Consider the following 135021-nt stretch of genomic DNA (forward strand, 5'->3'; position numbering starts at 1 on the left):
TCGGAACACAAAATTAAGATATTTTAGTTGAAATCCGATGGCTCCGCAAGGCCTTCATAGGGAGCAATGACATTTCCTCTCTCAAGATCCATAAAGGTACTAAAAACATATTTAAATCAGTTCATGTGAGTACAGTGGTTCAATATTAATATTATAAAGCGACGAGAATATTTTTGGTGCGCCAAAAAAAAATATAAATAAATAAAATAATGACTTATTTAGTGATGGCCGATTTCAAAACTCTGCTTCAGGAAGATTCGGAGCATTATGAATCAGTGTATCGATTCATGATTCAGATCGCTTGTCAAACTGCCAACGGCTGAAATCACGTGACTTTGGCGCTCCGAACAGCAGATTAGATTCACTGATTCATTTATGGAAAATTTGCATCTTCTTTGCTTGTTTGTTTGTTTGTTTACTTTTATGTCTCACGGGTTGCTCTTAAAACTAACAACATTTACAACAATTTCATCTTTTTCTTTTTGCAATGTGGTGGTCAAAACCGGGAAACTTTTTTACCACTCACACTCACGTTTTTGCCTTTTATGTAAAGACTTTTATTTACATAATCAAACCCACAACTTCAAATGTTAAAATATGAAAATGTAAAAATATGAATGAAATTATTTTTCCGCCATTCGGACATAAACACTGAAGCTGCAGCGAAAATAGCATAGCAGTATGACAGGACAGACGGATTTGTTGAATTAAGTCTTGAATTAATTTTGTTTTTCCTCACAAAATGTATCCTCATTGCTTCATAATATTAAGGTTGAACCTGAATCACTGCAGTCACATCAACAGTTTTAACGATGATTTAGTACCTTTCTGGACCTCAAAAGGTGCAATACGACATTGCACCTTTTGAGGTGCCTATTTGTGGATACCCTCGGGTTTCATCAAAAATATCTTAATTTGTGTTCCGAAGACAAACAAAGGTCTTACGGGTTTGGGACGACATGAGGGTGAGTACTTAATGATAGAAATTGTATTTTTGGATGAACTAATCCTTAAAATAAATAAATAAATAGATAAATGATAAGGTAATTTTTTTAATCAAATTTGTTTATTTCATTTGTATTGTTTTATTTAGTTTATTTAATATTATTTCACTTTTTAAATTTATTTCATTGTTTATTATTACTATTATAATGTTATTTCTGAATTTCTCCGTACCTATGATAATGAGGGGGCGTGGCTTTGATTTAAGGCATCGTATTCACATTCACATTCACGCTTGCCTTTCTGATGCTGCATTCCTGTTGGAGGAGAGCAGGAGGGGAGTGACCACACACTGATTCCAATGGAAACACAGAGAAGCCTATTAAAGAGTCCAAGGCAAGGCAGCAAGATAAAAAATGAAAGTAATCTCCAATCACGTCCTCTCCGTACGATGATAATCAGTATCTTTGGTTTGGTTTTGAAACTGTGCTTTGGATTTTGAATCGTCATATTGTATGAACCCACTCTGAATAATCATGGAAAAAACACTGAACGTGTCGCATTCAGGGAGCAGTAAAGGAAAGTGGTCCGCGGATCTGGGGAATCCCGCACAGAGACAGGCAAGAAGCGGCTCGTATAGTCCGGGATCAGTGGCTGTTTCGGACACTCAGCCATCGCAGACCCAGAAGAGACACTTGGAGGGGGTTTTGAACAAATACACCAATTTATTACAAGGCTGGCAGAGCAGGTAAAGAGTTTTTGGCGTTTGCTCACTCTTTACAACTTTTAAACCCATACGAAATGTTTTTCGTGGCAGACTTGTAGTCCAACATGATGAAGATTTTCTCATTTCTGATCATATCATTCCTTCATTTCCATGACTTCCAGTATCTGGATCAAAGAATGAAGACACGTCATCTTCCAGCAATGCACTGAACGCGGTCTAATTCAATGCCATATGACGCTATGCATGAATGAAATCATGTTTCACTGTTTACATTTTTTGGGTTTTCCCCCCTATTGATGATGCTGAGCATATGTACAGCTATATCCATCTACTTAAACGTCGTGTTTGATATCAGCTTGTGTCGAGTTTTGGTCAAATATAGCATAAAATTAAGAATAAAATTAATATCGATCCGTTATGACATCATGCATGAAAGTAAAGAGTTTGGTTAAAAATAAATAAACATATTTCATCAGATTGTTTTACAACTAAAGATTTTCTTGACATTAATGCATGTGTGTATATATATATATATATATATATATATATATATATATATATATATATATATATATGTCAAGAAAATCTTTAGTTGTAAAAAATTTGATGAATGAGGTTTTTGATTTTTGATCACTGTCCATCCATGTCATATGTTGTTTTTTTTTGGTCAAATAAGACTCAAGTATTGTTGCATTTTGTAAAATCTGATGAACTCTTTTGAGATAGAAGATCACACCTCTTAGTTTGCCTACCTGTTATCTAAGTTGTGGTGTTATGTAATATTCTCTTATGGTTTGATTTATCCTACTGTCTTATTGCAGATTTGTAGTATAATTGTATTAGTATGTTTAGTATGCAGGTTGTATCTCTACATAATAAAACAAAATCTAATCTGAGATGATTAAGAAGGTTTTCTGCATCTTAAAAACAGACATCAGTAATCAGAACATCAGAGTACCTTCTCATAATGAAAGAGTCTATTTGTAGTCAGGAATCTAAATGTGAAATGAGTCCTTTAACAGCTGAGCTATGCAGAAACACTCCAAAGCAAGAGCCTCTCATTGAAAGCAGGTTTTTTGTTTTTGTCAGATTTCATGGTTTTGTGTTCTGCAGGGTTGAGTGCAGCACAGCCCACAGTTAAGGCTCTTTCATCTGGGAGAGACTATGACTCATCCGTGATGGGAAATCCCTCACATCCATAATGTTGTGCTCATTCTCTTGCTTAGTCCAGCGATCGATAAGAAAACAGGCCAAGCATATAACGAGCATCAGGACCGGAGGGTTACTTGCCCTCCGCAATGGCTCAGAAATAGCCCTCATGTTAACCCCAGCACTAGTCACTGTTTAGTGCTTAATCATTTGTCTGTGTGTGTGTAAGAGAGAGAGGTTTCCACACCACTCAATATTTTGACCTGATGAGAATTGGGCCTTGGAGAGAATAAGAACCGCTAAGAGAATGTCTGTCACTAATGTAATTAATTCACCCACAGACAGACAAACATGTGAGCATGTTAGCACAGTTAGAGTTCATTTATTTCACATAATATGCCATGGTATTCTTTAAAGAACCATGCATTTTTTAATAGCATGTATAATACAGAAATGGTATTATACCGTATTATATATTGTGCCATAGTACCAGCATATGAAATGTGACCAAAAGTAAATCATTATAAAAATAAAAAAATCATAAATTTTTTCATTTTTTTATTCTATGGCTTGGTTTCACAGACAGGGCTTAGATTAAGCCAGGATAAACGTGCCTTAGAAAGAAACATTACTGGTGTGCATCTTGGCAGAACTTGATTTCACCAAGTACAACATGTTCCTGGATCAACATCCAGTTTATGTCAAGTTTAGGCTCGCAATCAGGGTTCAGTGTTTCTACATCAATGTTATTCACCTATCATTTCCCTCTGATTTTAGGGATAAGTTATGGGCAGGGTTAGGTTTAGGGGTAGGGACATGGTTAGGACTAAATTTTTCGGATAGGAATGTTGTTCTTGGATCAACAAATATGTTTACCCAGGAACACGTCTGACTCGGCAAAATCAGGACTTGCGTGCCTCTTGAGACGCTGACATACTGTAAGAAATCAGTTTTAAAAGTGATTTCAAAAGCGCTCTTATTCACTTCTCTCATTGGGTGTTGTTAAAGAACTGACTTAATCTTCCCGATTTAAAATCCTAAATATTATACAATTTTAGCATGATATTTATGATATGATCGGGGCGGCTCTGATTTATGTGAGAGCACATCGGGAGGTGCAAGACTCGATCTGTGAATGCCTCACATTACCACATAATCTGCACCGAACATCAAGGTCCTCATCAAGATTGTTTCTCCGATTCTTGGGAGGGACTCCTGTAGTGTGAGCCCGGCTTTAAGCCTTGCCTGTGAAACCAGGGGTTTATTTTTTTTAAAGGGTGAGGGGATATAACAGTCTTTTTATCATACTGGGGAATGAGGTTATGTAAGCAAATGTCACCAAAGGTCCACAGTGTCCGTCTGTCCTCCGCCATCAAAAGCAATGCATTTGTTGCTGCTTTGATCTTCATACTTTTAGCTGCTTTTTAAAATAATGATGTGTCTTTGTCTGGCTTTCAGAGACCCCATCAGGGAGACTGTAGAAGAGAAACTGGCAGCACATTCATTTTTTACTAAGAGGGTGGCTGTTGTGTTATAGCACCCAAACCGTGTGATTACAATCCATTCCCTGCAGAGTTACGATCCCGCATAAAGCACCTCTCTGGTTGGCTCTGAGTGTGGAACCAGACATGGCATGTAATGCATCATGAATAATGAGAAAGGAAGGGAGAGAGACAGTAATAATGGCCACCGTAAAGCTTTTTGTTGTAGGCCAGATATACTAGTATGTACACTGTAAAAAAGAATTGTTGGTTAAACTTAAAAAAGTAAGTTACCTGGTTACCTTAAAATTTTGAGTTCATTGAAATTAAAGAATTGAGTTAATACAATGAAGATGATTGGTTTAATCAACAGAAACTCAAAATATTATGTTATCTGAATCACATTAATTATCTAAGTTGATTTGACAATAGAAAAAATGTTGTGATAACAGTGTAGTTGTGTTTTCTAAGGCAAGCATCACTGTTACTACTGCTCATACTTTTGAACAAACCCCTAAAGTATTAAAGGTGCCCTCGAATGAAAAATTGAATTTATCTTGGCATAGTAAAATAACAAGAGTTCAGTACATGGAAATGACATACAGTGAGTCTCAAACTCCATTGTTTCCTCCTTCTTATATAAATCTCATTTGTTTAAAAGACCTCCGAAGAACAGGCGAATCTCAACATAACACCGACTGTTACGTAACAGTCGGGGTGTACGCCCCCAATATTTGCATATGCCAGCCCACGTTTCCAACATTATGAAAGGCATTAGACAAGGGCAGCCAGTATTAACGTCTGGATGTGCTCAACCAAATCATCAGAGTAGGTAAGCAAGCAAGAACAATAGCGAAAAATGGCAGATGGAGCAATAATAACTGACATGATCCATGATATCATGATATTTTTAGTGATATTTGTAAATTGTCTTTCTAAGTGTTTCGTTAGCATGTTGCTAATGTACTGTTAAATGTGGTTAAAGTTACCATCGGTTATTACTGTATTCACGGAGACAAGAGAGCCGTCGCTATTTTCATTTTTAAACACTTGCAGTCTGTATAATGCATAAACGCAACTTCATTCTTTAACTTCATTATCAAACTCATTCAAAATCAGAAGTAAACAATATAACAGTATACAATACTCACATAATCCGACGCATGCATGACGAACACTTTGTAAAGATCCATTTTGAGGGTTATATTAGCTGTATAAACTTTGTTAAGGCACTGTTCAAGGCAAGCGCGAGCTCTGTGGACGTAGAGCACGGGATTTAAAGGGGCCGCAGGATAAAATCGGTGCGTTTATAATGATGCCCCAAAATAGGCAGTTAAAAAAATGAATTAAAAAAAATCTATGGGGTATTTTGAGCTGAAACTTCACAGACACATTCAGGGGACACCTTAGACTTATATTACATCTTTTAAAAACATAATCTAGGGCACCTTTAAACTTTGGCACATACTGTAACTCGCCCGACAGGTTTGTGTTATGGACATAAATAATACCTCAATTTGTGCAGCATTTTGAGAAGAGGTGCTACTACTTTTCTAAGCGATCAGACTTAGTATTTTCAACCACTCAGAACATTTTAGCAACCTCTTAGCAATGCTCTGGCAACCAATGAGAACACCCTAGAAAATACATACCAGTGCAATACAATGTCAGGCATCACTCGCTGTCAAAATCTTGGCTAGTTGTAATGTCATCATCTTCTCCTCTCTGTGTCTTTCATCATGCAGGTACTTTGTGTTGGACCCTGAGCTTGGCCAACTTCAGTATTTCATCAACGAGCACAGTAAGAACCAGAAGCCACGAGGGTCCCTGCCCCTCATTGGCTCCTCGGTGGCCCTAAGCGACGAGTTTCCCTTCATGTTCACAGTCTATGCTGCGAATGGAGATCTCTTCAAACTGCGGGGTGAGTGTCCTCTCCTCTTGGTGGGTTTTAATCTTTTGCTTTTAACATTGGTCATTTGTGTCCGATTTGATCCCTCCCGTCTCTATTCTCCTTTAACTTGAGTCTCCTCATGCTGTCTATTAAAGAAGTACCTCTTTGATATGTTTTCCCCTTGGGCATCCCCCTTTATCTGTGATTTTGTTGTCCAAGTTCACCCTTTCTTTCCTGCCAGCGACTTTCACATAAGATTAGATCTCTATACTTCTCTTTCTCTCTGTTGTCTCAAGTATGACAAGAGTCTTTTCATGGTTGGCATTCACTGTATGCCACAATTTTTTATGATGGTTTTACATCAAAATTCTCTGTCGGTCCGAGGTGACTCTGAGAACTCATTTAGACTCTGTCAGGAGTTTACAAGCAAAATGCCACCAGCCAAATCGGCCATTTGTAACAAAGGCAATTTCGGAGAGGTTGTGAGGGGATGAATTTCGCAGGAAAAAAGCTGTCACCTCTAGCGTTATTCCCAGCAGTCTGACAGCCTCGCTGTGGGCAGAGTCTCATCTGCTCCCAGTGTTCAAGTCTTCTGAAATGAAAATTTTCAGGTGCTATTTTTCTCATTTCACACCTTCTCAGTCTTACCCCGGGTAACAGACAAGCCACAAATTTGTTTTCTGGTCTTGGGTCTGAAAATGCCTGCATTTATTCTACATGGGTAACCATCCAATACCTAATGGTTTATTAAGAAACTAGATTTTCATAAGCCATATAAAAACTCTGTCTGATATGCTTCTTAAGGCAAGACACTACAGGTAAAACCATAGTTTTTTCATGCACTGGTCAATTTTGAGATTTTTCTTTCATAACATGGGCTGCATCCGAAATCACATAATTCCTTGAGTAGGTAGTTATTTTGAATAAGTAATTACTTCATGACGGCTAAAAAAGTATGTTCTATATAGTATGAATGCGTATAGTGGAAATTCTGGACATACTACATTCGCCATGTTGCCCTTATCACGTGACCTACCATCGTCAGTTGTGTCACTTCACTGCCATTCACAAATCCTCTTCCGTGGCCTCATGGGATTGTAAAGGCTGCATCCGAAAACCTAGGCAGCTGACTTGTTGCCTTGCTGACGTATCAGGCAATGACTTTGCAGGGAGCATTTGCGCAAGGCACCTCGGACAGACTTATGAGGCAGCATAACGATTTAATGATCTACAGCAAAATATCACAAGCTTTGATGATAACTAAGTGAATATTTAATTACTACAATAGTAATGTCTTGCTAGAAATGACATCAAAAGTGGAAAACTATAGTCAAAAACGTACATTTACACACAAACTAACCACCAACCGCAACTTTCAGACGCCATCTTTATTTTTTAGATCAGCTGTCACAGAATAGAAAGCGCAGGATTATGGGATATCAAAGGCAGCGAAGGATACATCGATCAGAAGGCATCTCATGAAACAGGAAGTGAAGATATCTTTGGATTTGGATATGCCTTTGATGCCTTCCTACCTTGGAATGCGTCCTCAAGAGGCAGCATTTTTAAAGGGTTAGTTCACCCAAAAATGAAAATAATGTCATTTATTACTCACCCTCATGTCGTTCTGCACCCGTAAGACCTTCATTCATCTTCGGAACACAAATTAAGATATTTTGATTAAATCCGATGGCTCAGTGAGGCCTGCATAGCCAGCAATGACACTTCCTCTCTCAAGATCCATTAATGTACTAAAAACATATTTAAATCAGTTCATGTGAGTTCAGTGGTTCTACCTTAATATTATAGAGCGACGAGAATACCTTTTGTGCTCCAAAATAACAAAATAATGACTTTTCAACAATATAGTGCGATTTCAAAACACTGCTTCTGAGCTTTATGAATCTTTTGTTTCGAAGGAGTGATTCGGATCTCCTATCAAACGGCTAAACTGCTGAAATCACGTGACTTTTGCGCTCCGAGTCACTGATTCGATTCGTAAAGCTCCTAAGTTTTCGGATGCAGCCATCGTATGCACACTTCAGAATCTCGCTGGAAAAAGGAGGTCATCCAGGTACTTATGACATACTTATTTTGTCACATACTGTTTTCGCCTACTATATAGTAGAGAAGTATGCGATGTCGGATGCAGCCAAGCCTTCTTTCAGACTAGTGGAAACCAAGTCCCTTTTTTGTTATAGTCTTTGGTGGAAACGCACGGCTAAAGTAGTTCCAGGCAGGTCTTGACCGCATTACATGTCCATATCACTTCGCCAAATGATTTTATTTCAAAGATCCTACGACAGCAAAAGAACCAAAACCCACAACGTTACTGATCAAGCAAATTAATATAGTAAACAATAGGACAAAATGACAAATTATTTCCATGTTTTTTGCCACAAAATTACGTTTTATTATGTACGGAAAGCATATCCCCCGCTCTCTCCCACTCAAACGCACGCGCACACACACACTCGCGCAGAAACGTGTTTTCAGCGCTGCCTGACATTTTTTTTTATCAGTAAAATAACGTTAGTTTAGCAACTTAAAAGCTACATGACATTTCTCACATAGCGAGGTAAAAACCACGCTTTTCTCTAAAATTACGGTTTTGAATTAACAACAGGAGGGGTGGAGATGCGTAAGAAATTAGACCTAAACATAAGAGCATTTTAAGGGCAAATGTCTGACAAATGTCTTGAAATACATCATCCGAACAATGTCTTGAATTGTGGCAACCGTAGTATAAGCGGAATAATTGAATCTGGTCCGTTGTATTACTTAGCTTCGCGTCACCGCATTACCACCTCGGGTGTGCATTATTTTCTAATAATTCAACGGGCCGTCGTCAATTATTCCTTACTGATTTAATTAAATTAGCTATAGAGACAACATGAATGAATGTGGCCATTTATAGGCTATGTTATCTTCTTCTAGCTTGTGATGCGCGCGAGCAGCAGATGTGGATGACCCAGCTTCAGCTGTGTGCCCGTCGCCACTCAGACGGCAGTGCCAAGGTAACCCAGTTACATTTAACTCGGCACACTGTGCTCTCATTTCCCTCCTTTTACATCTCTTTCGCTCCCTCTTGCTTTGGATAGCACAATGTTTGTCTCGAGGCTCTCATCCTTTGATTTTGTTCACCCTGTCATCGATGATGTACTAACTGTCCTTTCTGTAAGTGCCTCTTGTCATCCTTCCAGTCTTTGTCTCTCACTCTCTCACATTCTCTGTAGTGACTGATTCGCTCTCCATTTCCTTTGGCCTCTCCAGGCGCTACCCCGATGACAAACTGCCCCTGTAGTTGTGTGATTTGTGATGCTGTTTACATTCTCTGTCTCTTTTCAGCAGAGAATAAAGTTCATCACATTGGATATAAGGCTTATTGTAATGGGTGACATTTCCAATGAGGTCTTGAGTTTGCTTATATGGTTGAGATGTACTTTTGTAACCTTTCTAAGTGACTAGTAGTTTTGGTTTTAGTTAACAAATAACAACATTGCATTGATGACTTCTGTGACATTTCCTTCAAAAAATGTAAATAAGTTTAATATTATAATCATGCTCATATATACAGAATTGCTATTGTTATTCACAGGTTTCAGTTATGGTTATTGTAATTCAGTGCGCAATAAAACAACTAGCTGTATGGAGACATATGATCTATACAGGTGACAGCTCACCTGACATGATCATTTACTGTAAGTCTCATTTCTCTTTTATCCACATGGCACGGTTTATCTTTGTCCAAAAATATAAACAATAGTTTGATACTGAGAGGAAAGAGACTTATCTTTGTTGTGTCAGTTCACATACCATGTGACAAAAACACATTGCGTGTCACACTCCGTTTCCCACTATTGTCTGACTTTGAACACACAGTGATTTGTTTAACCTTTACAGAGTTAATCTTTAAGCGTTCGCCTCCTTATAAACATGTCATTAAATCATGCCTCAAGATGCATAATGTTTGTTTTGCAGCCTGAAAAAGATTCAAATGGATGTTTAAATGCAGCATTCGAAAGACTGTTTTAGGCAGATGGTGTTGTGTCCAATTATTTATTGTAATTTTCAGTGCTCTTGAGTGGCAGAATAATGATAACTCCAGTCAGAACTGAAAATGAGTGTTTACAAATAGGTGAGACCAGCATTATCCACTAATTTAGAGTGTGGGTTAAATGGAATGGAATGGAATGGAATTTAGCCTTGAGGCTAAAACATTGTTTGACTTCTATTAGCATTCATTTTCAATATATGACCAACAAATGGTAGTCTAGTAACACAAGCCAGTGTTGGCTACTAATGCATTCTAAAAGAAGGAAAAATCCTTGCAGTTCTTGATTAATCACATTATAAGCAAAGCAATTTGAAACCACACAAATCTGGGCCTTGTCTTCATCATCGGCCTAAGGCCAAACACATTACCAATGTGTTATATTTATTCATTTAATGACTAAATCCATAATGCATGCAACAGATGCTCCATGGATTCTCTATACTTAGTGTACCTATTTTTATTTTTAACATAACTGTAAAAATTGGTGTATATATTTTATTATTTACTGCACTGATTATTACCTGCTGCAGTACTATTATGTTTTTCTTAAAGGTGCATTATGTAATTTTGAATAACTACTAAAATAAATTGCACTCTTGGAAAACATTAATACTTTTATTAGGCAAGAATGCATTAAACTCATCAAAAGACATTTCCAGTGCATTGTTACAAAAGATTTCTATTTCAAATACATGCTGTTCTTTTGAACTTTCTATTCATAAATGAACCCTGATAAAAAAATTAACACAGTTTTCACAATAATATTAAGCAACACAACTGTTTTCAACATTGATCATGATCGTGTGACCAAATAAATGCAGCCTTGGTGAGCATTACGGGATATATAGTTGTAATATATATTTATATATTATGGTTTTAGATCACGGCTGAAATCTCAGATGTCTGGTCTGCCTTTTGACTGCAAGAATGAGGTTGGGGGAGCTCCATCAGACCTGAATAAAATACTCATTCCCGCTTTTACAGAAAACCTCATAGTGCAGTCTCATTTTGGGTCATATCAAAGAGTGCGATCTTCCTCCAAGCCTAAGAGTCCATTTTGAAACACCCAGGGGAGCAATGTTCTCAGTAGTTTCTTACAAATGCACATTCTTTATTACAAATTCTTACATTCTTACAAGTGCTATTACTTTTCTTTTTTTCCTTTTTCTTTTTTTTTTTTTTTACCTAACCACATCCTCTGTTTGTTTGATATGAATAATTTTTGATATAGAACATGGCTTTAGAAATTAGTCTCAGACCAACTACATTCCCAGTGTTTTGTGGCAATTCAATACTTATATTCAATAATTAGTGGTGCATACTAGGCCAATCACAATAGACATAAGCTGCGTTTCCACCGCAGGAACTTTCCCCAGGAACTAGGGACTTGGGGTGGTGCTCAGAGTGTTTCGATTGCAGGGACCAGGGTCTAAATCAGGAGTGTCCAATCCTGCTCCTGGAGGGCCACTGTCCAGCAGAGTTTAGTTCCAACCCCAATTAACCTGAAACAGCTAATCAAGCTCTTACTAGGCATACTAGAAACTTCCAGATAGGAGTGTTGAGGCAAGTTGGAGCTATGAACTCTTGGACCTCCAGGACTGTGTTTGGACACTAAATGAAGTTCCTCAGAAAGTCCCTGCTCACGAGGTAGTACTTTTTCAAAGTTCAGGAACTTTCAGGGGTGGGACTTGGGCGCTGAACATGCTGATTGGTTGAGTTCACACAGCATTTTGATTGGGTGATTCCACTCAGCATTTTATTTCAACCACCATTTTTAAAAGTCTGTTGCGGTGCGTGCAATAAGAGTTGTTTGCTATTCGAATCAACAATGGAGTCTATAAAATATGACTGATGGACCGACGACAAGGTTCAGTCTTTATTAAGCTTATATGCGGAGGACTGGAAAATCCAGCGGGAACTGGAAAGTCGTGCACAGTCCTACATCACCGGACTAATTTGCCTAATCTCCACGGTACTTTAGACCGCAATGGAAACGCAGACAGCAACAGGTCTGGGGAAAATTTTTTTCCTGGGACAAATTGTTCCGGGTAATTTTGGAGGAAACATGGCTTTATACTACCGTTCAAAAGTGAGATTTTTAAAAATGTTTTTGACAGAAGTCACTCACCAAGAATGCATTTATTTAATCAAAAATACAGTAAAAACTATCAAATATTTTTACAGTTTAAAATACCTGTAATATATTTTAAAATGTAATTTATTCTTGTGATGGCAAAGCTGAATTTTCGTACCCCAGTCTTCAGTGTCACATGATCCTTCAGAAATCATTCTAATATGCTGATTTCTTATTATTATCAGTTTTGAAAATAGTTGTGCTGTGAACCGTGATACTTTTTTAGGAGCACTTTGATGAAAAGAAAGTTCAAAGGAACATTTATTTGATCAAAAATACAGTAAAAACAGTAACATTTATAATAATAATAATAATGAATTATTATTATTATTACAATTTTAAATAAATGGTTTGTATTTTAATGAATTTTAAAATCTAATTAATTTCTATAATGGTTTCAGCATCATTACTCTAGTCTTCAGTGAAACAACACAGTTGTGCTGCTTCATATTTTTGAACAGCATTTATTTTAAATATATATAATAGTAATAATAAAATAAAATGTCCCGAGCTTTGGTAGTGTACATTAAATAATAGACCTGAAATATGGATGAGAATACCATTGAAAGATCTTTTGTAGAAGCCATGAAGTAGTGCGGTAAAAAACACTCCCAACTCTTGAGTAACCCCAGAAGCATTGTAGAAGAAAGTTTTGCACATTGTCTTTAAAAAAAAGTATAAATCTAGTTAGACTTGCAATTTAATGACATTTGTGAAAGCATGCATTAGACAATTTCTTTTGTGCATTTTTCATCAGCAGCACACTAAATGCTTTTGTGAATCATGGAAAAATGATGTCTCTGATTAGCTTTGATGGAATGAGATTGCAGTTCTCAGGTTGTACCAGAGAGCTTTTAGAGATGAAAGCATTTCAAACGAGTGACAACCTTTATCTCTCTGCTGCGGAGAACAGTACTGCACAGGAAGCTCTCTCCTCCTCTCTCTGCCGTCTCATATTGCACTCCCACCATGCACTGCCCTTGCTTCCTCTCCCCCTCCCTGTCTGTATGTGGCTGCTGTCTTGGTCGTGTCAGGCCGATGATGCTCTTTTGCGTGATGGCAAACCGTGCTGGTGGCACAGGGCCGGTCTCTGTGCCCGCGGGGAAGCGAGGCCTGGGCGCCTGCTCTCCCTCTCATTCCTGCTGCTCCCATTGCTGCTGTCTCTTTCAGGGCTGCACATCCTCCTCCTCCTGCAACACCTCCTCTTCCTCCTCATCCGGCCGGACCCGCAGCTTCTCCCTGCACCCACACCCCGTCCCACAGTGCTCCTCCATCTCCACCCAAAGACAGACCCCCCAGCACGGGACGCCCGCCTCTGTCATCACCATCACCCACCACAAGTCCCCCACCGCCAGCAACCGGGCCTGCAGTCAGCACCCTGCAGGACTGCACCAGGTCAAAGAGGTATGGACAGCGTCAGACAGAGCCAGCTAGCCGTTGTTATTAAACAACTAAACAAGTTATTAATTATTTGATTTAACCCTTGGATGCAGAATTTTTTAGAAGTTCAGATTTATTTATTTATTTTTTAATATTTGCACTAGCCCCACCACAATAATTACTAATTTTGTTTTTAGCAATGTATTTTTTATTAAATTAGTATTCAAATAATGAAAATATTTTATAATATTTATTAAATATAAAATATTTATCTATTCCATTTGTTTATAATATAAATATAAAGTAAATATATATATATATATATATATATATATATATATATATATATATATACATGTACTGTCAAATTGATTAATTGTGATATATAACATAAAAGTTTGTAAATGTGTAATTGTGTTTGTGTATATATATATATATATATATATATATATATATATATATATATATATGTGTAGATATATATATATATATGTAGATATATATATATATATAGATAGATAGAGATAATTATAGATTATAGATTATTATAGATAGTAGTAGTTATGCATCAAAGAGTTAAATATAAATGTTGTTTGTCTGTTCTGCTGAAGAGTTTTGGGTTTCACATATTATTAGTTATTAAACATAGCACACTGTCTCTTGCTTTAAGCTTTGAAGGCTTGACAAAGGTTCAATATGCAGCACTGGCAGTGTTGAGCTGACTCCCTTATGGAACGTCTCAACCTCAGCTGGCCTGCGAGTGCTGCGTCAGCATCAGAAAGTGGCTGTTCAGCAGGAAGCTTCTGTCATCACATTGTTTTGACATTGTTGCAGTGATACCTCACAATGAAGTGAGGATGTTAGAAATTGTTAGTTTTTGACACAAAACTACGTGAATTACACTCTTTTTTCATTCATGTTTCAGCACTGAATGAAATGACAGTAATTACAATTTCTTGATTACAGTACTTAGTGCTAATTGCGAAGACTAACATCACTATAACTATTGCTTATGCTTAAGATTTGGATGAATTCCTAACCTTAAGTATTAAACTTGTGCTATGAAAATGCATAACACCTCAAACTGCTGAATCAGACTGAACATTTTTTGCATTGGTAATATTTGAATTTTTCTTTTGATGTAGTACATAAATTACTACTAATAATACTAATAATAAGTGTGTATATATATATATATAGCTCCCATGTATATTTATACAGATATACATGGGAGAGTTAAAAAACTGGTCCGCGATAGACGCCTGCTTTCAAACGGTCCCGCTCCCACTTTCAAAATGCTTTCAAATTCAAACACTTCCATGTGCTTTCAAACGCTGCCGTGCATTGATCATTGTAGCCAATCACAGACATAACCGATGAGCGCGTCAACACAATGGCCAATCAGAGGTGTTTACGAATCTGCTCAACAGCTCTCAAAGCCTCTCATTTTTAAAATATCAGTACCGATTGGTACCAAAGTCGGTACTTTTGACAACTCTAATATATATATATATATATATATATATATATATATATATATATATATATATATATATATTAGAGTCTTTTGAGTCAGTAAAAGACTGAGTCTTTTACTGTGTCCTAAGCTGATGCCCATTAAGTATGTAATTTCTGTGACACTAGTGGCATTTAGCAGAATTACAAAAATACAGCATATTTTGCAAATGCCCCTTTTGCGCGTCGAACCTCCCTCAACTCAAACATCACGATCACAGGTGTTATGGGGCCTTGTGACGGCATGTCTCAACAGGTAAATGTAGGCCACTTTCACTTTCAATCACTTCCAACATATTGGAAATACTTTTAGCTGTGTTGCTATGGGTCATGAGAGTAAGCAACTGAGTAGGTAACACTCTGTCTAGAGCGAACTCGAGCATCTCGCTTATTATAAACCCATCCAGCATATGCCCCATGATACTGCACCAGCCACATTTTTTGACATGACGTGCCTCCCAGCAAACCCGGTTAAAGAGGTCAGCGCTCTCCATCAGTGACTCGGACTCGAGTCCGACTCGAGACTCCATTCTCTGGACTCGTGACTCGACTTGGACTCGCGGACTGATGACTCGTACTTGGACTCAGACTTGAGCATTCATCACGTTGTTTTTGACTAAATATGTTATAAAAAAATATATAAGTTTATATGTAATATTATATAAGGTTTCGTGCCCAAGACCGGCCGGGATCTATTTTTTTCCCTCACAGACACTGCTACCGCTCGTTCTCTTGACAACACACTCACTGACGTCACTCACTTTACATTCGTGCATGATTCGCGGGCTAAATGTTCAAATTTGGAAAATGCAGAAAGATGTGCCCCGGATCGTGAAATTCGCCTACATGAATTTTGCATCTAATGCTGGAAAGAGCAGCGCTAAATGTTGTGTGTGTAATCGCACAATTGAGGAAAAGACTGGGACAACTTCAAACTTTAACAGACACCTGTCACGTATGCACCCAGAAAAGTAAGTAAAATGCTTTCCATTGGCTAACGTTAGCTTTTAAAAAAACTATTATTGACTAATGCATATATGATAATAAACAGAAGAAGCTAGGGTTGGGCGATGTTTGACAATTTGGCATCAGACGTCGACGATGTCTAATGTCTGGTTCAGATTACACAATTTTTTTGTCTGTTGATAACTTACTAGTCACTGTGTCAGATCAGATTACATGATTTTTTTTGTCTGTAGTCACTGTGTCAGATTACACAATTTTTTTGGTCTGTTGCAATGGTCACTGTGTCAGATGGATGACGCAATTTTGACTCCTAAAATCCTGTGGTGTCGTGGACAAGAAACATGTCAGACTAACGTTACACGTTGCTTTCTGACCAGTCGCGTGCCGTCACACACACATTCACTTGAACACATACAAACGCACTCACGCTAAATCACTCGGTCACTAACTCACAAACGCTCGCTCGCGCTTGCTCTCTCTCTCTCTCTCTCTCTCTCTCTCTCTCTCTCTCTCTCTCTCTCTCTATCTCTCACTCACACACACACACACACTCACTCACACACTCTCTGTCTCTCTCTCACACTCTCGGGACTCGAGACTCGACTCGGACTCGAACACTGGGGACTCGAGACTCGACTCGGACTCGAACTCTGGTAATGGTGACTCGACTTGGACTCGACTCTGACTCTTCTTTGGTGACTCGGACTTGGACTCGGACTCGAACACTGGGACTCGAGACTCGACTCGGACTCGACAGTTGGTGACTCGACTACAACACTGCTCTCCATATATAGACCATATATACGCCAAAAGTATTGGGACACCCCTCCAAATCATTGAATTCAGGTGTTCCAATCACTTTCATGGCCACAAGTATATAAAATCAAGCACCTAGGCATGCAGACTGCTTCTACAAACATTTGTGAAAGAATGGGTCGCTCTCAGGAGCTCAGTGAATTCAAGCGTGGTACCGTGATAGGTTGCCACCTGTGCAATAAGTCCATTCATGAAATTTCCTCACTACTAAATATTCCTTGTTCAACTGTTATTGGTATCATAACAAAGTGGAAGCAATTGGGAACAGCGGCAATTCAGCCACAAAGTGGCATGCTGAGGCGCACAGTGTGCAGAAGTCGCCATCTCTCTGCAGAGTCAATAGCTACAGACCTCCAAACTTTGTGTGGCCTTCAGATTTGCTCAAGAATAGTACGTAGAGAGCTTCATGGAATGGGTTTCCATGGCCGAGCAGCTTCATCCAAGCCTTACATCGCCAAGTGCAATGCAAAGCGTCGGATGCAGTGGTGTAAAGCACGCCACCACTGGACTCTAGAGCAGTGGAGACGTGTTCTCCAGAGTGACGAATCACGCTTCTCTGTCTGGCAATCCGATGGACGAGTCTGGGTTTGGTGATTGCCTGACTGCATTGTGCCAAGTGTAAAGTTTGGTGGAGGGGGAATTATGGTGTGGGGTTGTTTTTCAGGGGTTGGATTTGGCCCCTTAAGTCCAGTGAAAGGAACTCTTAAGGCTTCAGCATACCAAGACATTTTGTACAATTGGAACAGTTTGGGGATGGCCCCTTCCTGTTCCAACATGACTGTGCACCAGTGCACAAAGCAAGGTCCATAAAGACATGGATGAGCGAGTTTGGTGCGGAGGAACTTGACTGGCCTGCACAGAGTCCTGACCTCAACCCGATAGAACACCTTTGGGATGAATTAACGTGGAGACTGCAAGCCAGGTCTTCTCGTCCAACATCAGTGCCTGACCTCACAAATGCGCTTATAGAAATTAAATTAAATTATAATTTAATTTTGCAAACATATGTAAAAAAAAAAAAAAAAAAAAAATACTGTCTTCATAATATCACTCCTTACATAGTATAAATGGATCTTTACATAAAAGCATATAGCTTTTATTTTTGCGAAGTTCCTCACATTTGTCAATGAATTGTATCTAAGAAACTTTCTTTTTACTGTGTTTTAAACTGTCAGTTTCTATGACCCTGCCCTGGTGTGACATTTTCGTGACAACCAGCTGCTTTTTCTGGCTCTTAGGCCACATATTTGTCCTCGAATTAGACAACACTGTCACTTTCACTGACAGTACAAAGGAAACATGCAGCAAGTCATTGGAAACCAGCTGAGACTCATAAAATGTGCTTTCAAAATGTGTGTGCATCTAAGCAGTGAGGTGGAAATTATTATTAGCAATCTCTCTGAATATCTTGCCAGCGTATATATTACTGGGTGTAAAGTTGGCAAGCGTTTTTAAAGGGATGGTTCACATAAAATCTAAAACTATTATTATTTACTCATACTCATGTCATTGTAAACCTGTATCTTAAACCTGTATCTATATAAATCTGACTTTCTTAGGAACGACATGAAGATGAGTAAATAATGAAAGCATTTACATTTTTTGGTAACTATCCCTCTAAAGTGAGTCCAAAGGCTAAATGACATTCTCTTTTTTGTGGTGGATTCAGTCGTCCTCTCATTCATTTTCAGTCAAGCCAATCTTTCCTGGTCCTGGAGCCAATCCACTCCAATACACGTATTTAAACTCACCCTGGCCCATTTACACCTGCTGATATAGAGCACAAAGAGGGTAATCTTTGGGCTGTCACTCAAAGATGTGGCTAGCGCATGTGCTTTTGAAAATAAGTCCAGACATAAAGCGACCTCTTCTCCCCTGCCGACTGGAGATAACTGAGATGCATTGCTTTTTTCTTTTGCTTTTTTCTTTCATCTCTAATACTTTTTTTCAGCAGGTGGAAATCTTTTTCCGTACATTTTGAGGTTTGGCTAAAATTTTTTATTCCCTCCATCAGCTCTACATATTCAGTAGACGTATTAACTTATAGTCTTTGATGTTCAAAGTTTTCTTGTCTGCACCAGTTCCAAAACTGAAAAATACTTATGCAAAAATAATGATTGTTTTCAAACCAGTTTTCGGAACACTCCCCCATCTGCCATTGGTCGGCTACATAGACAGTCCTGCCCCCATCTCACGCCATTGGTTGAATCAATATTGCTGTGTCGGGACTTGTGATGCTCAAACAAATGTCAATGTCGTGATAGCTCCACAGAATTTATACTCATTTGTGGAAACAACCTACAAATGGCTTAGTTACTCACACTAGCATTCAAAAGGTTGGAGTCGGTAAGCAATTTTAACATTTAATGGTTGTTTTAGTCTCACCAAAGCTACATTTATACAGCAAAACAGTAATATTGTTATATATTGTACTACTATTCCTTCTTACTATCAATTTTGAGACAATTCTGCTGCATAATATTTTTAAGGATTCTTTGAAATTTCAGAAGAACAGCATTTATTTGAAATGGAAAACTTTTATAACAGCGTAAAAGTCACTTTTGATCAATTTAATACGTCCTTGCTGAATAAAAGTATTCATGTTTTTCAAAAAATAAAAATATAATCTTACTGACCTCAAACTTTTGAATAGTAGTGTATAGCCTGGATTTTAAGCTGTAATAGAAAAAAATGGCACGCATCACCATAGATACGGTTTTGAAAGGCTTGAATTGAAGTGACTGCTGTTATAGTTGCGTGAAACTGTTGGCATTTTAATTATCCTGCTGCATTTATTTTTATCCATGGCTTGATGTGCAATTAGTCACACTGTTTCCCCTCAACAAGTGTGAGTGGAAATTGCATTCACACATAAATCATTAGCCAGTATTAGAGATGATCGCTTTCATAGGGATGTGCTGATGTGTCTGTTTTTGTTTCAAGGTGATCAGGACTTGGTCTTAAAGGTTTATTTTGCATAATCATTTACAAAAATATGTAACTGCAGAATGCTGTGATTGACCATTCATAATCAGATATTCCAGTGATTCGTAGATGGAATGTTTTATGCATAACAGAATTTGTATACCGTATATAACTTAAAGAAAACCATATGCAACATTGAGTTTTCATTATTTAACTCTCATTTTATTATCAAACACCTTCCTTTTGGTACTTTCTGCACAGTAGTGAATTCTTGAGGCATAAAGTTGAATATTTGCTTCTAAAAACATGTCTGCAAAATATACTACAAATTTAGATAGAAATTTGTGGTTTAAAAGGGATGTACATTACTGTTCAAAAGTTAGAAATTTTTAAGAAATTAATACTTTTATTTAGCAAGGATGCATTAAATTGATGTGACAGTGACCGAAAAGACTTGTGTAACAAACAATTTAAAATTCAAATAAATTCTGTTCTTTTAAACCTTCTATTCCTCAAAGGATCCTGTAAAAAGTATACTGTTTCCACAAGAATATTAAGCAGCACAACTGTTTTTCAACATTGATAATAAGAAGAAATTTTACTTGAGCAACAATAATCATATTAGAATGATTTCTGAAGGATCATGTGACACTGAAGACTGGAGTGATGATGCTGAAAATTCAGCTTTGCATCACAGGAATACATTTTAAAATATACCCAAATAGAAAACGTGGAGTGTTTTTTGACTGTATTTTGATCAAATAAAAAGCATAACAGACTTACAGACCCCAAACTTTCAAAAGGTCTAAAACTTTGAATCCTATGGCATTGCATGTCCTAAAAGAGAGCAAGTGAGAGAGAAATAATTATGTGTGTGTGTGTGTGTGTAAAAGTGACAGTGATGGAGAGTGACTGAGAGAATTGTAACCTTTCTTGCTATGAACATTTTGACGGTGAAAAATGAAAAAGACATGACAAGAAAGACTGATTTTGTGAAGGAGGAACCAGAGAGGGGGAGGTAAAAAGAGTAGCTGGAATACAAGAAATAGATTTTCTGTTCATTTCATGAGAAACATACCCTGAGAGAAGGAAAAAATAAAGGAATTATGAGGAATTGGGCAGAACCAAACCTGCGTCAGCTGCATTTCATTAACTAATGTGCTAAACACTGGTTACAAGTTTCTTCTTTTGTGTTCCATGTTGGTAAGAAAATCACACAGGTTTGGAATGACATGAGAGAGAATAAATGATGACAGAATTAAAATTTTTGGGTGAACTGTGCATATTGCAGGTTAAACATTTTTTTCGAGATGAATATATAACCTTGTACAAAAATACCATATACAAAGGTACTGCAGGGTTTAAAAATGTTTTGCAGGACATAAGGGCATGAATTTAGTAGATAAAGTGACGGTCTCTGTAAAAAACGTTTTTTTTTTTTTTCAGCGTCGCGTCATTTTACGTCACTAAAGGGAGTCGTTCGCCGAGCTCTGTGTTGACAGAGTAGGTTGGTATTCAGTGACAGCGGCCGTGAATCTGTGTTTTCGGTAGTGTCAGGACATCGAGTCCAGAGGTTTAATAGCAAGAAAAAGGACGCTGCTATCTTCCGTGCCGGTGTGTTTTGAGCAGGTGAAGAGACGGGACTCCACTTCTGCATCTGCTTCGATAAACGCGTTCATTATAGACCGGAGGATTATCATCCCGGTGATATGATGGAGTTCAACATTGTAATACTACTGTAAATGATTATATTAAATGAATAAACTTACACACGCGATGCTTCTTCACCGTTTTTACTTGAATCAATTTCAACACTGATGAATACAAATTATGTACACAAATGCATACAGTCTCACACTTACACAAAACAGTTTTGAATTATGTGCTGGTAATGTACTCCAATTTTATTCATGCCATGTATATAGACCCCTTAAAAGTTTGTAAACATTGCAATGTTTCCTGGTGGGCGGGGCTTAGCTGGAGGCAAAAAGAGACGCTGGACTCAATGTTGACAAGCGTAAGCTAGCATGTTTTAGGAGGGATTTATTAAACATAGATGCAGAAGAAGGTTCAGAATATATACAGTCACTGACTCTGCGGGACCGTGACAGCTATTTTTGTAAATTAACTTAACTTTTGGATATTTCCTAGACAACATATGAATTACTTTCGGGTGGTTCAGGGAATTTTGTCAAGGCTTATTGTCTAATGTAACCTAACGCTGGGCTAACTATGATTATGGCTAGCAATGTGGATTATTTTAAGAGACCATTCAAAGGATGGCACACACATCTATCGCTGTATGTTTGTTTATCATTTAAGCTAGCTAGTGCACTGAAGGTTGGCGACTTTTCACCTATAAAACAGAAACTTGCTGATTTGTACTATATAAAACCAACACACCATGCATCGATTATTTTACCTGATATGAAGTGTGCACTGCAAACACGAGCATTATTTATGATCGTCTCAGTCCAGTCTGTACGGCGTATTGCTTTCAACCACAATTATCTTTTTGATTTCTGTGAAGGAATGTCTGCCGGGATCTGGTAAAACTTTAGTTTTGAACCAAAAGTCCTGTTCCTTCTATTCTGGCAGCCAAAAACACAACAAGACGACATTTTAAAGTCAAAACCTCAAACTTTTAGCGCGCCTGCTATGAGTTCTTATTTATGTTTTGCCTCCAGCTAGAGCGGTGACGTCACAGTGACGTAGGCGATCAAGGGGTCTATAAACTTGACTGTAAACGTATATATACCCTATACATTCAAGTTCACACAACTATAATCATGACGTCATATGCATCCCCACACAGTGATCGGCACGGAATAAACTCATAACACATAATGAATGAATAACGGATAACATGAAACATGAGACATGATCACAGATCCGTCAGAGAGATGAAAACGTGAACTGTGCACCATAAGTCTTCTTTTTTTTTTATTTTTTTTTTTACATTTGCTAACTAATGTTACCAAATCAGTCATGATGAGAAACCGCTATATCACGTAACGTTAGTGTGGACGGATATTAAGGAAGTTTATTCGTTTCTGTTATTAGTAATCAGTCCTAGATGACCAATAGCTTTGCTTTTGCCTGATTCATAATAATCTGTACAATATTGTGATCTGAGAACAGTGTTACATATCGTTTGCTAACGTATCTATAAGCTAACAGCTGTCTCCTACCCTGTTCTCCACTGGTTCTCCTCACACCACAGCTCAATTTGTCTCTTTTGACCGTTGTTGTGTCTAATTCTGGCCTGTCGCTGCTCTCTTGACCACATAGCAGGCTAATTGTATGGCTGTGGTTTGTTATACGAGTATGAATAAACATTTACAATTTCTTAAGCGTCCGAACTGTCATTGCGATCCAATGTTTTCCTATAGTTTATATTGATCGCGCTCCCTTCAGTTACGTCACTTCCGATTTTTTCATATGCGGAAGTAAAATTTTCTCACAAAAAAACGACCCTAGAAGCCTATGTAGCTTATTATACATGTTTTTTCAAGAAAATCTATTTCATACATTATTTTTCTATACATTTGAATCACTGAAGTTCTAACCTGCAACCTCTAACCTTTAATGCTATTTTGGTCTTTTTCACTCAGCATTATGCAACAGTTTTGTGCGTGTTTGATCTCTCAGCTCCTGAATCTTGATCAGTACTAAACCTGTGTGCAGAGATCCTTGGGAATTCTGTGCTGAGAGCAGGTGACAGCTGTGATGCTTGTCTTTTTCCTTTAATACTCACTCAAAAAGAGAAACGGTTCAAGGGGAGAGAATAAAGAGACTGATCAATTTTATATGAGAGCTGGGTTATGAACAACCTCAAAATCTCTTCACTGCTCAAAGTTTGCCATGCCGTAGCAGACAGACAGGGCAGTTATTATAAAAACCCCTAAAGTCTTTCACTTGTTGTACAGAGAGCTGGCAGTGATATCCTATTTCAGTGAATTATTTAAAGATGACGTCAATGTCTGTGGGACCAAACACAGTCTAACCTGTGAAACCACATTTAAAGGCATAGTTCACTAGAAAACCACAAATCTGTCATCATTTACTCAACATCATGTTTTTCTAAACCTGTATGACTTTGTTTTATCCATGGCACACATAAGGAAAAATGTTGGATCATTTTCACACAGCCTTTTTCCATGTAAAGTACCATTCACACCAAGGGCAACAACTACAAGATTACGATAAAGATATAGCTAGCTCAAAAAAATCTTTCTTAATATAAAAGAGTATCAGAGTCCACACCATAACTATAACAATAGATAATCATTGTAATCACTTTCAGAACATTTTTTTCGGTTGATGAATGATAAAAACATTGACAGCCAATCAGAATCCATCTTGCTTCAAAGGGTTAGTTCACCCAAAAATAAAAATTCTCTTATTAATTACTCACCCTTATGTCGTTCCACACCCATAAGAACGACATGTTCATCTTCGGAACACAAATTAAGATATTTTTAATAAGTCCAATGTAGGGGTGACCCTGAATAGTCGACGATTCGAATCTTCGATAGGAGGAGCCTGATTCGACTACCAATCTCACAGTCGAATCGTTGCAGAGGTGTTATGAGACGAGATATGGGTGCGCTCAATATCGGATTTTACATAGACATACTGGTTCTTTCCCAATAGGTTAACATACAGCCTATTATGTTAATACTATAAATAAAAATGTGAAAAGAAAGAAGCTTTTAATAAATATTTTTTAATGTGCGTGAATAAATCCAACCTGTGACCGATTTAAGTTTCACTTCCATGATCTGTGACCGGCAGATGAGCATCTTTACGGCAGGGATTAAATCTTCAACAATGTCTGGGATAAAGTGTACAATTGGATGCACTTTGAAATGGTAAAAGATGATCAAAAAAACGTATGATGCAGGTTGTGCCAACTGCTCATGTCCTATACAACTCAGCGATAAACACTGCGGCGCGCTTCTGCCGGCCAACGAGCGGACTATAGCGCGCTATTTGAAAAGACTCAAATGGACACAGGCAGATCGCGTGAAGAAGACTGGATTTTTGTCTCTCAATCAGGTAGGGTAGCTACAAGTGATTTCAGACTATTTCAGCCGGATATAATATGATTTTTGGATGTTGTTAATGTTTAGCTAAAAAGACTGCCACTCCAGTTTAGCGTTTATTGTCTCTGCAGTTAAAAAGACAAGTTGACAATTCTAGCTATAATTTTGTTATTTTAATAATTTCTTTAATTTTAATTTATTTATCGATCACTCTGGGTTATTTAATTTAACTATTTCTGGCTTGTGTTTTGAATAGCTATATGTTCCCCTGCATTTTGCAGTTTGACTTGATCATATTTCATTTTTTTAATTAGGCTATTTTCATTTATTTGAACGGTATATTCTGTTTTAATTCAATTCTGTAAATTAATGTTTTATAAAAAAAAAATTATAGGCTAATTTTTTTTAATTAAATTAATCATTTTTTTTGGTTTTTGGTGCATCAATGTTGCGCTGTAGATTAGTTAAAGCTTGCTCGCACAGACAATTTAGCCGATGTAATTTGATTTGCCGACATATGAAATGTATATCTATCTGCAGTGTGGCCTTTCTGCAGTTATTAATATATATAGGCCTATTTTAAAGTTTATTTATCCAAAATGTTTTTATTCCTTTTCTTCTCTATCTTTGAGAGTGTTCTGTACATCGTGGCTGTGAATGTTTATCCACATTGCCTTTCATTTGTTTAAAAAAGATAAAATCATTGTCAGTTTCGTCTATCACTTGACAGGCGGTTTGGTTGGTTTATAAGATGTTTCTCTGTGCTGTGTGTGAAAGAAAATAAAAGTTGTCTTAAGCCGCGGGTAGACTATAGCCAGGCCTTGCTTCATTTTCCGTGTCCCACTCCATCTCGTGCACAGTTCAGCGCGCGAACCTTTCAAAGTCCGTGGGCACTCTCTAGCGGACTGCTGTTTTTCAAGACACCCCGCCCCCCCTTTATGATTCGACTATCAGTCGAATATAGGCAATCTGATTCGAATCGGATTCGACTTTGTAAATCCGTAGTCGAGGACACCCCTAGTCCAATGGCTCAGTGAGTCCTGCATTGACAGCAAGAAAATTAACACTTTCAAATGCCCAGAAAGCTACTAAAGACATATTTAAAACAGTTCATGTGACTACAATGGTTCAACCTTAATATTATAAAGCGACGAGAATACTTTTTGTGCGCCAAAAAAACAAAATAATGACTTTTCAACAATATCTAGTGATGGGCGATTTCAAAACACTGCTTCGAAGTTTTACGAATCTTTTGTTTCGAAACAATGGTTCGGAGCGCCAAAGTCACATGATTTCAGTAAACAAGGCTTTGTTGCGTAATAAGTGTTACGAAATGAATAGTTCACGTGACCTTTTCAGTTTGATACGTGATCCGAACCACTGATTCGAAACAAAAGATTCGTAAAGCTTCATGAAGCAGTGTTTTGAAATCGGCCATCAGACCTTCGTTAAGGTCTTTGTTAAGGTCTTTCGTTTCGAAACAGTGGTTCGGAGCGCCAAAGTCACATGATTTCAGTAAACAAGGCTTTGTTAGTTCACGTGACTTTGGCATTTTTATACGTGATCCGAACCACTGATTCGAAACAAAAGATTCGTAAAGCTTCATGAAGCAGTGTTTTGAAAGGTCTTACGGGTGTAGAACGACATGAGGGTGAGTAGTTAATGACATCACTTTCATTTTTGGGTGAACTAACCCTGTAAAGAGCTCAAGCATTTAATGCAGCAGATGACAAAACTGCAGCATGCGCTTAGAATAAACAGAATGTTATCATCCACTGGTGTGGACGCTAATATAGTTATTGTTATACTCATCTTTATAGTTATAGTTGACCACTCTGTTCTGCTCTCTCGTTTGGAGCAATGGGTGGGCATTCAGGGAAATGCCCTTAAATGGTTTCAATCCTATTTTAATAACAGAAGGTTCTCCGTTGGTATTGGTGAATTTATCTTGAATGCAGCTCCTCTTATGTGTGGTGTCCCCCAAGGTTCCATTCTCGCACCGATTTTATTTTCCTTGTATATGCTTCCCCTGGGGTCAATTTTTAAGAAACACACTATCTCCTTCCACTGTTACGCTGATGATACCCAAATTTATCTGCCCCTGGGATCTGATCATTGGGGTTGGGATACTTTGGTGGCTTGTCTAGCAGATGTTAAGGCCTGGATGTCCTTAAATTTTCTTCACCTCAATGAAAGCAAAACAGAGATTATAGTCTTTGAATCTTCGGAAGCTTCTACCTCCCCTTGTCTAAATTTTGGTAATCTGTCTTCATGTGTGAAACCACTAGTGGAGAACTTGGTGTGTATTTTGATAATGGTCTAAAATTTGCTCCCAATTTGTTACAGAATTGATTTTAAAGTTTTGTTGCTGGTTTTTAAAGCTCCGAACGGTCTAGCTCCGGTATATATTACAGATTTACTATCTGTTCATAATCCTCTTAGGTCTTCCAACCAGAGACAGTTAAACGTTCCTCGGGCTAGACTGAAATCAAGAGGAGACCGAGCCTTTGCTGTTGCTGCACCAAAACTCTGGAGTAGTTTACCTGTTTTTATCAGAACTGCCTCTACACTACATGAGTTTAAAACAAAACTCAAAACCCATCTTTTTTCGCTGGTTTTTAATTGTCATTGAAGTGTGCTGTGTCTGGTTTGTTTTGCGCTGTAATTTATGGTGTACATGGTGTTAGTTTGTTATACTGTACAGCACCCTGGTCAACAATTGTTGTTTTTATTGGTGCTATATAAATAAAGCTGAGTTGAGAGTTGAGTTGAGAGTTATCATTCTTGGTGTGAATGGGCCTTAAAATCCAATTCACATCGCACAGACAGACAGCAACAGATAATAAATAATATTTCAAAATATTAATGTTTTTACTGTATTTTTGATCAAATAAATGCAGCCTTGTTTCATTAAAAAAATCTTACCGACCCTAAACTTTTGAACGGTGAATGTGCATATTTTGTATAATCATATTTGTTTCTGAGTGTTTATTAATACAGTGCTCAGTGTAAATGAGTACACCCCCTTTGAAAAGTAACATTTTAAACAATATCTCAATGAATGCAAAAACAATTTCCAAAATGTTGACAAGACTAAGTTTTATATAACATCTGTTTAACTTATTACATGAAAGTAAGGATAATAATATAACTTAGAGAACAAAATTTTACATTTTACTCAAATTAGGGTGGTGCAAAAAATGAGTACACCCCACTGAAAGTCTCTGGAGCAAAGCTAAATTTTAGACTACAAATGTCTAATTTAACAAGAATTCAACCACAGGTGAGTCTAATAATTCATTACACAGGTGTCCAGCAGACAGTAGACTATAAAAGGGTATTAAAACCCCTTCCCATTTCATGCTGTCAGCAATGGCACCACATGGAAGAGAAATGTCACAAGACCTGAGAAAGAAAATAATTTCTTTACACCAGAAAGGTAAAGGCTACAAGAAGATCAGCAAAGCTTTACTTATCAGTCAGAATACTGTAGAAAAAGTGGTACAAAAATGTAAAAAAGATGGAACTGCAACCATCTCACAGAGACGTCCAGGTCATCCATGGAAGTTAACATCTCGACAGGAGCGTCTTCTGATGAGAAGGGTTTAAGAAAATCGGCATGCAAGTTCACTGCAGTTATGTAAAGAAGTTGAAAGCCAAACTGGGGTGACTATTTCCCATGACATAATATGGCGTACACTGCAGAGGAATGGCATGCATGGGTGCCATCCACGAAAGAAGACTCTCCTAAAGCCCAGGCACAAAAAAGCCCACCTAGTGTTTGCCAGGGCCCATGCTGACAAAGATGAAGACTACTGGGACTCTATACTCTGGAGTGATGAGACCAAGATAAATGTTTTTGGAACTGATGCTTCAAAACTGTATGGTGTCGCAAAGTTGAGGAATACAAAGAAAAATGCATTGTGCCTACAGTGAAACATGGTGATGGCAGTGTCCTTATGTGGGGCTGCATGAGTGCTGCTGGTGTCAGGGAGCTGCATTTCATTGATGGCATCATGAATTCACAGACGTACTGCTCTATACTGAAAGAGAAGATCCTACCATCACTCTGTGCCTTTGGTCATTGTTCACTTTTCTAACATGACAATGATCCTAAACTCACATCTAAGGCCACTGTTGGATTTCTGAAGAAGAACAGGGTGAAAGTGATTCATTGGCTCCTGATCTGAACCCAATTGAACACCAATGGGGAATTCTGAAGAGACAAGTTGAGCATCACTCTCCATCCAGCATCCAGTCTCTAAAAGAGGTCATTCTTAAAGAATGGAAAAAGACAGATGTTTCAAAATGTTGCCAACTTGTTCATTCCATGCCTAGAAGACTTGGTGCTGTCATTAAAAATCATGGATGCCATACAAAGTACTAGATGTAGTAGTTTTTGTTGTGGGGTGTACTCATTTTTGCATCAAACTAATTTGAGTAAAACTGAAAATTTTGTTCTCTAAGTTATATTATTAACCTTACTTTCATGTTATAAGTTAAACAGATGTTACATAAAACATTTTGGAAATTGTTTTTGTGTTCATTGAGCAGTTGTTTAAAATGTTACTTTTCAATGGGGGTGTACTCATTTACCCTGAGCACTGCATATTTAGACAAAACCTGACTGGTTTCAGAGAGGCAGATATCTTGAGGAGACTATAATGTTCCTTTTAAGTGTGCGTATGTTCCCTCTATTAAAACTACAGCTGTGCTGTAATAGTGTTGCAATCACTGAAGTGTTGAAATGGAGGGAGGAGAGAGAAAGAGAGCAAGAGAAATATGCACGTACAGAGCGGCCTACATTGATGAGTCACATCCTGCAAGTTTCTGCTCCTCTTTGCCTATGTGTCTGCTTTTCATTACAGCTGCCCAATATCCACACTACCACAAAAGCCTGTGGTCCCATTACCTTCATGACGGACTCAAACGGGGGTGGCAAACACTACAAACTTTCCCTCACGACTTGCTTCACAATCACATCACAAAATGTTCATTAACAGTTAATAAGGGTAAACTGAGCAACATATACACAAATATGCTATATATTCTCAGTGAGAGGGATTTGTAGTTGACAGGATGTGGTTTGTTTTGAACACTGGGAAGATCGGATTGAGCTAATCCAGGAGATTACTTTCACTCTGGGGGGATTACAGGTGTCTCATTCTGCTCTAAGTCAGACACCTGGAGTAAAAGCCACAGTATTAGATTATTGTGATACACTTTTCATTTCTACTTTACCTCAATATCTGTTATTTTTCTTCGTTATTAAAATTAGTGTGTGTCTGTTCACCAAGGCTGCATTTGTTTAATCAACAACAAAACTGTAATATTGTGTATATTATTACAATTTAAACAATTTATTTCAAATATATACTTAATATATTTTGATATGTAATTTATTTCTGTGATGGCAAAGCTGTATTTTCAGTATCATAACTCCAGTCTTCAGTGTCACATGATCCAGAAATCATTCTATATGCTGATTTTCTGCCTAAAGGCCTGTTCACACTGGGACGAATATCGCACGCGTTTATCGCCAGCGTTTTTCGAGACGTTTTTTGTGTTCACACCCAAGCGATTTTCACTGGCGATGCGCAGTGAACGTGCAAATTCACTCCCTGACAGTATGTGGCGCTTGTCCTTAACGGTAGTGTAAATAAACATATGATATTAGTAAAGTTAAAGATAAAAAATCAGATATTAAATGGCATAACGTATATGAGAGATGGTAGTCAGAAACAGTAGTGCAAATAAACATTTATGAAATAGACATTCTCAACTATATTTCTTGAATGTAAAAGAAAAAAACAGCAAAAATACAGAAATAATACACATCTATTGGTATGGCCAAGAACTGGCAGAGCACCCATAGCGTGCGTCTCAATCAGCTCCCTAGTTCACTAGTCAGGGCACTGATCAGGGAGTCGGCCACATTCATTTAAATGGTATACTGATACACGACCTAGGAAGCTAGGGAGCTGTTTGAGATGCAGGGATAGTTTGTAGGGGTCTTCCTCGTCTACTTACTTTCTCTTCGTCGTCTTGTGTGCTCGGCAAGACCGTTTTGTGCTTGAGCGCCACCAAGTGTTTTACTGTAACTTCAGCAGCTCCAGGCACGTGAACAAAAGCACCAATCTCATTGGTCGGCCAGTTTTTAATGCGGCGCGTCAAACCAAAAAAACGAACCCGAGGCGTTTTTTAAAAAATGACGCTTTTATGCCTCGCGTTTTTCGCGTCGGTGTGCACACTCACATTGGCGCCCGTTGTTTAGTCAAACGTCTAAAGGCGTTAAACGTCGGCGAAAATCGCGCGCGATATTCGTCCCGGTGTGAACAGGCCTTATTATCTTATTATTAATGTTGAAAACAGTTGTGCTGCTTAATATTCTTGTGGAAGCTGTAATGCATAAATGTACTATATGTATAAATTTATCACAGGTTCCACAAGAATAGTAAGCTGTTTTCACCGTTCAACATGGGTATGTGTGTATACATAAATTATATGCACGTCATGTTGCATGTGTTTTTTGTTTCTTTTATCAGTTGTCCATCCTTTTTGTTTATAATAATAATGTTGCATTTTTTACATTACTTTGTTGTTTAAGTCAATATGAAATCAAAACTTGCTCCAGCTCTGAAATGGCTTTTGGAACACCTACTTTTCATGACCTAATCAATTCTTAAAGAATAAAATTAGATCATGATCTAGTTTTTTTCTTATTGAATATTCAGATTTACAGAAATATTTCACTCTACAGAAGTAAAATGAGCTACCAATGCTGTATACAAGCTGGCAGCATGTGCCTGTCTAAATATTAGAGAACTAATTCTAGATTTTAAGTGTATTCTAATCAAGGATTCATTTACTCGAGGTCTGTTCTGTAGATAATGGAAAGCCCAACTGAAGTAGCTCTAAATACAAATGTGTGCTGTTCAAATTGATTTAATTAAGATGTTTTTGAAGTCCAAATGGAATCGATTAGAAGTCTGTCTGTTGACCTGGCTTTTTAGGTCATGTCCCAGGCAGAGGGCCAACAGAAGAACCTGGTGAATTCCATCGAGTCCTTGCCGAGCCGCGGGCCGCTGTCTTCCCTGGATCAGGACCTGCTCCTGCTCAAAGCCACATCTGCAGCCACACTCAGCTGTCTGGGAGAATGCCTGAGTATCCTTCAGCATAATGTGTGCCAGGCGGCCCAACACATCACCCACAGCCACACGCAGGCATCGAATACAGGCAAGAATATGGCACTGTCTGTCTCCTCTGAAATGTGTGATGTGTGTTAGTTCAGCTTGCCAAAATGTGTCCTCTTGTTATATCATATATGATATTATAGTCTGATTTATGGTATTGTAAGCTTTATTTGACGTTCAGTGTCCAAAAATTTTACTAATAGTGAATAGTGAATGTATGATAACTGATATCATCCTGTGTGCAGAAAACATCTCTACTTGGTCAAGGCCCAAAACTGCCCCAGAAGACCATGTGAAGAACGGTGAATTGGCACGTAACAACACCTCAACTAGACATCAGCCCCACTCCCCTGTTCATAGGAACAAAGAACGCCTCAAAGACACAGAGGTACTCAGAAATATTTTATTTTATGTTATTTTTATTTTATTTTATTATTTTTATATAGATGCTGCCTGAACCTTTATCTGCCGCAGTCACTGTCAGACAGCGTTACTTCAGAAAAATGAGTAGTTCAGACACTATTTGGTCTCGTATTTCATTTTATTTTGCTTTTGGACTGCTTATAGTTTGCTCATGCAAATTTCTGAGGCAGCACTTTCTCCCTCGCCTCCTCAAAGAAAACACCCCTGCAATATAGTCATCATTACACCCATCATTATCGTTCTGAAGCTGGCAGCTCTGTGACATGCCGCTTTATCACATTTAAAGGAAAACGATCTTTCAGGGGTAAAATTTGTCACTGGGATCTGTTCAGCTTATCTGATAATAGCCCCCCAAAAAATCAGGATGGTCTCTGACTCATTTAAAGTCTCCCGTAGAGTAGGCACGTCTTTGAAAAGTTTCAAAAAAGCAGCTGCGCTATTGTACGCACGCCTGCCAGACTTCTGCAGTGAAGGAATGGAAGAGGAGTACTAATTGGACATGTTCTAGTTTTAGCATCTGTGGCGGGTGACTGAGGATACCCACAATCCCTCTGGAGCCCTGAATGAGTCAGCCCGTCCCTCTTGGAAACCTTTTATCCGCCTGCGTTCCTCTGGAGAGAGGCCAGGGCTGCTGTTTCTTCAGCGTAAGCGTGTGCAACTGTTTGTTTGCATGCACGCAATGGCTTATGTATAAATACTGGTTAATTTGTGTGTGTGCGTGTGCCTGAAGGGAGCTAATTCATTTTGCGGTTGCTTTGTGTGTGCTTGTCATTAAATCGGCACCCTATGAGGATGAACATGCTCCCAGAATGCAACAGACAGAATCTGTGCTTTGTTTTTTCTCTGATATAATGCATCTAATTAATTTATCATTGTGACTCATATCATTAAACCTTTAAATTACTGTTCGTGCTGTTGAATATTAAAAAGATGATGATAGCACAATGCTGAAGTGTAAAACAAATGCACAGTACGCGTATACTTTAGTTATTTTAAGGCACTTTCAGCACCAAATGCAGTTTTGTACATGCAACATCAGTATCTACTGTATGGCTCATGGATTATCTGGGCATGAAACCAGCAAAGTGAAATGTGCTGATATCTGAGGTCTGAAATGAGTTCATGTGAGCCCCATCAATCAATTCCATCAAGCTGCATGTGAGAGCCTCCTTTTTTGGAAGTGCAGTGCGTTTACATTTTCTGCTGCTGTTTGGATGCTGTGTGAAATACTCCTGTGTGACGCAGGCACACAGGAGTGCTCTGGTGATCTTTTATCACACCGTGGATATTATAGCCCTGGAGATACGTAATTATCTGAAGTCTTCGCACTGTGTAATGTGATTGCCATCTGCGAAAAGCCACTTCAGCTGCTGTGGGAATTAAAGGAATAGTTCATCCACAAATGAAAACCTTGTCATCATTTACTTACCCTCGTGTCATTTCAAAGTCAAACTATATGACATTCTTACTTCCGTGGAACACAAAAGGAGACTTTTTAAAGAATATCTGGGTTGCTGTTTTCGATTTAATGAAAGCGAATAAGAAAGACATAAAGAACTCTAAAAATAATCTGTATGATTTGTAAACAATATTTCAGACTTTATATGAGGGAAAAAGACCAAAACATAAGTCATTATTCATTGAAAACCTTGACATCCACCCTAGCTCTCAATGGCACATTCGTGAGAGTTCATATACAGGTGCATCTCAATAAATTAGAAATATCATGAAAAAGTTATTTTTTCTGTAATTTAATTCAAAAAGTAAAACTTATATATATTCTAGATTTATTAGACATAGTAAAATGTTTCCAGACTTTTTTGTTTTCATTTTGATGATTACAGCTTGCTGCTCATCAAAATAAAAAAAAAATCAGTGTCTCAAATTATTAGAATATTTAATTTCAAGTTCAATGAAATTACCATTCTCAGGGTATAAATACTGGGTTTAGGTCAGTAATCCCAACAGCAGTCATGGGGAAGTCTGCTGACTTGACAGTTGTCCAGAAGACGATCATCAAGACCCTCTACAATGAAGTTAAGCCACAGAGGGTCATTGCTGAAAGAGCTGGCTGTTCACAGAGTGCTGTGCCAAAGCATATTCATGGAAAGTTGACTGGAAGGACAAAAGTGTGGTAGGAAAAGGTGTACAAGTGAAAGGAATGACCGCAGGCTTGAGAAGATTGTCAGGCGAAGCTGATTTAAGAACTTAGGAGAGCTTCAAAAGGAGTCGACTGAAGCTGGAGTCAGTGCATCAAGAGCCACCGCACACAGATGTCATCAGGACATGGGCTACAACTGTCACATTTCACGTACCAAGCCACTTCTGAACCAAAAAACATCAGAAGCATCTTACCTGGGCTAAGGAGAAAAAGAAGTCCAAGAGAAGTCCAAAGTCCTCTTTTCAGATGAAAGTAAATTTTGCATTTCATTTGGAAATCAAGGTCCCAGAGTCTGGAGGAAGAGTGGAGAGGCACAGAAACCATGTTGCTTGAAGTCCAGTGTGAAGTTTCCACAGTCAGTGATGATTTGGGCTGCCATGTCAATCTGCTGGTGTTGGTCCACTGTGTTTTCTGAAGTCTACAGTCAACGCAGCCATCTACCAGGAACTTCATGCTTCCTTCTGCTGACAAGATTTTTGGAGATGCTGATTTCATTTTCCAGCAGGACTTGGCACCTGCCCACACTGCCAAAGGTACCAAAAGCTGGTTCAATGACCATGGTGTTACTGTGCTTGACTGGCCATCAAACTCACCAGACCTGATTCCAGACCAGATTCTCTATGGGGTATTGTCAAAAGGAAGATGAGAGACACCAGACCCAACAATGCAGATGACCTGAAGGCCGCTATCAAAGCAACCTGGGCTTCCATTACACCTGAGCAGTGCCACAGGCTGATTGCCTCCATGCCACGCTGCATTGATGCAGTAATTCATACAAAAGGAGTCCCAACCAAGTATTGAGTGCATAGAAATGAACATACTTTTCAGAAGCCTGACATTTCTGTTTAAAATATCCTTTTTTTATTGATCTTATGAAGTATTCTAATTTATTGAGATAGTGAATTGGTGGTTTTTTGTTGATGTGAGCCAAAATCATCACAATTAAAAGAACCAAAGACTTAAAGTACTTCAGTCTGTGTGCACTGAATTTATTTAATACACGAGTTCCACAATTTGAGTTGAATTACTGAAATAAATGAATTTTTCCACGACATTGTAATTTATTGAGATGCACCTGTAAGAAGTGATGACTTATGATCCAATAATGAAATTTTAATTTGAGGTGACTCATTTGTGATTTGGTGACAACTTATAATCAATTAAATCATAAACATGTAAAATAAATCATTTTAAAATAAAAAAGATGAAATATTTTATTTGATTGCATGCATGTCATGTGAACATGACCTAAATCAGAGAAATGTGAACATGCGAATATGTTGTTAAATGAATGAAATACTATCTTAAACTCTTAGGGCTCATTAACATAGAACGCGTCTTTGCGTCTAAAAACACGAGACGCAGTGCTCAGGAATGGTTTTTTAAAAAAGCGCAGCGCAAAACGTGAGTGTCTCGAGACGCACTTTTGAGACGTGATGCAATAACGGCAACAGCGAACAAATAAAACAGTTGCCATACCAACTTGCTACTGTCAACAGAAACTCTCATTGCTTGCCCCGTCTCCGAGTTATTCTGATTGGTCAAAAGACGCGAGCGTTACGGTAATGTGCGGTAATGCACGTCCGTCTAGTGCGTTTACGTAGAAAAACAATGGAAAAGCAGCGCATTGTAATAGAAAAATGCGTTCTGTGTGAATGGCCCCTTAGGGGGTATTTCAAGCTAAATTTTAGGTCAAAAATGTTTCGCATTAGCGTGCCACACAAGTCCTGAAAAGTGAAGCCAAAGCGTCTCGATCACCCCCAGGTGGCTGGATGCAGTATAGGTCATAAACTCTACCCTTTCCATGTAATGTAATGGGACGTGAGACAAACTAAACAATCATATTAGCCTACACGTCAAATATTTTTTCAGAAGATGGTTTCTGTCATTTTAGGCAGTTTTTATCACTCTGATGTTAGTTCAAGTGTTCGTTCTTTAAGTTTGGTTTTAGTTATTTGATGCTATAAAAAAACATGGGTTTTGACGACAGCTAAGATTGACAGCTTCTCTGAGCGAAGTAGTTACTGAAGAGTTGGTGCAGACTTTTTTTCTGGATCTTCGGGAGGAGATTTAACTTTAATTTCTACATTTCCAGAACTGTTTATTTCACACCAACATAATTCAGTGTTCTGCAGTAAACTGTATTAACCAATTCTGCAGGACTGTGGGTGGGACTTTAATATTGCGGCTCACTACTGCGCAGACTCAGGCTCCAAGTTCACTACTGCGCAGACTCGAGACTCAAGAGCTGCGTCTCATTTCGGAGGCTGCGTCCTCAGGAGGTCGCATTTGAAGGCTGCATACGTCATCCAGGATGTCTTATTTTTAAAAAAGTAACTGTAATAAAATTGACTGTTATTCCTTGTGAGGTGTAAAATACTGTAATTTCTTTCTTACTTTGCAATCTAATGGTTACTTTTCTTAAATGAGACTGCCTCGATGACGTATGCAGCCTTCAAATGCGACCTCCAGAGGACGCAGCCTCCGAAATGAGATGCAACTAAGATGTCAGCACCATATTGGCACACTGGTGCATTATTACTTCACGTACTACAATAGAAGAGAGTGAAGGTGCGCGTCAATCTTTTTTTTTTTTTACAGTCTGGTTTCACCTGACAAAAAATACTGTGAATCCCTGATTTATATGATGCTTTTACATCCTTTTTGACACTTGAATTTCCCCATTATGTGTAATCAAAAAGAGTGACTAATACAATATTCAGAAGGTCTTCTTTTGTGTTTCACAGATTAAAAATGAAACAGGTTTGAAATGACATGAGGGTGAGTAAATTCTGACAGTGTCTCTTTAATATTTACAACTGTCCTTTCAGATACATCATGTCCAGAATTTTTATTTTTTACTTAAAACAGTCCAGTTTTGTTATATGATCAAATTAGTTGACCAGAACTAACAGTATAACATTTATAATACACTGACCTTGACCTAATCAGTGGCATACCTATTTAAAATTTGATTTTGTGGATATCCTACTTTCTTATTAAAGTAGACACATCAGAATGTATCATTACTTATTCTACGTGAGTTTGGGATATTGTAATTAATTTTGACAGGCAGGGCCATGGGTCGATGCCGTAGCTACTCAGCCAATGAGAATCGCCTGGCCGGTAGTCCAGCCATAACAGTTTAACATTCACAGGGATTGCTCAAGGATATAGGGGGAACACAACAAATGATTAGCCAAGCGATTTATTCAGCAGCTGCCCCAGTGATTCTTCTTGTCTGAATGCAGAAACAGCAAGACATGCTGTAAAACAACAGTGCCACTCGAGAGGTTATAAATCTTGGCTGCGTTCGGAGTTGGACCGAGGGGACTTCTCCTTTATCAAATGCCAAAGAATTCGTCTGAGTCTTTTAATTGACAAATATGTACCTTTGTGTGTGAATGCCTGCAGATTGTGTTTGCTCTGATGTAAATGAAACATAATTCAATCTCGTGTGGCAGGTTGCCTGTTGTTTTCTTTATTAGAATGGTTGTACTTCATCGTGATGACCAGTAGAGGAAGGCAGAGAGTAGAAAAGATTGCAGTGATTGAAGATTGCAAGTGAACCGCAGAGAAAAGCAGTCACGACTAGCGGTCACGACTGAATAAAGCTGTCTGGGAAGGAAGTGTTGTAGGTTTGTGTAATGTACACAGAGCATTTAACTGCTTCTTTATAAAACAATGTTTTTATTGGACTTTTTGGACAACTCGGATTGAAATGAGGCTGTCAGCATTCTCAACTCAGAAAGGAGAGAGAGAGAGATTTCAGTGATGTCTGTGGACCAGCGTGCCTTTCTTTCCTGTCTGTTCATGGTCTGACAGCTCGCTCTTCTGCGCTGTCAGAGGAAAAAAATAAGGCAGCAAAACTGCAGGGAACAGAAAAACAAAACCGAGCTATGAGACATGGCCCATCAAGCATACATATCCCAGATGTTTGACAGGAGAGGCAGCGGGGCAAATCCTTGTCAAGATTCCAATTGTTGTGTGTATGGGTGTTTTGTGTCTCTCGGGTGAGGTGTTTGAGTGTGTGTGTGAGTAGAAGGCAAACATCTGTCCTCGTTACTGTTGGGGCAGAAAGGTAACACTCTCAGAAACAGAGCAGGGTTTGAATTTGTGTTCCTGGAAATTAGAAAAGGTTTTACAGCGGTCAGTTCACCAGACATATTGGGCCACAGCTAAGACAGGTGTTAGTGGGGATGGAATCATAGCAATTTATCGATTTGGTTCATATTTTGATTCTAGTAGTTCTGGTTTACAAGAATGCAGACATTCAAGGTCCATTAATGGCTTTTTTTTGTAGTTAAACTCCCATAAACACTAGCTATTATTACAGTTGTTCTTTTTTTTTATTTGGTAACACTTTACAATAAGGACTCGTTTCTTAACATTAATGCATCGGCTAACATGAACTAACAGTGAGCAATATATTTTTTTTACCTTTGTTGATGTTAATGTTACAGTGCATTAGTGTTGACAGATACAACTTTTGATTTTAAAATTACATTAGTAAATGTTGAGATGAACATTAAGGTTAATAAATGCTGTAGAAATATTGTTAGTTAATGTTAACTAATGTAGTTAACTAATGTTAACAAACAAAATCTTATTGTAAAGTGTTACCATTTTTAAAATATCTAAATGCGCTTTTAATAAATTTTACATTTTCTTGGAATATTTTACTAAATTTGGCAATTTATTATTAAAATGTTTAAATCTACAATCTACGAAAGCACAGTTTGAATCTGGCAGTTATGTGACCGTACGTTCAAATCCCATATGTGGGACCGTACCGCTCAAAGGGTTAATGTTGTGGGCCTATTTTTCTGCTGGAGGTCCTGGGCATCTTGTTCAGATACTTGGTATCATGGATTCTATCAAATACCAACAGATAAAAAATCAAAACCTGACCGCTTCTGCAAGAAATCTTATAATGGGCCATGATTGGATCTTCCATCAGAACAATGATCCAAAACAAAAATGTGTCACTGAGCACAAAATGAAGCTTCTGCCATGGCCATCCCAGTCCCCTGACCTGAACCCTAAAGAAAATGAGTGAAGTGAACTGAAGAGAAGCAGCACCAACATGGAGCTGGAATCTGAAGGATCTGGAGAGATTCTGTATGGAGGAATGGTCTCTGATCTCTTGTCAGGTGTTCTCCAAACTCATCAGGCATTATAGGTGAAGACTCAGAGCTGTTATCTTGGCAAAAAGAGGTTGTAAAAAGTATTGAATAAAAGGGTGCCAATAATTGTGGCCAACGTGTTTTGGAGAAAAACATTTATTTCATAATGTGATCCCCCCCCCACTTTCAATTCTTTTCCTTCAATGAAAGGTTAGATTTTTGCTAATTTTATGAATTAAAGATCAAAAGGATAAACAATGCAGATTTATTTTTACAGTCATCTTTGACCATATTTACCAAGGGTGCCAATAATTCTGACCACAACTGTATATCAATAATATTATAAGATCAGAATTAAAATGATACATTTAAATAAGATTAAAATGTAAAAATGTAGCTTATAATTTACTGTGTTTTTATTTTTATTATTATCATTTTATTAACGTTATATAAAATAATATTATAAGATTTAAAAACATAAAAAAATACAATGTAGCTGTAGTTTACTTTAAGTTTTTTTTAAAATGATGATTATTGTTGTAATGTAAAATTAAAATATTAAAATGAAGTTTATTATTGTTATTATTATTAATTTATCAATGTAAAATAATATTGTAATATTTTAAATTGTAAAAAGTAGGGGTGTAGCGATACCCTCATGTCACGATTCGATACATATCATGATACTGAACTCACGATATAATATTATTGTGATACTCCAAGACATATGGTAAAGTAAAAGGATAACAAAAAAATGTACTGTTGATTAAAATGCTACATTTGGTATTACATTGGGAGTAGAAATGTATAGGCTTGGACTTGTTGCTGGTAACCCAATGCAAAGTGACACCAGAATAAAAATATTCATGATTCTAACGCTGAAACACAGATTTAAAATAATGTAGGCCACTTTTTACTGGTAACGAGACATTTGGCATTATCAGGACCTACATCCCCCATTGCATTATTATACATTATATTCAACATTATATATAGTAGTTTAATGTAGTACTGACACTAAATCTCTGAAAACTTGAATTTTTTCTCACACAGTAATTTTCATTTTGGGTGAACTATGCACAACACATATTGTCACTATCCATGATATGATATTGTTGCATTTTTGCATTGCGACATATTGTAACACGATAATTAGTTACACCCCTAGTAAAAAGTAAAATGTGGTTTGTAGTTTATTTTAAGATTTATATTATTGTTATTATTATATTTATTATCATTATTTGTACCCTTCAGTTTAATGCTACTAGTGTATATACAGTTTTTTGATCATTTTGGAATTGTGAATTCAAATGGTTTGACTTCTTTGTTTGCATTTGTGTTGTTCATTATCATTGTATTCACCCCTGCAATCTGTTTGTTTCTGCAGACAGTTGTACTGCTATTTTAATTCAACATGGTAGAGTTCATTAAAGGCTCTTTGTCTTAGCAGCATGGTTTCATCCTGTTCTCAGTGCGTAGGCACTCCCGTTAACCGCGTCCCTGAAGACAACGCACTGCCGCTGATTATTAATTCATGAAGGTGGTGCTGTTTCAAAACACTGCTTTCCCTCAACCCTGTGCTGTTTTCTCAGGAGCTCTAACATGATGTCAGGTCACCTGACCAAGCTGTCAGCTGATTTTATGATCGGGCCCTGAAAAGGAAGGGTTTCGCAAACAGTGTCTCCTATTATTTAAAGTCAAAGCATTTTCACAAGAGTCTCTCAACGCTTTTGAACCCCACTGTATTTCATCTAGAGTGTATAATAGAGTTAATTGCATTCTGTATAAAAAGCATCTCTGTATTCTAAGCCGAAGCCTGGAGCCAGAGCTGTACTTTGAGTTGTGTTTGTGAACTCTATTCTCTGCTGTATATTAAATGCACAAGACATAGCAGAGTATAATCTGAGATCATACCAATGGCCAATGTGAAGTCTATAGTCCACACTTAATCCTCTGACTGGGGGATTTTCTCATTTTCTCTTCCCTTTTTTTCTTTGCTCTGTTGCTCATCACACACTAAGGCTGTTTTCTGACAATACTGCTCTTAGTATTTCTGCAGTATAAAGCAGGGCTGATTCTAGGATTTCAGGCTTAAGATCATGAGTTTTGTGCCTTTTTTATTAAAACCAATGAAAATTGATAATGTCAGTCATGATTTGATTGCACTCTCAAGAGTTTGTTAGCGTTTTTAGAGAAAATTGGATTAAAAATCCAAATAGACCTTTTCATTTTCTAAGATTATATGTGGGGATAATATGAGGTCTCATAACTATATAGCGTACTACTGTTGAATCGATTGCCATTGAACAGTTTTTCAAATATTTCACATACAATTTTTAAATAAATAGTAGGCAGTATTCAGTGTATACTGTGCAGTATATGCAGTATTCTAGTGTATTACATTATGAATATAGTCACACATACACACACTAGATTCAGGAGGTTCCTGTGGAATCATGTGCGGATCAGACCATGTCATGGGACCACATGAGGATTAAACACATCAACTGAAATTACACTGAACACATCACACTCTTAAAGGGATAGTTCACTCAAAAATGAAAATTCTGTCATCATTTACTCACCCTCAAGTTGTTCCAAACCTGTATGAACTTCTTTTTTCTGTTGAACACAAAAGAAGATATTTTGTAAAATGATGGTAACCAGACAGTTGACGGTAGCCATTGACTTTTTTTCCTATTATGGAAGTCAATGGCTACCATCAGTTGTCTTTTGTGTTCAACAGAAGAAAGAAACTCATAGTAAATGATGACAGAATTTTAATTTTTTGGGTCAACTCTCCCTTTAAACGTACTGTACTAACATGGCGGACACTGGGTTTTATTTTCTTTTTTTGACACCACAATGATTAATAGACTCATTCAAAAGTTTGGGGTCAGTGAGACTTTTTTTTCTTTTTGAAAGAAAATAATACTTTCATTCTGCAAGGATGCTTTAAATTAGTCCAAAATGACAGTAAAGACATTTATGATGAAATATCTTGAGTTCATATTGAAATCTCTGACTTTTGATTGCAGACATTAAGATCTCTTCTGAAACTTTAAATCCCGGTTTCACAGACAGGGCTTAGGCTAAACCAGGATTAGGTCTTAGTTCAATTATGCCATTTAAGTAGCTTTTATAAATGTCCGCTAAAAAAAAAAAAAAACATTGCAGGTGTGCATCTTGAGACAAAACAGTGGCACTGACATATTTTAAGATATATCAGTACAAGTTACTTTCAGTTAAAACAGCTCAAACATGCATTTTAATCTAGGACTAACTTAAGCCTTGTCTGTGAAACCGGGGTTAAAGGTGCCCTAGATTATGTTTTTAAAAGATGTAATATAAGTCTAAGGTGTCCCCTGAATGTGTCTCTGAAGTTTCAGATCAAAATACCCCATAGATTTTTTTTATTAATTTTTTTAACTGCCTATTTTGGGGCATCATTATAAACGCGCCGATTTTATGCTGCTGCCCCTTTAAATCCCGTGGTCCACGCCCACAGAGCTCGCGCTTGCCTTGAACAGTGCTTGTCTTGTCTCCGTGAATACAGTAATAACCGATGGTAACTTTAACCACATTTAACAGTACATTAGCAACATGCTAACGAAACATTTAGAAAGACAGTTTACAAATATCACTAAAAATATCATGTTATCATGGATCATGTCAGAATTTTTCACCATTGTTCTTGCTTGCTTACTTAGTCTGATGATTTGGTTGTGCACATCCAGACGTTAATACTGGCTGCCCTTGTCTAATGCCTTTTATAATGTTGGAAACGTGGGCTGGCATATGCAAATATTGGGGGCGTACACCCCGACTGTTACGTAACAGTCGGTGTTATGTTGAGATTCGCCTGTTCTTCGGAGGTCTTTTAAACAAATTAGATTTATATAAAAAGGAGGAAACAATGGAGTTTGAGACTCACTGTATGTCATTTCCATGTACTGAACTCTTGTTATTTAACAATGCCAAGATAAATTCAATTTTTCATTCGAGGGCACCTTTAAAGGAGACGCGAGATTCCTCCATTTTCTTTCCATTCAACCTCATTGTTTTCTAGATACGGAGCCCCGCACATGACATGCAGGGAAAAAAAGTCAATCATGTGCACGATTTACTAATTTTTTCCCTCGATTTACTAAATTGTGCACACAGTTTACTATTTCGTTTCCTAGATTTATAAATCGTGCACATGATTTAGTAAATTGAGGGAACGAATTAGTAAATCGTGCGCACGATTTAGCTGACTATTTTTTTTCCTGCATGTCATGTGCGGGGCTCCATATCTAGACAAAACCTTGAAGTACTTTTTCTTGATTTATCCCTTTATGTCAGTGCATCTTTAAAATCTCTGTGTATTCAATTAGCTTTGATTTGATTTCTATTTAAAATAATTGCTGTTCTTTCGAACCTCTCATCAAATAGTCCTGAACAAAAATTATCATGGTAACGATAAACATATTAATCATCACAACCGTTTTCAACTTTAATAATAAGAACTGTTTCTTGAGCACCAAATCAGCATATTAGAATGAATTCTGAAGGATCATGTGACGCTAAAGACTGGAGTAATGATGCTGAAAATTCAGCTTTGCCATCACAGGAATCTATTGAAATGCTATTTTTTTAAAAGCATTACAGTACATCTCTAATGCACCAAGGGTTTGTTTATTTATTGGGGACTTGTAAAAATTCAGGTTAGTGCAGGTGTGTTGACTAGTATTAGTACAGTAACTAAAGGGGCTTTTTGATGACTGCAGGTAGAACTGGGAGTGACTGGACACACTAAATAAATGTACCTGCACTGTGAAAAGTTCAATTTTAATAATTTATCTTTACTCAGACTGAAATTGTACTGAATTTTCCAACATGTTAAGCTAACTACACTTGTCTTCAGCATTGTGTGCGTGCTCTGAGAAACAGAGGTAATGCATGTAAAAATAGGTACAATTGGTTGCGTTGTAACGGGGGCAGGGCAGAGGTGACTATGAAAGTGAATGTGGTGGGAGGGGCTCTCAATTTTAATCTTCTTAACAGTCATGATTTCCATCTCCTCACTGTGTCTCCATTCTCCATAGTCTTGAGCAAACAAAGCTCATGAAGTTCAGCTGTATTTTAAACAAGCGATCTGTGGCATCAGCGTGAGAGAGAGAGAGAGAGAGAGAGAGAGAGAGAGAGAGAGAGAGAGAGAGAGAGAGAGAGAGAGTACAGGCTGGCAAAGTAGGAGGGAGCAGCACTTCCTCAGCTCAGGGACAGCTGGGCAGCAAGATAAGAGTGTCAGAGTTAGTGAGAGATCGTGAAAGAGAGAGTTTTTTGGATCCACCATAGTGAAACTATGAGATGAACACCCAAGGGCATATTTCTGAACCAGCTCTGAAATGAATGTAAGTTTGAGTTCATTTTAATCATTAGGGTAGCATGTTTATCCTGTTGGCGAGAGGGAGGGGTGACCCTTTGGATTGCTGGGAGTGAGGAAAGTTGGAAACTTCATTCATTGTTGTAATGTTTTTTTCTAATTGGTCCTATTATTGTGCCAGTTTTTAGCCTATGAAGACTCCCAGAGGAAAATATCCTTGCTCAGAGGTTGCTCTTTAATAACTCAGGAGACAAAATGGTGTTCTTTAGATATGATTTATGTATGTATAATATATTTTATGTATAGCTTTGTCTCAGATGTTTCTCAATAAATTTGTCTTAGAAGAAATTTAGGAAAAATTTGTCTTGAGACCATTTTTAACAGAGAGTAATAGAGCTATAAAATTAATATGATAGTAATGCTTAGATAATTTGGTTTTGTGACAGTTTGATGAGAAATACTTGAGTTCATATTGAATTCGCTGGCTTTTGATTGCAGACTTTGGTATATGGGTAAATCTGAGCACAGCTTGAGACATTATGATCTCTTCTGAAACTTTAAAGGAGACATGTGAGATTTCTCCATTTTCTTTCCTTTCAATCTGATTGTTTTCTAGAAGAAACCTCAAAGTACTTTTTCTTGCTTTTTCCCTTCGTTTCGCTGCATCTTCAAAATCTCTGTGTATTTAATTAGCTCTGATTTGATTTGCATAAACAGCTTCTGCATCCAACTTTTGGCTAGTTACTGTAGCTACCAAACAGTCCAACAAAACAAAACCACCCAACTGAGCCTCCACAGAGACAGGAGGACACAAATTAATTGTGAGTGTCCTTGACATGATCCTTTGCCAATCATACAAGGACAGTAGGATGCGGATTGAACAACATGCCAGCACGGAACATTGTATTTAGTATTGATGATGCATTTGTGTGTATAGATTTGTGGTCACGCTGGATGTGTGACCTTGCATGTGACCTCATTTGCATGTGTTTATTTAATCATATCTGTGATGTCGTAGAGGGAAGGAGAAAGTGCTCTGCACTTCTATGAAATATTCAGGTGGATCGCTGCAGCTCGAAATGAGGGCGTTCCATCCGGCACGATGAGCTCCCGTACTTTTTCTGGGAACACAATATTCCCTTTTACCATTATTAGAGACTGCAGAAGGAAAGGGAAAAAAGATGATAAATGGTTTGCAAGAGAATCTAATAAAATTGAGCCATAACGCCACTGGCAATGGTATGTGCCCAGTCGTGAGTGTTACCTCGGGGATTACAGCTAGTCCACAAAACCCTACTGTTTTACTTTACAGTCTAATCATATCGTAATATTTAGATCCCATCTGCTGCCCCTCAGTTACTCACATTCGTGTGCCTTGGAAAGGAAAAAGGAGTGATCCACTGGGAGAGGATCATGTGATCTGCTCCGCTCATCTGTCAACACTATCTACGTAGAGCCCTTAGAGGAAGGGGCTTTTTATGTACTTCCCATGATGCTTTGGGGCAGGCGCTTCTGGACCACTTCTCTACATTATACATTAAGAACAATATAACGTTTTTGCATGAGCGATTGCAGGAGGAACCAACTACATTAGCCACCCAAGACTGCATAAAAATGCAGAGTTGCCTTGCAACCAAAGAGCATATGTTATTTGGAGAGAATTTTTTTTATATAATATTTTATATAATCATATTATTTTCAACAGTTTTACATGCAAATATAGGCAAACTAAATATAACTATGACAACTTTAAATTAAATTAAAATAATTAAATTTTAAAATAAAACCGATCTTTTTCTGCACCATGTTCTCTCTTTTTAGTTGCATTTCTGTAGTTAAAGGAATATTGAAAGCTATTTTCAAGAAAAAAAATTACATAATCGAGTTCCTTCAAACGTCAAAATTGTCTGTGGTGACTGACAGCATGGTATGGAAGCCTATTTGTGCCACATACAAATAAATAAAAAAAATCATGCTTTGGTAAATCATAATTTTGACATACAGTTGTGGCCAGAATTATTAGCCCCCTTCATAAATATGATCAAAGATGACTCTAAAAATAAATCTGCATTGTTTATTCTTTTGATCTTTAATTTATAAAATGAGCAAAAATCTAACATTTCATTGAAGGAAAAGAATTGAAAGTGGGGGGAAATAACATTATGAAATAAATGTTTTTCTCCAAAACACATTGGCCACAATTATTAGCACCCTTTTATTCAATACTTTTTGCAACCTCCTTTTGCCAAGAAAACAGCTCTGAGTCTTCTTCTATAATGCCTGATGAGTTTGGAGAACACCCGAGAAGAGATCAGAGACAATTCCTTCATGCAGAATCTCTCCAGATCCTTCAGATTCCAGCTCCATGTTGGTGCTTCTTCTCTTCAGTTCACCTCACTCATTTTCTTTAGGGTTCAGGCCAGGGAACTGGGACGGTCATGTCAGAAGCTTCATTTTGTGCTCAGTGACACATTTTTGTGCTGGTTTTGATGTTTGTTTTGGATCACTGTCCTGATGGAAGATCCAACCATGGCCCATTATAAGATTTCTAGCAGAAGTGGTCAGGTTTTGATTTTTTTATCTGTTGGTATTTGATAGAATCCATGATACCATGTATCTGAACAAGTTGTCCAGGACCTCCAGCAGAAAAATAGGCCCACAACATTAAAGATCCAACAGTATATTTAACCGTGGGCATGGGGCACTTTTTATCCATGTGTACACCAAAACCATCTGGTAGGTTTGCTGCCAAAAAGCTCTTGTTTTAGTTTCATCTGACCATAGAAGCCAGTCCAGTTTGAAGTTCAAGTCATGTCTGACAACTGAATATGCTGGAGATTGTTTCTGGATGAGAGCAGAGGATTTTTCTTGAAACCCTCCCGAACAACTTGTGGGGATGTAGGTGCTTTTGATAATTTTTTTAGGCTTTCTGAGATTCAAGACTCAACTAATCTCTGCAATTCTCCAGTTGTGATCCTTGGAGAGTCTTTGGCCAATTAAACATTCCTCCTCACTGCGCATTAGGATAATTTAGACACACGTCCTCTTTCAGTCAGATTTGTAACATCTTTAGTTGATTGGAACTTCTCAATTATTGCCCTGATGGTGGAAATGGGGATTTTCAATGCTTTAGCTATTTTCTTACAGCCACTTTCTATTTTGTGAAGCTCGACAATCATTTGCTACACATCAGAACTATATTCTTTGTTTTTTCTCATTGTGATGAATGATTAAGGGAATTGGCCTTTGTGTTTCCTCATGTTTATTCTCCTGTGGAACAGGAAGTCATGGCTGGACAATTTCATGTTCATGATCACCCTGGTGAGCTAAAAAAATTTAAATATGAATGGGAATATACTTCAGAGATATTTTACTCATAAAAAATTCTAGGGGTGCTAATAATTGTGGACAACGTGTTTTGGAGAAAAAACATTTATTTCTTAATGTTATTTTCCCCCCACTTTCAATTCTTTTCCTTCAATGAAAGGTTAGATTTTTGCTAATTTTATGAATTAAAGATCAAAAGGATAAACAATGCAGATTTATTTTTAGAGTCATATTTGATCATATTTATGAAGGGGGCTAATAATTCTGGCCACAACTGTACCTGTAAAAAGGCAAAATTATGAGATAAAAAAATCATAATTATGACTTGGTGTATAATATTTTGACTTTATTTAATAATTAAGACTTAGGCCACATACACACAGCAGCAGTATACAGTTGTCAGTCCTGTATTTGAGTCATTGATACAGTTATGTTCACACACAGTACAGTTATTTAGAGAAGTGACAACCGCATTCTATAACCAAACTCACACCCGTAAATTTCAAGACTCACAACCGCATTCTCATAAAACCCATGCCTTGTGAATGGAACCACACTGGACAACAAGTTGTCTGTCACGCCATACAGTGTGAGAGAGACGCTCTGCACAAATTCGTGTCTACCGTGTGTTGCAGGTTTTTGTGTGTGGTTTTGTATTCGGTAACACAGCGCTAGAGATATGAGCTGTGTGTCATCTGAAGGTTTTAGATCCAGTCTCTGTTCTCCAACGCAGCCGTTCCCATCAGTTTTGTGTTGTGTGCGCGACTCAAATACTCCGCTCTCCGACCAGATTTAAAAGCTGCTGTCATTTAATGAAGATTTGATGGATGAACTCGCGGTTCGATTGGACTCTTGGCATATCAAAAGTTTTAAGACTTTTCAGTTTTTTTGGATATTACTTTGCCATCTTTGTTATTACTTCACTGTCACTGTCGTTATGGTTACTTGTAAGAGAATACAGGACATTTCTTGACTCCATTGCACGTTCATACAGACAGTATTCCAGACGCTACTGTAAGTTGCTGTTTGAATGGGACATTTCGAAACTCCCACTTTTAAGCAAATGCGGTTGTCAATCCCAAAAACTGACAGTGTGAATGTAGCCTTCGTATCTGATTCTGGCTACGTTCACACTGTCAGTTTTTGGGATTGACAACCACATTTACTTAACAGGTGTGAGTCTCGAAATGTCCCATATCTCTGTCACTGTAAGTTACCGAAAGTGAAAACTACACACGAAAAGCCGCAATACAGGGTAGACACGCATTTGTGAATGTGGCCTATGTCAGAATTTACCATTATTTAGCCTTATTTGATTTTTATTTATTTATCTATTTATTTTTTGGGGTGGAAATGGGCTTTCATAGCATGCCACAGATGTGGTGCACAGGAATTAGGTTTAAAAATATATTTAATAGTAAATCACAAGTGATCTTTGTTCAGTAACATTTGTAAATTATCCTGTTTGTAATTTGCAGAACTCCAGTCCAGAATCGGTGGACTCTAGCGAGGAGATCACAGACACAGAAGATAATGAGGAGGAAGACCTCGGAGTCTTGGATGACCAGAGGAGCATCATCCTCCATTTGCTGTCCCAACTCAAACTGGGCATGGACCTCACACGGGTATATATACACACACAAACACACACATGTTGAGTTTTCATGTTTTCTGGGGACTTTCCACAGACATAATGATTTTTATACTGTAAAAAACTGTATATTTTATCCGCTACCCCTAAACCTACCCATCACAGAAAACTTTATGCATTTTTAAATTTTCAAAAAACATCACTTAGTATGATTTATAAGCTGTTTTATTCATGGGAACCAAAAAAATGTCCATTTTGTTGCCATAACGTAGAGTATACCTGAACCACACACACACACAAACACAGAGTTACTGTCCCACCCAAACTAATCATCAAGTTAATCGTGCTGAAAGAATTTGGCCATTCCCTACTTGTATACATTATTCTTCCTTTTCACATACAAACAGGAACCACTCAAGACTATTTATACATTCTCAATCTCAGGGAACAAAGGATGGGTTTTCCAGCTTTTTATGATTTGTAAATTTTGGCATACATGCACATGCCATAAACACACAGATATTTGGAATATTTTTGGAATACACAATGAATTTATATACCAGTAAAATGTATATAATGTATACCAATATAATTTTATTTTTTATATATTTGTTTTTTATTTAATATATTTTTTATTATATTTTATTAGTGTTTTTTATTCAGTTATCAGTTTTAAAAATAAAACTGATCTTTTTCTGCACCATGTTCTCTCTTTTTAGTTGCATTTCTCTAGTTAAAGGAATATTGAAAGCTATTTTCAAGAAAAAAAATTACATAATCGAGTTCCTTCAAAAGTCAAAATTGTCTGTGGTGACTGACAGCATGGTATGGAAGCCTATTTGTGCCACATACAAAAAAAAAATAAAAATAAATCATGCTTTGGTGAATCATAATTTTGACATACCTGTAAAAAAGCAAAATTATGAGATAAAAAAAATAATTATGACTTGGTGTATAATATTTTCACTTTGTTTAATAATTAAGACTTAGGCCACATACACACAGCAGCAGAATATAATAAGAACATAATATTGTTTTTTATTTAATATATTTTTTATTATATTTTATTAGTGTTTTTTTTATTCAGTTTTAAGAAATAATAAATGAACAAGTAAGCAGTTAATCACAACTGAATTGAATATTGATTGAAAGATCTAAAAAAAAAAATTTTTATTTTAAAAATGCAAAATGTTTAGTATAATCTGCTGTTTATTAAAACAAAGGTGTATGTTATGTCTTTATTTAGAAATAAATGTGTGTTAGACAGTGCGCAGGTGATCTAGTTGTGGATAACTGGAGTGAAAGCTTTGTGCCTCATTTCCACGATCTCATACGTCTTTCTATGTATTGTAGTCTTCTATGGACATTGTCCAGTCTTGAACACTGATTGAGAATGTACATGCCACGGTTATGTTCTGTTTTGGCTTAATTTTGTGCTGTCAGTTCCTGTGTTCATTTCCTGTCTAACTTAAGCCGGGGACACACCTAACGATTAGCTGAAACATTCTAAGACTGAACTGAACACACATACCGATTGTTTCCTTCGACTGGAGCCGATTTATATACTCACACATGGAATTTGAACACCGACTGTAATCACGGACTGAACTCAACTGGCTCTGACTGGACGCGTTTGAGCGCGATCAGTCATAAGTATCAATTTACATTCATAATCGGCCTTACAATCGTTAAGTGTGTGCGCGGCTTTAGTTTATCTAGTTTTCTAGTGTGTACTGTTACCATAGTAACTTATTGTGTCCACCTGCCCATCGTCAACTTGCTCGTTTAGTCCTGTGTATATATATCCGTTTAGTTTAGTCTCTTGTCAGTTCTTGTCTTCTGCATATTTGTATGACCTCCTGAGTATTTTGGTTTATTATTAAAGACTAATTCTCCTTCATTTGATTTAACCACGCCGTTACAGTACCATGCTACGTGCAAGGAATATTATTAACATAATCATAGCTCAGGGGAAATTCAGTTTCATAATTATACTTTACGTAATCAGTTAACAGTATACGTTATCTGATTTGATGTTCCCATTCGTCCTTGTGATTAGGAATCTAATTGACCGATTCAAGCGTGTCGAGAGGTGTCATGATATCATTGTCCTAATTACGCTTCGGGAATGTCTCGGTGTTGGTTCTTATATATATACGTTTTTTTCTCTCTACTACCTACAGAGGCATCTTTGTTTAGTCTCTCTGATGTGGACATTTCCTTCTGGGCTTGTGTTTATAGTTCAGCAGGATTTGAGCAGTCATTTGGATAGCTCAGATGATGAAGTTCAGTGATGTGTGTATGTTTACTGTAGGCCTCAGGGGGAAGGGACAGAGCATTAATCCATGGAGTCAGAATCTGTGTTACAAAGACAAGCATACAGTTATATTATATTTGAGCACCAGCAATAAGGTGCGTTTAGACTGACATCACATCACATCGCATAGTTAAATAATATGAAATAATATTTTAGGAATATTACAAAAACATTGTGCTCTTTTTTTAATATTGGCACAGATGTGAGTGCCATGGGTAATCGCAGTCATGCTGATAATATTTAAAAAACAGCACAATTGCAAGTATATTGTTTTTATACACAAGTTTAAAAAAATCAAGAATAGAGTAAATTTAGGCACAATATTGCTTTGTCTATTTTGGCTTCACCAACAGAAACAGCTGAGAACAAATTCACAGCAGAGCCATTGTGTGACATAGTAGGAGTAGGGGTGATCATTCCTGAATAAGCCTGCGTTTTGAAATGGTTGAGTGAATAATTCAGTGACTTGCACAAAAAGACAGGTGCTGCGTTCCAGTTCTCCTACTTATTCTACACCCTAAAAGTATGTACTCTTTTTGTGAAGAAAAAGTACATACTTTTGAGTGTCTGGCAAAAGAGTAGACAAGCTTTGTGATATACTATCACTCCAATAAATTGAGTCTTTAACGGATGCTCTGTTGCATGGTTACACACATCTTGTCACTGTAAACTGGCCTGTCAATCATCTTGTAAAATCCTCCACATTTTATTTCATTTAATTTCCTACTGTATTGGAGAAAAAAGTAGCATGTCGATCTGCTAGTTGTGGGTCTTTCATGCGTAGAACTCAAATCATATGTGTTTGCATAATGATGCATTTAAAAGTTAATGGCCTAGCAGATCTATATAAAAGTCTACATTGTTGTTGCAGATGAAATATAACATGGATAACATTAAATAAATATTTTTTTTATCAGGTTAAATGTTGATTATTTATCACTTAAACCCCTTTATCTAAACCTCTCTATTTAACCATCGGTCGCGCACATCCGCCATGTTTGGAGTTTTTTAACACTTTATTAATTTTTGTAGTTCTGAACTGAATCCTCCCAGTCGATCCTCGCTGCAGAACACATCCAGATCCAGGGGGTGGAGACAGGTAGGTTTAGGATCAGGGGGTGTAGACGGGTAGGTTTAGTGGTATATAAAGTGGGAGGAGTTGGATCTGGATCCAACCACGCCCCCTGGATCTTGTGTTCTGCAGTGAGGACCATCTCAGTCCTCCCCCAAAGCGCAATGGGTTGTGGGCAATATTAGCCGTTATAGTGTGCACGGATCCACACTTCGAAAATCTACCAGAAATAGAAGACCATTGGGGACTTGGCATACTCTTTTCAACATACAGTGCTTTTGGATACACTTATTGTAATCTCACATACTATTTACGATGGATAGTATGCACATTAGGCACATTAGGGAGACGTTTGTTTCATTCCTGAAAGAATCCATGTTTTTGGGCGAATCGGTTGAATGAAGAATCATAAAAACACTCACTCATAAAAACAGTCACTTATCACCACCTACTGGTGAAATTATCGAAACTACAGAAAGAGTCGCAATAAATCCCCAGTACACAGTGCACACTGTTATAATATAATATAATATAATATAATATAATATAATATAATATAATAGTCTTTACTCCTCACATTTGGTATTGCAACATTTTACAATTGTTTATGTGGATTTCTCAGTCAGCATATCAGCAGTATCTGCAGACTAAACTTATTCATTTTGTGATTCATTTGATACAAAATGCATTCAGGGACCACATTCAGCAACATCCGTGAAATCGTTTCTCACTCACATTCAAATACCATCAAAACTGTATGTATCTACAGATCGGTCAGATAATGTAGGCCTATATCTTTTGTTCTCAGGTGGTGCTGCCCACATTCATCCTAGAGAAGCGCTCCCTTTTGGAGATGTATGCCAACTTCATGGCCCACCCGGATGTGTTTTTGGCCATCACGTCTGGAGTGACGCCAGAGGAACGCATGATCCGGTTTGTGGAATACTACCTGACCGCTTTCCACGAGGGTCGTAAAGGTGCTGTGGCCAAGAAGCCTTACAACCCCATTCTGGGGGAGAGCTTCCACTGCACATGGGACGTACCTCGAGATAAGGTGCGGCCCCTCAGGACTACCAGCTCAAGCCCAGCACCTACGGCTGCTCATTCCACCCAGACCACCTCCAATGAGGGGTTAGAATCTTATCGGCTACGCTTTGTGGCTGAACAGGTGTCCCACCACCCCCCGGTCTCTGGATTTTACTGCGAGTGCAAAGAGCGCCGGACATGTGTCAACACCCATGTCTGGACTAAAAGCAAATTCATGGGCATGTCTATAGGAGTGTCAATGGTGGGAGAAGGTGAGTTTGTGAGTCTCTTTTAACACCAGTTTGAATTTTAAAGTGCTTTATTGGTGTGACAAATATTTCACATAAGGATGCACAATATATTAGTACCATATTGACAGATACAGATACATTTTCTTTTAATTTATTGGTATCAGTGGATATTGGATATTCATTTGTTTGTTGTCATATTCCTTAATTTTAGTGTAATTCACAAAGAAAGATAAAAGAGACAATGTACTATGCATAGTGACAAATCACAGCCAATCAGAATGTATTTGTTTAATATAGTAGAGCAGGATTTTGGACCAATGAGATTTCACAGTGGACATGGCTACAGGGCTCAACCATCCATAAGATCTTACTACAAGTCATTGCTTTCACACTAAACAAAATATTTCTAGAACAAAAATGCTAATATAGTTTCTTAGAAGTATTTATTTATTCATAAAGTTGTGTTTTGTTTATAGCAATCATTTGTCTGCTGGGATCATTGAGTTTTGTTCATTACTGTTTGATTAAAGCCTGAGGGTTGCTCATTCAGGCAGAACTGTTTTCCCTCCATCCTCTCAAATGTGTGTCCAAAGAGCATACAGTTTCCAGATCAGCTGATTGTGGTTAGATGGGTGTTCGCCTCAGGGCCTGTGATATTTACTGGTGCTTGCTTATATCACAACTCCATCTGTCTAGCGGAATAACAACAGAAATGTACTGCTGTTTGAAAAACTCTCCCCTTGATGTTTCACTTCACACACTCACTTCGCTCTGATCCCAAAACTATTGAGCTGCCAGAAAAGGGAGCATTTTCAGGCATTGTTCCAAAAGATTCTGCCTTAATTTAATTAAGATACCTTGTTTTGGCCATGTTCATCATGAAGAATGAAATCCCCTGTCACGTTGTGACAAAATGGCAGATGAAGCCAGATAAATGTTGTTTATAAATACACTTAAGGAATGTAGACCTAAAACGGTTTAAAAATAATTAAAGGTGCCATCGAACGTTTTTTTACAAGATGTAATATAAGGTGTCCCCTGAATGTGTCTGTGAAGTTTCAGCTCAAAATACCCCATAGATTTTTTTTTTTAATTAATTTTTTTAACTGCATATTTTGGGGCATAATTAGAAATGCGCCGATTCAGGCTGCGGCCCCTTTAATTGCTCGCGCTCTCCACCCCCTCCCGAGCTCTCGACTCTATCACTGCATAAACAAAGTTCACACAGCTAATATAACCCTCAAAATGGATCTTTACAAAGTGTTCGTCATGCATGCTGCATGCAAACATAGGATTATGTGAGTATAGTATTTATTTGGATGTTTACATTTGATTCTGAATGAGTTTGATAGTGCTCTGTGGCTAATGGCTAATGCTACACTGTTGGAGAGATTTATAAAGAATGAAGTTGTGTTTATGAATTATACAGACTACAAGTGTTTAAAAATGAAAATAGCCATGGCTCTTGTCTCCGTGAATACAGTAACAAATGATGGTAACTTTAACCACATTTAACAGTACATTAGCAAAATGCTAACGAAACATTTAGAAAGACAGTTTACAAATATCACTAAAAATATCATGCTATCATGGATCATGTCAGTTATTATTGCTCCATCTGCCATTTTTCGCTATTGTTCTTGCTTGCTTACCTAGTCTGATGATTCAGCTGTGCACAGATCCAGACGTTGGCATATGCAAATACTGGGGTCATACATATTAATGATTCTGACTGTTACGTAACAGTCGGTGTTATGTTGAGATTCGCCTGTTCTTCGGAGGTCTTTAAAACAAATGAGATTTATATAAGAAGGAGGAAACAATGGAGTTTGAGACTCACTGTATGTCATTTCCATGTACTGAACTCTTGTTATTTAACTATGCCAAAGTAAATTCAATTTTTAATTCTAGGGCACCTTTAAAAGCAGAAATCACTCTAATATGCTGATTTGGTGCTCAAAAAACATTTCTTATTATCAATGTTGAAACCAGTCGTGCTGCTTAATATTTTTGTAGAAACCATGATACATTTTTTATTTATTTATTTATTTATTTATTTCATTGAACATGATACAATGATATTGAAATAAAAATTTCTTGACCTAAGTCAAATTCGAGTGCAGTGAAGTGGATGATCATGAAGGATGAAGGTAGCATTTGGTGTGCTTAACCAGTTAGGACTCTCCTGTAATTAGGACAACATTAATTACTTATAAGACTGCTAACACTAATCCCCCAGAGTAATGTACACAGAGTTAATTGGAGCAGCAGGAAGTTTAGAGGAATTTAAAAGGATACTTTATCCAAAAATGAAAATGATGTAATTTACTCACCCTCTTATTGCTCAAAATCTATGGAAAACCAAATCGTCACACTCTATTCCATATAATGACATGTAATATTTTTATTTATATAACTTTTCTGAAGTCATACGATGAAGAACAGAGAAAGTTGTTATTCACTGATACTCTTTCTCTGTTAACCCTAGAACTGCAACCAGATCATTAAGTCACTGAGCTCTTTGTAAGTGATTCAGTCTGATTGTTCAGTGAATCATTCAGTCTATTTTGTGAAAAGAACTGGCATAAAAAACACCAATTATTTCACTGATCTGCTCATTATATGAAAAAGATCTGCATGAATCACTGCAGTGTTATTTTAGTATCACTGAGATCCTGAGAAAATATGTCTATATAGTTTTTATTAATTTTTATTTCAGTTTTAGTTTTAATTATTTCAGAAATGTTTCCTTGGCAAAAAGCTAAATGAAATAAGATGAATTGTTTTATTTTATTTTAATAACTTTTAAATGTTTTTTTATGGTTTTAGTTTTTGTTAACTATAATAACTCTTACATGAAGATTTTCTGGTTACACTTTACTATAAAGTCTCAAAGTCTCATAAAGTAAAAAAAAAAAAAATTATGTTACTTCACAATGCAACTAATGTTAAATACAACTTTTGATTTTATTTCTTTGAAATGAATGTACCATATTTTAATTTGATAATGTTTTTTTTATTTAATATTTTGTATTTTTAGGGGATTTTATGGTACTAAATTATATTTATGCAGTAGTTATAACCAATTTATTCACTTTTTTAGCAATACCAATACCAAGTTTTGTACCATTCCTATGAAGTAAAAAAATCCAAGAAAAAAAACGAAACAAAAAAAAACACACAAAAAAAAACGTAAACTTTTTCAGTCAAAAATGACCAAAGAGCACCAGAGGGTTAAAATGTATCAGTACATGTTGAAATTAACATTGAATAAGATTAATGAATGCTGAAGAATTCCTGATGGAACCAACTGTCAATCAGCCTTCCAGGTTCGCCTACAAATTGACATCATGTCTGAATTAAGTGTGCTTGAACACCCTTTACACAGTGACTGTCCCCTCTGCTAATCAGCCATGTCAGCTCCATCAAATGTAGTTTCCTCATGCGTCAGCACAGATGAATTCATCTGGGATCATCAGAGAAGATCTGGCCTCAGCATTATCACAAGGAACTGCTCCAGCAGCACTACTTTGGGCTGCAACACGCTTGACCCTTCTGGAGCAGAGAGCCAGGGAGCTGAACTGCACCCCCCCCCAACTCTCTTGTCTCTGGGAAACAGATGTGCTGTTGTCAGACCTGGCTGAAAGCCCACAGAGATTTTGCCACTAGACAGCTGTCCATTATGTAACCAGAATAAAAAAGAGGCCAGGCCCGCTGAGAGAACTGCTGTGAACATGCTCGCACTGTTCAGATTTTACCTGAGTTTTAGACACAAGTAATTATTTTAATTAATAACTTCCAACTGTAGTATGCAGCCTGGTTTCAATGACAGGGCTTAGATTAAGCCAAGATTAGGCCTTAGTTCAATTAGGACATTAAAGGGTTAGTTCACCCAAAAATGAAAATAATGTCATTAATTACTCACCCTTATGTCGTTCCACACCCGTAAGACCTTCATTCATCTTCGGAACACAAATTAAGATATTGTTGATGAAATCCAATGGCTCAGTGAGGCCACTATTGAGAGCAATGCCATTCAAACTCTCGCGGTCCATAAAGATACTAAAAACATATTTGAATCAGTTCAGTGGTTCTATCTTAATATTATAAAGTGATGAGAATACTTTTTGTGCGCCAAAAAAACAAAATAATGACTTTTCAACAATATTTAGTGATGGCAGATTTCAAAACACTGCTTCATGAAGCTTCTGAGCTTTATGAATCTTTTGTTTCGAATTAGTGATTTGGATCTCCTATCAAACGGCTAAACTGCTGAAATCACGTGACTTTGGCGCTCCGAACCACTGATTCAATTCGTAAAGCTCAGAAGCAGTGTTTTGAAATCGGCCCATATAGATATTTTTAAAAAGTCTTTATTTTTTTTATTTTTTTGGTGCACAAAAAGTATTCTTGTTGCTTTATAATTTTAAGATTGAACCACTGAACTCACATGAACTGTTTCAAATATGTTTTTAGTATCTTTATGGACCTCGAGAGCATGGCTTTGCTCTCAATAGAGGCCTCACTGAGCCATCGAATTTCATCAACAATATCTTCATTTGTGTTCTGAAGATGAATGAAGGTCTTACGGGTGTAGAACAACATGAGGGTGAGTAATAAATGACATCATTTTCATTTTTGGGTGAACTAACCTTTAAGTAGCTTTTATAATCATGCCTTAGGAAAAAAAAAACATTACTGGTCTGATAAAACAGTGGCACTGACATATTTTAAGATATGTCAGTTCAAGTTCAAAACATGACACTGGGCAGAAAGATTATAGAGGAAATTAATTCCTAAAGAAATGTTAATGATTCGCTAATATAATTTGGAACAACTTCTAATATGCTCAAATAAGTGGTTTTCAACTAGTTTTGCTTCAGGATCCAGATTTTAAGTGGTGACTCAACACAGTGACAGAATTGTTTATCATACAAAGCTAAAAAAAATAAAAAAATCTACTTAAAATCAAACATTGAATTTATTTTATTACAATGAACGTTTAATTTTTTCATAGTGAACTTTATGTAATTTAAAAATCATGTAGCTTCTTTTTCCTCAGTGTGTTTTTTATTTCCATTTAATTTAAGCTATTATTATTACTATTATTATATTATTATTTATTAAAATTATTATTATGCCTGCTTTCCATAACCATTGTTATTTTAGTATTATTGATATACTATTTTAGTATTTATAAATATTTCAAATTATATAGCTTCTATGTAATTTATCATTTGCTTTAGTAATTTTATGTTTTTTATATTTTTATCAGTATATATATATATATATATATATATATATATATATATATATATATATATATATTCCCACTCCACTAAAAATCCACTAAGATCAGAGTTACCAGGTCTGTGCGACAAAGACAACTGACAGATTTCATGTTATGTCTTTTCATATTTCTTTTCAGTTGTATGCTTACTGTATGATGTAGAGTAACAACATTAAACCTTTGCAAAGTTTATAAAACATCAAGTTGCCAACCACTAAAAAAATACTAAACTAAATAGTTTTAAAAGTATCTCATTATATCTGGATAAACAGACCTAATAAACTGAAATATGTGAGTTTCAGTTTATCCAGTAGGATTTTATTACATTATTTAGATCATTTTTAGGGGACTTTCGTTTAGGATTGGTTCCAAGATATGATGTTTGACTGGTTTGGAATTTAATCAGATTATGGACACGTGTTAGATGAAACTGTTAGCCTGAAACAACAGCCATTATATTAATGCAAGGATCACTGTTCTGCTCATCCTACATTTTAATTTGATCATATTCTAAACATCCAGCTTTGTATCTTCTTGAATTTCTCCATTGCAACAAACAAGAGCTTTATAAAGGCCTGCAGAGCACTGGGATCAACGTTAATCAGAATTGCTGTCCATCTTCTGTTTGCTTTGTATGGAGTTGAGCTGAAACCTTTCGCGCTCTACACTATTGCTACGGTGAGTCTGTGAACAGAGTGTGACCTGTGCCCTGTGTTTTTATGTTAGGAGTGTTACATCTCTTGGAGCATGAAGAGGAGTATGTGTTCACACTGCCCTCTGCCTACGCCCGCTCCATCCTCACAGTGCCCTGGGTGGAGCTGGGCGGGAAAGTTTCCATCTGCTGCGCCAAAAGCGGATACTCTGCCACCGTCACATTCCACACCAAACCCTTCTACGGAGGGAAAGTTCACAGGTAAGAGTGAAGAAACTTGTCTTTGAGAGCTTATTTTATTTGAGATCAGGTAAAACTTGCATCATATTTTAATATGTATTTTGTTGAAAGTAAATTTTGGATTATTTACTCAGATTATATAATAACAAATAATCACCTTTAAAGGGGCTATATGTAAGAATTTTCATGTATGAATTGATTTTTGTTTTGCCAGTGTGTGAACAGCTGAAAAACCTAAAGGGTTAGTTCACCCAAAAAAGAAAATTCTGTCATTTATTTCTTACCCTCATGCCGTTCCACACCCGTAAGACCTTCGTTAATCTTCGGAACACAAATTAAGATATTTTAGTTGAAATCCGATGGCTCAGTGACGCCTGCATAGGGAGCAATGACATTTCCTCTCTCAAGATCCATAAAGGTACTAAAAACATATTTAAATCAGTTCATGTGAGTACAGTGGTTCAATATAAATATTATAAAGTGATGAGAATATTTTTGGTGTGCCAAAAAAAAAAAAAAAAAAGACTTATTTAGTGATAGCCGATTTCAAAACTCTGCTTTAGGAAGCATCGGAGCATAATGAATCAGCATGTCGAATCTGCAGTTCGGAGCGCCAAAGTCACGTGACTTCAGCAGTTTGGCAGTTTGACACGCAATCCGAATCATGATTCGATACACTGATTCATTATGCTCCGAAGCTTCCTGAAGCAGTGTTTTGAAATCGGCCATCACTAAATAAGTCGTCATTTTGGTTTTTTTGGCACACCAAAAATATTCTTGTCGCTTTATAATATTAATATTGAACTGTACTCACATGAACCGATTTAAATATGTTTTTAGTACCTTTATGGATCTTGAGAGAGGAAATGTCATTGCTCCCTATGCAGGCCTCACGGAGCCATCGGATTTCAACTAAAATATCTTAATTTGTGTTCTGAAGATGAACGAAGGTCTTACGGGAGTGGAACAGCATGAGGGTGAGTAATAAATGACAGAATTTTCATTTTTGAGTGAACTAACCCTTTAAAAGAAATCAAAAATCCCCGACTTCCTAGGTTGTCTATGAAAGCCTGTAGGCTGATTTTTATGTGAAGGACTCAGGACATTTTTGCTGGGAAAATCAAAAGGATGACATTTACGCGCACTCCCAAGAGCCTCTCTTCCTTCAGTGACTCCTGAAATGAATGCATATACAATGTTCAGGATAATGCTGAAAGAGCTATTCTGAAATGTCAATGTGTCATGCAAAGAAAAGGGGACTATAGTTTTTAATTAAACTATAGTCTCACTTAGCCAGATCTATATAGTCTATAGTCTCAAATATACTTTATAATCAAACTATCATAGTGTAATTTTAATTACCTCAGCTGTCGACATGATGCCCGTGAATTGCAGAATATCGCTGCAAAGCTTCTTTCACTTCTTAGCAAAGAGTGAAAAATAACTTCGCCGTGAGTATATCGGGGCACTGAATCACGTTCAGTCTCTTGTACATTGCATGAGTGCGAGTATAACTCGTGCTGCAGTTCACTTAATGGCCACCGGTGTTGCTAAAAACAAGGGTTTCTGAGTTCTACATATAGCCCTTTTAACTTATTTTCTCTTATTCAGAGTCACAGGTGAGGTAAAACACAATCCCACCGGTACCATCGTATGCAAGGCTCAGGGGGAGTGGAACGGGACCCTGGAGTTCACTTACAGCAGTGGAGAGACCAAAGTGATTGACACATCCAAACTGCCAGTCATTAAGAAAAAGATCCGCCCACTGGAGAAACAGGGCCAATATGAATCGAGGTGAGATTTTATCATGAATTTAGAACACAAATGAAGATATTTTTGATGAAATCCGAGAGGTATCTAACTCCTCTATAGACAGCAATTTAATAACCACTTTCAAGGAAAGAAAGGTAGAAAAGACATTGTTAAAATAGTCAAAGTGAGGTTCAACCTTAATTTTATGAAGTGACAAGAATACCTTTTGTGCGCAAAAAAAACAAAAATAAAGACTTTATTCAATAATTTCTTCTCTTCTGTGTCATTCTCCTACGCTGTTTTCAGCGCGACGCATGCGTTTGATACTGACGCAGGAGCCGGCCAATACTGAGTTGGTGTTCTGACGTAGAACAGGGAAGCGCTGCACTGTCTATACAACGTAAATTGCTTAGGAGACTGACAGGGAAGAGACGAATTAGAGTCATAGTGCATGACATACAACATGTATACAACACATGTTTGAGACTGGGTCATCTCCCTACTAACCCTACAAATAAAAAAATGTCAAAATGGCCAACATTATCTAATTATCACACTAGCTAAAGTACAAAATGGACAAAATACAACAAATGTGTGTTTTTATTTTGAGTTAGCTTGTTCTATTAATTTCACAGAAGTCTATTAACTTCAGATGGAAGCATAGTGAAACCTTCCAAGGAAAAGAGTTACTCGGGCAATACAAATAAACAGCGAGTGTGAAAGATCAGAGCTCAGTGATCCAGATAATACCACGGTGGATGAGCATCTCTCATTTTAGAGCATTTTAGCTAAATCCTGCCCCTCTAGAGCTCTTATACAATACTCGTGACCCTCATGCACTCCTCTGGCCTTGAGCGAGCTGGAGGATTCACTTAATAAACTCTAATGCTGCTTATTGGCTTATTGTAGAGGAGAGATCCAGCCGGACAGGACAGAGCCCCATCAGAGTAGTCTAATGCTCTCAGCCTGGCGGTACCAAAGCCGCGTAATGCAATCAAAAGAAGATATAGCGGCAGAGAGGTGCTTCTGAAGCAGTGCTACATTTGCAAAAAGTGTGGATCCATTGATCCTTGAAAGGGTTGGGATCAAATTTAATAAAAGATTTGGCTGATTCATCATGTGAGGTTGCTTTTCTTATCTTGATCAATATGGCTAGACTTAACACCCTTGACTAAACAGCAAAGTTTTGCAGCTTATTCTGGTAAAAAAAAAAAAAAGGCTCTGAGTTGTAAAGTGATCACCCCAAGTACATTTCAGAATAAACAAAATAGCCAATTTGTTAATATAGGTTTTAAAATATGTTCAAAAATATATTTAAATTATTTTTACTTATATTTTATTTTATTTTAAAATATTTTCAGTCTAAATATATTTACAGTATATTGTCCAAAATTGCATTTTGCCAAAATTCATTATTGTTCAAGATTGAAAATTGATTTCTTTTTTCTTTTTAACTCTTTTCTGTCATTTTCTGAAAGATAATTTCATTTATGACACAATGCTTCCCCACCATTGACACAAATTTCTGGCAATCCATGTTTTCACTGTTATACGGTAGGGGGCGCTATTACGCATCTTCTGAAAGAGTACAGAATCTCGGGCGAAAAAGGAGAAATAAGCGATAAAAGCATTGCTTATGTACATGTAAAATAACGTAATCATCAAACATTAAACAGCATATAAATCAAAACTGCTTAACGTTGCCAAATGAAATGTCTGAAATGTTTTGATCATAGATCTGACCCATGTCTGGACGTAGTCTTTGGCAAAAATGTTATTTTCTCATCTTTTTGTTCAAAATGTTGCTTTAACTTACCCACATTCAAGTGCTGATAAAAAAGAATTCATGAAGCTAAAATAAAATGTTTAAAAAAAAAAAAAAAAAAAAAAAAAAAAATTCTTAAGCAGTGCTTTTAAAGGGTTAGTTCACCCAAAAATGAAAATAATGTCATTTATTACTCACCCTCATGCCGTTCTACACCCGTAAGACCTTCGTTCATCTTCGAAACACAAATTAAGATATTTTTGATGAAATCTGATGGCTCAGTGAGGCCTCCACTGACAGCAATGTCACCGAACCTCTCAAGATCCAGAAAGGTACTAAGACACATTTAAAACTGTTCATATGAGTTCAGTGGTTCTATCTTAATATTATAAAGCGACGAGAATACTTTTTGTGCACCAAAAAAACAAAATAACAATTTTTCAGCAATATCTGATTGACGATTTCAAAACGCTGCTTCGAAGCTTTACGAATCTTTTGTTTCGAATCAGTGGTTCAGAGTGCCATAGTCACATGATTTCAGTAAATGAGGCTTCGTTTACGTGATCCGAACCACTGATTCGAACTGAACTGTTTTAAATATGTCTTTAGTACATTTCTGGATCTTGAGAGGTTCAGTGGCATTGCTGGCAATAGAGGCCTCACTGAGCCATTGGATTTCATCAAAATATCTTAATTTGTGTTCCGAAGATGAATGAAGGTCTTACGGGTGTAGAACGACATGAGGGTGAGTAATAAATGACATTATTTTCATTTTTGGGTGAACTAACCCTTTAACAACATTTAGCATATATTTGAAATACAAAATGACCTGAAAAAAAATTATATAGAGGCAACTGCAAAATAGTTTTGCAATTCAGGAGCAAATTTATCTGAAGCATATTATTCCACAACAATATACAAGAATGAAAAAAAGTGTCATCCTGTCGTATAATCCTGTCTTTTGGCAATGATTGACAGACGGCTGTGGCAGCATGTGACAACGGCGCTGAAGGCCGGGGACATCGATACGGCCACTGAACACAAACACCAGCTGGAGGAGAAACAGAGAAGGGAAGGGAAGCAGAGAACGGCCAGCAGCACCACCTGGAAACCCAAGTACTTTATCAAAGAGGTGAGACTTTCTATTTCAGCATTAAAACCCTGATGAGGACTTGCAGCCTCAAAACCGTGACTGTTGAAGAATGCAAAACTAGATATTTTCATAATTGACTATTCAGTACTTGTACTAGTCAACTAATTGGTCTTAAAGGGATAGTTCACCTAAAAATGAAAATTCTGTCATTAATTACTCACCCTCATACGGAAGAGGATTAGGGCCAAGCAATAATAAAAAAATAAAACCATCTTGAGATTAAAAATTTCAAGAAAAAACTTCGAGAAAAAGGTCGAGATAAAATGTTGAGAATAAACTCGTTAAATTACGAGAAAAAAGTCGAGATAAAATGTTGAGAATAAACTTGTTAAATTACGAGAAAAAACTTGTTAAATTTCGATTAAAAAAGTCGAGATAAAATGTTGAGAATAAACTTGTTAAATTACGAGGAAAAAAACTCGTTCAATTTTGAGAAAAAAGTCGAGATAAAATGTTGAGAATAAACTCGTTAAATTACGAGAAAAAAGTTGAGATAAAATGTTGAGAATAAACTTGTTAAATTACGAGAAAAAAGTCGAGATAAAATGTTGAGAATAAACTCGTTAAATTACGAGAAAAAAGTTGAGATAAAATGTTGAGAATAAACTTGTTAAATTACGAGAAAAAAAGTGTTAAATTTTGAGAAAAAAGTCGAGATAAAATGTTGAGAATAAAGTCATTAAATTACGAGAAAAAAGTCAAGATAAAATGTTGAGAATAAACTCGTTAAATTACGAGAAAAAAGTTGAGATAAAATGTTGAGAATAAACTCGTTAAATTACGAGAAAAAAGTCAATAAAATGTTGAGAATAAATTCGTTAAATTACGAGAAAAAAGTCGAGATAAAATGTTGAGAATAAACTTGTTAAATTATGAGAAAAAAGTTGAGATAAAATGTTGAGAATAAACTTGTTAAATTACGAGAAAAAAGTCGAGATAAAATGTTGAGAATAAACTCGTTAAATTATGAGAAAAAACTCGTTAAATTTCGATAAAAAGGTTGAGATAAAATGTTGAGAATAAACTTGTTAAATTACGAGAAAAAAACGTTAAATTTCGAGAAAAAAGTCGAGATAAAATGTTGAGAATAAAGTCATTAAATTACGAGAAAAAAAGTCGTTAAATTATGAGAACAAATTCGTTAAATTATGAGAAAAATGTTGTTAAATTTCGAGAAAAAAGTCATTTTATCTCGACTTTTTTCTCGAAATTTAACGACATTTTTCTCATAATTTAACGAATTTGTTCTAGTAAATTTAACAGCTTTAATCTCGATGGTCCTAATCCTCTTCCGTACCCTCATGTTGTTCCAAACCCGTAAGAGTTTCGTTCATCTTTGGAACACAAATGAAGATCTTTTTGAGGAAATCTGAGAGCTTTCTGTCCCTTCATAGACAGCTACGTAACTGAAACACTGACACTTCAAAAAGATATCATAAAACTAATCCATATGAATTGTGCGGTTTTGGCCAAAACCGATTACTTTATATGATTGAATTTAGGCTTTTATTCACTTAAATGTCATGGTTTAAAAAGGTGCTCAAAAGCACCCATCTATGTTGTGACAATTCACCCACAATACAACATTTTACATTGTCACCATGTTTGGTACGGGACCGAATATTATTAATTTCCCTTCACGTCGCGCCTCTTTTGATTAGCTCCAGAGTCATGCAGGATATTGGTTCTCAAATCAGATCTAGCATGTCTAACATATGATTCTGTCCTTGAATTGCTTGCAGGGGGAGGGATGGGTGTACCACAATCCTCTATGGAAGACGAAGTGATTAGGAAAAGCTGGAGCCACATGATTCCGGTCCGTCACAGCAGCCCCGCCCCACAGATGGGAGTGTCCATGTAAACGAGGGGCTGGCCAACCAATGGGACTCAAGCAGCAGGGATAGACATTGATAATTTTTCTCCAACTTGTCGTAACGGAGAATGAAAGGTGCCAAAAACAAACAAAAAAGGACTCGAGAGTGGTTAAAATACCTCAAAAGCCCCTCCGGATGATAATGATTTGGACGTGGAGGCCTGAATTGTGTGACCTTGTGCAATATCTTTATATTTGTATATTACTTCTGGTAATCAATACTATAGTAAAGTGAATTTTCACACAGAAGAGATGTAGCATCTGTATCAGAGAGTATAACACTAATGACTGATAGCTATTATTTTAGAACACCATAGAGAGTATTTGAGACCAAGTAAGCACAGAGCGGCTGTAGTACGTGAGGAGGATGTATTCATGTTTAAGAGACCTCACCCCTCATGTTCGTATGTTATTTGAATGACTGAATCAATCTTACCATTTGATGACAGTATTATGCTTCAGCTGAGTCTCTCACACCTGAAGAAATAAAATGGATATTTGAAGGAATGGATTTAAAATCATGTGCAAATGTATTTTTTCCTTCATGATGTAGCAAGGTCAGTGATATGCATGCATTTCAGACAATTATTTTCTTACAAAAAAAAAAAGATTTTTGCCTCAAATAATGCTTCAAATGCTTTAAAAAAAGTAATGGGACGCCATTAATTTACAGCTTTCATGGAAAGTACAATTTACAATGTATCTGATATAATAAACAGCAGTTAAAGTTTAAATTGATTTGATTTTGCACATCTTAATGATGCACATCTAAATAAGGTAAAGTAAACCACATCGAGTTATGTAACCGAAAACTTTTTGTGACTTCCATAATAGGCATGAATTGTCTTGACTGAATGAAGATGTGTGCCTTTAAGGGTCTGACTGAGACAGACTTGCAAAGCGTAACAAATCCACTGGTCTCTCTGTGCCAGTGAACGCAAGACAGTATTGAGCTTTGATTAAAACACCCCATTAGCACAGATCCAATGCAGAACAGTGATTCTACTGTAAATGATCTCCCCAAACACTTGTTTAAAATACAGAAACGTCTGCCAAAGATAAGTGTGCACACTTCAGATGTGTAAATAATGGGTCAATACAGCCAGCTAGAAATTTAAATGGTTTCAGAAACTTATTATTAAAGTAGATTATTCAGATTTCATGTATATGAAAACCAATTCAACTCTCAGCTACATCTGAATGAGAAAACTACAGGGTAAACAAAGACGATTCAAAGGTTCACGGTTTGCCTAGTTAGAAAGCCGTCATTTGCCCCTGCTGGTAGAGACTGTAATTACACCATGTGGCTGAAAAAACCTTTTGACTTGCTTTCAATGGAGAGAGAAAAAAGGAACTATTCAGACTAGAATGTAAAAAGCACAAATAGTTCGTTATATTATATTTGATGTTTTACCAGTTCTAATTTTAAGGGTTCTTAACATGAAACATATTTTTCCCTGCCTGGATGAGGACAGTCGCTTGAGACTGTGCTGTCATGACGTACTTTTCCAGCATGCTCAGTCACATGACATTTACAGCTCATCTGATTCGCATAAATTCTGAAGGCGGCTCATACTTGACCATCTCCTTGGTGTGATGTGCTAGAGCTGCCACCTAGAGGACGCTTGTAGAATAACACCAAAGCAGTACAGCTGGACTTGAGCAGATTTTTTTTAAAGTGCCTTTTCAGATTTACCTTTCATGTGTGTGATGTAGTTGTAAATATAAACAGCCTGCTAAGTTTCAAAGATTAAAGTGCACGACCAAGGAGTTATCTCCCAAATGTAGGTTTGTAACAAATTGTCATAATGCCAGCTTACGGTATTCGTTGGCTGCTCGCAAACATCTACTTTGACCGTCAAACACTGTAGTTGTCTCTGAGGCCTGGAAGAGTTTGGTTCACGCTGTCGGCATGTGAAGACACTCTTTTCGGCACTGTGAAAGCAAATCCACTTTGCATGCACTTCCAACTGTTTGTATGACTGTGTATACAAGTGCTAAGGAAGCGTCAGGTGCTGAAATTCAGATATGGTAATGGGCATTTTGTTTCTGATATGCGCTGTAAGCAGTAAACCAATCGCAAAAGACTGGGCCGTCTGACCAATCAGAGCAGACTCTGTGAGAAACAAGTGATGCTGCAGTGTATATTTTGAGTGTTTTTTGATCTTGGATGCATGTAAAACTATTGTAGGAGACCACTAAACCAATATTAGGACCCTTTAAAATAGGATAACAGAAGCACTTTAAATAATAATTCTGATAAAAAAAAAAATAAAAAGGACAAACAAAATGGGAAAAAAGAAATATGTGTGCGCAAACATGGATAAGGCGGATTCTTTCATCGAGTCTTTTAATCACAAATGGCATCAACTCATTCTCACAAACAGCATCTTTGCCTTTCTCACTCCTTTTAATTTTTTTTAATTTTATTTTACAATTTATGGAATAAATTTTCACTTGAAAAAAAAAAAAAAAAAAAAAAAAAAAAAATACAGTTTTTGCATTTCAGGATGAAAAGCGTCCTCTTCTCAACTTCAAATTCATTCTTATTAATAAATACCTTCTCCTAAGATTCAGAGCCCTCTGAGAAGAATTATATGGATATGTTGTGGAGAAGAGGGGAAAACTGATCAAATTTTCCTTCTAATTATCTTACAAAAAAACAGATGAAGCAAAAGCAATAAGTAGGGTTGAAAACCAGAAAGGCAAAAAAACAGAGGGGAAAAAAGGTTTAAATGGCATCCCAGAAGAACTGAGAGAGAGAGAGAGAGAGAAAAAAAAACAAACAAAAAAAAAAAAACAACGGATGTTGCAGGAAGCGCCCTTTTCAACGTAAAAAAAAACTAAATGGAATATTCACACTAAAAATACGCACTCTCCACCTGCATGCTACTCAGTAGTGGATCCACATTAAGGTGAACTAAGACAAAGTGCATTCAGGCTAGTAATGCAGCATTTTAATAAACCTACAACTAATTCAGTTCACTCTTTGTCCTGGCAGACAGTCGTTTAGGAAGAGGGGGGAAATTTTGATTTCTAATTGGCCCAAGAAAAACTTCTGTTTTTCGCAAATGTGTGCGCAGGTGATGCCAAGCCGCAGCACCCCCTCTGGACAAAACACATGAGCAATAAAGGAAATAAAAGCGGATTCTTCTTCATTTGAATTTAGAATTATTGCATAAAATCTTACAACCAATAGAAAAACAAAAACAAAAACATTCAAAATGATGTAACGAACAAAATTATTTATAATCAAAATCACCACAACAGTTAAACATTATTAATAATCTAGTCCTTTGCAATGTCTGCCTTAGGGAAAACAAAACCTCACAAATTCAGAGCCACAAAGACCCCACTGCATTCTGTCACATAGAAACCGGGTTTGTCAGATAACAGTTAAAACCAAGAGAGCATTTTAGGGGCTGTCGCACTGTAGACGGCTCCATATTCCTCAGATTTTCCCACATCTTTTATTTTTAAATGGTTTTATAATCAAAAGGTAACAATTTATCACAGGCTCTGACAAAACAAAAAAAATCTCTTTGGTGCTCCAAGGTTCACTGAGCTTAATGAATTCATATTTGTTGGTTGTTTTAGCATTCGGTTGTATTATATTAAACTGTACCACACAAAAAAAAAAGTGCCTGCTGTTTGAGACACGGGCAGCGCTCTCGCTTCACCAGCACATTCAAGTACAAAAGAAAAAACAAAGAAACAAAAAAAAGAACAGAAGAACAAATTAAGTCCAGAGTTGTCAGAATAAAACTGCGGTGCAGATCCCCATCCTCCAACCGGTCATGGAACCTCCAGGAACCTCGTGGCAATCGCCGGACCAAAAGCCTCCAATCAAACGTTCTCAAGTGGGCGGCGCCAGACAACATGTTTGTTCTTTTTGATTGGTGGATTACTTACTAGTTGTATTTGTCCTTGTCTTTTGTTTTCCTCTTTTTCCATTCTCAGCGTTATCATTCAATAGCTAAACAGACTTCTTGTTCAGTTTCTTGCCTTTTTTCAGAGCCAGCTTGTTTTTGATGTATCCCCTCTTCCTTTTGGCTGTCTGTAAACCATGAAAAGAAACAAGTTAATTACACTTAAAAACAACCGATCATAACAGTCAATTGTATAACCATTATTACAACTATTAATTTTATTAATTACAGTAAGTAATATTTTTAAAAAAGGCTACATGGACGCGGTAATCCTTAAAGGGATAGTTCACCCAAAAATGAAAATTCTGTCATCATTTACTCACCCTCAAGTTGTTCCAAACCTGTATGAATTCTTCTTCTGCTGAACACAAAAGATATTTTGAGGAATGTCAGTAACTAAACAGTTGATGGACCTCATTGACTTCCATAGTATGGGAAAAAAAATAGTCCAATGAGGTCCATGAACTGTTTGGTTACTGACATTCCTCAAAATATCTTTTGTGTTCAGCAGAAGAAGAATTCATACAGGAACAACCTGAGGGTGAGTAAATGATGAACATTTTTGGGTGAACTGTCCCTTTAACATGCATTTTGTGCTATTAATGTCATAATTGATTTAAATAAATGATCAATTAATCATTCAAGAACATTCCTGAACATTACTAATTTTACTATTTCTATTTACTATTACTATTGCACTATTGACATTTTAGAGTGATGAAATGCATGAATGAATTTCACACTCGTTCAAACACCGCTTTTAACCCCGGGTAAAGGAGCGTTTTACACTTGTAATTTAGATGCGGGGTTAGAAACACTTTTTATCCGGGGTTATGAAACCCGGCTCCAGAGCAGGTTTAGCACCGCTTTTGCGGTGTTAACTCTGCATTGCAGTGCCAAACTTGAAATGATGCAGTGTTAGGAATGTTACAACTAGATGTTTAGCAACCGACAACCAATCGCGTGCCTTATATTCACAAGCTTTGGGCAGTCACGGAAACACCGCTCGATGTATTACCTTTACGGTTTGAAAAGTTCACTCAGAAAATGTGATATTACAGTCAGCAATGTGTAATATGAGGACGTGCAATGCTAGAGCCTTTATGTAAACAGGTCACGTGCTGCGTTCATCCAATCACTGACTCCGCAAATATGCAAATAGTATGCAAAAAATGCTGACTGACACACAATGTAAGCGTGTGCACAGAAAGCCGCGTCTCTCGGCATGTGATCGCGAATTCAGTTCTTTTCACACCTTATTGTGCTTGAATGGCCAAATACACACGCAATTATGTCAAAATGCCCATTGTGTGAAGTATTCATGTAAACAGCTGGTTATGTCTTAAGTGAAAGTAAACAGTTGGGTGTAAACCGGATGTGTATTAGTATAATGGATCCGTGCGTTTGGTCTTAAAGTGACAGCAGCCTAATATATAAACGAGATAAAATAACCCAAAATACCTATATTGTGAATTATATATCGTTATCGTGAAATAAATTCTCAGATTGTGAAATAAGAATTGTCAAATCGCCCACCCCTATTTAAATCTCACATTATTAAATGTTCATAATGCTGTTGTAACGGAATCTAGAGGGAAGAACCTTTTTTGAGGTGTACTTCTGCTTGGCTGCGATGTTGCGGAGCTTGTGGTCCAGGGCCTGTCGGTTCTCTTGCTTCTTCACCCTGTAGATGCGCACCAGCCAGTGCTCAGAGGTAAACGCCTCCTCCAAGTGTTTCAGACGGATGTCCTTATTGCCGATCTCTGCATTCCGTGTCCGGTCAAATCCAGGGGGTGTGCGGAAGTCCAGCTGTGGGAGAGGCATTTGCGGTTAGTTTTTATCTATATACACATTCCTACACTCTCAGAAGGGCACAACGGTGATGACTTAAGGATCAGCCCTTGTTGTCACAACACAATTAAAGTATAGACCTAAAGAATTAAAAGGAAGAAACACTTACTTGCATTTCCCCAAAGCGGTAGTAAGACATCTTGTACATCAGGCAGTTGAGCAGGGTGGGAGAGCCGGCCTTGTCCACTCTAAACTCCCCCTGTGGTGTGAAGTAATCGCTTTCCTGCAAAAGAACAAAAAGACACCTCAAAAAATAGCAAATATCAGAAACATGTGAATTATGTATAATAACAGGAATATTTTTCACCGTGGGCGACCTGAAAGCCCATCAACAGTAACTGTCTTAATGTATTGTAGAAGACAGTGCTTGTTACATAAAGCGCTGTATTAATTGCTGTAGCGGGGGAGCGTTAAAGAGGATTAATTTAGAGACGCAACATCTCAGGGAGAGCTTACGTGACAGTCTAACAGCACACTAAAACACAGCATGCCATCAGCATTATCAAATTCTATCAGAGAAGCTCATTCACAGCACTCCTACAAAAAAAGTTTGGTTTGGTTTTTAAAATGGCAAAAATCCAGGTAAAATATAATAAAACACCTTAAAATCTTTATTTTCTATTTTTAATACAAACTCAAATTCAACTGGACTGAATTAGGGTACGTTTACACAACAAAGTACTAAAAACATTTTTCACGTATAGACAACGTTGTCAAAACGATCCCCATTCACACAGATCTGCTCAAACGATTAAAAACGCTGTAATATGCTTCCAGGCCAGTAGTTGGCGATGTCACTTTTTAAAGAAACACTATAAACCTACAGACTGAAGTTGTAACGTCGCCGTTTCCACAAATTTGTGGTACTATAGTTTACACACAGATGATAACGGTATAGTTTTCAAAAACTTGAACGCCGAAATCCATTTTCAAATGTTTACATTTTCAGGCCCCCAAAACACCGTTGTCGTGTAAATGAACAGCCAAAACACATACAATTTCTGTTTTTAGTTGAAAACAACATTGTGTAAATGGCCCCTTAGATTTAAAAAACTTTTGATGGATTTAAAATATCACTAATAAAATAATTGTGAAATATTGTACTTGGATATTTTAAAAAATAAATAAAAGCTATTATAAAACTATTCCCAAAAAGGAAATAAAGCAAAAAAAAAAAAAAAAAAAAAAAAAAAAAAAAAAAAAAAAAAACAATATACTAAAAAAATGATAAATTGTTAATAAAATATAAATTAATTAAAAGAACATTATAATCGCCCATCCCTAATCTATGATTAGACATACAGCACACCAGACATCTCATAAAATTATAAAATATTCATTATGCCCATCCCTAATCTTTTCCATTTATTACACAAATTCAATAATGCAATAAATCATCTAATTCCCTTAACTTTACATATATACTATTCAAAAAAAAAAAAAAAAAAAAAAAAAACACACCACCACCACCACCACCACCACCAACACCAACAACAACAACATACTCAAAGGAAATTAGAAATTGTAAAAAAATAAAATAAAAAAAAAAATAAAAAAAAAAATATTACCCATCCCTAACCTATAATGATTTTAAACATATAGCACACTGGACATACAAAAGCCAGGATTGACACTGACCCGGATATCTTTAGGGTGTTCCCCCTCAGCGATGCGCACCATCCACAGGAACTTGTTAATGTCGTCGCCTGAGTATCCAATCACTCCCCCAAAGATGATCAGAACGTAATCCACATCCAAGGACTTCATAATCTCATAGGCTGCACTCTCATTGGAGGACATGGCTTTACCGACCTGCAGAAGGAACAGAATATACATCTTTCATAGTCCTCAAGATGGCGCTACTGATACAAAGTCAAATCTGTTCATTTCTTCTTGTTCTAGAAAAAGTCCCGATTTACTCTTAACTTATAGCCTATCAGACTCCATTGTAATGGCTGCCCTCACCAGTGCTATGTGGCTGTTATTCCACGTGTTGTTGTCCACCAGCGTGGTGCGGTTGGCCATGCCGGCAATCTGATATCCGTAGTCCCACCAGGACATGACTCGAGCGTGTTCATCTGTATTCTGCCTGAGCCAGTAATACGCTTCACGGAAATCGTCCAGAATGTTGCGTGATCTAGAGGCAATTATAAATTAATGAAGAAAAATCAATAAGTCAGATATTTCTTATTTTAAACAAGAAAAAGGCCACATGAAGGTGCTCTTACCCGTCATGGTTGTATGATGCCAGCACTACGCTGGGACTGGAGTAGGCGTTGCTGGTGACCCACGTGCAGTGCACCGCAAACATCATCAAGAGCATCAGCATTAACATGGTAACAATGCTTTTGATGTTGGGGCCCAAACCCTCTTCTGGCCGGTCCTGCTCTGACACGTGCTTTCGGACTTTGCCGGCCTGCAAAGGCACATGGACACACCAATTAGATCAGACTGAATGCAGATGAGCTACAAACAAGGTACCCACAAATCAACATTCTGTTTTCTGCAACAACAAAGTATTTTCTATAAACCAACACAGGGTATTCAGCAGGGGTGTGACATTTCTCAAACTAACTAACAAAAATAACTACAGTTGTTGTTGTAATAATAATAATAATAACAATAACAATAATAACAACAACAACAACAACAACAGTTATCCAATTTAAAATACCAGTTATTAAATAGTTACATAAAAAACACTGCTTTATATATATATATATATATATATATATATATATATATATATATATATATATATATATATATATATATATATATATATATATATATATATATATATATATATATATATATATATACTGATATAATAATAATAATAATAATAATAATAATAATAATAATAATAATAATAGTTATCCAATTTAAAATACCAGTTATTAAATAGTTACATAAAAAACACTGCTTTATATATATATATATATATATATAAAAAATACTGATACATAATAATAATAATAATAATAATAATAATAATAATTAATAAAATACCAGTTACAACAACAACACTGCTTTATTATATATATATATATAAATAATACTGATACATAATAATAATAATAATAATAATAATAATAACAACAGTTATCCAATTTAAAATACCAGTTATTAAATAGTTACATAAAAAACACTGCTTTATATATATATATATATATATATATATATATATATATATATATATATATATATATATATATATATATATATATATATATATATATATATATATATATATATATATATATATATATATATATATATATAATAATAATAATAATAATAATAATAATAGTTATCCAATTTAAAATACCAGTTATTAAATAGTTACATAAAAACACTGCATATATATATATATATATATATATATATATATATATATATATATAAAAATACTGATACATAATAATAATAATAATAATAATAATAATAACAACAACAACAACAACAACAACAACAATTATTATTAATTATTATTAATAATAATAATAATAATAATAATAATAATAATAATAATAATAATAATAATAATAATATTACTGTATAAATATTATTTAAATGCATTAATTTGGTCCTTAGCCTGACCTTTGACCCTTCACTCACCTTATCATAGAGGTTCCCCTGATTCCTCTTGTCGTCCTCATCACTGCTGTCCTCGGCCGGAGGGTTCTCACGCTTCATGTCATCGCCCAGGTAGTGCTCGAACACACTGGAGAAGGCGATGGCTGACAGCATGCACACCACTGGGGTGAGTGTCAGCATCAGACGCACCATCACACCAGCAAAGTACACCGCGCTGATGGCATATAGAGCCACTAGGGGGCGATGGAGAAAACATCAGTTATGATTCCAGTAGACAATGCAGCACTGCAGTTAATTAACTAGTGTAGTGTTTATAGTTCTGTACTGGATAACTCCTGAGAGAAATCGACAAACACGGAAGTGGGCCTTTAAACGTGTAGCAACATGTTGTCTGTTCAAGTTCCCTTGTTTAATCTAGTGAAAGACTTCAAGAACGCCATGACAGCCATTGAAAAATAAAACAATCTCTTCTGGGGACTGAGACTAATTCAATGCATTCTGTTCCCAAGCACCTCTACAAATGGAAATATTCATAGCAGACATCAAAACAGCAGTGAGTGTTCTCAGGTACAAACAGGATACAATCACCACAACTTAAAACTGTTCAGAATAAACTGCCTGCTGGTAGAAATAAGCTCAAGGATCTTTAGTTGTAATTCTGGAGGCTCGAAATTACGTTTTTTTTTGTTTTGTTACAGAAAAGCAAGTGGCCTATCAAGAATATACCCTGACAACATTTAATATATTTTGAATTCTATAGATCCTTATTTTAAGGGCCTTTTTATGGCTTAATATGATTCCAAAGTTAGTGGGAGAAATCTAATTTGTATAAAAATGTCAAAGTAGATATCAACCAAATTACAGAGACCCCAAAAAGTTTTATAATATTTTATAATAATAATAATAATAATATTATTATTATTATTATTATTATTAATAATAATAATCTATTTGTGAAATGCTTGTGTGGATTGAAATTTTGCTAACTAATATTTGTATAAATATATATGTATAATATGTATATTTATTAAATACATTTAATTTTACATAAATACATTTTATAACTATATATGCGAGTCAAAATCTGCTAAAGGGTAATTACAACAACAGTTTAAAAAGTGATTTTAACTATTATTTACAACAGGATCTAAATTGAGATGATACAAACAACTTTGTACATCAAAACCACTATTTTCCTGGTTAAAAAAAATAAAAAATTTCAGAAGTCAACAAATTTTCGACAGCTGAATGCAACACATTTGACAAGCAAACATATCAGTCTCTGAGTAACGTAACTTATTTAAGCCACAAAATAAACTTCATTACATAAAATAAGTATAACAAATTATGCAAGAAGCATTTTGAACATCTCCAGCATGTGTCGCATGTTATGACATCCGTCAAAAACTTAGGCTGGCTGTCGGTTGGAATATTAAAATATTAAATTAAAACATTGACATAACACTCATGGGTATCAATCACTTCACTAAATACCTGCCAGCTAAGAAATAATTATTATCTTACGATCCATCCTTTTTCAAATCCGTATCATTTGAACATCATGACATCGTGCACAATACACGGTAGTATTTAGGACAAGCAGAGGTCCAGTGGGGTACATGTATTTTGTGGAAACCTCACATTACCGGATGTTTTGAACGCTTCATCACTTTCCGAGAAGAGGGAGAAAATGGCGGCCCGAGTGGCTTTAAAATGATTTCTGTCTGTCAAAAGACGATAACGTACGTAATACAATGTGCACAAATATAAATTTGTTCTTCACTCGCTGAAATTAAATCTGAATGATCAGAGAACTGAGTGAAATACTTTACACTACATGCTAAAGAAAATACATGCCAATCCAACTGAAAAACTTTGCCTGGGTTAGTAAACTTAGATCAACGTGTGTTGGTTTTGATGTACATTTTTTATGCACGAACTACACATTGTGATTCTAACATTCCTGATTTGAATATTTTCAATACTTTTCTATTCTTGACTGATCTTTTTTCATAATTTTGACAATAGATGAACTTAAAAGAGTGATCTTGAGATGTGTCCCTGTAGTCATCCAATTTGACTCATTTTCTGATGTAATATATATTATATACAGTACCTGACAGGTGAATTTTATAAAATGTAGTTTGATCACCATCTTCTCCGTTTAAAAGATGATACATGATTTGTTACATTTAATTTCGCCTTAGTAGATTTTGACTTGTGTATAAATTAAATATATATTACATAAATATTTTTGTTACATCAACTGTCACAGTCTGTCAAGACAGATACTGATAATAAAAAAAAGAAACAAGAAAGCCAAGGCATCAGAGTTGACAAGTTTACAGACATGCATTTTCAGTAAAGCTGCTTTGAAACTATTTGAAAAGCGCTATACGAATCCACATCAATCAAACTGAATAGACACATCGTCTGGTGAATGAAAGGACATTAGAGCTGCTCACCAAAGACTCGCTCATCATTGATGTTCTTGATACAGAACCAGAGGCCTGCTGGGAAGGTGCAGACCAGGATGTGCAGGTCAAAGAAGAAGGAGACCCAGGTGGTAGGCTGGTGCTCTGACACCGATGCGATGATAGGGATGTGGATCTTTGCATATCTGTGGATAACAGGCAGGGAGGGCTTTGTTGACTTTCTATGTAAATATGTTGCAAATGAAAGTCACTTTAACACCTAAATAACAATTTTGCTCTTTGTTAACCAGAACTAAGCTGGCACAACCCAGGTGACGGCAGATTACGAAGACAGTCACACACCATAAATTCAATTTTGATTTCATATTGACTTCAAAACCCATCTCAGAAATGTTTCAGAAAAGAGTTCCACTGGATCGTGTCAGTTTTGAAAGCAAAGCATCCACAAAATTCATCTCAAAACAGCTCTTTGAAGAATAAAGCCAATTTTTTATCAGCGAAAAGCATCTCCAACAGCAAACAAAAAGTGTTACTCTCTAAGGACTAAAGTTTGCCTTGTAAAAAGAAATGAAACAGAACTTAATAAGTGAAACAATGTCAAGACTTTGGACAAGCCAAAACCGTGTGCGTATGTTGTGGAGTTGCGCTGTTGTTCGTCCTCTCAATTTTGCTGCATTACTGCACTCAATTTTGGTGACTATCAGTGTTCTTCTGATCATTATCTGGCGACCTGACCTTCCGTATCTGTGCGGACTGCAGCGCAGATGGCTGACTGCGCACAGCGAGAGCTCGACAGGACTGTGGGTCTCCCTGCAGAGCTGCTGCATTGACGGAGTTACACATTTATGAATTTATGATGGGCGACATTTCACTGAGGGCAAAGAACAAAAAGAAGCCGGCAAAAAGCAAATGGGTTTTATGGCAGCAAGGTAAAGAGGTACAAACATTGCCATACATTTACTTGCAGGGCTGCCAAAATAACTTAAAAAAAAAAAATCAAGATTACAATACAAGCCTATCAGTAACGACAACCTGTCCTATTGTGCGTCTTTGAAGAAGTCTGGTCCACAGCTGTATAGTGTTTCACTTCTGTTCGTGGTGATGCACAAATTAGAGTCCTGAAAAGTTTTTACTTTCACCGTACTTGGTGAAACACCCAATATACACTGCAAGAAGTGAGTGATGTGACAAAACTAGAACACTTCATGAGAGCTTGCACTGAACTGCAGAGCTCAAACATTGCAAGCAGTAACAGCTTGATTACAATTTGATTGATTACATATACACAGCGTCCTGTGTATATGTGTTATTTTTAAAATTCATAGTTTTTCATGCTGCAAAGAGAGCCAGTGTGAAGTTGACCATTTAGGTGACTTTATGTCTTGATCTACAGATAAAAAAAAAAAAAAAAAAAAAGATATATATATATATATATAAGGTTCTGCAGCCTACATAAAGAATATCACATGCAGTCCAGTATTTTAAATGTAAATGTATGAGACTCAAAGTCTGCTGAGGAATTGTGTGGGTCACATTTCACTGTATCAATATAATTGTTTTTTTTTTGTAATGTAATTTTTTTGGGTTGGGCATTAAGATTTTTGCACTGTGGCAATTTTCAGGACATTTAAAGAGATAGTTCTCATAAAAATGAAAATTCTGTCATCATTTACTCACCCTGAAGTAGTTCCAGACCTGTATGAATTTCTTTGTTCTGCTGAACACAAAGGAAGATAATTGGAAGAATGTTTGTAACCAAACAGATCTCAACACCCACTGACTACCATAGTAGAAAAAATAAATACTATGGTAGTCAATGGGGGGGCGAGACCTGTTTGGTTGCCGACATTCTTCCAAATATTTTCCTTCATATTCATACAGGTTTGAGACTATTTGAGGGTGAGTAAATGAGGACATCATTTTCATTTTTGGATGAACTATCCCAAAACACACATTTCCCCTCCAAAATCTAATTTTTTCAATGAAAATAAATAAATAAAATTGTAATGTTAAAAAAAGTATAACATTTGAACTTTTTAAAATTACTATTTATACATGTGGTAGTCTCTGTTGGGCTGTTATATAATTATTTATGATAATTACATTCCTATTTAATAATAAAGAATTTATATTACAGTAATGAGTAAAAAAATGGGAGAAGATAGACATTATGCGCACAAACCAAAAAAGAAAATGTATTTATTTGATAATTTTGGGCTAAAATATGACCCAGACATCATGTTTATGTTGCATATATAAAACTTATATATGAAGTTTACCTCACATTATAAAGAAATGCATTGTAGCAGACCAAACTTAAACCAATATAACATTTTTTGTTAATATTAAAGGTGTAGTTCATCCAAAAATGAAAATTCTGTCATTTATTACTCGCCCTCATGTTGTTCCACACCCGTAAGACCTTCGTTCATCTTCGGAACACAAATTAAGATATAAGCCACTGAACCTCTCAAGGTCCATAAAGGTATTAAAGTTATATTTAAAACAGTTCATGTGAGTTCAGTAGTTCTACCTTAATATTATAAGCTACGAGAATACTTTTTGTGCGCCAAAAAAACGAAATAACGACTTTTCAACAATATCTATTACGGGCCGATTTCAAAACACTGCTTCAGAGCTTTGCAAATTGAATCAGTGGTTCGGAGCGCCAAAGTCACGTGATTTCAGCAGTTTAGCCATTTGATAGGAGATCCAAATCATCACTGATTCGATTCGAAACAAAAGATTCGTAAAGCTCTGAAGCAGTGTTTTGAAATTGGCCATTACGAGATATTGTTGAAAAAAGTCGTTATTTTGTTTTTTTGGTGCACAAAAAGTATTCTCGTCGCTTTATAATATTAAGATAGAACCACTGTACTTACATGAACTGTTTCAAATATGATTTTAATACCTTTATGGATCTTGAGAGGTTCGGTGGCTTTGCTCTCAATGCAGGCCTCACTGAGCCATCGGATTTCATTAAAAATATCTTAATTTGTGTTCCGAAGATGATCGAAGGTCTTACGGGTGTAGAACGGCATGAGGGTGAGTAATAAATGACATTATTTTCATTTTTGGGTGAACTAACCCTTTAAAATAAATATTGTGAGATTCAACCAAACTATCAAAAATTATTTATTTAATGTATGATTCTGGAGTGAAATATGACCCAGGCATTTTTTAAGCTTTGTGAGCTTAAACTAAATTCTATTAATCCCTCCCAAAAAAATGTGATTACAATATCAAGGCAAATAACAATTACAATTTGTCATAACAGCAAAGTACCACATGCTTGTGCACTAGCAGCAGGGTTTCATTGGCAGTGTGAATGAATATCAACTGAAGGCAGCTATTCAGACATAATTCAAGCCGGTCGAAGAACCTGCTTACAGACATAAATCATGCTACATGTTTGAGCCTGTGACAAAATCAGCTCTTTTGTTGTTAAGCCGTTTAACAGGGTGTGCTAATGAGCTATTAGCAACTCACTTGTATGACAGAGCACCAAAAAAGAAAAAAGAAAAAAAAGAAGTGTATGCAGTATAAACTATAAGACATAGTTACCCTGTGTCCCATAGAGAGTAAAAACGCCCACTCCAAGGAGCAATGTACCCTGAAAAGCACATAAACACAACAGAGTGATTAAACAAACAGGCGCACACAAACCACCCGACCATTACTGACTCAAGAGCACTTTCAAGCAGCTTCTGAGGCACTGATGAGCCTGGACTACATCCAGTGAACCTTAATACCACACATATAGCCAGCAACATTTTCAATTAATCTGCACCGCGAGACTGCGCTCGGTTTGAAAAGCAGTGTGGCGAGTGGAGGGAAGTGCTTAATGAGATCTCAGAGGCCTGCTGCAGACAAGGCCCTGCAGCAGGAAGATTAATGAAAGCCTCGGGTACGACGGGAATACAAGCAAATCACCCTGACTCCATATATACCGGCAGAGGTGCGGTGTTAAGAGGCTGAGGTCATGGAGTCACGCCGTATTCAGGTGAGAAGGCAGAGAATTGGATGTGATGGCATGGATGCGTTTTTCTTTCTTCCTCCCTCACTGAAAAGGGTATGGTTTGGATGATTTAGACAAGGGCGAAATATAAAAAATAAAAAAAAAATTGCCATCTGAATGTCATCAAGGGTGATGTTGCCTTGCAAAAAATTGTTTCACAGTCCATCAGCGTTGTGTCCTCTACTTGACAAGTAAACAGCAATGAACCTTTTTAATATTATGCTGAAAAAAAAAAACAGCTTTTTATTCTGCAAATCAGTCACGCAGGGTGACAATTTATTATGGTGCAATCTATTTACTGACAATCTTGCAAAAAAGTGGGGCATAAAAAAAAAATTCAAAACAAATCTTCCTGTGACAGTTCTGACCTTTCAATAGAGAGTTGGGTAAGATATGTCAGTGGATAAATCTGTGCCAGACCCTTACTCCATCAAACAGGGCATCACTTTTAACATGTTACTAAATATTTATATAGGCCTCATAATCGGTTTTCAACATTGATAAAAATGGAAAAAAAAAAAATTAGCAACGAAGCAGCATATTAGAAAGATTTCTGAAGGATCATGTGACACTGAAGACTGGAGTAATGGCTGTTGAAAATTCAGCATCACAGGAAAAAAATTACATTTGAACATTGAAATTTAAAATTAATTTTGTAATACATTTTCTAATATTACTGTTTTTTTTTTATATACTGTATTTTGATCAAATGCAGCCTTGGTGAGAGTAAGACGTTAAAACAAATTGTAACGACCCCAAACGGTAGTATAAATAGTTCACATATTCCTGAATTACAAAAAACCCAGGTTATGTGGGTGAAGCTGTCTTTTTTCATAAGTCATGTTTGTATGTAATAGATTTCTTATATTTCAGGATGTTTGCTATTGTCTTAAATTAGAATATACATTTTTACCTCTCTCACTTCTTGCAAAGAGGATAACTTTAGTAAAAAGTGGCACAGTTTACCCCACTCTCCCCTAACTGATATCCAAGCAAAGACCTATTTAAACCAAGTCTAAGTTCAGTTGAAAGTCTTTTAAATTGTTCAAATTAAATGCAGCTGTGGTCCTTTTGCACTCACCTGTGTAAGTCAGGTAAATAACAGTAAGGAAAACCACCCCCGCAGCCAGAGAAACGCCCAGAAAGAACAGTGTCTGGAACTCCTGTCTGGTCAGTCTGTCCTTCAGATACTGCAGAAAGGCGTAAGCCTGAAGTAATGCAAATACACCTGCAAACACACATGCCCCATTAGCCCATATACTCAACACATGGTCATGAAGTATTGGTGCTGATTGGATGCGATGTAAATGATCGCCCTCATGGCTTTTCTGGATTTGAGTTGAGAGAGCTATGCTTAAATTAGAGTAAAACCGCAACAGTTAATGAAGAATGGAGGTAAACCAGTCTTACCTGCAGCAGCCATGTGCTCGCTCGTCCTGATGGGCTGGAAGCCTACAAAGGGAATCTGCATGGACAGCACCAACCCCACTATATAAAAGGTGCTGTAGGCTGAGATAAAGAGAAATGGAGAAAGAAACTGAGAATAGCCATAGATGGTCATTGAGTCTCCAAAACAAAAACAAAAAAACCCCTCATCTTATGTGAGCACAAAGGGATGGTTCACCTAAAAATGAAAAGTCTGTCAATATTGACTAACCACCATTACGTTCCAACCCCGTAGGACTTACTTTGTTCAGTGGAACACAAAAGGAGTAATTCTGAAGAAAATGTCCCAGTCGCAGCCTTCCATGCAATTACAACGAACGGTGACTGAAGTTGAGTTTGTCAAGCTTCAAAAAAAGGACACAAAAGCACCATAAAAGTGGCCTAGATAACTGCACTTTATTTCAAGTTTTCTGAAGACCTGAAAAAGGAACGACTTGGCCAGTTCCTCTTCACATAAAGCTAATGTATGGCTTCAGAAGATTTGGAATATAGAGCATTAGGTCAGCTTTTGTTGTGCTTTTACATTCTTTTAAATGCCTCATTAACTGTAACTGCAGGGAAAAGAGCAACCAACACAATTCTTCAAAATATATTTTCTGTTCCACAGAAACAAGTCATGCAGGTCTAGCACAACACGAGAAAATGACAGTATTTTTTTGCATTTTGTGGGTGAACTATCCTCATCCCTGTGACCAAATGATTATGTTCCTCTACTGTAAGTCACTTAAGTTTCTCCTAAATGCATAAATGTACATAACCATTCAAAACTCCAAGAGTCAGTAAGAGTTTTATTCAGCAAGGATGTATTACAACAGTGGTCTCAAACTCAATTCCTGGAGGGCCACAGCTCTGCACAGTTTAGCTCCAACTCACACCTGTTTGGATGTTTCTAGTAATCCTGAAGACCTTGATTAGCTGGATCAGGTGTGTTTGATTAGGGTTGGAGCAAAACTGTGCAGAGCTGTGGCCCTCCAGGAATTGAGTTTGAGACCACTGTATTACAATGATCAAACATGACAGTAAAATATATTTATACATTTACAAAAAGATTTCTATTTCAAATAAATGCTGTTCTTTTATACTTTCTATTTATAAAATAATCCTGAAAAATGTACACAAATTTCCACAAAAATATTAAGCAGCAAAACTGGTTTCAACATTGATAAGAAATGTTTCTTGAGCAACAAATCAGCATATTAGAATGATTTCTGAAGAATCATGTGACGCTGAAAACTGGATCATGTGGCTGCTGAAAATACAGCTTTGCATCACAGGAATAAAATTCTATTTTCTTATGTTTTAAAATGTAAAAGAATTTAAATTGTAATAATATTTTCAATATCAACCAAATGCAAGCAGCTTTGGTGAGCATTTGAACAGCAGTGTAAAATTTAACTCATAACCATGTTTTGTATCACTTTGCACTCTCCTGATGCAAACGCTCCAAATCCTGCATTGAGGCACTCTTAATATTGTTAGTTCCTTATGATTAATTGCATTTTCCCCATTTGCAAATTGCTAAGTCTGCTAAGTAAATGAAAAAAAAAAAAAAAAAAAAAAAAAAAAAAGGTTTTAAAGCACTCTTTAAAGCACCACAAAAATTTCACAACAAGTTCTAACAGACATGAAGCTATTCAGTGCAGTCCTGTTTCGTCCTGGATTTACATTTGTCTAATGGCAGCAGTGGTATGTGGGTCTTCCTGAAGCAGAACGGGTTGCGAGGGGAGACGAGGGGGCTTGGATGTCCCTGAATGCGCTCTAATCTGGGCTCCAGTCCCAGCAATGCAAGAGCCGTTAAGTAAAAGAGTTGAAAGACAAAAAACAATTCAACAAAGATCCACACTGTATCTTATTTTGGACCAAGAAACGCCCACTTAGAAAAGGAAGTGGGTGTTTAGCAGACAAATAAAAATCAACAAATAAGCTACTTTAGTGCACAATATACATATATCCTTATATTATCCTTATATCAAATATACACAAATCCTTGTCCAAGCTCTTGTTCTATCTAGATTGGACTATTGTAATGCTCTCTTGGCTGGCCTTCCAGCATGCACTGTCAAGCCTCTACAACTGATCCAGAATGCTGCAGCAAGACTGGTCTTCAACGAACCGAAGAGAGCGCACGTCACTCCTCTCTTCATCAGTCTGCATTGGCTGCCAGTAGCTGCTCGCATCCATTTCAAGGCTCTGATGTTTGCTTACAGAACGACCGCTGGCTCTGCACCGCTATACCTTAACTCGCTACTTCAGACTTATGCGCCCCCCAGAAACTTGCGTTCTGCAAGTGAACGGCGACTTGAGGTGCCATCACAAAGGGGCACAAAATCACTCTCACAGACCTTCTCCGGGTCTGTTCCTGGCTGGTGGAATGACCTGCCAAGCTCTATCCGAGCTTTTTCAAAAAAATGCTAAAGACGTATCTTTTCAGCACTTGACTCAGTAATAGTAGCACTTACCTTGATTTCTATTCTTCCATCTATGTGTGTATTAAAAAAAAAAATAATAAAAAAATTCTTTGCTACGAGCACTTTACTGTCATAACTGTGACTTCATACAGCACTTACATACTGTTGTTCTCATGTTGATTTCTACTGTTCTCATTTGTAAGTCGCTTTGGATAAAAGCGTCTGCTAAATGACTAAATGTAAATGTAATATCCGTCCCTTTCTAAACCAGCTATTATGGTATTTCCTACCTGTCCTTTCATATTATTCAAAGTGAAAAATACTGCATGATAAAAACAAAATGGAGAGAAAACACTGACATGCCAGTGACGGAGAGCAGTCGTTTCTAGAAGAATGACAATTGCAACAGTCTGTCAACTGTGCGATACTTGATTGACAGCTCCGTGATGTGGACCCCTACCTGAGAGACAGGTGTTAACAGCCTGTCAGAAGATAGGTCCAAAACACACTGGTGCGAGTGTGTGTACATGAGAGACGGCGATACAGCTGCGCAGTAGAGGAAACCGAAGCCGCTTGTGACAGAGCGACTGTATGAGCTGTCAGCCTTTGAGAAGCATCAATTAAGGGCCAAACTGGACCACCTTCACTCCAAAACAGGATGCTCTAATGAGACAATACACACCTTGCCCTCCAGACACAAAACAAACACTTCCTCATTCCTGGACAGCTGACAGGGTGTTGTGTGTAAAAACTCTAAAAAGGTAGTGAAGAACAACGATTAAAAGGGTTGATTTAACAAGTGACGTAATATAAAGTGTCTAGAGTCAAATGGGGATTTCTGAGCATCTAGTTCTGGTTCTCCACGTGAGCGACTACCTGGAAGTGGAATTATACACCAGAAGAGACTTTTCCCTCTTGCATTAGCACCTATAACGGAACCCTCTGGTGACGTAATCTAGGGTTTGTGTCGTTTCTGTGCATGACACAATAGTAGCAATACCAATGACAATGATGGAGGACACTCTTTAGACTTTGGTTTTGTGTTTTTAAGATGAGACATGGAAAGGTGATATTTTGGCAACTCAATCTCTCTGTATAACCTCAAAGTGCTTTTTGGAAACTATTCTGACAAGTTAGACTGCTTCTTAAGTTCTTGAAGCATGCATTACTTCCTGCAGTGGGAAAGTGGCTAGATTCTCACAGAGTCATATTATCTAACTAAAATCTGGTCCAAATCTCAAATTAAACAACCACAGTGCAATAGCATCATCTTAAAGTCCTCGGTCTCTGAATGATTGTACAGTAAATGCTTGAGAAATTAGCAGAAGAAACATACCTGAGGTAGAAGAAACTACCTCACAAAAATAAAGTGGAATATACCACATCTACTTGTCAATATCTGCACTACCATTCAAAAGTTCAGGTCAGTAACTTTTTTTTTAAATAAATAAATGCCTGAATTCAGCAAGGATGTATTAAATTGATCGACAGTTACAGTACAGAAGTGTATAATGTTTCAAAAATGGTTATAATATCATGGTTTCACAGGAATACATTGCATTTTAAAGTGTATTAAAATTGGACATTTGTCCTTTTAAATTCTAATAATATTTTATAATATAACCGTTTTCATTGTATTTATCAATCAAATAAATGCAGCCTTGGTGAGCAAAAGAGACTTCTTTCAAAAACATTAAATAAACCTCTTACCAATGTCAAACTTTTGAATGATAAGCCCCATTTCCACCGAAATTACCAGGAACAAATTGTCCCAGAAACTTTTTTCCCGCCAGACATGTTGCTGTCTGCATTTCCATCGCGGTCTAAAGTACTGTGAAGACTTGGCAAATGACGCAGGACTGCACCTGACTTTAAAGTTCCCACTGGATTTCGTCCTCCATATAAGCTTAATAAAGCCTGAACCTTGTCGTCGTATTTTATGTTAAACTCCATTGTTGATTCAAATAGCAAACAACTCTTACTGCACGCACCGCAACAGATTTTTAAATATGGTGGTTGAAATAAAATGCTGCGTGGAGTTAACCAATCAAACTGCTGCACAAACTCAACCAATCATTATGTTCAGCGCCCAAGTCCCACCCCCGAAAGTTCCTGAACTTTGAAAAAGTACTGCCTCGCGAACAGGAATGTTCTGAGGGGGCAAATGTTTACCCGGAACGTCATTTAGACCCTGGTTCCTGCGGTCGAAACACACCGAGTACCACCCCAAAGTCCCTAGTTCTTTGGGGAAAGTTCCTGCGATCGAAACACAGCTATAGTTTACTTGTTAATAAGTGCCTCAAACAAAACTCGGAATATATTTTTATTTGATTTGATGTTATTAACCTTGAACCCCAACTTTGGAAACCCTTGAAAATCAAGTATCACCTAGCCAATCAGTTCAGACATGATTTACAGACAGTTCTTGCCATTTTTGTGGGCAAAATATACATTAAACAGTCATTAAACTGTCAAAGCAGACGTCTACCAAAGCAGACGTCACTCTAGGAGGAGACAACAAGGTGAAACAGAAACCAGCAATAACCAGATCCCACTGGTTTTACACCATTCTCCATTCATCTCTGAACATGACTGCTGTTCTTTGCCCAGGCACCGTCCCCATAAACCGAGAGCAGTGCTACTTAATCTAATCAGTATGATATATTAGGAGAGGTGGCAGTGATACTCCATGTGGAGTCGGGCCATGGCAAATGTGTAGTGGGACCTGCGGCAAGTGCAAGAACTTTCCAGAACGGAGACGAACTGAGCTAATACCCAGCATCCATCAGTAGCGCATTTCGTACAGGGCAGCTGCGGCAGAGTGGGAGGGGCTAATAAAGATTTAAACAAAATTAGCCCAGTGGCACAAGGCCTCGTTCTTTTATCAGAGTGCTCGCTCAGGAGACTCACAAAAACACTGCACTTTCAATTATTCATCCACTTAAAAAAAAAATGGCATAATCTGTCAAAGACAAAAGGAGGACTCCAAAAATTACCCTTTGTTCTTGAAGGAAAAAAGTACTGGTGTCTTTTTTCACTTTGCAGAAGTGGCAAGCTTATTCACGCTAGCAGAGCTCCTAATTGACAGTTAGCATGTTGCTTTGCTGTTAAAGACTGCGGATGCGGAGCTAAAGGCTTTTTCTGCGACACGGAGATCCATGTATCCTCAGAACAGCAGCTGCTTATGTGATTGGTTGTGAAAGGCAAGAGTAAAGTGGGCGGAAAAAATGTGTCATTAAACATCAACGTCAACTTTAAATGCTGCTGTCAATGTGAAGATAGACTCATGCAGTCGACCACGACTGCGCAAGTGTCTCTGCATGTCCAAATCAAAAAGCAAGTGGGAAAAAGCAGGTTCACGCTTCATTATTGTATGGGAGAACAAGCACTACGCAGCGTGATTGTGTGGGTGGTGAAGTGTGTACTTCATACAAGAACCAGAGATGCTCACACAAACATACACACAACACAGGTGACTCACCGATGTAAAGCCTCCTGCTGAAGCGCTGCATAAGGAGCAGCACAAAAACATGCAGGGGAATCAGGTTGATGATGAAGACGTATCCTCCCCATGCAGACACCTGCAATATAAAACACATCATGTTGCACACTTCCAAATATTGCAATATTTTTCCTCACAATATTGTATGAGCATTCTCACGTTAAGAATCAAGTAAAGTTTTAGATAAGTAGCTAATACTTCAGCATACTAATTATAATGATATTTTAGGGGGGGGTCACATTACAACAATGTTTATGGTGTATTGGGTGTTAAGTATATGAAGTTTAATTCACATTATGAAGAAAAACATGAAAAATGTTCACAAAAAAAAAAAAAAAAGTTTGGTATAAGTTTAGTCTGTACAATTCTTACACAAACCAACTGACTGAAAAATTCATGTATGACATCGACAAAAATATTACATTGTCTCTTAACGACAGCCGTCGCGCCACAACACCTTGAGGCTGTCGACAACAGATGCGACAAAGCGATCATTGCAAATCATTTGTTCTTTGTGTCAGAACTCAAAAGTAGTGCAAGTGCTTGAAGTTCGTCAGAAATAGAACTTTACTGTCGAGAATTTGTCGCACCACATCCAGTGTAGACGGCATCACTGATTATAATGGGTTCTATTGTCTTTTATGTCGTGCTGCTCACGTCCGGTGTAGACACGGTGTAAAGAGTTTAGAGTCAGAGTAAAACTGACTAAAATCAATGAATGAATTTAAATAAATTAAAATAATTTAAAAAAGGACATTTGACAAAAGACAAAAACTGAGTAAAATAACAGTGGTCAACACCAGTGTTCATCTTTTTGACAAAAATCTAAAATCATTACAAGTTTAGAAAATACTCATCCAAAGCACCAAAGTCTAACTCCGTGTCTACACCGGTCACGATCGTTGTCACGTCGCAACACTTTGAGGCCATCTTCAACTGCAAATCCATGTCAGAAGCAGCGCAAGCGCTTCGAGTATGTCAGAAATAGAATCATTCTGGGATTTAGCGTTTCGCACCGCAACCAGGGTAGACGGCATCGATGACTACAATGGTTTCTATTGTCTTTTATTATGTCGTGCCGCTCATGGTACAGACGAGGTGCGAAAGAGAAACAAGTGAGTAAAAGATCACAACCAGTTTTCATAAAGTACACACTATAGATAAAGAAACGCAATGTGTCATGACCAAGTTATATCATATCGCCCAGGTCCCTGCTGACTTTCACCCCCTATTACACACCACATTTACGAGAAAACTCCATTAGCACACTCAGCCTTTGGAACCTCTGCACTTTTCTAGGTCACTTAGGATGTCCCGCTCAAGAGAGCCTTTCTCAACTCATGCCCCCGGTAGCGCCTCTAGGCTGTTTTGGACTGTGCTGGACCCCAAGGTCTTGATGGAGCAGATGGCTCAGATTGCACTGGTGTCATTTATGTTTATAAACACATTTGGAAAGTCAGAGACTATTGGGGGCTGGGCAGGGCTGTAGGCTTCCATTATTAATGAGCGCTGCCTTCCTCCAGGGGAAGAATCTCAAGTTTCAGAAATGGCTGATATTCATAACCGACTGGCGCGTGGCCCCCACCAGGGTGGCATGATGGATGGTGCCGTTTACTTATTCATTTATTTTACATATCACATTTATGGGTTGAAAAAGAGCAAGGGAGATGTGCAACCAGACCCAGAACACCCCCAACACTACAGATGGGAATCATAAGAATTTAATGATTCCGTTTCAGATTATGATTTCACTTGATTATGGTTCTTTAACTTTATATTATGCAACATTTTATAGCAATTACACTGTTTTACGTCTCATGAACCTTACGTAAAACAATTATTATGATTCACCTGATAACACCAAGTAATGACTTGCAGTTCAATGAGTGAATCAAATGTTAATTCCTAAGTGTGCCAACTGATTCACTAAGTAAATAAGCTGTTTTAGTTTGAGTGAGTAAAGTTTGCTGAATCAGTCAAAACGACTCAATTGAGTCACAAAGAATCACCATTTACCACCAATTTGTCACGCTATACACTACCGTTCATGAGTTTGTGGCAGTAATTTTTTTTTTTTAAGGAGGCATTCAATTGATCAAAAGTAACAGTAAAGACACTTACAAATGTTACAAAAGATTCATTTAAAATAAATCCTGTTCTTCTGAACTTTATATTCATCAAAAAAAAAAAAATGACTGTGCCCACAAAAATATTACGCAGCACAACAGTTAATAATGAATGGTAGTGTAATTTCCTATAAGCATTGGCAGGAAACGCTGTCTGAGTATTTTACTATGGTATTACCAAGTACCATTAACAGAAATTAAATGCAATACACAAACTGAAGGTAAAAAAAAAACAATGAAAACTCACCATGTAAAAGTACGAGAGACAGCAGCCGATGGTCCAGAAAACCGAGCCAGTTTTCACTGATTTCACCTGTGTGGAGAGGACACACTTAATTCTGCTAATCCCAAACAAAGGGACCGATATCATCACCTCAAACAAAGCCAAGATGAGGAACACTCAAAGATAAGAAAGAGGCCAAGGAAATTCAATGTTTAAGTCAAGCTTGACAGCAAAGTCCTTGCCGTCGGCTGACAAGCAGCTCCAGAGAGAAGGAATAGGCGCCAAAAAAATAAAAAATAAAAAAATTCACAGCGCCAAAGAGAAAGTATGTTGCCACTGCATACGTTCCAGCTGTCTCGTCGTTCAGCTGAAGAAAAAAAACGTGATGAATGTCTGTCAAGGTTAATTCATCATTTCAGCTGTGTGGGACAGTGCTAGTGTTTCTGAAATGGATTTTCATAATTTTAGAACAGTTCTCAACGGGCACCTTAAAACACTATAAACAGTCCTTGTGACTCCTCGTGTTATGAACAGGCTAAAATTTATGCTATTCAATTAATCACTTGATTTGTTTCTCTCTCTCTCACACACACACACACGCAAAAGAAAGATGTCAGGCTGATCACAAAAAGATGAACAGCCTGAAATTTAAGTTAACTTTCTTTTCCAGTGAGCAGTTAACTTGAGAATGGCTGTAACTTTCAAAATTCAAGCAGAGAACTTTAACATTCAGATTCATTAACCAGATTCAGACCAATTCTTTGAAACAAATAAAGTGACTCATTGAAAAGATCTGACAAAAAAAACATTCAGATTCATGAAAAATTGATTCAAAATGATTGTGTAAGCAGTTTACGATTGTCAAGTTTTATGATTATCATTCATTTCTCATCATTAAACTTGATAGTTTGGATGGAAGAGGAAAAAAAACATAAAAGCAAAATTAAAGAAACACAAACAAACTGACATTTTAATCCAACTAACCCATAAGTAGTAGGTAAACTGCAAGGCAAAAATGGCAATGCCCTCGTTGTCAAACGAGCCGGCCACAGAGCGTGAAATGTAGCCAGGTACAATGGCGATGAAACACGCAGCCAGCAGCCCGGCACCCTGGTTCCACAGCTCCCGCGTCAACAGGAAGGTGGAAATGGCAGTCAGGCCACTGAAGACGGGGGCCAGAAACACGCAAACATCACGTATGTGCACAGTCACATGAAGCAGATTCAGTATGTAGTGGATGAGGCCTGCCGTCACCATCAGACCAGGATAGACCTGCAAAAGACGAGATATAGGAGTTGCTAATAAATGCAATTGAATGCAAAATTGATCAACAAGAAATTTGCCTGCAGCGATTCGAGGGACTACCCGTCAATGCAATCACAATTTGTAAAAAAGCCTGTAAACATTCCTAAATATTTGATTGGCCCCAAAACAGAGATAATTAAAAGTTTAACCCAAGCACACCCTTAGGTGTCTAGTAATCAATCTTATAGAGTATAACATGTAATCAATCATCTTATACAGCTCTCCCAATAAGTTTCAAGGGTTTTTTTCCATACAATTAAAGTCAATGGTCTCCAATGTTGTTTTGCACCCCACTGACTTTCATTGTAAGAAATTCTTCCTATGGCCTATATCCACAAAAAGTCATACAGGTTTAGAATAACATGAGGGTGAGTAAATGACAATTTTCATTTTTGAAGCTGAATTTAGCAGCCAAACTGCAGTGAAAAAGGAAATACCCCATCCTTTACCTCCACAATCCCACTCTCTCTTTTTTCATCTCTCAAGCGAGTCTGCAGGCTGTGCTGGGAACAGACCAGTCTGCTCTGAAGGCCATATAACGACTGCTTGAACTGTATACAACAACAGATGCTGTTCCCTGCCTCCTGCAGCCCCCCTACAGCTCCAACACCAGAGCTGTCAGATGCCAAACGTTAGCCAAACTTTCTCCAGCCAGCTCATTAGGTTCAGCAGCACTGTGCTTCTCAGTGACAGGAAGCGTTAAAGGGGGTGGCCTTATTTAGGGACGAAACATGCCGTTTTCAAGAAGAAATCATCTGGAGGCTGTCTGTCCATAGGAGCTTGCACACAAACAGCCTTTGGCATGAATTTAACTGCATTTTTATCATATAGAGGTTTTGGGTTAACAAGAACCATTGTCAAAATGCAGACAAAACAGAACTAGAAATTTGCAGAGCCATAGCATTACTGCAAAAGTTCTGTATTGATGCTTTGTGTGAACAACGCTGTAGCATTAACTGTTCGTGGAACAAGGTCAGAGCGCTATGATGTAAGAGGTCTGCTGTCAAAGAGTGTGAGCCAATCTCAAAGTTTGGAATAAGCTGACAATTATTTCACGCAGTCACAAGCGACTGTATAGAATGCAAACCTTTGGCATAAGAATGCAGCAACAACAATGTGGACATCAAGCATTCATCTACTAATAATTTGTGTAGTAGTATTTCTGGAACGGAAAGTGAAATAGTATAATAGATTTATTTTAAAGATAGTTTTTGGTGGTGGGGTGTACATGGCAAAAATCACTTATTTCATTGCCTAGATTAAAAGTCCTTTTGATTAACATATATTGATCTTAAAATATGACTCAAATGATGAATCATTTGTGTTAAATAAAAAATGATTTAAATAGTGAAAAAAGTACTGCTCAGATGTGAGTATATTTTACAAAAAACATGGATCATAAAAAAAGAAAAGGAAAGAAAAAAAACTCTTTACAATCAGGTTCCATTTGTTATCAATACTTCAAGGGATAGTTCACCCAAAAATGAAAATTGTCTCATCATTTACTCACCCTCATGTTGTTCCAAACCTGTATGAGTTTCTTTCTTGCGTTGAACACAAAAGAAGATCTTCTTAAGAATATTGGTAATCAAGCAGTTTACAGTAGCCATTGACTTCCATAGTAGGGAAAAAAAAAAATACAACTGTCCAACATTCTTCAAAATCTTCTTTTGTGTTCAACAGAAAAAAGAAACTCATAAAGGTTTGGAACAATCTTTTAACAATCATGAAAACCATGAACAATTGTCTTGTTTTATTTAAAAAAAAAAAAAAAAAAAAAAAAAAAACTTAAAAGCAATCAAATTTTTAATGACTTTTAAAGACAACTAAATGCTAGATCATGTTAGGTAAAGCATTAAATAATGGAAATGAATGAGAAGTTCTTGTTAAGTGTTATCAGAAAAATAAAAAAGATAAAACGTAAAGAAAAAAAGCCAGACTTACCGTCCCTCCCACTATTCTGCCCAGTGGGTACCAGGCCCTCTCGTCAAACCAGTTGAGAAACTCATAAAAACCGTTAGTGGTGAGATGATGAGTTGATCTGTAGTTGAACCTGTAAACAAAAGAAGGACAGAAAAGAGCATGGTGTCACTTCTAATGAGGAAAAGGCAGCATTTTAAATCAACACTGGCATGTGAGACGAGGTGCATGACAGCATTCAGAGCCGTGCGTTAAGACTTTCCGTATAAATACTCAACTGCCAACTACCACCAGTGCCAAACCACAAAGACTACAACAAAGAAGCACTAGGAAGCACTGAAACAGTTAACTAAAATATGGACCATTTAATGAGATGGAAAAATGTGTTTTGGTTAAATGTTTCAATTGTTTAATCTTGAAGGACACGTGTTTTCAAGGACATGATTTGTTGACTCGCTGTTTCTCAGTGCACACAGACAGGAAGACACCTGTTCAATCAGTCATGCATACTTGAACAAAGATTTTTGCTGCTTTGTCCTTTAGGCAAGTTTTTCTGCAGCAAGAACAAATTAAAGAAAAAAACTACTAAAGGGTAAAATGGTGGGGTTCAGATTTACTCTGCCAATATTTTCACAGGCCCCACATCAAAAAATAACATTCAATAAATAAAAGCTGTTATTTGTATATCTATTTGTCTATGTATTTATGGATATAATTATGTATACAAGTATGTACGTGTTACTTTTAGCAACATTTTTGTAAAAATACACGTTATGCATATTATTATAATAATATAATATATATTGTTATGCTAATATAGGCCTATATATATATATATATATATATATATATATATATATATATATATATATATATATATATATATATATATATATATATATATATATATATATATATATATATATATATATATATATATATATATATATATTTTACATGTATTAGGCATAGGGTTGCAAAATTCCAGGAATTTTCAAAGCTGGAAACTTTCCATGGGAATTAACGGGAATATATTGGAATTAACGGGAATTAATGGGACTAAACAGGGAATTTGCAAAATTGCAGGTTAGCCTATAACAGGATAACAGGGTACTTACATGTAGTTGAAAAAAAAAAAAAAAAAAAAACATCTTGCAGCATTATTTTGGTTAAAACAACCATATTTAACGCAATTTTAGTTGATTTTTTTACCCTGCACATTCCTCAAATCACATTCACACAGCACACTACTTACTGCAGGGCTATTGAGGACACACCCCCTGCATGCACTGTGAATTCCCCCAGTCCATAACATGCACATTTGATCAAAAATACAGAAAAATAACACAGTAATATTATGAAACCTAACTAAAATTTAAAATAACGGTTTTCTATTTTGATATACATAAAAATAAAAATTTATTTCTGTGATGCAAAGCTGAATTTTCAGCATCATTTCTCCAGTCTTCAGTGTCGCATGACCCTTCAGAAATCATTCTAACATGCTAATTTGAGAGTCAATTATCAATGTTGGAAACAGTTGTGCTGCTTAATATTTTTTCTAACCTGAGATACTTTTTTCAGGATTCTTTGATGAACAAACATTTAAAGAACGGCATTTATTTAAAACAAATCTTTTGTAACAATATACACTACTAATTTTTTTTCTTTTTTTGAATGAAATAAATGAACACTTATTCAGCAAGGATGTGTGAAATTGATAAAAAGTGATATTAAAGTGATATTGTTAGAAAAGATTTCTATTTTGAATAGAATTTTTATAATCAGTGAATCCTGAAAATGTATTACAGGTTCCAAAATATTCAGCAGCAACTGTTTCCAACAATAATAATAACCCGAGTATCAAATCAGCATATTTTCCAGAAACTTACCGCCCCTTTTGCAATCCTAATTAGGCACTTTATTTTCTTTTTTCATACACCTTAAAATCTCTAAATGCTCAAATGAATACATTTCCTGATAGTCTTTATTAACTTAGAACCATTAATTTGATGCACAACAGATTAAGAAAAACCTCAAACAAAAGCATACGAACATGGCTGTAATTAAACTGTGTAATCCTCTCTAATGCCTTTATCAGCCCAAGTTCAGCAAACTGTGTCCTGCTATCTCTCAAAACTCCAGAGTAGTTGTTCTGAACCTTTTCATTACTAACATTACTAAGATAAATAGCCTTTTAAAACTCTCCTTATCTACAATAAAAAAAAAAAAAATCAAGGCACAGCCCTGCGTGATTGCTTCGTGCTTAAAGTAAACTAAACGTGGCATTTTTAGCCCAGAAAAAGCCCAGGACTAAGCAAAGCCTAGTTCACCGAAATGCACGAGTTCATTAATATATGCAAGATGAGCCCTGCTGAAAGGAAAACAGAATAAATCAGGTGGTATTTTAACAAATAACTGGCAAATAAAGTAAGACAACCACTGGCTGATGAGCAAATACAATTTCTATTTACTGCATAATAAAATTAACAGCCGTAAACTTTCAATGAGAGAGCAGTAGCCTTAATTTGTGAAAATGAAAATTAGGCTCAGAGGGATATACAATCGAATGCTAGTCAATCGCTCAGCCGACACAAAACTAAAAATACACCTTTCCTTAAAAAAAATGAAACATAGGACTAGGGAAGTGCGGCATGACTAAATTCAGGCTAATTTGATTTGTAGTCTACTAATCTAACAAACCCCCAAAAGACAAGTGTAAATTAACAATCTATTTGAAATAACCTACTTAACTGAACCAAACAGGATTAATCAAACAGGTATTCTATTCATTAGGATATTGGCATAGGATCTGTTGTCATCAAGTAAGCGGTGGTATAACAAACCTATATAACAATTTAAAGCTAAACATTGAGCAAAAAGAGAAAAGAAAAGTAAACGACCAGTATTTCCAAAGTCAACTAGTCTTGCACATCCTTACATAGGACCTCATGACAGCACAACCTATTGGAACTGACACAGCTCACTTTCATTCACGTAAAATATAGCATCAGCTCTGGCTGGGATCCATCGAATACTGCTCTCTTATTGAAAGTTTACGGCTTCAGTGAATTCCTGATTGCTGCTATTGTTAATGCAAGTAAATTGTGTCCACTGGGATAGAAATGCATTACTTCTGGATTTATTTAATCAGATTCTGCATGCATGGCAAGTGTCAGCACACGGCCTGCCATCAGATTAATGTCCTTACTATTTTGTAATACAGCCGTCTCACTGGCAAGAGACACTTGGCGTTTGCAAGAGAATCTGGCAACCTGGCGCTTGAGTAGGAGGAACAGCAGAACTGTGAATCATGTGTATTTAAAGACCCCCTTTAAAGCACAAAAACCATGCATCACTGACCCTGGCAGCTAACTGACACCACGACCTGCTAGCTCCCATCCCCGCACCTCTCCGACCCTTCTTCCCTCTCTAGGGAGGCTAAAGATTCAAGAACCTTTTACTGGCAATGGTCAAACTCTCCATCACAATCTGATATCTGAACCGGGTCTTTGGCATTCACTGAGCACTGCAATGTCCTTTCTGCAAGGAAACAACATGAACACACCAGCAAAACTAAATGATACCCTTGTTGTCAGATTTTATTTCTGATTTGAAATACATTATTGTAATGCAATCTTCTGGAGACTTCTTTCCCATTCAAGCAAATAGACACTGTACTTTAATGCCTATTACCTACATGAATAGCTGCCCGGGGATGCTGTTATGAAGACGACCATAGAGTGAACTGACTTGCATTAAAGAGGCTATACACTGCTAGGAGTTGAATTCTTTTTGCATTAATGGTCGTTTCTTCAATTATGGGCACTTTTGGACTTAAGGACTTTTAGAAAATAAACTCAAAAACACCTTTTACACCATTACTAGTTAAGATCCAGTTTGTCCAATAAAAAGTATCGGAAAGTGAACAAATGCATTGCAGAAGATGCAAATCAAATCAACATTAAATTATGTATTTGTGTTTAATGGCATTCTGTGGTGGAAACGACGTTGACAAATGACACATTCTTGGAATAAAATGACCAACTTTTTTGCCTTGCTAGCATTTTATGAATCCTAAACACACAATTAAATAATATTGTTACATTTTTGTAAGAAGTTTTGAAAGAAGCATCTTGTGCTGCATGTATCTGATAAAAACAAAGTAAAACAGAAATGTTGTGACATATCAAAATGTAAAATAACTTTTAATTAATTTATTTTAAAATGTAATTTATTCCTGTGATGCAAAGCCAAATTTTCAGCAGTCAGAATTATTTCTGAAGGGTCATGTGTCAATGAAAAAGTAATAATATGCTGATATGGGGCTCAAGAAACATTTTGTTATTCTCACTGTTGAGAACAATTGTGATGTTTAATATTTTGGTGGAAACTGGACACATTTAATTTTTAGGAAACTTTGATGAATAGAAAGTTCAAAAGAACAGCATTTATTTGAGACAGAAATCTTTTGTAACATTATAAATGTCTTTACTGTCACTTCTGATCAATTTAATGCATCAGTACTGGCCCCACATTTTTAAAGGCAGTGTACACTAGTCTCATATTTCAATGGCACTGCTGTCTCCTTGGTAAACTAACCTGTAATGGAAATGATGTCACAACTGTGGGACAGACATTTAAAAACCTGATTTTTTATATATATATATATATATATATATATATATATATATATATATATATATATATATATATATATATATATATATATATATATATATATATATATATATATATATATATATATATATATATATATATATATATATATATATATATATATATATATATATATATATATACACACAATAATACCAAAGTCCCTTTAAGACAAGTCATTTCACTTGGCGGCCATCTTTGAAACGCCTCTCAGGCATCCTGGGCATCATGCAATCTCTTTGAATGGGGAAACATCAAATTCTCCAAAACTGTTCGCCAACCTTACGATTAAATTTCATATTTGAAATCACCAATGAAATCTAACAACAACCGGCTCATAAATTTAGTTTCTAAACGCTCGAATCATGACAAAAAAAAACTATTTTTCAGGCTGGATCAAGCTAATGCGCATGCGCAGACCTAAATGCGCGTCTCTTCGGAGGTGCGCGTCTGACTGTTTCTATAGAAACCTGTGATTCTAACGGCCGCTGAAGTGACGCGATGACTTTACCAGTCGGCGATTGGCTCTTATTTAGAAGGCGGGACTTATTCCGCCATATTGCACGTTACACTTTTTCTCCATTCAAAACAATACGAGTGACACGTCTTGTGTTATTCTATAGTCTTTGATAATACATAAAAATCCATTATAATAATATTAAGCGGGACTGAATGTCTGATCTGTAACAAGGATGAAACAAAAGCCATTGAAATGTAGCAAAAATAAATGGAGAATAGGCATGGGGAATAGACTGCTGTAATGTAACCTTAATATAACCTAATATAAGAAACCTGTAATATAAGAGAAAAAAAAAAAAAAACATTGAAATCTATTAGTTTTAATAAAAAGCAGCCATCATGAGATGATTGAAAGACCCTAACGTATCTGTGACTACATACTCTTCGCCAGGATACACAATCACAGGGAAGTCAACCAGAAATGACCCAGGGTGACACTGAGCCGTGTCGTTTTAAGGTGGGGTAATCTCAGCAGACAATGTGCAGGACTATCAGATTTTGTGACTGTATTATCAGCTGGATACATTGAGATGTCTTTATGTAAGCAGTGAACTGGAATTCTTTCTTCTGCAGTTTAACCTCCGTGACACGCGTTCTGCTTGACGTTCCCGGCAACTCCTGAACTTCATAAAACTCAATTTCACACTGCGTGGACATACATGCAGAGCTTTGAAAAGGTCCCATTCAATGGCGTGCAGCAACCTAACATTTATTAACAGCCACTGCAGAAAGTACGGCAGAAATTGCTGCTTAAAGTGTGTCTGGAAATGCTAGCCATAAAGGTTGTTTAAATTTTGAAGTTTCTTGTAGACCGAATGGCTAGAGTCCAGAGGTGAGAAGAAGCACTACTTGGAGAATGTAGAACAGATTTAAGCAATTAAAAGGTATCAGGACTGGTTCAGAGTTTATTAAAGCCTGCAGTAAAGGCAAGGTCGTGTTAATACAACTGAAGATAGAATAACCAGAGTTAAGAAATGAAGCTAGGAATCTAATAATTGCCTGTACAGCCTGAAAGAGCTCAACCTTGTAGCATAAAGGAGCGTTCACACTGATGCTGATATTGTCGGCGGTTGACAAGGCATTTTTATTTGCTTGAAGTATCCCAGGAGGCAACAATTTGCGCAAGCTTCACCGTCTCCAGCGGTGAACTTCAAATCTCCAACTATTATTGAAAACAAATGACTTCCGGCCACACGGTCACTGCAAATCGCTCTGTGGTCATTAGGACCTGGTATAAGGCATTATGGGACATAAAAAGAAGAGAAAAAAAATCAACAACAGAGCAAGCGTATTAAATCTAAAATGTCTCACCGTGACTAAGGGTATCATAATGAGACTGAGGGGCTAGCCTGGATTCAAGTGTTGGTTTCTGATTACTCCTCCCCATCACACCTTGTGCATCTCAAAGGTCAAAACTCAGACATTTTAGACTTAGCAAACTGAAAATGCATTCCTTTGAGATTGAGGTTGTGGAAAAATGATTGTAGTAATTTATACAGAGTCGTCAGGCTGGGTTGTCATTAAATTTGATGGCTGACATTACGCCTGTATCACCTTCATCAATTTAATCAGGATGCAGGCAAGGAAAGTACAAGGAGCTTGGAATATGGAACAGATAGGAGCCCGCTATTGATGAAAAAGAAAAGGGTTGCAAATATGGAAGATGACAATCTCTGGGAAAAATCGTTAAGCAATGCTAAAACGCTAAAACAACAACATCCTTAATTTACTACCATATAAACCAGCACAATAGCAGGATAAAGCACAGCTTAAATGTTACATTCAACTTACATGACCAGAAGCTATAATATATATATATATATATATATAAGTTGCAATGAAAGGACATTTACAGCTGTTATGTATTGGAAGTTATTTTCATCTGTATTGTGACATACAATAGTAAAACAGTTGTTGAGTGGATGGAGGCAGATCTGAATGCAAGCTTGCAGTCGACTCTAAGAAAGGGGCAGGGTTAAATAAGTCTGGAAATTTTTACTAGAGAGAAGTCTGTCATTTCACAAGATCGAGGGGTAAAAAAAAAAAAGGAAAAAAAAAAAAAAAAAAGATTCGAAACATACATGGATGAATCCTTTACAATAAAATGCATTATAATAACATAATAGATAGGGCAAAGTCCATTTCATGCTGATTATTAGTGTTATTTATTTTTCTAGTAAAGATGGACGACAATAGTCACCTACTAGACCAAAAGTAAATTATTAGTGGTGATGCTCCAATTAGCATTAAAATATTAACTTAAGAAAATACACCCAACCACGATCCTAATGGTTATGAATGAGGAGAGAATAGAAAAAAATAAATAAAAAAAACCTTTTGTGACAGAACTGTAGATATCCTTTAGTAACTATTCTGCCACAATTGTGCCAAGCTGCTTGTTTTCTACATTTCATTGTGCAGCATCTAGTGTTATTTGAATGCAAATAACATGTTGTGTCTGGTGAACCCAAAACTAGCCTATTGCACAGGGCTCCTTATTAGTCAAGGAGACGTTCAGGCAAACCACAGACAAGTGAATTTTTAAAATACAGTTTTGCACATCCCTATTTTCTAGTTGACAAAAATAGATGTAGCCTGAGAGATAAACAGTCAGTGGATGTTCCTTGGGTCTTTTTATTCCTTCACTAACCCTTTTCCTCTTCAAAAAGCCAATTACTGTGATCTAATAAGGCAGTCTTCCACCCTTCAAAGAATTAAGCGGGGGTTTTATGTTTAATGTGCTCTAAAGGTGGCCGTGGGGGCCAACGTATCTGACCTCAATCAGTATAGCCCAAACAAACACACACATCTCTAATTCATTAACATCAGATTCTGGTTCAATTGCACCACAAGCTTATGTCATGGCCTGTACCAGCATTTACAGAAAAAACAAAAAAAGGACTACACCATCAACAGGAAAATGCCAACAAAACCATGTCAGCACCCAGTGGAGAAAGTACACTACTTTGGTACCGCACTTCAGCATCCTTCATACAGCCCGTGTAAAACAGACATCAAAGTCCAGGCAAAGAGCTCAAACCTCAACAATACAGGTGTTCTGTGAATCCATAGATTCTTCCGTAAAAAAATGAAGACTGCAAGTTATAGCCAGGTTGGAGTTTTGATGGAGGAGTGATGGGGTTTCAGCTAAGTTTGCTCTTTTTACCTGCTCCATTAAAAATGGGTCTGTCTAAGCAAGACTGCTTTAGGCAGAGCAACTCCGCAGAAAGAGGTCTGATGGCTGAATAATATATGGAAAAGAGTTATGGTTTATAAAATGAGATGCGCTGTCTTCTGTGTGCCTTAAATATGTCAGGGAGTAAAAGTGAGTGCTGGTGCTTTGCAGAATCCTCAATCCTGTGAAAGAGAAGGACTAAAATTCAAAAATGTCCTCAAATTATTAAAAACTGACTCTAAATTCTCTTCAATTTTAAAAAAAGAAATGTCTTTTTTGCACTGATATTAAACTTCTGGCCAATACGATAAGCCGGTAATTGTTTTAATGTCAAGGCTGATCACAAGATTAAACTATATATTTTGAATTGAATTGAAGTTGGAGATTGGACACTGCATTCCTATTTTGGTCACACTGCACACCTAACTCCAGACACTTTATTTTCCTGTCCAACTGAAATAAAAAATGCATAACAATCAATTTACAAATGTGACATTTGTAAGTAATTATTTGTTATGAATTTAAATAAATTCTGACCTTTACAAAGCACAATAAATCATTCACTTGAGATGTAATCTATCAGATTTTCATCTTTGGACTTTCTGCTGTTTTACAATGTTAGTGAAAATGAGACTAATAATGATAGATGTATTATTAAAAAGCCAATAAGAATTTATGGTAACGCTTTACAATAATGTTCCATTTGTTAACATTAGTTAACTACATTAGTTACCATGAACCAACAGTGAAAAACTTCCGAAACATGTATTAATCTTAGTTAATGTCAATTACAAAATTTACTTATACATACTTATAAAATCAACAGTTGCATCCGTTTATATTATACAATGGACATGAACTAGTAAAAGTAATAATGTATTGCTCATTGGTAATGTTAGTTAATGCATTAACGTTAACTAATTGGACTTTATTGTGTCACCACATTCATCCAAGTAAAAGCATGATGTCAGAAGCTCAGAATACATCCAATGAGAATGTCGACTCTGAAATTTAGCAAACTACTCAAGTACTTTCTTGTGCATCAATGGCTCTATTACTGACCCAGACTCTAAAAGAAAAACAAAAAAGGATGAAAAAGATTTCATAACTGAACTGGCTGGATCAACAGATCAGTCAGCTGTATAAAATTTGGAGATTGTTCTTTTTAAAAGGAGAAATTGTGCTTCAGAAACTCATGAAACGCCTGACTATATTTAAGAATCCAAATTCACGCATCAAGCACGTCTGGTCAAAGCAATCGGTCTGAATGATTTAAGCATCGATCAAACCTCATACTGAAAAAACCTTTAATCTTTTAATCGCTGATGGGAGGAGGTAAACCAAACAGCAAATGCCAAATTCACATCTCACTTCCTTTGTGTTCATTTCCTGGAGATTTAATCCAACATAAAAGAACTGATTAACCTTGAGGAACGATACGGAAGGTTTTCCGGATGAGGACAAGGAGTTCGTCCCGCCTGACACAAGCACATCAAACGCTCTTGGAATAACTTTGAGGGCCCGTAATTGGCAAGGGGGAAAGCTTGTGCTGTGAATGCAAAGCAGCTCAGCTAAGTGAGCACATCCTAATTAAAACCTATTCCGTTTCAACACACAGACGCCTGCGACGTATTGTGTATCACACACAGAGCAAATAACTTTACCCAAGTGGGCCGAAAAACCATAGCGATTAATATTTAGCATATCACTGTGTGATGACAGATTAGAAAACCTCCGTCTGCAATAATTAGGCAATCAGTGCTACTTCAAATCTTACATTTTATTAACTAGACACTGAGACTGATAGGTTTTTCCTGAACTAGATTTCTCTGTAAGACGACACTGAAAATTGCTAATGATCCCATATCTATGCTTAATTCTCACCGATAATTATCTGGTGCAGAAATAGAAAAAATTAAATTCACAATGACTGGCAACCACAAAGTTTTCCTTGTTGACACCAGGTATATATATATATATATATATATATATATATATATATATATATATATATATATATATATATATATATATATATATATATATATATATATATATATATATATATATATATATATATATATATATATATAAAACATAATATGTATCATCTCTGTGTAAAGACGAGCAATTTAAGTCGATCTGAAATCAAGAGCCAGACTCAGGAATGAATCATTCAGATTTGTGATCTGATTCAACTGATTCTTTGTAAAGAAAACACTATATGAAAAGACTATAAAAACTATTTGCTCACATTAATGAATTTGCAAACGAAAGCTTGACAAGATTAGATTGAGACCTCAGTAAAAAAAAAAAAAAGGACCTTAATTTTTAGTCTACAAAGCTATCATCCACCTTCAAAAGATTTGAAGTATAACAAGTTGCTTTAACAACATTATTGTAAGGAAACCTTAATATATAACTTGACTTCATAACATTTCTTGCCACAAAAACAAACCTTGCACCTCTTGTTTGAGCATTATAAATCCATGAGTTTCTACAGCTGTGAACTATCATAAGAATAACCATCATAAGAAATGGGCAGGGTGGAACATTACATTGCAAGCGACCTCATGGACCACATGCAGGTTTTCAATAAGCAGGAGAGGCTGTAAGACTCCAACAGTATGAAGGAATAAAGAAGAACTGCCCCCATAATCATGTTTTCACAGTCAATTGGACCGTGTTAACTGCTCCACTTTGACCTCAAGCAGAGATGACACTGCATGAATGAAACTTGAGTGGGAGAAGGCTACAGACACAACTAGCCCCGATACAAAGAAGAAACTAAAACCTTACTTCCATTTAGGTGTGGGCGATATACCAGTTAAAGATAAAGCAGGGCTCGACAACAAATATTTTGTTCCTGCTGGCCAAGTAGTTCAGATTATATGTGCTCTGCCAAATTTTTCACCAGCTTCGGCACAAAACGGATACTTTTTCTGCATCATATTTTTGTTCATTAGCAAAATCTGTATTTTTGTTTTTAATTAAAAATTAAATTCTTTACAAAACATTTGTCATAACACACCAAGTTTGTTCAGAATACACTAAAGCCCTGCAAAGATATAGCCTCACACCTTTTGTGGAGAACTGGTTCGCACGTTAATCAAGAACAGTTTGATGAATTAACTTGAATTCCATTTTTTTTTTTCGCCATGGTCTGAAGATGATCTGATTCAATTTTTGTAAAATAAAATAAATAAAAAAAAAAAAAAAAAAAAAAAAGCAAAGTAGCAGTCTAGGAGGAGTTCAAAAAGTTTTTTTTTTTCTCCCGGAAAATTAAAAATTTAAAAATGGTGGAAAAATAGTCGATGACGAAAAATAGAGTTTCAAACGAATCATCTTGAGCCAATGAATCAGAAAAAAAAAAGGAATCTGAAAGGATTGATGTACAGACTTCAAAAATTCTACGGTTATTGTTCAGACTGTTCTCTATCTGTTTGAGGAGGATAAGGACTTCATACATATACACATATACATATATATACATACACATATATATACATATATATATACACATATATACACATATATACACATATATATATTATATATATATACATACATACATACACATACATACACATACACACATATATATATATATATATATATATATATATATATATATATATATATATATATATATATATATATATATATATATATATATATATATATTTATATACATACACACACACACAGTGCTTCCCACACATAGACTTTATTTGGGCGGGCCGCCCATGTATAATAACGGCCGCCCAAGTATATTTGGAGACACATTTTTGCTTTTATTTTTATCCTCTTATACTTTTATATCCGCGCTAGATAATGAAACCATCCACTATCGAATAACTAGTCGTTTCGTACCTGCACATTATGTGTGCGTCAGAACTGTTTACTCCCGCTAGCATTCCCACGGGTGCTGCATGTTGCTAAGTCACAAGGCGGCGCTGTTGCGCGTTTTACAAGCTCGCGCAACAGTGCCTCAGACTGCTTCAAAGTGATTCTCAATCAATGAAAAGCGCAGATTTATGCCAAGCGATTGTTAATGAACTCAAGTTGATGAACTATTACAAAGTCTACTTCATTGCCTTTATATAAAATGTTTTAGACGATTGTAAGAATCTGAAGGATCAGCCTGCAATAGTACAGACATTTCAAAATAAGAGTCCTGGTGTATTTCGGGCTTGTTTATAATTAAAAGTCACACGCTAAGTTTTTTCTTTTTCTTTTGGGCATTATTGGTATTTTGGTTAAACAATAAATTGTATTTAATTCGATTTCCATTAAATTAAATTTCCATTTAATTCATAGTAAATTACTGTAGTCTCCCCCACAGGAAGAAAAGACATTATTTGACACATATATTATTCATTTTATAAATTTTACTAGTAAAATCTGTGTCCCATTCACTGAGAGAGACACTATATGACAGCAAGGAGAACATACGAAAAGGTGAACCATTTAAATGCTGTAATTTTGCATAATTTACAATGCATAATATTAGTATGCAATTAAATGTAATATGCCATGTAATGAAAATTAATTTCAATAAATAAAAATACTGTTAAAAATCACACATTATTTGTTTGTCACATGTAGTAGACGATTTTTGTGCCGTGGGTAATAGGAGGATTTTTCACCCAGCTACCACCGCAAGTATATTTCAAACCTGTGGGAAGCACTGATATAAATAAATTTCTATATAAATAATAAATAAATTTCTATTTTTTTTATATATATAAAATCCACCCCTCCATTTCCATTACTACACAGACCACAATCAGACTTTTAACTATTCAAAAGGCAAATGACATGAAGGTCAACTTACCATGACCTGACAACAATGATTCAGGCTGCCAAACACTGAAATGTTAAAGACAAGGGAACTCTCCATTCAGTTGAACAGGAAGTTGTAATATTAATGAGCTGGCTAAAAGACAAATATGAAGGGGTCATAAACCTGGATCGAGCTGCAGTGGCATTAGGGATGCTAACCAGACAGCTAAAGGTGGTGTGCAACACCACCACAATACCTGGTGCCATTTTAAACCACCCTAATTTACACGCGACTTCCCACTACTCTTTTATAATATCTGGAGAAGCTTACACTAAGCAAGGTAAAAAGATGACCTGTGCCTGGCATCTTTTCCTCCTTTTTGAGACTAATTAATCAGATGACTTATATTCAAGGCCAAGCAGAGGCAACAAGAGCCCTGTGGTCCCTGAAACATTATAATTCTCCTCATATCCACCAATAAAAGTAGAATCTCATTCAGATATACAAGAGAGCAGCTCAACTCCACAGGCAGCTCAGAGATAAGTGGCACTCAAATGCTTCTTCAGATCGGAATGCCCGCCACAGACAATGCAGCCGCGGTCAGGGAGATACAGGATGAAAGCTCAATTAACGCAAGGGTGGATGGATAATGCCATATGGATAAAGAGAGCGGAGAGGGATTCAAAGAAAATAGGGGAAGGTAAAACAGAAATATGAGCTTTGCATTGCTGCCCTTATTTCTGCAAAGAGAACATAAGGGTTAGATGTGGGCAATGATCAGACTCATTTCACAGTATGATCCATTTTATATAAGAGTTGGGAGGGGAAAAAAAGATCTTTCAAAATGTGGCAATATTTTACTTCAATACTACATTGATATTTTTAAATTGAATGAATCATTAAATAACCATAACTAGGGGTGTAACGATTTATCGTAGTACGATATTTCGCGATGCAAACATGTTACGATATGCATCGTAGAGTGATGGCGATACTTTTACGATATGACGGCAGTTTAATCTTATTGGTTGAGCTGCCGATGTGACCTACTCTGCAAGGTGGCAGTGAGAGAAGCCGGTTGTCACCGCATATAAAATGGTGCGTCTCAATCAGCTCTCTAGTTCAGTAAGTGTTTCGGGCACACATTGAATCTTGCAAGGAGGTTTAAACGTTTCTCATGTCAGTCTCTTGCATGGTCGTGTGAGAAAAGTCATGGCTTTCTTTCACCGCAGTGCCACAGCAACAGCTGTGCTCACAGAAAAGCAAAAGATGCTTGCGATGCTTTGCTTTAAGAAGTTCTGTGGGGCCGTTCACATATTGCGTCTTTTCCGTGTGCAAGTCAGTTATTTTTTTCAAATGTAGCCGAGCGGCAGGCGCGCTCATAATGGGATCAACGCGGTCGCGACGCGCAAGCAATTCTCAACTTTTCAGAATGCCGCAAGCGTACCGCAGGTCGTGTGACAAGAATCAACCGATCAGCTATGGCCTTTCCGTAACAAAACATCAAAAGCTCAGCCGAACATGGTGTACATGGTGGTTTTTATATCTTATCTCCATTAATATATCTAGTAGTAAAATTAATGCAAGGGCTAGAAATAATTTATCTTTTGCAGAAACATCCTGATCCTCTTGGAGAGCAGTTGCATAGCAACGACCGACGTCACAGGAGCGCAAGCGCTTTGGAAAGAAGGAGAAGCGGTGCGGCCGCGCCTTCCACGCATTTTTAGACGCAATATGTGAACGGCCCCTATTCATAATTTTAAGTTCATGTTAAATTTAACATTTTTTTTCAGTGACAGACAGCCCTATTCAACTGTTAATTTGAATACAGAAGGTTTTTATTAAACCTTGAAATGTGATCTTGTATGTACAACAAGGAAAATTATTGAAATTTGTTCATGTTTTTTGAATAAATCTTGTTTGAATTTGTTTCATTTTGTTCAAAATATCGTGATACGTATCGTATCGTGAACTCCGTATCGAGATACGTACCGTATCGTGACCTGAGCGTATCGTTACACCCCTAACCATAACTAAATCTTATTTGACTACCTTTTATTTAATACAAGTAAATAAATTCGTAATGAACTGAATGTCTCATAACATTATGCAACACTTGATCTAAGAAAAACAAAAACTAATATTAGCATGTATATTTTTAAATTCTGATTTAATATGTTAACCTATGCCTGAGACGCCGTAAGTACAGTTGTCTTTTTCCTAACTTGCTCAGGTCCTCCTCTATAATTTTTCATAACACCCTGATTCTTTGTTGCATGTAAATAATGTAAATGGTTCCCACCCACTGATAGCAGCAAAAGTATGCCTACCACAATATATACAGCACATAAAAATCTCTACAGGTCGACACATTTCGACTTTCATTCCAGATCTAATAGCAGGCTGTGTTACTTGCCTTAGAGAGGTGAAAGAAGTGCACATGCTAAAGCAAGTGAGAGAAAAACGATAGACAGAAAATACACTAGAGGAATTAAGAGTAGAAAAGCAGAACAGGAAACAACACTCCAGAATCCAAAAATGAGAAAGGACAGAGCAGGCTCGGGGCAGTGTGCTGGATCCAAATGAGACACCCAGAGAACCAAAGTGTGTGTATGAGTGTGTTGCACTGAAATTATCTGGACATGAAACAATTACTCATTTGAGCTCTCAAATCAATGAAGCCTCTGGCTGGAAACAGAAAAAAAAAAAAAAAAATCCGTTTGAACAAAGCATTTGAAAGTAAGGTGCTCTCAGAGTTATTACAATTTCCAAACACTTATGGAGCCCAGTCAGTCTCAAAGCTTTTTTAAATAGTGTTTTTACAGAGACAGGATGAATAAACTTTCCTTCAATATTAGAAACCAGCATTCAGACAAAACTAAACATCTTGTGCAACTACAGGGAAAATCAAGTTTCAAAAGCCTGCAAATCTCAAATGAATGTAGGTGTTTATTTTAGCATGCTACATATTTCCTATGTTTGAAGTTCTAGATGCATGCTTACACATTGTCCAAAGATTAAAATGTATATATATATTTGCATGCTGAATCACTGGTGAGTGTCAGCGGGCTCAAATCCAAGACTAGGCCCAATCTGTGCCCAGGAAACCAATAACCCAGAGGGACCTCCATCCCAACCTCTACAAAGGGACTTGAGCACTCTCTCGCAGTTAAAAGCTTCTCAACATTCATATGACTAACAGAGCTGGAAAATCAATCTGAGCCAATGCACGCCTGCCAGCAAAAAAAGAAAAACTCCTCCTGCATGTCAAAGTAGATTACTGAACGAGAGCACACAATAGCCTGAGAGGTGTCAATGCCACACTTGAGAGGACACTCGCATGTGTGCAAGCAAACAAAAGGTAAGCACTATGAATCACAAGAACCCAATGTCTTATTCACAGCTAAATAAATGGCACAAACAGACAGACATAATTCTAAAAGTGCAATCAGTGGGTTACATCAGAGACCGTTTGAATGCTCCACAATTGCACAAAAGGCAGAAAAGACTATGTAAAGGAATGGAAGAAAACACAGACTGGCGAGCGACGACAAGCCAAAAAAAAAAAAAAAAAACCTTTCATACATAGCATAGACAAATAATATGCAAACCTATTCACATATTTCTACATCTAAAAATGTGAAAGGAATAAAATAATTAATAAAAGGTAACATGAATCATTTCTGAATGGCAAAAATGCAGATTTTATTTCCATTGGTCAGCCAAACAAATTGCCTCAAATTCACACAATTTGTTGAGCCAATTTTATTCTTTTAGGCTGCTAAAACAAGCAAGGACAGGAGAAATTATTCTAACACTGAAAAAAAAAAACAAAAAAAACAACAACACTTCAACGTTAACAGATGCCAACAGATTTGCCCAAGTGTGCAACAGCATCAGAGGAACAAAGTAGCATCATGCTAAATAAATTGTCATGCCATTTCAGAATATGCTGTGTTTTATGAACTCTGTGAATGAAAATGGGCTAACGACACAGGCTCGGATGGCTGAGCCATTATATGTAAATGCTTTAGAAAACTATACCAATACAATTCAGAAAGGCCATTAGTAAACAGCAATGACCCGTTTGCTAATTAAATCTACTCATGCAAGTGGTGCTCATCTAGTCACTTACTCCATATAGTCAATGCAACCCTGAGCCAATGAAAGCGTGTGCTTTAAGGATTTTCACACATAGAGTTCACATTAAATCTCTGTAGATCGCCAAATATCTGTGCTATTGTTTGCTAGTAGGCATTCCTACTAGACTGCAGTACTCAACTGAATCAGAAGGACGGTAAAATCTATTCCTACACAAAGATGCCGTTTGGCGAACATATAAAGCAACCAACCACAGTTTGTTTTGGGTTTATGTGCAGTTTAGGGGACTCAATAATAGACCACAAAGAGGACATTCAGTTCTGCTCATGGATGTCCGGTTAACATGCTACTACAGTTTTTAATCAACTGCTAAAATACTAAAAACTCATTCTTTGAAGCAAATGCTCAGTGGCCTAAACATATGTCAAATAAAATAAATCACTCTTTTTGCAAAACCTTAAACAAGTTCATATAGTTAGACACCATTTGCAACTGCGACTGAATGTTGATGCGAACAATAGATGGAAAGTATCGGAGAAGAGGAAGTGTATGAGTAAGAGGTGGTGGATGAGGACGAAAAAGAGCAAAGTGTGGAGAGTGTTGACGAGGCTGGATCCAGCACAGCAGAGGGGTTTTCCCTTTGCCTGGCAAGGGACATCATCGCCAGTGATGCAGACAAAGTCCTCAGACCAGACCTGGCACGAAGACCAAATGCTGAGGTAGAACGAATCTTTCATTGACCTTGATTTTGCAGGCAAAAAAGTTGCCTCTTTTTTTTTTATGTACTTTAACAGTAGGACTACTGCATATCTGAATATACCGAAATTCAACTATACAAATACTCAATACATTACTTGCAGTACATACAGTATACAATATATAGTCACCTTACTAAGTTGCGATTACAATACTTTTTACGTAACTGCAAAATTTGTACATAATATTCATTTTTTCTGTAAATACATGCTCTGGATGCCATGTTCTCTATTTCCTAATGAGGCATCTAATGAATGCTCTAGTTTATATATTGACTGATGTGTGTATGATCTGAAAGCTTTGTTTGATTTTGAGAATGGGTGAAAAATTTTTATTTTGCCAGAAGAGTTGGTTGTTTTGTGAATTTAGTCTGAAAATGTGGTTTTGTTAAGAAATGTCTTGGCAAGTGTGAAAAACACTGAAAATCATGTGGCCATGTTTATATCTTAGGCTAATTTCGCTATTGTGAAATCAAGGCAACACGTGTCTTATGACCTTTTTAAACTTTTGTTTTTTGTGACCTATCCATTCTATTCACATCCTGACCGTCACTGTACTTTCTCGATCTAGCAACCTATATCTGATTGGCTAAATAGATGCAACTTCCGGGAATTTGGGAACATAGGGTTGTTGTTTTTTTTTATCTGTCCATCTTGAAAGGATGTGGTTGATGCAATAAACGCTTTCGAGCTAGACATCACTATATTGGCCAGAGTTTGCCACATTAATGTTTTAAGATGTTTGAAAGAGATTGAGAGTTTTATTTGAGACACTTAATAGTTTTCTGCAAGATTACTGTCCATAAACCAAACAAATTGCAAGCAAGTTTGTGCGTTTCATCATAAATTAGATACACTATTATACATGACATTACACACTGCAAACTGTAACGATTAGTGATGCACCGAAACAAAGTTTTAGTAATTAAATTTGGGTAACTGAACTTTATGAACTATTGTTCTAAACGACTGATGATGTTTTCACAGGTAATAAATTAAACCATCTGTGGTAAAGTTCTTCAGCAACAAGCCGCCTCTCAATTTCAGCCAAACAAATTTTACATATTTCTACTCTAGCATCATTTTTTTGTCACGGTGAAATGTGTCCACACTGCAGACATGTTCACCTGCTGTAGCTAATCTTGGTTGTGTGCACACTGGACAAAATAGACACTGACAGTCAAAACGAATCATCACAGAAGTGCTCATTAATTGTCACTGTTTTGGTCAATGATTTCAGCCTTCCAAAGCATACAAATACATTTTTGGTTATTTTGGTCAAATACCTTCAGTTGCTGAAATTTCGGTGCATCGCTAGTAATGACCAAGCTTTACAGCATCCAAGAGGAAAACCAGGACTGGCAACAACCAAAAAAACAAAACTATACTCATGTTCACCTGCTTTGCATGAGGATGTTTTGTCAGTTGAATATCATTCATTTTAGCCTAGGAGGCAGGTTAGGAGTTAAATTTGTTTAAGCACATAGATAACACTGTTTGATCTTCCATTCAGACTAATGAATGCAGAGCACCATGACCCTCAAGATTAGCAGTTATGACTGCAAATCCGAAAATTGGGACCATACCGTCAAAGGATGTTCCTGCTGTTATTGTAATGTAACATAACTGCTGAAATGCCTGATTACACCATTAATGTGTTTAAAGAATCTGTCATGGTGAGAAGCGTGACTATAAAGTTTCAGATTATGATAAAATCAGAAGTTGACCTAAATTCATCCAGCATCATCTACCACCTTGAGACTTTATATAACAGTTTAATTAAAAAAGGGGGTATGCCTTCACTGTTCTTCAAGGACAAAAGGAAATAATTGACAGTATGTGTCTATATGTTAAAGAAAAGAAAGTAAATGCTTTTGAGTCTCAATTGGATGCAATTACAGCTCAAGGGGTTTAATTCAAACCGATGATTCATGAATGGATTAAACATTTTAGAGCTAAAAATACACCATTAGCTCTAAAGCAGAAGTTAAGAGCTTGCATTTGACAGCTCTATGGATCAAAAGAATTACACTTATCTGCAAATATGACATTGTTATGAAACAGACATTTTTATGAATAAACCACATATGCACACATTAATAGTATCAGGAGGTGGTAACACTGTACGGCAAGTCAATTTAACACTTATTTCTTAAAACTGAACATTTTTTGTGTTACTAAAACTTATTTTAATTACCAGCAATCCATATTATATTATAGTGACAAGTAACTATTCTGTTGTTACAGAGTAGCTTATAATCAATACAGAACAACAATAATCAATGGTAACAAACAGTCATCCATATTAAGCAAATGTGATCCAATAGGGAGTAAAATATTGAATTTCACAATATATTTCTCATTAGATGCAACTTCTTTGTTTCTAGTCATTTTCCCAACTAACTATTACATTACTGGTTAGTGCACATTTGTGATAGGACACTACAGTAATTTGTGGTTCAGATATTCACTTATGATTAGTAAGCGGCAAAACTGGAATGGGTACTAGTCAGAAGGAACTTATTCAGAGTACAAAACTTATTCTTTACATTTTCCTACAACTAATTGACTAGACACTAGTACTTGTGTGCACTCCAATTGTAATCAGGTGACTAGTAGCAAAGGAGTAGGTACTAGTATGTAATGAATATGTAATGGTGCATAATTGAATAGATAATAGAATTAATGACCTTAGTTAGCTTTTAGACACTGTTGAACTACTTACTTAGTAATTAACAAAAAGAAATAGTATATTTTCTAATCATTTCCTGATCTGAATTTTTAGGACACCGTGTAATATTCATTATATCTCAACAGATAGTAATCGACAGTCGTGCTAAATTACAACAGCATGTTGCTAACGCAATCAAAGTCAATTTCGATTATTGTAAATTATAAAAAGATGGAGGGCAACTGCCATGCGGTTACGTGTCAAAATTGTCAAGCATGGACAGAGACAAAACGCTTCCTGAGACAATCACGCTGAGATGAATGAAGGATCGCAGCAGCTCTGTGCATCACGCACGGACATTTCATTCACGGCGAGATTAACCATGCATTACATTATAAATGCGCCACAAACCCGCCCTCCTTTATACTCACCAAGGGTCAAACTCGTGAATGATGCTCTCGAAGCGAATAACTGCGAAAAGTCGAGAGCTGAACCCTGCCAACCAGGCCAGAAAGAGAATGGTGAACGACAGCAAAGACTGCCATCCCGCCGGCTGCGTCAGTCCTCCGGACAGGCCTCCGCCGCTGCATCCAGCCGGGGAGTTGGGCCGTCCGTTGCCCGAGACCGAACCTCCAGCGTTGGAGCTCGCTTTGTGCTTACAGTCGGAGGCGGTGTGGTGCTCCGCCATGTTCTGGAGGATTTGGTTAGGAAAGCACTTCCCACCGCCACGCACCCCTCTTTCCACCAACCCGCTCCCTCCTCGGCGCCAATATTTCTGCGCAACCAGGCCTTCGCTCCAACTGCAGGTATTTGACGTTGTGTATTAACAATTTGGATTTATTTGCAGCAAATTCCGCGTCTGAGTGGCATGCTAACCGGCTTGTACCATTCGGCACACGAGATCCACAGCTAGGAGGGGGTGAGCAGGGCGGTTCTGTTCCCTACACAGCAGGAAGAGTCTCTCAGCCTCTCATAGCGAGACAGGTAGAACAAGGCGGGTCACACGCGCGACCATCTCAGCCAATCCGCTGCAAGCAAACCACTGCCAGAAGCCAATGAGATCACGCACAGTCTGGAACGTTGCTAAACACAAACGGAAAAGCGTTGACAGGAGGTTAGCGAATCCCGTCACTGGTTTGAATTAACGGACACTCGTTTGAGCAAATCAGCACGAGTAACCGTCGCGGCGCCGTGCCGCGATACACCAATGAAATAAATGAATTTTGCATCAAAAACTGCCTTCGTACTACGCAAACGATATTTTTATGCGGATGTCAAACGATTGATTTGATATCACGACGTAAAGTTTGTGCCAGGCATTTTTTTATTGCGTTTTATCGCGAAAAAGGCATATGTTTCACTCAAAAATGACCGTCTAGTCAACGTTTACTCGTTTCATAGGAGCTTATGGGCATAATGACTTCCTTAGCTTAGTCATCAGTAACTCCATTGTATGGATATATAGATGCAGTGAGAGCAATACTTTTTGTTTCACGTAAGAAATAAAGTTATATAGTTTTAGAACGACATGAGGGTGTCTGATTAATGACAATTTCATTTTTAGGTCAATTTTTCCTTCTGTGATAATCAAATGTTTGGCAAACATGCTACATTAACCGTGCATATTACATCTGCATGCTTTGCATGTGTCTGTATTTGTTATACCAGCTACTGCTGCCTGCTTTTGGACACAGTTTGAACACATATTGCACAATAATAAACTGAGAAGCTGCAGCAGTAAAAGATTTAATGATGGCAGCAAGAAAACCAGCTAAACAGGAACATCCTGAGCACACCGCAAAAAAAAAAAAAAAAAAAGTTCTCAATCTGTATTTATAGTTTCTCTCCAGCAAAAATGTGTATTCATCCTAAAATAACAAGATAAATTGATTTGAGAAACTAAATTGCATAAGGCACGCATTTTATGTAGCCTTCAAGCTGTAGCTGTACTGAAACAATATCAGCCCGTCTTTGCCCTTTTTAGTAGATCTGAATGACTTTACAACTGACACATGGTATCAGCTGCAATCTTTTCAACAAATCATTAAAAAATTATAGCTAAATAAATCAAAAAATGGTTTGATAATGTCATTCTCAAGGAAATGCTTACCTCATGCTTTAAAGCCGAAGTATTTGGAGATAAAAATATCCAATGAACATTCAAAATATTTTAATATAGTATAGCATCTTACCATTACACCACAGTAACACAGGATTGTGATCTGAAATTTACAAAGTGAATTCTTTGCCTTGATCAGATTCTCTCATATTCTTCTGTATCCCCCCCTAAAACATGATCCCAGTTTTAGGCTCAAACACTGAAGCCACTCTACAATGTCAATCCAGAATATGTTTGCTTAAAAACACACTTTTTCAAAATCTGCATGCAGTATAGATCATACAGCCTTTTAAAGCTTTGCACAGACCTGTATGCAGAAATTGCTTTGAGACATCACAGGCACAGTAGAAATCAGTTCCACTACATCTCATACAGTATAGCAAGACTTAAATGAGTTTTAATGGTAAAAAAAACTTTTATTAACACAAATGTTTCTATATGGATTGTATATTTAACTTAACTTTGTTTTATTTCAAGGGTAATTCAGCATTAAATGGATAGTTCTGTCATTTACTCACCCTCAAGTTGTTCCAAACCTGTATGAGTTTCTTTCTTTTGTTGAACACAAAAGAAGATATTTTGAAGAATGTTGGTAACCTGACGCTAGCCACTGACTTACATAGTAGGGAAAAATACTATGGAAGTCAGTAGATACCGTCACCTGTCTGGTTACCAACATTCTTCAAAATATCTTCTTTTTTTAATTCTTCTTTCAGCAGAAGAAAGAAGTTCATGCAGGTTTGGAACATCTTGAGGGTGAGTAAATGATGACAGAATTTTCATTTTTGAGTGAACTATCCCTTTAAGCTTGAAGGTCATGTTTAAAAATAACAAGGTTTTTAAAAGCAACCTTAATCGGTCAGTGGATTTCTCAGGCTTCAATACATGTTCAAGTTATCCATTAATGTGACATTGCAGATGTGGTGTTTAACAGTGACCATTAAACTAGAAGTTAAACATTTGGTTTAGTCAAACATGCCTCTATCCACAGTTTATGGAATCCGTCTCTGCAGACAATATCCAACATCAAGTATGTGCCAGTACAAAATCAATAAATGCATTTAAGCCAATTGATTATTATTCTGCTTAGCATTTGGAAAAATTGAAGCCTCTTTTTCCTCGCACATGTGGCTTTGGTTATATTGTATTGGAAAAATGGTTGTGTCCTGTATATTTGAATATAACAGCTTTTTAAACATCCTTTTCATCAGGAACATTACCAGGGTAAATTAATTTGGAGAGATGCTTAGCATTTTAAAACAAATCATATTTGCCAAAAGTTTTTTTTTTTTTTTTAAGTGTCAAATGTTTGTCAAGTAAGTCTTGTTTTGATCTGGAACAGCTTTAATGTACCTCTGCTGACACCCACAGTTTCCATGATGCCAGTGCACAGCAACCACCTGGATAAAAAGTTGCAATCAATGCAATTAATATTTGATTTAACCATCAGTCCTCCACAAATATATAATAATTGTTGAAAATATAGATCCATATATAATTCAAAATATAAGTGGAATCATTGGTCTTGACATTAGTTTGCATTTTTATATATTGGTTTATTTAAAATATTTTTTTTTAAATTCCAGTTACTTTTTGGAAATATTGTAACTGATACTCTTTGTGAATTGTAAAGCCATTTAGATAAAAATATTGGGTGACACTTTAGTTTAGGGTCCAATTTTCACTATTAACTATGCCTTTTGCCTCAATAAATACTGCTTATTAATAGTTAGTTAGGTAGTTGTTAAGTAGGTATTGGGTATGATTAAGAGATTTAGAATAAGGTCCTGCAGAATAAGGCATTAATATGTGCTTTATAAGTACTAATAAATAGCAAATATCCTAGTAATATGCATGCTCATCAGCAACTTGTTAATAGTGAAAATTTGACCCTAAATAAAGTGTTACCAAATATTGATAATTAAAATGGCAAAGACTGATATTTTTCAATATGGCTTAAAGGCTACCACTAAACTAAAAACACAAACAAACAAACAAAAAAACATTTATCTTGCTTTTAAGATGTTTATGTCTTTTTACTGGAAAGAACAGGATTAAGAGCATGATATTTTTGCGGTGTGCTCAGGGTGTTCTTGTTTAGTTGGTCTTCCTGGTGCCATTATTTAATTTTTATAGCTGTGTTCCTAGAGAATGGCACCAAGAGCATTTCTGTAATCCAGAAGTTCCCTTCTTATTTAAATGCCAAAGCAATTACCCATTGCATTTTGACATTAAAGGTGCTGTAGAACGTGTTTTCAAAAGATGTAATATAAGTCTAAGGTGTCCCCTGAATGTGTCTGTGAAGTTTCAGCTCAAAATACCCCAAAGATTTTTTTTTATTCATTTTTTAACTGCCTATTTTGGGGCATCATTAAATATGCGCCGATTTAGACTGCGGCCCCTTTAAATTCTCGTGCTCCCCGCCCCCCAAGCTTGCGACTGCCTTAAACAGTATAAACAAAGTTCACACAGCTAATATAACCCTCAAAATGGATCTTTACAAAGTGTTCGTCATGCAGCATGTCTAATCGCGTAAGTATGATATTTATTTGGATGTTTACATTTGATTCTGAATGAGTTTGATTGTGCTCCGTGGCTAAAGCTAACATTACACACTGTTGGAGAGATTTATAAAGAATGAAGTTGTGTTTATGAATTATACAGACTGCAAGTGTTTAAAAATGAAAATAACGACAGTCTTGTCTCTGTGAATACAGTAAGAAACGATGGTAACTTTAACCACATTTAACAGTACATTAGCAACATGCTAACGAAACATTTAGAAAGAAAATTTACAAATATCACTAAAAATATCATGTTATCATGAATCATTATTGCTCCATCTGCCATTTTTCGCTATTGTCCTTGCTTGCTTACCTAGTCTGATGATTCTGCTGTGCACATCCAGACGTCCTGCCCTTGTGTAATGCCTTGAACATGGACTGGCATATGCAAATATTGGAGGTGTACATATTAATGATGTCGGTGTTATGTTGAGATTCGCCTGTTCTTCTGAGGTCTTTTAAACAAATGAGATTTACACAAGAAGGAGGAAACAACGGTGTTTGAGACTCACTGTATGTCATTTCCATGTACTGAACTCTTGTTATTCAACTATGCCAAGGTAAATTCAATTTTTAATTCTAGCTCACCTTTAACATCCAGTTTCTTTCTCTTTTATTTTCCTCTGTGGTGTCTTTTTGTCTGTAGGAGCTTGAATCCTGAAAGTTTAGGCGAAATAAAAAATAAAAAAAACTGTGTATGAAGAGGTTAGAAGAGATCAGACGGTTTCTACATGAGGCGACTTACCTATTGGTGACTCATATCAGTTGTGCGGGATTGAGGCAGATAATGAGGCTGAGTGTGTATCTGTTCGACAGAAGAAAAAGCAGTTCTGAAAGACTGTTATTCTCGTGGGGCTGTTCCATTTATTGTGAATGATACAGCTAAGATCACAGTGCTCCAGACCTTTATGTCTCTAAAGACAGCTGCAGCTATCACAGAGGAAACAACTGATGGACGCATCTTGGATTAGAGCTGACTTTGATTGATCTTTTTTTTTTTTGTTCATTAGTTTGTTCTTTAGTGGTTCATTCATATTCAAATTCAGTGCACCTTTTGTGCTACAGACATAAATGACATCTCAATTCATGCAGGTTGTTAAAGACAGATGTTTCTAAGAGATCATATAAGTTGTCAATACAGTTGTCAATAACCCTGGTAAAACTTACCGTGATGGAGGCACCTGAGACATTTTTAGGTTTTGTTGTGGGCTCTTTTTAAAATGCCCCTTTAATGCTTTTTCTGATTTTACCTTTCATATAGTGTGTGATATAGCTGAAAGCAAATGGTCTGCAAAGTTTCAAAGATTAAAGTGCACGACAAATGAAGTTATTGTCTGCCAAAAGAAAGAATTGATTCTGAAATGCCTGAAACGAGTCGTCAGTGATTCCAGTCTTACTTCCTGCACGAACCTACGTGGGTTTGTAACAAATTTGCATAATGCCAGCCTATGGTCTTCATTGCCTTCATTGCAACAATGTCCATTTTGACCCACCCTCAAACACTGTTGTAGCTGAGGCCTGGAAGAGTTTGGTTTGTGTTGTCGACATGACGAGAAGACACTGTTTTCTGAGCTGCAAAAGCAAATCCACTTTGCTTGCACTGCCAAAGGATGAGGAAAATCAAGAGCTGAAATTCAGATATGGTAATGGCCATTTTGTTTCTGACACGCACTGTAAGCAGTAGACCAATCACAACAGACTGGACCGTCTGACCAATCAGAGCAGAGAAGCCTTTCGGAAGGGAGGGGGCTTAGAGAAACCTTTATAAAACGGTTTCGGACATTGTGAGAAAAGAGGTGATGCTTTAATTGTATGATATAATACATAAATAAATAAATGAATAACACTCAGACCTGTTTTGCAGAAAAATAAGTTATACAGTTTGAAATGACATGGATTAACTATTCCTTTAAGCTAGTAAGCAACTACTAGAACACCATAGCAACACCCTGGCAACCACCCCTAAAACCTTAGCATCATGGTGTGATTTTTGTATGGACAAGAGCTAATAAAATTTTAAATATAGTAATTTCTTTGTTTCCTTTTATGTTTTATAGGTTATCAAACTACAGTATATCAATAAAATGTATTGACGTATTTTGTTAGTTTAATTATGACTTAATTTTTTTATTTTTTTTTTATTTTTATTAAAGCCAACTGTGCATTATGCAAGCTTCCATTAGATGTTGAAGGCCGGACTATAGTATTGTGTCGTAATGGTCCTGAACAAAATGTCACTACATACTCCATAATCTGCTCCGCCACTACTCACAGGCATTGATCTATCTCTGTATCTGCAGAGACGTCTCACAAAATAACATACTAGCAGTGTAGAGAAGGTCTGTTTGTCTTCATTAGGTGGCCCTCTGCTGTAAAACTGCTTTCCTATTTCTCATCGGCTTCTCCAGTAATACTTTAATGGACTCTGGGACGGAAGTGCTGGAAAAGAAGTTAGATTGATCTGTAGTGACAGCGAGGCACTCACGGCGACGACCCAGAGCTCTGCACAGACTCATAATTAGTAAATGATCACTTTGCTCTGGCTTTCTACCCAACTCGGAATCTACATGGAAAAAAAATAATTAATTAATAGGCTGTGTGATAAAGTAAATATTTTTAAAATGTTAAAAAAGGATTTCTACTCTCAGCAAATGCATTATTTCCAAATGATTAATTTCCAGAGAAATTGCCATCTTAAAGTACATATTTTAGGGCCATATAAATACTGCAGCGAGAATAAATTACTGCACTGTAAAAGCCGATAAGTTGCGGTAACTCAAACCTGGAGGAAACAAATTGATTTAAAATCAATAAGTATGAGTACTGTAAACTCATATACATAGAGTTAAAGTCACTATTTAGTGTTGGTTTAGTCAATTATTAGAGTAAACTCAGCTTAAAGATTTTAAGTTTATTCCACTTATTCAGTTTGTATTCAGGTAACAAAACTTTATCTAATTATGGTTACTTAAATGGTTTGAGGAAACCAATTGGCTTAAATGGTTTAAGTTCATCAAACTCAAAGTATTGAAGTTACATAAGAGTAAACAAAAACTAACATTGGCACAAAGCAAGTATGACAGAACAGGAGATTCATATATTGTTTATGTATTTGATTAGCTTTTAGTTAATTAGTTATGAAAGCTATAAAAGCATAAACTACCAAATGTAATTTCTCAGAAAACATTATTTAAATTAGAAACCATGGATGTTCAAATTTCTTTTAAATATGTTGTGGTCAGCCATAGACGTAAACTACTAGATTAAATTCATTTTTGTAACTTAATTACAGTTTAAATAGCATATTATTTCTAGTAACTTATTCAGATTAAGTTCTGCTTAATGTAATTCGTTTTTGATTCATTTTTGAGTTCACATAACAAATATTTGTTAAGTTGGATTAACTTTTAAAAAAATTTTTTAAGTCAAATTAACTTATTTCATTTAGCGATTTTCATTGTTAGGTTTTACAGTGTGCAATGGCTAGTGAGGAGCTTGGCATTGTGGGAAGATCCAGAACCTTTAGAACCTTTTAGAACCTCACAGATAGAACCTTTTTTTCAAATCACAGATATGACACAAAAAAAGGTTGCTTAATATTAGCTTATTAAGCTTAATATTCTGCTTCATGCAACATACTGTACCTCAAACAAATTCACTTAATGGCATGTCTTTTTCAAGATTAAGCAGAGGGGAAAAAAGTATGGAATCACTCAATGTTAAGTAAAAGATTTTGGAATCATCATTTAATTTCCATTTCTAAAACAAATACCGGGACAAGTCTAAAAATGCTAATTAGTCAGCAGTTAAAAGGGAGTGCTTACACACCTTAACAAGTTGTTGTACTTGGGTAATAGAAAGAAAACAAGGCCCAAACAAGAGAGTTGTCAGTTGAAACAATGGAAAGGATTATAAAACTCCTTCAACTAGGAATTTCAACACAGTGTGGCCAAAGAAGTTGGAAGTTCCCATTCAGCTGTGTCTAAAATTTGGTGCAAGTCAAAATAAACCAAATTGAAAAGGTTATAAAAGGAAAACATACAGGCAGACCAGGATAGATGTCAAAGCATCAGGATAGAAAACTCAAAACAATATGCCTTGAAAATAGAAAATGCACAACAAAACAAATGAAAAACAAATGATTGGAAACAGAAGTCAATGTTTGTGATGGAACTGTCAGAAACCGGCTGAATGAAATGGGATTTAAATATATAAAAAGCCAAATGAAAACCAGCACTAACTCCAAAACAGAAGAAAACACAGTGGGCTAAGGAGAAGCAATCACGAAGTGTGTGTGATTGGATGAAAGTGATATTCAGTGATGATTCATCTGCATTGGCCAAGGAGATGATGCTGGAATTTTGTCTGGTGCCGTTCTAATGAGACATATAAAGATGTCTGCCTGAAGAAAACAATCAAATTTCCCAACTCATTTATGATATGGGGTTGCATGTCAGGTAAAGGACCAGGGGAGATGGTAATCATTACTTCAGCAATCGAAATTTTGGAAACATTTCTCATTCCATCGATAGAAAATAGGTTTGGTGATGATGAAGTCATTTTATTTAGGATGATAATGCATCTTGTCACAGATCAAAGAGTGTTAAACTCAATGACATGGCCAGCAAACAGTCCAGATCTCAATCCAATTGAAAATTCATGGTGGAAATAATAATAAAAGGTCCATGATAAGGCTCCATTCTGCAAAGCTGATCTGTCAGCTGATGGGGAATATTGTTTTTCATTGGTGAAGTCCATGCCTCAAAGAATTCAGGCTGTCATGAAAGACAGAGGAGAAGCATAAGAGAACTAATTTGTTTTTTTTTGGTTTTTTTTTTCATATTTTTTTCCCTCAGTATTGAGTGATTTCACACTGTTTTCCTCTATTTGGTCTGGAAAAAGACATGCCATTAATAATAATAATAATAATAATAAATAGTGAATTTATTTGAGGTATGTTTCATAAAGCGAATGTTAAGCTATTGAACAAAACATTTTTTGTGTCATATCTGTGATGTGTTTGTTTGCTATAAAGTAAAAAAGCTGGGTGAACATCCTCTAAGTGTGTTGATTACATAATTTTTGCCAGGGGTTGTATATACCAACCGTATTCACTTACCATGGTATTTAACAATGACCAACAGAGGGCAGTGTAGTTCACTACAGAGTCAGAACTGCTGCCATGCACAAATTGCCCAACATCAATCACTGGAGTAAAACAAAGTCAAATCCTTAGATCTCTGACAACAAAAGGGTTTGATTTAGTAGTTTAGTCTGGGAACGGAAGAGTTTAGTAAACAAGCAATGTCTGTGGAGCAGGCCACAAATGGCAGAAATACAAAATTTGAGATTGTTACAAATGACAAGTCTAAAAAATCTGTGCTGAAATGTGTTAACTATTTATTTCTTGTATTGGTTTGGTTTTGGTAGTTTATCTCACTTATGTTTGATTCTCCTTTCAACCTGGCTTAATGTATATTAATGTAAATTATGAGTTAAAATTATGAGTTATCCTGTTAAGCTCGTGTCAAGGTCAGATTTCATCTCCAAAAATAAAAATAAATAAATACATAAATAAATTAATTCATTCTCATTTATATGTGATATTCCTTTCAAACAGGCTTATATATATATATGCAAATTTATGTAAATTATGATTTAAAATGATGACTTATCTGTTAAGCACGTCAAGGTCAGATTTTATCTCCTAAATAAATAAATAATCTCATTTGTGTTTGTTTGTCCCCCCTTTTGACCCGGCACAGTGCATCTGGAAAGTATTCACAGCACTTCACTTTTTCCACATTTTGTTATGTTACAGCCTTATTCCAAAAGGGATTGAATTCATTATTTTCCTCAAAATTCTACAAAAAATACTCCATAGTGACAACGTGAAAGAAGTTTGTTTGAAATCTTTGCAAATTTATTAAAAAAAATAAAATCAATAAAAATAAATCACATAAGTATTTACAGCCTTTGCCATGCCACTCAAAATTAAGCTCAAGTGCATCCTGTTTCCACTGATCATCCTTGAGATGTTTCTACTACTTGGAGTCCACCTGTGGTAAATTCAGTTGATTGGACATGATTTGGAAAGGCACACACCTATATAAGGTTCCACAGTTAACAGTGCATGTCAGAGCACAAACCAAGCCATGAAGTCCAATGAATTGTCTGTAGACCTCCGAGACAGGATTGTATCGAGGCACAGATCTGGGGAAGGGTGCAGAAAAATTCCTGCAGCATTGAAGGTCTCAGTGAGCACAGTGGTCTCCGTCATCCGTAAATGGAAGAAGTTCGGAACCATCAGGACTCTTCCTAGAGCGGATCGCCCGGCCAAACTGAGCGCTCGGGGTAGAAGGGCCTTAGTCAGGGAGGGGACCAAGAACCTGATGGTCATTCTGACAGAGCTCCAGTGTTTCTCTGTGGAGAGAGGAGAACCTTCCAGAAGAACAACCATCTCTGCAGCACACCACCAATCAGGCCTGTATGGTAGAGTGGCCAGACGGACGCCACTCCTCAGTAAAAGGCACATGACAGCCCACCTGGAGGACTCTCAGACCATGAGAAACAAAATCCTCTGGTCTGATGAATAGCAAGTGTCATGTCTGGAGGAAACCAGGCACTGCTCATCACCTGGCCAATACCATCCCTACAGTGAAGCATGGTGGTGGCAGCATCATGCTGTGGGGGTGTTATTCAGAGGCAGGAACTCGGAGACTAGTCTGGATTGAGGGAAAGATGAATGCAGCAATGTACAGAGACATCTTTGATGAAAACCTGCTCCAGAGCGCTCTGGACCTCAGACTAGGGCGAAGGTTCATCTTCCAACAGGACAACGACACTAAGCACACTGCCAAGATAACAAAGGAGTGGCTACAGGACAACTCTGTGAATGTCCTTGAGTGGCCCAGCCAGAGCCCAGACTTGAACCCGATTGAACATCTCTGGAGAGATCTGAAAATGGCTGTGCACCGACGATCCCCATCCAAGCTAATGGTGCTTGAGAGGTCCTGCAAAGAAGAATAGGAGAAACTGCCCAAAAATAGGTTTGTTAAACTTCTTTAACGTTATCATTATGAGGAATTGTTTGTAGAATTTTAAGAAAATAATGAATTTAATCCCTTTTGGAATAAGACTGTAACATAACAAAATGTGGAAAAAATGAAGCAATGTGAATACTTTCCAGATGCACTGTATATATTTAAAAATATATTGCACAAAGAAAATTGAATTTACTTTTTTTTTTGTAACATTCCCCTTTTTGCATTGTAACATTTTCATGACAGTTTAAGCATTTCTTTATTTCAACATCATTTCAGATGTTTCTGGCGTTTTCTGTACATCTTTTGGTTGAAACTGATGCACCGTTATTTAAATAAATATTGTGGTCTCTTTTGCAGATAAACTCACTCCTAAATGGCACATAAAAGGTCATTTTACATGTCAGTCGGGCTTTCTGTTGAAGTGACCATTTTTGGCCAAGATACGCTGTGATGTGGACCAGACCTTATGCTGTTTACTCCAGGGTTTGGTTACAATAGACTGTTCAATTTTTTTTTTTTTTTTTTTTTTTTTTTTAAAGAAAATGATAAAATCTTCATAGTCCTAAAAATAGTCCATTTGACAGTCTTCTTCTTGGATTAATTTGTTCTTTTATGGGCCAAAGGTCATCAGAAATATAACGGAGGTGTACTAATACTCCAGTTGGCCATCCTGTCATTATCCCAGCTCCTTCCACGTGTTTGTTTGGAAGCAAGTATGATAGTCTGTTGTGTCTTAGGGCTGTGTGCACTGTTCCCCTTGCAGTGTCTATCTCTTATCTGTTGTTTGATCTCTGTACCCTCGGGTGGCGCCAGCGATCAAAGAGCATGATGAAACACAGCTTGATAGTGGCTCGCTACCAGACGTGCAGGGAAAAAGGTGAATGTCTTCAAACAGATACTTATCAGTCAGCCGGCACATGGCTTAAAGCCCGCCACTTCAACTTAACTGCTGAAAGAACTGGAGAGGACCCATGGAGACCTTCATGGCCTTTGGTACAACATTTAAGGTGCCAGCCTTGTTTTGGTTATGATGAATGTGGCACTCAAGCAAAACTTGAAGCTTTATAAGTTTATAAAAGAAGCAGACAGCAGGGGGAATCACTAAGAGTGAATGAATCAAATCAGCCACGTGAATCAACTCTTCATGGAGTTTCAAAGCCTGTCAACAAAGATTGCAGAGATGATCCATTTGCAATTTTTATTTATTTATCTATTTATTTTTGGACAGAAATTAATGCTTTTATTCAGCAAGGGTGCTAAAAAGTGACAGTAGAGAATTACATTGTTAAAAAAAAAAATCTCTATTTAAATAAATGCTGTTCATTTGAACTTCAGTTTTCAAAAATATTTTCAAAAACTGTTTTCAACACTGATAATAATAAAAAAAAATGTTTCTTGAGCACCAAATCAGCATATTAGAATGATTTCTGAAGGATCATGTGACTCTGAAGACTGGAGTAATGCTGAAAATTCTGCGTTGGCATCACAGGAATAAATGACATTTTAACCCTTTGTAATAACCAGTATACAGTTTTTGCATTCCTGGGTCTGTTTAGAACGTAAGCTTGTAAAACATTCAAAACTTTTTTTCAACTAAAACCATATTGTATCTGATCATTAACTTCTCATTAAAGGCTTAGTTCACCCAAAAATTTAAATTCTGTCATTTATTACTCACCCTCATGCTGTTCCACACCCGTAAGACCTTCGTTCATCTTCGGAACACAAATTAAGATATTTTTGTTGAAATCCGATGGCTCTGTGAGGCCTGCATACGGAGCAATGACATTTCCTCTCTCAAGATTCATAAAGGTACTAAAAACATATTTAAATCAGTTCATGTGAGTACAGTGGCTCAATATTAATATTATAAAGTGACGAGAATATTTTTGGTGCAAAAAACAAAACAAAATAACGACTTATTTATTGATGGCCGATTTCAAAACACTGCTTCAGGAAGCTTCGGAGCATAATAAATCTATATGCTAACATATATAAAAAAAAAATATATATATATATATTTTGTTTTTTTGGCAACCAAAAATATTCTCGTCATATCATTAGGCTATATGAACCTTTATGGATCTTGAGAGAGGAAATATGCTCCCTATGGAGGCCTCACGAACATATAATATCTCAATTTGATTCCGAATTACGAAGGTCAGTGTGGAGCGGCATGAGGGTGAGTAATAAATGACAGAATTTTCTTTTTGTAAACTAACCCTTTAATGAGTAAATGTTGAAATTTTTCTTAAGTTTTGAATGTTTTTTTTAACAGTGAAATTCTTTGAAATTTAAATTTCGCAAGACCTCAGCAAAAAGCAGTTGATGCAAGAAAAGATGAACTTATAAATATATATATATATATATATATATATAAGTCATATCATTAGGCTATATGAAATGTATACGAACATATAATATGAGAATTACCAGTATGAACTCTGTTGACTTCAGTGGATTTAAACTCTTTTGAACTTATAAATCATGACTGCTCAAAACAGTCTAAATTTATGAAACCTAAACATTCTTTCTCTAACAAAACAACATCAAAACAACATCAATACTACTTTGAAATGTTTTTAAACAAAAATATTCATTTTACTTGCATAAACTGTTATCTATTTACCCTCCTTTTTGAACCCTCTTTCCTTTTACAAATTTATACTATTTGGTCTATGAACTTTTGATCTTCAAACAGACATTAATTTTATTTGTCAGTTATTTTAATTTCAGAATTATTGTGCGAGCATGTTTATAAACAAAATGCAGTCCAAATGTGAAAGAAAAAATGTGTGTGAGCGTAGATGGGTTTTTTTTTTTTTGTTTGTTTGATTTTTTTTACAAAATTAATTTGAGTCAAATCTTAACTAGCCTGGAGAAATGGAGAGAAAAAAAACCTGCATAATTTCATGTGTAAAGCCACAGTTCTGTGTCAAATAATAATAATAATAATAAAGGGTTCAAATGTATTAAAATAGAAACAATTGTTTTAAAATAAAATTGAATTTTTGATCAAATAAATGCAGCCTTGGTGAACACTGAGACATTAAAAACATTAAAACCGACCTCACATTTTTAAACAGGGTATACCAAGACTACCTTACATATAAAGCCTTTTTTTTTGTTTTGTTTTTTGTTTTGTTTTTAAATTTACAATAATTTCTTATTTTATATTTTAATTTAAATATGGCACACCGATATTTTAATGCATTTAGAGCCTGCAGGCTAAGATGGATCGCGTCTGGTTTTTGAATGAAGTGCCACTTAAATAAACTTTTTGTTTTGGGTTATTTAGGATTAACTAAACAATTAAAGATAATCAATGTATTATGTATGATGTATTATGTACAATGTATGATGAATTTAACTGTGCCCAATATGAAAACTTACCGTATGCACTTGTTATGAATTCCTCACTTCACAAGAAGTCTCTTTCACAGACACATATTTGAGGTCTCGTAAATCTTTTCTTTTAGCATATATTTATACATTTTAGTACTCCAGCTATTTACAGACATCTCTGAAAAAGGAGACTAGAGACTAAACTGTTTACTCCATCTCTCCACGACAGAACAAATGTGGATGCTCTACGGTTCCCTCTGGTCAGCTCTGCTCTCTCTAGAACACCACAACAACAACAAATGCCAAGACTCAGAACGGGCCCATAAATCCTATTTTGAGATTGCCACAGAGAGATATTTATAGGCCTTCAGCCCCACAGATACTGGTTTATTCCCCTGTCTGCTTCTTCCCCCCAGACGTTCCAGCGGTTTAGGGGCTAAAATAGTAAAGAAACAATAGACACTATAGGGAAAAGAGGGATGGTGAAAGGAACAGGGGTGTGTACGACTGCCGGGGATAAAAATGACCCGTCTGAGGAACTCTGCAGTTTTCGTTTTCTCTGTCATTATGGTCGCGGCAGTTCCCAGTCATGAATTTCAAAACTCTCACTCCCAAACAAAGCCCAGATAAACCGCTATACTGACTCCAGCGTGAGAGCTCAATTCAAACAGCCTCACGCCACAAAAGAGAGTCAAAGAGGAAGATCATTTCACTCAATTAGACAGCCGTCTGCCCCAGCTCACGCTTAGAAACAACTGAACATGCGCAGTGCAAGACTGATGATAAATACCCATGGACTGATAATAAATCAGCGTTTCGAATCATGATTCGGATCGCGTGTCAAACCACCACCAAACTGCTGAAATCACGTGACTTTGGCGCTCCTAACTGCGAATTTGACACACTGATTCATTATGCTCCGAATCTTCCTGAAGCAGTGTTTTGAAATCGGCCATCACAATAAGTCATTATTTTGTTTTGTTTTTTTGGCGCACCAAAAATATTCTCGTCGCTTTATAATATTAATATTGAACCACTGTACTCACATGAACTGATGTTATGTTTTTAGTACATTAATGGATCTTGAGAGAGGAAATGTCATTGCTCCCTATGCAGGCCTCACTGAGCCATCGGATTTAATAAAAAATAACTCAATTTGCGTTCCGAAGATGGACTGATGAGAAATAATCTGTTAATAATTAATAATAATTGTTATTTCATAATTATTTGATGTTAAAGGTAGGGTAGGCAATTTCGGAGAGGCTAGCAATAGCAAGCTAGCTTTGAAAGCATGAGATCCCACCCTCCCTTCAGAATGCTCTCTAAAGCCACACCTCCTCCAAAACACATGAATGCACCGAGCGGAAAAATTTTGGTCAAAGCCACTGAAAGGCAAGCCTGCAACAGATATTGTATATTATAGGGAGATGAGAGGGTCTGTATCTCTTACCATTGGAGAAAGCGTAGCGGCTAACTTAATCACGTGCGGCACCTCTCAGCCTATCGTGTAATGGCAATGACATCAGTCGTAACATTCCCTAGTCTGCCTTCTCTTAAAAAAAATACATTTTTATCAAGCTAAAATCTACATATAGTTCCCAACGAAAGTATTGTTTAGTGTAAAGCATGCTGAAGATTAGCAAACAGCTATTTCCCCACAAAAGCTGTTTAATCAGCATAGTGAAGCCTCTCATCCATTGACATCCATTCAAAAAACGGCCTCTGGTCTCCTTCCCTGCGTACCTCCAGAGGCTGAGTGTTAGCATTAGCTGTTACGCTTTTTTGGCTAAAGGTTGCAGGCTTGCCTTCCTGTGGCTTTGCCTGCAATCTTTAAGTCCAGAACACACCAAGCCGACGCCGACGAACTAGAGGCGACGAAAGCAGACAGCGGGGTTGGCTCATGTCGGCAGCGTCTGTGTCCAAATTTGCCCTGACACACCAAACCAACGCTAAACAGCCGACGGCCAAGTAGCATGTCCGTTCCGCGCCTGCGCAAGATGAAATGCCTTTCTGTACCAGCAGGTGGCAGTATCTGAACAGCCAGTCAGAATGATCAGATGGCCCGACGGACCGTCGTCGATTCAACATTTCGAATCAGCTGAAAAAAAAGCCGACGAGGACCAACTTCAGATGACGGTGCAGAACACACTGAGAAAACTTAGTCGGCCGACAAAGAAAAACTGCCCGACGGCCGACCGTCGGCTTGGTTTGTTCCTGTCTTTAGCCAAAAAAGCGTAACTATTTTGTCTGAATAAATGAAAAATTCAACACTAAGTCAATCATTTTAAATGCTACAAGTGGCATCAACATTATTATGTACAGTGATAAAAATTTACATTTAAAAATTACAATTACATTTACAGTGTTATTAAAATATTCATGTTTTTAAAGACTTGTGTTAGATAATTGCCAAGATACTAATTAAATTTAAAAAATGGGGTAAATTAGAAATGCATAATTAAATATCCAGTATCAAGCAAAATATTAAATAAAAAGCAGTACTTAAATTAAAAACGAAAAGGAAATGTTTCGTTGTTAACTGAAATAAAATAAGTATACTAAAGATGAAATTTAATAAAGCTAAATAAAAATATTAAAAATGACAAAAGCACAAAACAAAATGACTAAAACTTAAACTAAAAAAACTACAGAACTAATTCAAAATATTAATAAATACTATAATATTATATAAATAATATTGAAATAACAATGCTTAAAATCCCCTACAGCAACAACAGCGGGTTTTGGATTTTCTTTTGAAAATGACTAAAATCCAGTTTTACACTGTTACCCACTGGCTTCTGTGGTAAAAGATACTTTCTCACAACAACTTCTTGATTTAGAAACAGCGAAAGGTGTTCTTGTAGTAGAAACCCTGAGGCCTATGTA

General features: G+C 36.6%; 2 protein-coding genes across 6 annotated transcripts; one reads left to right on the top strand and one right to left on the bottom strand.

Moving 5' to 3' along the window:
* The first annotated feature begins 1245 nt into the window (after positions 1 to 1245).
* Positions 1246 to 68126, top strand: osbpl10b (oxysterol binding protein-like 10b). Of its 5 annotated transcripts, XM_048153641.1 has the most exons (12): positions 1246 to 1690; positions 6045 to 6220; positions 9128 to 9207; positions 13552 to 13785; positions 32045 to 32267; positions 32470 to 32612; positions 50105 to 50251; positions 54415 to 54904; positions 60900 to 61086; positions 62677 to 62859; positions 65561 to 65714; positions 67478 to 68126. In XM_048153641.1, exons 1-12 carry the CDS (start codon positions 1479 to 1481, stop codon positions 67520 to 67522), a joined length of 2274 nt encoding a protein of 757 aa, XP_048009598.1. In that variant the 5' UTR covers positions 1246 to 1478; the 3' UTR covers positions 67523 to 68126. The 5 variants fall into 5 exon arrangements, with proteins under 5 accessions (XP_048009598.1, XP_048009599.1, XP_048009600.1 ...); XM_048153642.1 differs by lacking the exon at positions 13552 to 13785; XM_048153643.1 differs by lacking the exons at positions 1246 to 1690; positions 6045 to 6220 and adding an exon at positions 7211 to 7762.
* Positions 68127 to 69944: 1818 nt separating this feature from the next.
* Positions 69945 to 118024, bottom strand: stt3b (STT3 oligosaccharyltransferase complex catalytic subunit B). The gene is made up of 16 exons (XM_048153640.1): positions 117490 to 118024; positions 96396 to 96504; positions 94131 to 94418; positions 93171 to 93236; positions 90777 to 90876; positions 84852 to 84950; positions 84523 to 84669; positions 82988 to 83036; positions 79454 to 79608; positions 77010 to 77221; positions 75617 to 75804; positions 75354 to 75525; positions 75027 to 75200; positions 73498 to 73611; positions 73140 to 73346; positions 69945 to 71665 (listed from the first exon to the last, which is right to left on the bottom strand). Exons 1-16 carry the CDS (start codon positions 117744 to 117746, stop codon positions 71585 to 71587), a joined length of 2418 nt encoding a protein of 805 aa, XP_048009597.1. The 5' UTR covers positions 117747 to 118024; the 3' UTR covers positions 69945 to 71584.
* Between the last annotated feature and the right edge of the window lie 16997 nt (positions 118025 to 135021).

Source organism: Megalobrama amblycephala, linkage group LG13 (assembly GCF_018812025.1).
Source record: "Megalobrama amblycephala isolate DHTTF-2021 linkage group LG13, ASM1881202v1, whole genome shotgun sequence".
NCBI lineage: Eukaryota > Metazoa > Chordata > Actinopteri > Cypriniformes > Xenocyprididae > Megalobrama > Megalobrama amblycephala.

Excerpts from the sequence above, each read along its gene's own strand:
- stt3b (XM_048153640.1), bottom strand. The coding sequence starts at position 117,746 with ATGGCGGAGCACCACACCGCCTCCGACTGTAAGCACAAAGCGAGCTCC. Across the intron at positions 96,505-117,489 it reads ATTCACGAGTTTGACCCTTG|GTTCAACTACAGATCAACTC; the intron begins GTGAGTATAAAG and ends TTTTGTTTACAG. Across the intron at positions 77,222-79,453 it reads CAATGATGAGCGAGTCTTTG|TGGCTCTATATGCCATCAGC; the intron begins GTGAGCAGCTCT and ends ATCGCCCCCTAG.
- osbpl10b (XM_048153641.1), top strand. The coding sequence starts at position 1,479 with ATGGAAAAAACACTGAACGTGTCGCATTCAGGGAGCAGTAAAGGAAAG. Across the intron at positions 61,087-62,676 it reads TACGGAGGGAAAGTTCACAG|AGTCACAGGTGAGGTAAAAC; the intron begins GTAAGAGTGAAG and ends TCTCTTATTCAG. Across the intron at positions 65,715-67,477 it reads CCAAGTACTTTATCAAAGAG|GGGGAGGGATGGGTGTACCA; the intron begins GTGAGACTTTCT and ends AATTGCTTGCAG.